A 144,179-nucleotide genomic window follows, 5' to 3' on the forward strand; every position below is an offset into this window, starting at 1 on the left:
ATCGGTTCTATACTGTCCCACTACTTAACTACCGTTCTGCAGAGCTGACGAGTATTTCAGCAATTTGGGGTGGTTGCTGGATTTTTTTAGAGGAATTCAGCATCCGAAAGACTCTACTCAACGGCAGGACATCGCTGGCAACCTGCTTTATCAAAAAGATGTAACCAGATGTGCATTCCAATACGAAATGAGACGAGCACGCTAATCACCCGGCCGCCTGTTCACACCAAGGAGTAATTTTAATTCTCGCCGCCTGCTTAGCAATTGAAATTTTCCATTAATGTGCAATTTTTGCCATGCTGAAATGTTAGTAAACTTCACCCACGAAAGTCTTTGAAATTTTTTTTTTTTTTTTGACAGCCGACTGGGCTCAATCTCGCAAGTTCCAGGAGCTGTCTTTTGGAGCAACTTTTGCAAAAAATCATCTTCCAGTGACTTGTGTGTTCATTCACATGAGAAGGAAGCTTCTTCACAGCGTAATGAAGGAGTCGTTAGTCGAGATAACTCAGCGGACGCTTGTCGTCAGGAATCTGGTTTCGGGCGACGTCTCGGAAGCCTAGATTCTCTAGACGTCGTTACCACCCTCATCTTCAGCTCTTTCCAAATCAATTCAATCGATCAGTTTCTCTCTGAGACGACCCGTTCTTCCTGTGAGTCAAGGCGACAGATCTTTGGAAGGAAAGCACGAAGGTGGAGCGAACGGGGAACGATGTCTGCATTAAATGGAAGTAAGTGTTGAAAAGAGAAACGTTGTCAAAGTGGTTAAATTTCCGCTAGTGGCAACAGTGTCTTCCGTCAGAGGAACTAAGAGTCATTTGTGTGAGAGATTTTCTTCCACAGTAATGTCTTTAAGTTATTTAATATTAAAGAATGCTCCATTTCCATCTGCTGTGCTGTGATTTTAAGGGCGATACACGAATACAGCTGTTTTTCCAGTTCTTCCCGGATTTCTGTAGGAGCCCCACGAAGCAAGTAGTCCTTGAGGAGCTGACACGCCTTGGCCAGATTTGGCTGTATCACATCTGAGGTGCACTTCATTTTGCCCCGATCACAAACAGTTCTGCAATCCGTACCGTAAACGCAGTCCGCGTCGGACTCACAGTGACGGTCCCTGATGAGCCTTTTCAGGCTCATTTCCGGCACGATTTTCCTCATGTCCACCATCTTCAAATCGTACTTATCGTTGTACCCCAAGTTTTGGGCACTGATGTCGCACATCAGAAAGTTTCCGTAAGGCCCGTGGAAAACGTCCTCCACAAATTCTAGCAGCCCAATGGCGATTTTAGCCTTCCTGGGCCACGAGGGTGTAAACCACTGATCCATGCTCCTTCGGAAACCGGCGGGGAGGAAAAGCTCGAGGATCCACGGAAGGCTTATTCCATAAAGAGAGGTATATTCGACTCGCTCCGTCATGTAGAGGTCTCCACAGAACCCCATTAATCTGGGTGTGTGCTCTTTATCCTGAAGAATGACCATGAGCAGAAACTCATTTAGTTGGAGGAGAGCCCACGCTGATTTGGCCTCCGGTAAGGAAACGCGACCATCTTTGTTTCCGTCCGCAACCGAGAGGATGAGATTAACTAATTCAGGTAGATTTCCTTGATCACCCAGTTTAGCCTGGTGGTAGCAATTAATAAAAGTAAATCGGTTAAATTCACAAACACTGGACGATAATAATGATGATAATAATAACGGCATTTATGAAGCGCTTACTATGTGCAAAGCACTGTTCTAAGCACTGGGGAGGTTACGAGGTGATCAGGTTGTCCCATGGGGGGCTCACAGTCTTAATCCTCATTTTACAGATGAGGTCACTGAGACCCAGAGAAGTGAAGTTACTTGCCCACTTTATTATTATTATATTATCAATCGTATTTATTGAGCACTTACTGTGTGCAGAGCACTGTACTAGGCGCTTGGGAAGTACAAGTTGGCAACATATAGAGACAGTCCCTACCCAACAGTGGGCCCACAGTCTAGAAGAATTATATTATATTATTTATTATTATAATAAAATAATAATATAGTATTTGTTAAGCGCTTACTATGTAGTAGTCATAAAAGTAAATCAGTTAAATTCACAAACACTGGATGATAGTAATAATAATACTATAGTATTTGTTAAGCGCTTACTATGTGCCAGGCACTGTTCTAAGCGCTGGGGTGAATACAAAGAAATCAGGAGGTCCCAAATGGGGCTCACAGTCTCAATCCCCATTTTACAGAGGAGATAACCGAGGCATAGGAAAGTGAAGTGGTGACTCGCCCAAGGTCACACAGCAGACAAGTGGCGAAACTGGGATTAGAACCCACAACCTCTGACTCCCAAGCCCGTGCTTTGCCACTGGGCAATGCTCCTCTTCTATTAATGGTACTTAAGTAATAATAATAATGGCATTTATTAAGCACTTGCTATGTGCAGAGCACTGTTCTAACGCTGGGGAGGTTACAAGGTGATCAGGTTGTCCCAAGGGGGGCTCACAGTCTTCATCCCCATTTTACAGAGGAGGTAACTGAGGCACAGAGAAGTGAAGTGACTTGCCCAAAGTCACACAGCAGACAATTGGTGGAGTCGGGATTTGAACCCATGACCTCTGTCTCCAAAGCCCGGGCTCTTTCCACTGAGCCACGCTGCTTCCCTGGGGTATTTCATTCATTCAATCGTATTTATTGAGCGCTTACTGTGTGCAGAGCACTGGACTAAGCGCTTGGGAAGTACAAGTTGGCAACTTATAGATTGGGGTAGATACAAGGTAATCAGGTTGTCCCACATGGGGCTCACGGTCTTAATCCCCATTTTCCAGATGAGGTCACTGAGGCCCAGAGAAGTGAAGTGACTTGCCCAAAGTCACACAGCTAAGTGGCGGAGCTGGGTTTGGAACCCACGTCCTCCGGCTCCCAAGCCCGGGCTCTTTCTACTAAGAGAAGCAGCGTGGCTCAGTGGAAAGAGCCCGGGCTTTGGAGTCAGAGGTCAGGGGTTCGAATCCCGGCTCCACCACAAGTCTGCTGTGTGACCTTGGGCAAGTCACTTAACTTCTCTGAGCCTCAGTTACCTCATCTGGAAAAATGGGGATGAAGACTGTGAGCCCCACGTGGGACAACTTGATCACATTGTATCCCCCCCAGCGCTTAGAACAGTGCTTTGCACATAGTAAGCGCTTAACAAATGCCATTGTTATTATTATTATTATTATTATTATTGTTATTATTATTATTATTACTAAGCCACATTGCTGGCCTTTAAAATACAAACTCTGCTTCAGCAAACTCTCCAAGGAATCGGGCTGTAGATGGAGAATCGAAAGGAACCCAGAACTGAGGGATTCCCAGAGTCGAAGGGAGAGAAGCCGGCAAAAAACACCGAAAAGGAGCAGTCGGAGAGATAGGAGGAGAACCGGGAGAGGTCAGTGGCAATAAGCGCTTAGTACAGTGCTCTGCACACAGTAAGCGCTCAATAAATACGATTGATGATGATGATGATGATGATAAGATGTCCAGAAAAAGGGCACCCCCCACCCCTGCTTAGAGCGGCGCTTGGCACATAGTAAGCACTCAAATATCACAATTATTATTATTATTATTATTTAGGGCCTATGGCCCTGGCTCGACTAATTAGTCAAGTAAGAAAAGGCTACGTAATAATAATAATAATTGTATTTGTATTTGTTTCTAAGCACTGGGGTGGACACAAGGTGATCAGGTTGTCCCACGCTGGGCTCACAGTCTTAATCCCCGTTTTCCAGATGAGGTAACCGAGGCACGGAGAAGTGAGGTGACTTGCCCAAAGTCACACAGCTGACAGCTTTTAGACTGTGAGCCCGCTGTTGGGTAGGGACTGTCTCTATACGTTGCCAACTTGTACTTCCCAAGCGCTTAGTACAGTGCTCTGCACACAGTAAGCGCTCAATAAATACGATTGATGATGATGATAAGTGGTGGAGCGGGGATTCGAACCCACAGTCCCTGACTCCCAAGCCCGGGCTCTTTCCTCTAAGCCGTGCTGCTTCTCATGAATGCAGAACTTCTGAAAAGTCGAGAAAATTTTAAGAGCCGCGCTCAGTTTGCATATGTTACACATCGTGGTACTGTTCTAGACGTTTTCTACCCAAATTGGCGTAAGCGTGGCCTAGTGGGTAGACAATGGGCCCGGGAGTCAGAAGGGCCTGGGTTCTAATCCCCACACCTTCTGTTGTTATTATTATTATTATTATTATTATCATTATTATTATTATTAGTAGTAGTAGTAGTATCATTATTATCATTATTATATTTGTTAAGCGCTTACTATATGCCAGGCACCGTACTAAACACTGAGTGGATACAAGCAAATCAGGTTGGACCCAATCCCTGTCCCACGTGGGGCTCACAGTCTCCATCCCCATTTTCCAGATGAGGTAACTGAGGCCCAGAGAAGTGAAGCGACTTGCCCAAGGTCACACAGCAGACAAGAGGGCAGAGCTGGGATTAGAACTCAAGACCCGGCTCCCAGGCTGTGCTGTATCCACTTGACAGCCGTCCACATGTTTTGTTTTGTTGTCTGTCTCCCCCTTCTAGACTGTGAGCCCGTTGTTGGGTAGGGACCGTCTCTTTATGTTCCCAACTTATACTTCCCAAGCGCTTAGTACAGTGCTCTGCACACCGTAAGCGCTCAATAAATATGATTGATCGAATAATAATAATAATAATGATGATGGTATTTGGCTCAGTGGAAAGAGCCCGGGCTTTGGAGTCAGAGATCATAGGTTTGAATCCCGGCTCCGCCACATGTCTGCTGTGTGACCTTGGGTAAGTCGCTTAACTTCTCTGAGCCTCAGTTCCCTCATCTGTAAAATGGGGATTAAGACTGTGAGCCCCACATGGGACAACCTCATTACCTTGTTTCCCCTCCCCAGCGCTTAGAACGGTGCTTTGCACATAGTAAGCGCTTAACAAGTGCCATTATTATTATTATTGTTGTTATTTATTAAGCGCTTACTATGTGCAAAGCACCGTTCTAAGCGCTGGGGAAGGTTACAATAATCATGATGGTATTTGTTAAGCGCTATGTGTAAAGCACTGTTCTAAGCGCTGGGGAGGTTACAATAATAATGATGGTATTTGTTATCCATTATACCACACTGCCTCACGAGGTCATGTGTCTGCTGGGTGACCTTGGGCAAGTCGCTTCACTTCTCTGGGCCTCAGTTACCTCACCTGTAAAATGGGGATTAAGACTGCGAACCCCACGTGGGACACGGACTGTGTCCAACCTGATTAGCTCGTATCTACCCCAGTGCTTAGAACAGTGCCTGGCACGTAGCAAATGCTTAACAAATACCTTTAAAAAAAACAGTAATGGTATTATTTATGGAAAACCTACAGACTGCAATGTGTTGAATTTAAATAATAATAATAATAACGGCATTTATTAAGCGCTTACTATGTGCAAAGCACTGTTCTAAGCGCTGGGGAGGTTACAAGGTGATCAGGTTGTCCCACGTGGGGCTCACAGTCTTCATCCCCATTTTACAGATGAGGTAGCTGAGGCCCAGAGAAGTGAAGTGGCTTGCCCAAAGTCACACAGCTAAGTGGTGGAGCTGGGATTCGAACCCAAGACCTCTCTGACTCCAAAGCCCGGGCTCTTTCCACTGAGCCACGCTGCTTCCCAATGCTTGGGAAAGTACAACATGAACCCAACGCACATTCATTCCGCGCTCCCAAGGATACAAACTAGAGGAAAAATGGATATCGAGTGTAGAAAATGGCGATACTTACTTTAAAGAAACTATACACCATTTCTTTGAATTTCTGGACGGTTGTTCCTCGAGTTGGCTTATCAAACAGCACTATTTCTCTCCTCGGCTCCAATTCGGTCTCAAAATCAAGATGAAGAGCTTGTTCCATTTGGCATTTTACAACACCCTGTAGATTACCCCAGATTCCTAAATACATCTAAGTGGAAAAAAAAAAAGAAAAAATATAGATAATCTTATACTGAAAAGAACCATCACATCTCTGCCCCCTCTACTCACCTGCATGCATCCCCTGAAAAACGTTTGGTTAAATGTGAACTTTTAATTTCAAAGTCAGAAATCTCACGTTTTTGTTAAAACGTTTTTTTTTTCCTTTGGTTGTGGGGTCGGGGGCGGTGACAGTTTGGGAATTAGGAGAGGAAATATTTCTAATCCTTGAGAAGCAGCGTGGCTCACTGGAAAGAGCCCGGGCTTTGGAGTCGGAGTCCATGGGTTCAAATCTCGGCTCTGCCACTTGTCAGCTGTGTGACTTTGGGCAAGTCACTTCACTTCTCTGGGCCTCAGTTCCCTCATCTGTAAAATGGGAGTTAAGACTGTGAGCTCCACGTGGGACAACCTGATCACCCTGTAACCTCCCCAGTGCTTAGAACAGTGCTTTGCACATAGTAAGTGCTTAATAAATGCCTCCTCTTATTATTATTACATTATTATTATTATTATGGTATTTGTTAAGCGCTTACCATATGCCAGGCACCGTACTAAACACTGAGTGGATACAAGCAAATCGGGTTGGACCCAATCCCTGTCCCACGTGGGGCTCACAGTCTCAATCCCCATTTTCCAGATGAGGTAACTGAGGCCCAGAGAAGTGAAGTGACTTCCCCAAGGTCACACAGCAGACAAGAGGGCAGAGCCGGGATTAGAACTCAAGACCCGACTCCCAGGCTGTGCTCTATCCACTTGACACCCGTCCACATGTTTCGTTTTGTCGTCTGCCTCCCCCTTCTAGACTGTGAGCCCGTTGGTGGGTAGGGACCGTCTCTATATGTTGCCGACTTGGACTTCCCAAGCGCTTAGTCCAGTGCTCTGCACACAGTAAGCGCTCAATAAATACGATTGATTGAATGAATGAATCTATTATACCACACTGCCTCACTAGGTCACTTGTCTGCTGGGTGACCTTGGGCAAGCCGCTTCACTTCTCTGGGCCTCACCTCACCTGCAAAATGGGGATACTTGGAACGGAATACATTTCTACAAATAGCATATGACCCTCAATCAATCAACGGGATTTAGTGACCACTTACTGAGCACTAAATACAATCTCTCATCCTCTCCCAACTGGATTACTGCATCAGCCTGCTTTCTGATCGCCCAACCTCCCGTCTCTCCCCGCTTCAGTCTATACTTTCATTCATTCAGTCGTACTTATTGAGCGCTTACTGTGTGCAGAGCACTGGACTAAGCGCTTGGGAAGTACAAGTTGCTGCTCGGATTATCTTTCTACAGAAACGCTCCGGGCATGACACCCCTCTCCTCAAAAATCTCCATTGGTTGCCTGTCAACCTTCTTATGAAGCAAAAACTCCTCACCCAGGGCTTCCAGGCTGTCCATCCCCTGGCCCCCTCCTACCTCCCCTCCCTTCTGTCCTTCTCCATCCCAGCCCGCACCCTCCGCTCTTCTGCGGCCGCTAACCTCCTCACGAGGCCTCGTTCTCGCCTGTCCCACCGTCGACCCCCGGCCCATGTCCTCCCCCTGGCCTGGAACGTCCTTCCTCCTCACATCCTCCAAACTATCTCTCGTCCCCCCCTTCAAAGCCCTACTGAGAGCTCACCTCCTCCAGGAGGCCTTCCCACACTGAATCCCCCTTTTCCTCTGCTCCTCCTCCCCTCCCCATCCCCCCTTCCCCGCCCCACAGCACTGGTGTATATTTGTACGTACTTATTATTCTATTTATTTTATTAATGATGTGCATATATCCATAATTCTATTAATCTGTTTTGATGCTACTGATGCCTGTCTACTTGTTTTGTTGTCTGCCTTCCCACCTTCTAGATTGCAAGCCTGCTGTTGGGTAGGGACCGTCTCTATATGTTGCCGACTTGTACTTCCCAAGCGCTTAGTACAGTGCTCTGCACACAGTAAGCGCTCAATAAATACGACTGAATGAATGAGTGGGAGAGTACCACTGGAGCAAGATGTACATTCTCTGCCCTCCGGGAGCTTACAGTTTTTACAAACAGTGAAAGTAGAACGAATGAGGACATAACAGGGAGTGGTACAGACCTGAGGATGGAAAAGCCAAAAAAAAAATAGACAGATTTAGATGTTGAATCTACCCCAGTGCTTAGAACAGTGCTTGGCACAGCATGGCTTACTGGAAAGAGCCCGGGCTTGGGAGTAAGAGGTCGTGGGTTCCAATCCCGGCTCCACCACTTGTCAGCTGTGTGACTTGGGACAAGTCATTTCACTTCCCTGGGCCTCAGTTCCTTCATCTGTAAAATGGGGATGAAGACTGTGAGTCCCACATGGGACAACCTGATTACCTTGTATCCACCCCAGCGCTTAGAACAGTGCTTGGCATATAGTAAGCTCTTAAATACCATCACCGATATTATTATTAGTAATAATAATCATAATGATGGTATTTGTTATTATTAGCGGCTCAGTGGAAAGAGCACGGGCTATGGAGTCAGAGGTCATGGGTTTGAATCCCGCCACCACCACATCTGCTGTGTGACCTGGGGCAAGTCACTTAACTTCTCGGAGCCTCAGTTCCCTCATCTGTAAAATGGGGATGATGACTGTGAGCCCCATGCGGGACAACCTGATCCCCCCAGCGCTTAGAACAGTGCTTTGCACATTGTAAGCACTTAACAAATGCCATTATTATTATTATTATTATTACTACCCCATGCCTTGAACTTGAACCCATGACCTCTGACTCCAAAGCCCGTGCTCTTTCCACTGAGCCACACTGCTTCTCTAGAGTAGTAGGTAAGCACTTAAAAATACCATTATTAATTAATGTGCCTATCCGTAATTTATTTATTTATGTCGCCTGTCTCCCCATCTAGACTGCCAACGCCTTGTGGGCAGGGAACGCGTCTTGTTACACTGTACTCTCCCAAATGTGCCGCTCTGCCCCCAGGAAGCGCTCAGTAAATACGACTGATCGTTCGGGAGCAAGGTCCAGTGAGGAGGCTGTAGCTTGGAAGGAGCGGAGAGAGCCCGATTGTCCTGGAGGGGATGTGAAGAGCCGTTTGAAGGGATCATCATCATCATCAATCGTATTTATTGAGCGCTTACTGGGTGCAGAGCACTGTACTAAGCGCTTGGGAAGTACAAGTTGGCAACATAGAGAGACGGTCCCTACCCAACAGTGGGCTCACAGTCTAAAAAGGGATGTGAGGAGTGGCGAGGTGGGTGCCAAGCGATGTTTCAAGAAGGTGCTCCTGTGGGATAGGGAGCAACTGGAGGCAGGAGGAGGCTGACACAGCTTCTTTTCCTCGGAACCAAAGATGAAAACCTCTCATTCATTCATTCATTCATTCATTCATTCAATCGTATTTATTGAGCGCTTACTGTGTGCAGAGCACCGGACTAAGCGCTTGGGAAGAACAAGGTGGCATCCGATAGAGACAGTCCCTACCTAACAACGGGCTCACAGTCTAGAAGGGGGAGACAGGCAACAAAACATGTGCACAGGTGTCAAGTCATTAGAACAAACAGAATTAAAGCTAGATGCACATCATCAACAAAATAAATAGAATAGTAAATATGTAGAAGTAAAATAAAGTAATATTTATTTATTTATCATGTATTAATACTAGATGCACATCATTAACAAAATAAACAGAATAGTAAATATGTAGAAGTAAAATACAGTAATATTTATTTAATTATCACGTATCAAAACTTATTATGTATTTATATTAATAATATAAATATATTATTTATAAATATAATAATAAACAATGTATTTATTATAATATTATAATATAATATAATAAATAAATATTTATTATTGTTTATAATTTATTAATATTTATTACTTCTAGACTGTGAGCCCACCTTCTAGACCGTGAGCCCACTGTTGAGTAGGGACCATCTCTATATGTTGCCAACTTGTACTTCCCAAGCGCTTAGTACTGTGTTCTGCACACAGTAAGTGCTCAATAAATACGATTGAATGAATGAATGAATAATAAATTTGCACAAACATCTATACAGGCGCTGTGGGGAGGGGAAGGAGTTAGGGTGGGGGATGAGGAGGAGGAGAGGAAAAAGGGGGCTCAGTCTGGGAAGGCCTCCTGGAGGAGGTGAGCTCTCGGTAGGGCTTTGAAGGGAGGAAGAGAGCTAGCTCTTCTCTTCGCCCACTCCCTTTTGGGCCGCCCGTACTCACAACTTCATTAACCCGCCTTCTCATCATCACAGCACATATAATAATAATAATAATAATAATAATAATAATAATAATAATAATAATAATAATGATGGCATTTGTTAAGCGCTTACTATGTGCAGAGCACTGTTCTAAGCGCTGGGGGGGATACAAGGTGATCAAGTTGCCCCACGTGGGGCTCACAATCTTAATCCCCATTTTACAGAGGAGGGAACTGAGGCTCAGAGAAGTTAAGTGACTTGCCCAAGGTCACACAGCAGTCATATGGCAGAGTCGGAATACGAACCCATGACCCCTGACTCCAAAGCCCGGGCTCTTTCCACTGAGCCACGCTGCTTCTCATCATCAATCGTATTTATTGAGCGCTTACTGTGTGCAGAGCACTGTACTAAGCGCTTGGGAAGTACAAATTGGCAACATATAGAGACAGTCCCTGCCCAACAGTGGGCTCACAGTCTAAAAGGGGGAGACAGAGAACAAAACCAAACATACTAACAAAATAAAATAAATAGAATAGATATGTACAAGTAAAATAAAAAAATAAATAAATAGAGCAATAAATATGTACAAACATATATACATACATACGTATATGTCTGTAATTTTTTTATTTATCTATGTATTTACATTAATGTCTGTCTCCCCCTCTAAACTGTGAGTTTGTTTTGGCCAGGAATGTGTGCTCTGCACACAGTAAGCGCTCAATAAATACGATTGATTGATTATTTGTTGTTATATTGTGCCTCCCAAGTGCTTAGTACAGTGCTTTGCACACAGTAAGTGCTGAATAAATGACTGACTGAATGAATAAATGAATGAACCAATGCCTAACCCTGAGGTGTCTGTTAGTGCTGAGAAGCAGTGTTGCTTAGTGGATAAAGTCTAGGCGTGGGAGTCCAAAGGACATGGGTTCTAATCCCAGCCCCGCCACTTGTCTGCTGTGTGTCCCTTCACTTCTCTGGGCCTCAGTTCCCTCATCTCTAAAATGGGGATTAAGACTGGGAGCCCCATGTGGGACAGGGACTGTGTCCAGTCTGATTAACTTTTATCTGCCCCAGCGCTTGGCACATAATAAACCCTTAACAAACATCATTATTTTTTGCTACTTGGACTGTGAGTCCTGCGTGGGACAGGGACTGACTCCATCCAATCTGATTATCTTGTATCTACCCCAGCGTTTAGTACGGTGCTTGGAACATAGTAAGCGCTTAACGAGTACAATAATAATAATTACAATACTACTACTATTCTCTCCTATGAATCGACACCTTATCACAGCAGGAGAGTTTGCATATGTTGAAGCTTAGAGCTATACCACATAAGGTTACCCTTTGCGGAAAGGTCTAAGCCGAAGCGTTAGACAAAGTTGATTCATCTGTGCTGGGCGGCAGTGTCGTGGGAAAGAGTCAAAGGCGGCTAATAATAATAATAATAATAATAATAATAATAATAATAATAATAATAATAATAATAATAATGTTGGTATTTGTTAAGCGCTTACTATGTGCAAAGCACTGTTCTAAGCGCCGGGTGGAATACAAGGAGATGAGGTTGTCCCATGTGGGGCTCACAGTCTTAATCCCCATTTTACAGATGAGGGAACTGAAGCCCAGAGAAGTTAAGTGACTTGCCCAAGGTCACACAGCAGACATGTGGGGGAGGCGGAATTCGAATCCATGACCTCTGACTCCCAAGCCCGCGCTCTTTCCACTGAGCCACGCTGCTTCTCATGATATGGTATGATATGGTAATTATGGTACTTGTTAAGCACTTACTATGTTCCAGGCACTATACTGAGTACTGTGGCTCAGTGAAAAGAGCGCCCGGGCTTTGGAGTCAGAGGTCATGGGTTCAAATCCCACTGTCAGCTGTGTGACTTTGGGCAAGTCACTTCACTTCTCTGTGCCTCAGTGACCTCATCTGTAAAATGGGGATGAAGACTGCGAGCCCCCCGTGGGACAACCTCGTCACCTTGTAACCTCCCCAGGGCTTAGAACAGTGCTTTGCACATAGTAAGCGCTCAGTAAAGGCCATTATTATTATTATTACTGGGGTAGATACAGGCAAGTCGGGTTGGACACAATCCCTGTCCCATGGGGGGCTCATAGTCTCAATCCTAAATTTACAGATGAGGTAACTGGGGCCTAGAGAAGTGAAGCGACTTGCCCAAGGTCACACAGCAGACAAGTGGCAGAACCGGAATTCGAACCCACATCCTCCGACTCCCAAGCCCGGACTCTATCCGTTATGCAATGCCGCTTCTCAATGATCGAATGATCAAAACATTGATCAAAGACAACGGCAGAGACAAGTTTTTACTGCGCGGAAGGAGAATGGTCAACTACTTATCAAGAAAACTCTACGGCCCACTGTTGGGTAGGGACCGTCTCTATATGTTGCCAACTTGTACTTCCCAAGCGCTTAGTACAGTGCTCTGCACACAGTAAGCGCTCAATAAATACGATTGATTGATTGATTGATATCAGAACAACTTTATGACAGAAGACGGGATGTTCTAAAGAGGGTATGCCCATGGAGTCACTGTGGGTCGGAAATGACTCGACGGCATTTTAAGAAGGACTACTATTACTGTTATCACTAATAATGGTAATAATAATAATGGCAATAATAATAAAAAGTCCATTTTGTTATGGTGTAGCCCAGGAAAAAACACAATAATAATAATAATGATGGCATTTATTAAGCGCTTACTATGTGCAAAGCACTGTTCTAAGCGCTGGGGAGGTTACAAGGTGATCAGGTTGTCCCACGGGGGGCTCCCAGTCTTAATGACCATTTGCAGATGAGGTAACTTGAGGCCCAGAGAAGTGGAGTGACTTGCCCGAAGTCACACAGCTGACAATTGGTGGAGTCGGGATTTGAACCCATGACCTCTGACTCCAAAGCCCGGGGTCTTTCCACTGAGCCACGCTGCTTCCCGGGCATGAAACCTGAGAGTCCCTGACCCCTGCCTGAAGGATGTTTCTCTTCTCCTCCCCGCTAAATGTCAGAAATAAAAGCTCTACAATGATTATTCCTACACACGGGGATGTTTATATCTGGTGAATCATCATCATCAATCGTATTTATTGAGCGCTTACTACATGCAGAGCTCTGTACTAAGCGCTGGGGAAGTACAAATTGGCAGCATATAGAGACAGTCCCTGCCCAACAGTGGGCACGTTTGGGGCCGCTGCTTGTGAATTTATTACAAAACCCACCTGTGAGTACAGAAATCAGATTTTTTTTTATGGCGTTTGTTAACCGCTTATTATGTGCCGGGCGCTGGGGTAGACACAAACTAAACAGGTTGGACACGGTCCCTGTCCCACATGGGACTCACAGCCTTAATCCCTATTTTCCAGCTGAGGGAACGGAGACCCAGAGAAGTGAAGTGACTTGTCCAGGGTCACACAGCAGACAAGCGGCAGAGCCGGCATCAGAAATCAGGTCCTTCTTCAACTCCCGGGCCCGTGCTCTAGCTCCTAGACCACACTGATTCTCCTGGATCCTGCTAAGAACGGACTGGAGCGTGAAGCCCAGATGACGGAATATTTTCTCATGGGAATCTCGAGGAAGTTCATACCTGGTTGTTGGGTTTAGTTGATAAGCATTTTCCAAAGTAAAGAGTTTCTTTAGCACAAAGGCTGCTGCAGGCAGGCCCATCAATGACTCCAGTCTTGTATTTGTCACACTGAAAAAGAAACAAAAATTGCAATATTTTGCTTTACGGTGAATGGGGGCAGCTACTATAACAAAAAAATTTCTTATTTAGATTCTCCTGGCTACTTATCAATCAATCGTATTTATTAAGCGCTTACTGTGTGCATCCCCCCCATCTTACCTCCTTCCCTTCCCCACAGCACCTGTATATATGTATATATGTTTGTACATATTTATTACTCTATTTATTTATTTATTTTACTTGTACATATCTATTCTATTTATTTTATTTTGTTAGTATGTTTGGTTTTGTTCTCTGTCTCCCCCTTTTAGACTGTGAGCCCAATGTTGGGTAGGGACTGTCTCTATATGTTGCCAATTTGTACTTCCCAAGCGCTTAGTACAGTGCTCTGCACATAGTAAGCGCTCAATAAATACGACTGATGATGATGATGATGAAGAGCACTGTACTAAGCGCTTGGGAAGTACAAGTTGGCAACATATAGAGACGGTCCCTACCCAACAGTGGGCTCACAGTCTAAAAGGGGGAGACAGAGAACAAAACCAAACATACTAACAAAATAAAGTAAATAGAATAGATATGTACAAGTAAAATAAATAGAGTAATAAATATGTACAAACATATATACATACATACAGGTGCTGTGGGGAAGGGAAGGAGGAACAATATGTACAAACATATATACATATATACAGGTATATATATCATCATCATCAATCGTATTTATTGAGCGCTTACTGTGTGCAGAGCACTGTACTAAGTGTTTGGGAAGTACAAATTGGCAACATATAGAGACGGTCCCTACCCACCAGTGGGCTCACAGTCTAAAAGGGGGAGACGGAGAACAAAACCAAACATAATAACAAAATAAAATAAATAGAATAGATAGGTACTAGTAAAATAAATAAATAAATAGAGTATTAAATATGTACAAATATATATACATATATACAGGTGCTGTGGGGAAGGGAAGGAGGTAAGATGGGGGGGAATGGAGAGAGGGACGAGGGGGAGAGGAAGGAAGGGGCTCAGTCTGGGAAGGCCTCCTGGAGGAGGTGAGCTCTCAGCAGGGCCTTGAAGGGAGGAAGAGAGCTATCGGGGGGTCGCGTAACTAGTTACTGATGCAGTAATCAAGGGAGGATAATAATAATAATAATGATGGTATTTGTTAAGCGCTTACTATGTGCAAAGCACTGTTCTAAGCGCCGGGGAGCTTACAAGGTGATCAGGTTGTCCCACAGGGGGCTCCCAGTCTTCATCCCCATTTTCCAGATGAGGGAACCGAGGCCCAGAGGAGTGAAGTGACTTGCCTAAAGTCACACCGCTGACAAGTGGCGGAGCCGGGATTCGAACCCGTGACCTCTGACTCCCAAGCCCGGGCTCTTTCCACTGAGCCACGCGGCTTCCAAAGACACCAGACCCAACTGCACGCTCTTTCTATTGCCAGAAGATGGAGGTCTTTGGCAAGTTTCTACAAAGCGAGCAATCTACGGCAGACTAGCTAATGACATGTCACCCCCTTTTAGACTGTGAGCCCACTGTTGGGTAGGGACCGTCTCTATATGTTGCCAATTTGTACTTCCCAAGCGCTCAGTACAGTGCTCTGCACACAGTAAGCGCTCAATAAATACGATTGATGACGATGATGATATTTCACTCTTCATTGCGGTTGCTGAATCACAAGAGAATGTACCCTTTCAGGTCTTGAAAACCATCCGCTACAACTGGCTCTAACACGAGAAGCAGCGTGGCTCAGCGGAAAGAGCCCGGGCTTTGGAGTCAGAGGTCATGGGTTCGAATCCCGGCTCCGCCACATGTCTGCTGTGTGTGACCTTGGGCAAGTCACTTCACTTCTCTGAGCCTCAGTTCCCTCATCTGGAAAATGGGGGTGAAGACTGTGAGCCCCACGTGGGACAACCTGATCACCTTGTATCCTCCCCAGCGCCTAGAACAGTGCTTTGCACATAGTAAGCGCTTAACAAATGCCACCATTATTATTTATGAGAATGAAAAACAAAAGCAATTCGGGGTCTAGTGAAGAGAATTTAGGCCTGGGATTCAGGTTTTGCTTTTTTAAATGGTATTTTTTCAAGTGATTGTTATTATTATTATTATTATTATTATTATTATTATTATTATTATTGTATTTCAGAAGCAGTGAGGCTCAGTGGAAAGAGCCTGGGCTTGGGAGTCAGAGGTCATGGGTTCAAATCCCAACTCCGCTACTTGTTGGCTGTGTGACTTTGGGCAAGTCACAACTTCTCTGGGCTTCAGTTACCTCATCTGTAAAATGGGGATTAATAATAATAATAATGGCATTTATTAAGCGCTTACTATGTGCAAAGCACTGTTCTAAGCGCTAGGGAGGTTACAAGGTGATCAGGGTGTCCCACGGGGGGCTCACAGTCTTAATCCCCATTTTCCAGATGAGGTGACTGAGGCACAGAGAAGTTAAGTGACTTGCCCAAGGTCACACAGCAGACAAGTGGTGGAGCCGGGATTAGAACCCAGGTCCTTCTGACTCCCAGCCCCATGCTCTATCCACTAAGCCATGCTCCTTCTGATCCGCATAAGTTGTGAGCCCCACATGCGACAACCTGATCACCTTGCATCCTCCCCAGCGCTTAGAACAGTGCTCTGCACATAGTAAGAGCTTAACAAACACCAAAATTATTATTATTATTGTTATTATTTATCAAGTGCTGTTCTAAGCGCTAGGGAGGATACCAGGTGAGGAGGATACAAGGTGATCAGGTTGTCCCACGTGGGGCTCACAGTCTTAATCCTCATTTTCCAGATGAGGGAACTGAGGCACAGAGAAGTGAAGTGACTTGCCCTAATAATAATAATAATAATAATAATAATAATAATAATAATAATGGCATTTGTTAAGCGCTTACTACGTGCAAAGCGCCCAAAGTCACACAGCTGACAAGTGGCAGAGCTGGGATTAGAACCCATGCCCACTCTTCTAGACCGTGAGCCCACTGTTGGGTGGGGACCATCTCTATATGTTGCCAACTTGTACTTCCCAAGCGCTTAGTACAGTGCTCTGCACACAGTAAGTGCTCAATAAATACGATTGATTGATTGATTGATTGACCTCTGACTCCCAAGCCCGGGCTCTTTCCACTGAACTTAGCGCCGGGGTCGGTATAAGCTAGTCAGGTTGGACGCGGGAATCCTGAATTCCAGGCCCACTGGTTTGGTGTATGATTCTGGGCAACACACAACCTCTTTAGGCCTCAGTTTCTTCATCTGTAATAAACGAGAATAAGATACTTGCTAGGAATTTTGACTGATCTGCGTAAATTGTGTCTACCCCACTGCTCAAAACAGTGACTGGCACATGATATGCACTTAAGAAATAGCCTAATAGTAAAAAAGCAATAAAACAAAATAAAAGTAATAAAAATGGTGAGATGGTAGATTCTATCTATAGTCAGGGATACACGCATTTGTACTTCATATCGAAGAGAATATCAGGGTGTTGACATTTACCTCCAGCGCTTAGAACAGTGCTTTGCATATAGTAAGCGCTTAAATACCATCATTATTATTTACCTATGGGAGCTGGATTTAATCCAATCATCATCATCAATCGTATTTATTGAGCGCTTAATATGTGCAGAGCACTGTACTAAGCGCTTGGGAAGTACAAATTGGCAACAAATAGAGACAGTCCCTACCCAGTGGGCTCACAGTCTAAAATCCAATAAAAGCATAAAGTTTTAATTTATCGATGCAACAATAAGCCAGTACAGAATTGTTGCTAAAATGTGGCTTTGTGAGGCAAGATTGGATTAGAGCAGAACTAAGTTCTCAGTAGTCCGTTCAATTCTCTCCTACAAATAAAAAAAGGAGTGTTCAAAACTGGCTATGACATAACAACAAAGCGAAATAGCTGACTTGGATGTTCTAAAAAAATTACAAGTTGAAAATATCCATTTACTGAACTATAACAAATTACTACCATGAAATATGTCCATAACCAACAAAGATTACTTTCTAAGACTACTATTGCATCTTTAATGTTACTGTTTATGTCGATTTCCTTTTCACCGAGACCCAAACATACTCGTTTGAATATGTTTTCCGGAAAATTTTCAGACCACGAGAGCCAACTATGCCCTCATTTCCTCTTCTCCCACTCCCTTCTGTGTCCTTGACTTGCCCAATGTCACACAGCGGTTAAGTGATGGAGGTAGGATTAGAACCCAGGCCTCCTGAAACCCAGGGCCATGTCCTTTCTGCTAGGCCATGCTAACTTATCTTTCCTTTTCATTATGATCTCTCCTAATATACCAGAAAATGGCACACGAATATACGTTTTTTGAGGTGCAGTCACGCGAAAATCATATTAAGGTATTTATAGAGTCACCCTCCATCAGTGTCCTTGCAGGGTTGCAATTTTGCTCTGAAATAATTCAGTATTGTCCTTCAATTGTGTTGGCTAACAGGGCAAACCAAACAAATTCTCTTTGGACTCAAGAAAAGCTTTCCCATCTTCTCTGATTTTCCAGATAATTTCTTTACAATACACAAACTATTTAATTGTTATCTTTTCTTTACATGAAAATTTGGATTAGTTCTACTGGAAAAAATAAACCCAAATAAAGACCTTTGAAGGAGTGCTGGAGAGAACAGATATTTTGAGCCACAGATTCATTTATTCATTTACTGGGCTCCTCCTGTGTTCGGAACACTGAATAAAGTCCGTGGAAAGACACGTTACGTATAAATCACATTTTCTATTCTCCAGGAGTCGGTAATCTTTTGAGGGAGGCAGGTACACCCAAATTGTATACACACAGTTCAGACAGGAGGAAAAACACAGATTCAAGGTCTCAGCAAATGTAGCATTCTTAAGATATCAAAGTAAGACCATCTGAAAGTCAAATTGCTTAACATAGCTCCCAATACAGATTTGGAAACAGTGAATTTTAATCAGTGAAAAATTAGCTCCTTATAAAATGCTAATGAACTGATGCAAAACTTCTTATGCAGAAAACACAATGCACCTCCTTGGAATAAAGTTTAAGAAGGCAGCTAACGGCCTTCTGTGTGATGTTTCAAATATTCCTAAACCGACTTTCCCTTAACTCCTTGTTTACTATTGAAACAATGGTTGACCCACTGGAATTTTTTTGGTTAATGAGGGGTTTTCACATCCTGCTGAATTGCCCTTTTGCAATTTTATTGCCAGAAGTTTGAGACTGCAGGTGATGCTACAGTTTGTTCCCGTCTCCCCTCCCATTAATAATAATAATAATGTTGGTATTTGTTAAGCGCTTACTATGTGCAAAGCACTGTTCTAAGCGCTGGGGTAGATACAAGTTGATCAGGTTGTCCCACGTGAGGCTCACAGTCTTAATCCCCATTTTACGGATAGGGTAACTGAGGCACAGAGAAGTTAAGTGACTTGCCCAAAGTCACGCAGCTGACAATTGGCAGAGCCGGGGTTTGAACCCACGACCTCTGACTCCAAAGCCCGCGCTCTTTCCACTGAGCCATGCTGCTTCTCTTATTAATTAATAAGAGAATCCATTATCAATTAATTGTATTAATTCCATTATCAATTAATTGTATTTGTTGAGTACCAATGGTGTGCAGAGCGCATGGGAACGTACAATATAACTGGGTTGGTAGGCACGTTCACAGTCTTAACCCCCATTTTACAGATGAGTAACTGAGGCAGAGAGAAGTTAAATGGCTTGCCCAAGGTCACACAGCAGACAAGTGAGCCCACTGTTGGGTAGGGACTGTCTCTATATGTTGCCAACTTGTACTTCCCAAGCGCTTAGTACAGTGCTCTGCATACAGTAAGCGCTCAATAAATACGATTGATGAAGTGGCAGAGCGAGGATTAGAACCCACGTCATCTGACTCCCAAGCGCGTGTTCCTTCCGCTACGCCGTGCTGCTTCATGCGGGACGGGGGACTGTGTCCCATCATATCCACTTTGGCGCTCAGTACAGTGTTTGGCACATAGTATGCACTTAATAGATGCCATAATAATACTTTGCATAAATGCAAAAGAGAAAACGACTTACTATTATTTTCTTACAGTCGCGCCCTCTGCACAGTTCTGTATAAGTAGAATACTGGACGTATATGATCCAGCTCCCCACAAATACTACCAACCAGGAAAAGAAGAGGTATTTCATCCGCGTGTATGAGAAGCGAGTCTGCAAAATAGAAAAGGAGAACAGGAAGCAAGCATGAGTTGAACAGCACCACGGACAAATTTTGTGGGTCGGCAGTCCATTTCCCCTCGATCTGTACGGCCCGACACGTGACCGATACTTTCATCTCGTAATCCACCGAGGCTGGAGTGGGTTTCCAACGAAAGACAAGAAAACCGTCTTGTAAGAAGAAAGCCCTTTAGTCTCGTTAAAAAAAAATAATGAAGCGAAATACCACTTTGAATTTGCCGTTTTTCAAAATGCTAGCACCATCAAGGAAGACAGCATCAGCCAAAGCTGTGCCGGGTGATAAAGAACAACGAGAAAACAGAGGTCCCGACCCTTTGAGAATGGATCAATCACGCAATCGATGGTATTTATTAGACTGGGAGCCCACTGTTGGGTAGGGACCGTCTCTATATGTTGCCAGCTTGTACTTCCCAAGCGCTTAGTACAGTGCTCTGCACACAGTAAGAGCTCAATAAATACAATTGATTGATTGATTGACTGATTGATTGAGTGCTTATGGCTTCAAAACACTCCACAATCACCTTGCTACTCTCCTACTACAATCCAGCCTGTAAATTTCACTCTTCTAATGCTAACCTCACTGTTCCTCTATCTCGTCTATCTCACGGCTGATCCCTTGCCTACGTCCTGCCTCTGGCGTGGAACGACATCCCTCTCAAATCCAACAGACAGTGACTCTCCCCCTCTTGATAACCTTACTGAAGGCATATCTCCTCCAAGAGGCCTTCCCTTTTCTCTTTTTTATTTATTTATTTATTTATTTACTTATTTATTTATTTATTTTACTTGCACATTTCTATCCTACTTATTTTATTTTGTTGGTATGTTTGGTTCTGTTCTCTGTCTCCCCCTTTTAGACTGTGAGCCCACTGTTGGGTAGGGACTGTCTCTATATGTTGCCAATTTGTACTTCCCAAGCGCTTAGTACAGTGCTCTGCACATAGTAAGCGCTCAATAAATATGATTGATTGATTGATTGATTGATTTTTAGACTGTGAGCCCACTGTTGGGTAGGGACTGTCTCTATATGTTGCCAATTTGTACTTCCCAAACCACCAAATTCTCTAGGCTTCAGATTTCCTTTCGCTTAAGAAAAAGAAAGGATTGCAAACTCGTTCATATATAACCTTACAGTGCATATTTGAATAATAATAACAATGATGGTATTTGTTAAGTGCTTACTACATGCAAAGCACTGTTCTAAGCGCTGGGGAGGTTACAAGGTGATCAGGTTTTCCCTGGGGGGGCTCCCAGTTTTAATCCCCATTTGACAGATGAGGTCACTGAGGCCCAGAGAAGTGACTTGCCCAAAGTCACACAGCTGACAGTTGGCAGAGCCGGGATTGGAACCCATGACCTCTGACTCCTTTTAGACTGTGAGCCCACTGTTGGGTAGGGACTGTCTCTATATGTTGCCAATTTGTACTTCCCAAGCGCTTAGTACAGTGCTCTGCACACAGTAAGCGCTCAATAAATACAACTGATTGATTGATTGATTCTTTTCTCCCACTCCCTTCTATGTCACCGCGACTCACTCCCCTCGTTCATCCCCCTTCCAGCCCCGGAGCACTTACGTACATATCTGTAATTTATTTATAGTAATATCTGTCTCCCCCTCTAGACTGTAAGCTTCTTGTGGACAGGGAATGTTTCTGCTTATATTGTACTACCCGAAGCGCTTAGTTCAGTGCTCTGCATACAATAAGCGCTCAATAAATACGATTGAACAAATATTGAGCGCTTTCTGTGTACAGAGCACTATAGTAAGAACTTGGGAGAGTAGACTATAAAAGAATTGGTAGACATGTTACCTGTCCACCTGTCCACAAGGAACTTACAGCAGAGGGGGTAAAGGAAAGTGAGGCACAGAGAACTTAAGCAACTTGCCCAGAGACACACAGCAGGCAACTGGCAGAGCCAAGATTAGAACCCAGGTCCTCCCAGGCCAACGCTCTTTACAATAGAGTCACTGGAGAAGCAGCGTGGCTTACACGGGCTTTGGAGTTGTCATCATCATCATCATCAATTGTATTTATTGAGCGCTTACTGTGTGCAGAGCACTGTACTAAGCGCTTGGGAAGTACAAATTGGCAACATATAGAGACAGTCCCTACCCAACAGTGGGCTCACAGTCTAAAAGGAGTCAGAGGTCATGGGTTCCAATCCCGGCTCTGCCAACTGTCAGCTGGGTGACTTTGGGCAAGTCACTTCTCTGGGCCTCAGTGACCTCATCTGTCAAATGGGGATTAAAACTGGGAGCCCCCCGAGGGACAACCTGATCACCTTGTAACCTCCCCAGCGCTTAGAACAGTGCTTTGCGTGTAGTAAGCGCTTAACAAATACCATCATTGTTATTATTATTCTTCAAATATGCACTGTAAGGTTCTATATAAGCAAGTTTGCAATCTTTTCTTTTTCTTAAGTGAAAGGAAATCTGAAGCCTAGAGAATTTGGTGGTTTACCCAGGAATTTGCAGGCAGAATTAAGACTGGACTAGAATTCTTGGTTCCCACTCCCTCACTGTCTTCCCCTAAACTTGCTTATGAATTGCACCCTTTATTCACCCAACTTCAGGGAAAGAGAGTGTCAGCCACAGTGAAACTGTGGGCCCGGCCTAACTTGTGCCAAGCAGCGAGGGCTGACTGAAAACCCCGCCAGGGGCTCACTTCTGGGTCTGTCTCCTCCTCTAGACTGTAAGCTCACCGAGGGCAGAGAAGCAGTGTGGCCTAGCGGATAGAGCACGGGCCCGAGAGTCAGAAGGACCCGGGTTCTCATTTCCTCTTCTCCCACCTTCTGCGTGACCTTTACAGATGAGGTAACTGAGGCCCAGAGAAGTTAAGTGACTTGCCTAAAGTCACACAGCTGACAATTGGCGGAGCCGGGATTTGAACTCATGAACTCTGACTCCAAAGCCCCGGTTCTTTCCACGGAGCCACGCTGCCAGTATAACAATTAACAGACACACTCCCTGCCCATAGTGATCTTACAGTCAATCAATCAATCGTATTTATTGAGCGCTTACTTTGTGCAGAGCACTGTACTAAGCGCTTGGGAAGTACAAGTTGGCAGCATCATCATCAATCGTATTTATTGAGCGCTATGTGCAGAGCACTGTACTAAGCGCTTGGAAAGTACAAGTTGGCAACATATAGAGACAGTCCCTACCCAACAGTGGGCTCACAGTCTTCTGTGTGACCATGGGCAAGTAACTTCCCTTCTCCATGGCTCAATCCCCTCATCTGTAAAATGGGGATGAAGGGAGCCCCATGGGCTGTGTCCAACCTGATTCGCTTGTATCTATTCCAGCGCTTAGTCGGTGCCTGGCACATACTCTTCTAGACCGTGAGCCCACTGTTGGGTAGGGACCGTCTCTATATGTTGCCAACTTGTACTTCCCAAGCGCTTAGTACAGTGCTCTGCACACAGTAAGCGCTCAATAAATACGATTGAATGAATAAGCACTTAACAAATACTATAAAAAAAAAAAACCCGCTGGGTGTCTCCAGATCCTTCAATGAAGCAAAACAATAGTTCACTCCAAGGTATCTAAGCCTGCAGAAAGCTACTCCACAGGGCTTCTACACACCTCTGTTTTTGATATTAAAAAATACTCCTGCCGCTCTCTCTGACAGACACACAAAAAAAGACATTGGCATTAATGGAACCTCTCGTCCCCCTGTAATATTATTTTCTGAGCATGGCTTTGATTTCAAGGTAGTCCTTTCCACACTTATTCAGCAGACATTTTCCTCTCCTTACCTAACTCCCTTAGCTGTTACTTTCAGGCCTGTAACTATTTCCTAGTCCCTCTATTCTGTGGAAGGTTCATCCAGAAACCCCAAATCAATCGTATTTATTGAGCGCTTACTGTGTGCAGAGCACTGTACTAAGCGCTTGGGAAGTACAAGTTGGCAACATATAGAGACGGTCCCTACCCAACAGTGGGCTCACAGTCTAAAAGACTGAAATGGCTAAATGGCTCTCTGCTCTTTGTTTTTTGCTGCGAATGGCAATATGTTATTTTGTTTTAAAGTGATGCCCCCCTGCTATAACATGCTATAACAAAACTGGAATGGAAAGAAGCCAACTGGAACACCACTGGCTCTTTAGTTTTTAAAATACGGATCTGTGCTAAAATATCACAGAAAGAGGAACTGTTACAGAACATAAAATCAGTCTGGAGTACAAAATGTCATTATTGGGTCAGAGCAATGATCCAACCTATCTAAGATTCATGTGATGACAGTGGGGACAGGATGCTTGGAGGGAAAATGTGATGTTGCTTTGCTTGGCATTTCACCCGGCAATCCTTTGGTACTGCTTTCCTTGGCATTCAATAAGTACCTTAGGGCCTTACTAAGGTTATGTAGCAGCCTACACCGAGGAAGCAATACGTATAAACAAATCAATCAATCAATCAATCGTATTTATTGAGCGCTTACTGTGTGCAGAGCACTGTACTAAGCGCTTAAAAGTGGGAAGCAGCATGGCCTAGTGGAAAGAGCCCTTCCCGGGAGTCAGAGGACCTGAATTCTCTGAGTTGACTTGCTCCCTTTATTCATTTCCCACTCCCAGCCTCAAAGCACTTATAAACATACCTACCAAACATACCAAATCAATCAATCAATCAATCAATCATATTTATTGAGCGCTTACTGTGTGCAGAGCACTGTACTAAGCGCTTAAAAGTGGGAAGCAGCATGGCCTAGTGGAAAGAGCCCTTCCCGGGAGTCAGAGGACCTGAATTCTCTGAGTTGACTTGCTCCCTTTATTCATTTCCCACTCCCAGCCCCAAAGCACTTATAAACATACCTATAATTTATTTATTTATATTAACATCTGCATCTCCCCCTCTAGACTGTAAGATCACTGTGGGCAGGGAGTGTGACTGTTAATTGTTATACTGTACTCTCCCAAGCTCTTAGTACAGTGCTCTGCAAGAGCGCGGGCTTGGGAATCAGAGGATGTGGGTTCTAATCCTGCCCACCACTTGACTTCTGCGTGACCTTGGGCAAGCCGTTTAACTTCTCTGTGTCTCAGTTACCTCATCTTTTAGACTGTGAGCCCACTGCTGGGTAGGGACTGTCTCTATATGTTACCAACTTGTACTTCCCAAGCGCTTAGTACAGTGCTTTGCACACAGTAAGCGCTCAATAAATACGATTGATGATGATGATCTATAAAATGGAGATTAAGACTGTGAGCCCCACGTGAGACAACTTGGTTACCTTGTATCTACCCCAGCGCTTAGAACAGTGCTTGGCACATAGTAAGCGCTTAACAAATAGCATCATTATACAGTAAGCACTCAATAAATATGATCGAATGAATGAATGAATAAAAGTTCTAATCCTGGCTCCGCCACTTGTCTGCTGTATGATCTCGGGCAAGTCACTTCTCTGTGCCTCAGTTACCTCATCTGTAAAATGGAGATTAAGACTGTGAGCCCCTCCTGGGACAACCTAATTACCTTGTATCTACCCCAGCGTTTAGCACATAGTAAGCACTTAAATACCATCATTAAAGAGAAGTGCTCAATAAATATGATCGAATGAACGAATGAATGAAAGTTCTAATCCTGGCTCTGCCACTTGTCTGCTGTGTGATCTTGGGCAAGTCACTTCTCTGTGCCTCAGTTACCTCATCCGTAAAATGGGGAGTAAATCCTCCTCCTTCCGACTCAGATTGTGAGTCCTAAGTGGGACAGGGACTGTGTCCAATCCGATTATCTTGTATCTACGCCAGCATTTAGTATAGCTCCTGGCACATAGTAAGAGTTTAACAAGTACAGTTACCAAAAAAAATTCGTAGTGGAAATGCACAGCTAAAAAATTGTGACAGAATTCTATTATCTGGTTCTCTTCCTTCACTTCTCTGGGCCTCAGTTCTCTCATCTGTAAAATGGGAATGAAGACTGTGAGCCCCACGGGGGACAACCTGACTACCTTGTATCCATCCCAGCGCTTAGAACAGTGCTTGACGCATACAAGAGAGTGATGCTAAGTGAGAGGTTTGCCAGAACCTGCAGATGGTCTTCCTTGACATCATGCTGTGACATATATGCTGCTGATTTTTAGACGAGGACTTTCTGAGTTCCCTTTCTCTCTCCCTACCCTGTATCCATCCCAATCAATCAATCAATCAATCAATCGTATTTATTGAGCGCTTACTATGTGCAGAGCACTGTACTAAGCGCTTGGGAAGTACAAATTGGCATCACATCCCAGCGCTTAGAACAGTGCTTGGCACATAGTAAGTGCTTAACAAATACCGACATTATTATTATTATTTGCCTCAAAGGCTTCAACTACCACCTCTAGGCAGATGATTCCCAAATCTACCTCTCCAGCCTCAACCCCTTTACTGCAGTCTCCCATTTCCTTCTGCCTCCCGAATATTTCTACTTGGATGTCCTGCCAACACCTCAAACTTAACATGTCCAAAACGGAATTCCTTAGTTTCCCATCTGAACCCTGTCCTCCCCATGACTTTCCTATCACCATCTTCCCCATCTCACAAGCCCATCACCGTGACCTTATCCTAAACCCACCTCTCTCATTCAACCCACATACTCAACTTGTTACCAAATATTGTCGGTTCTATCTTAGCAACATCTCTAGAACCTGCCCTTTCCTCTCCATTCAGATGAGCCCGTTGTTGGGTAGGGACCGTCTCTATATGTCGCCAACTTGTGCTTCCCAAGTGCTTAGCACAGTGCTCTGCACATAGTAAGCGCTCAATAAATACGATTGAATGAATGAATGAATGCTAGTACAGTGATTGAAGAGCTTCTCCTATCCCACTTTGAATACTGCGTCAGCCTCCGCGCTGGCCTCCCTGCCCAATGTCTCTCCCTGATCCAGTCCATATTTCACATCCCCTCGCCCCCTCCTACCTCACCTCCTTTCTCTCCTTCTGCAGCCCAGCCCGCACCCTCCGCTCCTCCATGGCTAATCTCCTCACGGGGCCTCGTTCTCGCCTGTCCCGCCGTCGACCCCTGGCCCACGTCCTCCTCCTGGCCTGGAATGCCCTCCCTCTGTCCCTCCGCCAAGCTAGCTCTCTTCCTCCCTTCAAGGCCCTGCTGAGAGCTCACCTCCTCCAGGAGGCCTTCCCACACTCAGCCCCTTCCTTCCGATCCCCCTCGTCCCCCTCTCCATCCCCCATCTTACCTCCTTCCCTTCCCCACAGCACCTGTATATATGTATATATGTTTTGCACATATTTATTACTCTTTATTTATTTATTTTACTTGTACACATCTATTCTATTTATTTTATTTTGTTAGTATGTTTGGTTTTGTTCTCTGTCTCCCCCTTTTAGACTGTGAGCCCACTGTTGGGTAGGGACCGTCTCTATATGTTGCCAACTTGTACTTCCCAAGCGCTTAGTACAGTGCTCTGCACACAGTAAGCGCTCAATAAATACGATTGATTGATTGATTGATTGATTGATTCACTCTGCTGCCCAGATTATTTTTCTAAAAACACGTTCGGTCCGCATCTCCCCACTCCTCAAGAACCTCCAGGGACTGCCCACCCACCTCTGAATCAAACAGAAACTCCTTACTGTCAGATTTAAGGTCCTCAATCAGCTCTTCCCTTCCTATCTCACCTCACTGATCTACTAACCCAAACAGCACATTCTGCTCCTCTGACGCCAACCCTCTCTCTGTACCTCGATCTGCGTGGCTCAGTGGAAAGAGCACGGGCTTTGGAGTCGGGGGTCATGGGTTCGAATCCCGGTTCCACCACAAGTCTGCTGTGTGACCTTGGGCAAGTCACTTAACTTCTCTGAGCCTCAGTTACCTCATCTGTAAAAATGGGGATTAAGACTGTGAGCCCCACGTGGGACAACTTGATCACATTGTATCCCCCCCCAGGGCTTAGAACAGTGCTTTGCACATAGTAAGCGCCTAACAAATGACATCATTATTATTATTATTATCTATCTCTCCCGTGACTCCTTGCCCACGTTCTCCCCTGGGCCCAGAACTCCCTTCCTCCTTCATATCAGACATCCACCACTGTCCCCGCTTTCAACGCCCTCCTAAAATCACATCTCCTCCAAGAGGCCCTCCCAGACTAAGCCCTTTATTATCCTTTTCTGCCCTCCTCTCTGTGTGGACTATGCATTTGGCTGCATCCCCCTTAACCACTTTGATATTCACCCCAGCCCCACAGCACTCCTGTAAATATCCTTACGCTATTCTATCTCTCCTAAGTATAATTTATTTTAATGCCCGTCTTCCCCTGGAGACTGTAATCTCCTTGTGGGAGTTTACAGGTTCTACCAACCCTATTATATTGTACTTTCCCAAGTACCTAATACACCGCTCTGCACACAAAATGTGCTCAGTAAATATCGTTGATTAATTGATTGCTTGGGCAGCACACTAATCAACGATGCAACGACACAAAGAAAGTAGAGAACCAAATTGAAAAGCCAGTACATCCTTTGGAAGACTGTAAAACACAGCACAGTGACAGTCTCATCCTCTTTGCCCCGATTCTCTCCCTCTCCCTCCCAGCATGGTGAAACGGATAGAGCACGGTCCTGGGAGTCATAAGGTCATGAGTTCTAATCCTGGCTCTGCTACTTGTCTGCTGTGTGACCTTGGGCAAGTCACTTCACTTCTCTGTGCCTCAGTTCCCTGATCTGTAAAATGGGGATTAATAATAACAATAATGATGGCATTTATTAAGGGCTTACTATGTGCAAAGCACTGTTCTAAGTGCTGGGGAGGTTACAAGGTGGTCAGGTGGTCCCACGCGGGGCTCACAGTCTTCATCCCCATTTTACAGATGAGGTAACTGAGGCACAGAGAAGTGAAGTGACTTGCCCAAAGTCACACAGCTGACAATTGGCGGAGCCGGGATTTGAACCCATGACCTCTGACTCCAAAGCCCGGGCTCTTTTCCACTGAGCCACGCTGCTTGTGAGCCCCATGTGGGACGGGGACGGTGTCCAGCCTTATTTGCTTGTACCCATCCCAGCGCTTAGTACAGTGCCTGGCACATAGTACCACAATTATTATCATTATTATTAGTATTATTATTATTATCTATGCACTTGGATCTGTACCCTTAGGACCCTTGATATTCACTCCACTCTCAGTCCCACAGCACGATGTGTATAGCTGTAAATTATTTATTCATACTAATGTCTGTCTCCTTTTCTCCAGTGTAAGCTCACTAAAATAATGGCATTTATTAAGCACTTACTATGTGCAAAGCACTTTTCTAAGTGCTGGGGAGGTTACAAGGTGATCAGGTTGTCCCACGGGGGCTCACAGTCTTAATCCCCATTTTACAGATGAGATAACTGAGGCACAGAGAAGTTAAGTGACTTGCCCAGAGTCACACAGCTGACAATTGGCGGAGCCGGGATTTGAACCCATGACCTCTGACACCAAGGCCCGTGCACTTTCCACTGAGCCACGCTGCTTCTCACTGTGGGTGGGAACGTGTCTATCGATCAGTCAATCAATTAATTGCATTTATTTATTTTTTAATGGTATTTGTTAAGTGCTTACTATGTGCCAAGCACTGTTCTAAGCGCTGGAGTAGATACAAGGTAATCAGGTTGTCCCACGTGGGGTTCACAGTCTCAGTCCCCATTTTACAGATGAGGTAAATGAAGAAATGAAGTGACTTGCCCAAAGTCACACAGCTGACAAGTGGCAGAGGCAGGATTAGAACCCACGACCTCTGACTCCCGAGCCCGGGCTCTTTCCACTGAGCCACGCGGCTTCTCTGAGCAGCTCTTTATTGAGCGCTTACCCTGTGCAGATCACTGGGAGAGGTAGCGTGAACGGCGGCGGGGACAGGGGCTGCTCCTTCAGGAGGAATGACCTGACTCTGGTGTTGAGCCCACCTTCAAGACTGTGAGCCCACTGTTGGGTAGGGACCGTCTCTATATGTTGCCAACTTGTGCTTCCCAAGCGCTTAGTACAGTGCTCTGCACACAGTAAGCGCTCAATAAACACGATTGATTGATTTCTGCCGATAAAGTATTTCATTTTTCCAGGCGAGCAAGCAGCCTACGCGATAAGACCCTAAATTACTTCCGGCAAGGTGAACCCTGAGGTTTACCTCAAATGAAAACGGGATACTTTGGAAACGACGCAGCGCATGGGGAATCCCACGATTCCAACAATCAATCAATCGTATTTATTGAGCGCTTACTGTGTGCAGAGCACTGGACTAAGCGCTTGGGAAGTACAAGTTGGCAACATATGGAGATGGTCCCTACCCAACAGTGGGCTCACAGTCTAGAAGGGGGAGACAGAGAACAAAACAAAACATATTAACAAAATAAAATAAATAGAATAGATATGTACAAGTAAAATAGAGTAATAAATACATACAAATATATATATATATATATATATATACATATATATACAGAGGCTTCAGGAAATTTGATACTGTACCCACCTTAGGCCGGGGCAGACGTGATGGTTAAGCAGTCAGTGTGTGAAAGAGGAGGGCCTGAGCTGAGCTACCTGTATGAGACTAAATTGCTTCTTTCCCTTATAAAAGTAATAATAATAATAATAATAATAATAATAATAGTATTTGTTAAGTGCTTACTATGTGCCAAGCACCGTTCTAAGTGCTGATAATGATCACATGTATGCCAGGAACTGTTCTAAGTGCTGAGGTAGATAATAATAATAATAATTTTTAGACTGTGAGCCCACTGTTGGGTAGGGACTGTCTCTATATGTTGCCAACTTGTACTTCCCAAGCGCTTAGTACAGTGCTCTGCACAAAGTAAGCGCTCAATAAATACGATTGATTAATAATGACATTTATTAAGCACTTACTATGTGCAAAGCACTGTTCTAAGCGCTGGGGAGGTTACAAGGTGATCAGGTTGTCCTGCGGGGGGGCTCACATTTTGCAGATGAGGTAACTGAGGCACAGAGAAGTGAAGTGACTTGCCCAAAGTCACACAGCTGACAATTGGCAGAGCTGGGATTTGAACCCATGACCTCTGACTCCAAAGCCCGGGCTCTTTCCATTGAGCCACGCTGCTTCTCTGTGACACAGTCCCTGTCCCAAACGGGGCTCACAGTCTTAATCCCCATTTTACAGATGAGGGAACTGAGGCACAGATAAATTAAATGACTTGCCCAAGGTCAAGCAGCAGACAAGTGGTGGAGCGGGATTAGAACCCATGACCTTTTGACTCCTAGGCCCTTGCTCTAATAGGCTCCATGCTGCTTCCTCTCTAGACTGTGAGCCCGTTGTGGGCAGGGATTGTCCCTCTTATGGCTCTTATTGCTGGCTGTATTGTACTTTCCAAGTGCTTAGTACGGTGCTCTGCACAAGTAAGCACTCAATAAATACGATTGAATTAATAAATGAATTTGTTAAGTGCTTACTATGTGCAAAGCACTGTTCTAAGTGCTAGGGGGGATACAAGGTGATTAGGTTATCCCACCTGGGGTTCACAGTCTTAATCCCCATTTTACAGATGAGGTAACTGAGGCTCAGAGAAGTGAAGTGACTTGCCCAAGGTCACACAGCTGACAAGTGGCGGAGCCGGGATTAGAACCCATGACCTCTGACTCCCAAGCCCGGGCTCTTGCCACTGAGCCACGTGAAACTTATAGACCGTGAGCCCACTGTTGGGTAGGGACCGTCTCTATCTGTTGCCACCTTGTACTTCCCAAGCGCTTAGTACGGTGCTCTGCACACAGCAAGCGCTCAATAAATACCACTGAATGAATGAATCATCAATCGCATTTATTGAGCGCTTACTGTGTGCAGAGCACTGTACTAAGCGAATGAATTAGAAGTTGGTCCACCCAAACGAGGACGGTGGTCAGTGACGGCCCAGTGTGAGACATCTCCCACTTCGGCTGCCGAAGCTCGATCTAAACCATGGGAATAAATAGAGGAGATCAGTTTTCCCGATCAGATGAATCATTCGGGAATGTTGGAATGGCTAACGAAGCACTCTGAGATCTCTAGAGAATGTGGAGTTTGTGGTTTCTGGGTCAAAAAGTGTCTCCGAGGAATGCAGTTCAATGTACCCAGAGTATGCGACTTCATCTAGGAGGAAAACCAAGAGGCTTCCTTGCTGTGAAATAGGAATAGATTCAATAATAATAATAATGATGGCATTTTTTAAGCGCTTACTATGTGCAAAGCACTGTTCTAAGCGCCGGGGGGGGGGGGGGGGGGGATACAAGGTGATCAGGTTGTCCCACGTTCTAATCCCAGCTCCGCCACTTGTCTACTAGGTGACCTTGGGCAAGTAACTTAACTTCTCTCCTCAAGCGCTTAGTACAGTGCTCAGCACACAGTAAGCGCTCAATAAATACAATTGATTGATTCTCTGTGCCTCAGTTACCTCACCTGTAAAATGGGGACTAAGACTGGGACAGCCTGATTAACCTGTATCTACCCCAGTTCTTAGAAGAGTGCTTGGCACATAGTAAGCGCTTAATACCATTATTAATAATAATAATGTTGGCATTTGTTAAGCGCTTACTATGTGCAAAGCACTGTTCTAAGCGCTTGGGGGATACAAAGTGATCAGGTTGTCCCACGTGGGGCTCACAGTCTTAATCCCCATTTTACAGATGAGGTAACTGAGGCTCAGGGAAGTTAAGTGACTTGCCCAAGGTTACGCAGCAGACATGTGGCGGAGCCAGGATTCGAACCCATGACCTATGACTCCAAAGCCCATTCTCTTTCCACTGAGCCGTGCTGCTGCTTCTTCTTCTTCTTCTTCTTATTATTATTCCCTGCCCACAATGAGTTTACTGTCTAGTGATTACGTAGACAAAGACATAGATATAGACTGTCTACTGTCTATGACTGACTTCTGCAGTCATAGATTATTCATCCACACTCAGTGGAACAAGCCCGGGCTTTGGAGTCAGAGGTCTTGGGTTCGAATCCCGGCTCCGCCACAAGTCTGCTGTGTGACCTTGGGCAAGTCACTTCACTTCTCTGAGCCTCAGTTCCCTCCTCTGTAAAATGGGGATTGACTGTGAGCCCCAGATGGGACAACCTGATCACGTTGTATCCCCCCCAGCGCTTAGAACAGTGCTTTGCACATAGTAAGCGCTTAACAAATGCCATTATTATTATTATTATTACTTTGGTATTTGTGAACTGTCGGACCCAAGCAGAGATGCACAAATCCACAGTAATTCCCTCCTTGGTCAATTCTCTCCACTCCTCCCACTTGGCCTGTGAATCCCATGCGGGACAGGGACCGTGCCAGACCTGATTATCTCATATCTAGTCATCATCATCATCATCAATCGTATTTATTGAGCGCTTACTATGTGCAGAGCACTGTACTAAGCGCTTGGGAAGTACAAATTGGCAACATATAGAGACAGTCCCTACCCAACAGTGGGCTCACAGTCTAAAAGGGGGAGACAGAGATCAAAACCAAACATACTAACAAAATAAAATAATGGAGAGCCTTAGTCCAGCACTTAGTGCAGTGTGTGGCACCCAGGAAGCGCTTAACCCACATCACAATTATTATTTTTTCAACTACATTTCTATCCTGGTCGGAATACTTTGAAAGAGATCTTAAACCTGATTTCGGAGTTGGAAATGTAATAAAATTTGACAGCTGAGCCCCATATAAAGCCGTGACAATAATAATGACAATCACTGTGCTATTTGTTAAGCTTTTACTATGTGCCAGGCGCCATACTGAGATTGGGGTGGATACAAGCAAATCGGGTGTGATTCCCACAGGGGCTCACGGTCTCAATCCCCATTTTACAGATGAGGTAACAGAACCAGAGAAGTGAAGTGACTTCCCCAAGGTCACACAGCAGACAAGTGGCGGAGGCAGCATTAGAACCCATGACCTTCTGACTCCAGCCCTTGTTCTACCCACTATGCCACACTGCTTCCTATTAATCAATCAATCAATCAATCAATCGTATTTATTGAGCGCTTACTGTGTGCACAGCACTGTACTAAGCGCTTGGGAAGTACAAGTTGGCAACATATAGAGACGGTCCCTACCCAACAGTAGGCTCACAGTCTAGAAGGGGGAGACAGAGAACAAAACCAAACATACTAACAAAATAAAATAAATAGAATAGATATGTACAAGTAAAATAAATAAATAGAGTAATAAATATGTACAAACATATATACATATATCCAAGTATTAGAACCAATTTATTAGGAAATGATTTAGATAAATTCCATTTTCAAAATACTTTATGAACGACTGTACTAAGCACTGTACTAAGCACTTGGGAAGCACAAGTTGGCAACATATAGAGACGGTCCCTACCCAACAGTGGGCTCACAGTCTAGAAGGGGGAGACAGAGAACAAAACCAAACATACTAACAAAATAAAATAAATAGAATAGATATGTACAAGATAAGTAAATAGAGTAATAAATATATACAAACATATATACATATATCCAAGTATTAGAACCAATTTATTAGGAAATGATTTAGATAAATCCCATTTTCAAAATACTTTATGAACGACTATGCTCACCCACTTGAAGACTAAAAATCTTGATTCTAAAATAAATTCAAAGTCAGGAATAAGGTATTTAAAAGCAAATTAGAATTCCAAGGGCATTTCTGAGACTGAATATGCAGTAATTCTAAATGTGGGCCAGGCACTTGCCATGACTCTTTCAGAATTTTCCAAGAGGAAAGAAGAGTGAAAATGTGCAGTACCTCGCTATAGAATGATAGGCTGTAATTTTGGGATGTAATTTTACTGCAGAGAAGATAACTAGGGAGCAGATGCTTATATAGCTAAACTCATTAGGCCTATTAATAAATACCAATTACCACAGCACTGGAAATTATTTAGAAAAATAATAGGCTCATCTAATTTGTAAGTGCTTAAGGTATCATCATGAGAAATACCGTGAAAACACCCAGGACCGGAAAAATTGTGGATTGTGACTAAAAGGATTATCTAGAGACCAAATGTAATTATTTATCTTAATAAAGCTTGGATTTTTGCCAACAGAGCAAAAGGGTCAGCAAAACATTAAGCATGAGAAAAAACAGTGTTCTTGTTGTTGGCAGGGAATGTGTCTGTTGTTGTATTGTACTCTCCCAAGGGCTTAAGTGCTCAATAAATACGCTACAATAAATGAATGAATGAAACTATTACCAAGGTAGGGTCATCTTGGTTATAAAAGACTGGTTGTGTTCCAACTACTTAAAATTTAAAATTAAAAAAAAAACCTATCCTCCTCTGCAGTTACTAAGGATTCCCAACAACCTGTTGTCTTGAAAGCTTAGAAAAAGGACTCACGATTTAATTCCATGACACAAACCATTTTTACGAATTTCAGAAATCCGGAAAGTTCTCAAAAAGTGCTAACCTTTTATCATTTGAGCACGGGCTTTGGAGTCAGAGGACATGGGTTCAAATCCTGGCTCCGCCACTTGTCTGCTGTGTAACTTTGGGCAAGTCAATTAACTTCTCTGGGCCTCAGTTACCTCATCTGTAAACTGGGGGTTAAGACTGTGAGCCCCCCGTGGGACAACCTGATCACCTTGTAACCTCCCCAGCGCTTAGAACAGTGCTTTGCACATAGTAAGCGCTTAATAAATGTCATCATCATTATTATTACCATTTCTTTTATGGTCTAGTCCTATCTTAGGTAGGTGTCCAGGAAAGATCTAGGAGTGATGGCGGAGGTATTAGCAGAAGAATAAGTATTTCTTGAGCACCCATCTCATTAGAACAGTGCTTGGCACATAGTAAGCACTTAACGAATACCATCATTATTATCAATAGCATAATCACCACGATCTTCCCTACGTCACAGGCCCATCCTCTTAGCATAATCATTCATTCATTCATTCAATCATATTTATTGAGCACTTACTGTGTGCAGAGCACTGTAGTAAGTGCTTGGGAAGTATAAGTTGGCAACATATAGAGCCGTTCCCTACCCAACAGTGGGCTCACAGTCTAGAAGGGGAAAATGTTTCCGCCCGGTTTCGAACCGGGGACCTTTCGCGCGTTAGGCGAACGTGATAACCACTACACTACGGAAACCTCATGCTTCCCTCAACTCACATCCGCTACCGAGATCCTCTAAACTTCGACTCCTTTTTTAAGGATGACCGCTGACCGTTGAATCTACAGGGTCAACGATGGTCACTGTCTCTATCTTTGACTTTCTAACAAAAATCCATCTCTCCCACAAATCATTTCCAGACAGACGATACCCACTCCCACTTAGTGATGTCCGAGCATGTGCCCATACATACATGCAACATATTCACTCTTACTGAATCCCAGCTGAGATTCATTCTCCTGACCTCGGGAGGGACAGTACAGTTAATCAACGCCATTTACTGAGCGCTTACTATGTGCAGAGCACTGTTCTAAGCACTTGGTTAACTCCGGGCGGTTCCTCTCGACCCTGCTGAGGCAGTCTGGCCAACAGAGAATGATGTCAGTCAAGGGCTGTGTGCCCAAGGTGGAGAACCTTGGGTGAGAGAATTACGGCAAAATCCAGATGGTCTGTTTTTGAGGATTTTAGGCGTGCACAAGAGAGCGGCTTCAGACAACAGAATTTCTGTGAAATTTGGCAAACAGCCTCATAACCCACTTTGCATCTTGAATGAAATCCACAAAATTGGCCCCGTTCTTTGAAAATGGCAGCCGCGGCTCAATCGGAATTTCCTACCTTAAAATGGAAGCGAACTCTAAAACAATAAAATAGTGAATATATCAGATCTTCGAGAGGAGGAACAAAGATAGATCTGTAGCCTTTGGGCACTTGATATTCACCCCATCCATGGTATTTATGTATATGTTCGTAACATTTATGAATATGTTGGACATTGGGTCCAACCCAATTTCTTTGTATCCACCCCAACGCTTAGTACAGTGCTAAGCATTTAACACAGACCACAATTATAATTATTATTTATATTAATGTCTGTCTCCACCTCTAGACTGTAAGCTTGTTATGGGCTGGGCATGTGTCTACAACTCTGTTGTAGTGTACCCTCCCAAGCATACTTACATTGCTCTGCCCATAGTGAGCCCTTAATAAATACCATTGATTGACTGACTGATGTTCAGAAAATCACAAAGTGAAAGTGGTCCACTCAGGTGGCACACTGTTTGAAATTGTTTGTACAGAGAACACTTCCTTCATGTCAAGAGGGCTTCTGGGTTTTGTCAAGAAGGAGGAAATGTTTTCCTAGAACCAGTTTTATCTATTGCTATTTTTATTAATTGGATTTATATAGCAGAACACTCATCAATGGTGATTCTTCGGCTGTCTCTTTCCTGTATCTTATAGACACGGAAAGACAATAGAAGTTGACACAACTATGGAGAAACCATGGACTCATTCACTCAATCGTATTTTTAAAGTGCTTACTGTGTGCGGAGGGCTGTAACTAAGTGCTTGGGAAAGTACAATGCAACAATAAACAGTGACATTCCCTGCCCACAGTGAGCTCACAGTCTAGAGTTGGGGAGACAGACATCAATACAAATAAATAAAATTACAGAGAAGTGCTTTGGGGCTGGGGGGATGAGCAAAGGGAGCACGTCAAGGTGACGTAGAAGGGAGTGGGAGATGAGGAAAAGTGGGGCATAGTCAGGGAAGGCCTCTTGGAGATGTGTCTCCAATAAGGCTTTGAAGTTGGGGGGAGGAAGAAGAAGGAGGAGAAGGAGGAGAAGGAAAAGGAGAAGGAAAAGGAGAAGGAGAAGGAGAAGAAGAAGAAGAAGAAGAAGAAGAAGAAGAAGAAGAAGAAGAAGAAAAGAAGAAGAAGAAGAAGAAGAAGAAGAAGAAGAAGAAGAAGAAGAAGAAGAAGAAGAAGAAGAAGAAGAAGAAGAAGAAGAAGAAGAAGAAGAAGAAGGAGAGGGAGAAGGAGAAGGAGAAGGAGAAGGAGAAGGAGAAGGAGAAGGAGAAGGAGAAGGAGAAGGAGAAGAACAAGAAGAAGAAGAAGGGCATTTATTGAGTGCTTACTATGTGCAAAGCATTCAATCATATTTATTGAGCACTTCCTGTGTGCAGAGCACTGTACTAAGCGCTTGTGCACTGTACTAAGTGCTTGAAGCACTGTTCTAAGCACTGGGGAAGTTACAAGGTGATCAGGTTGTCCCACGGGGGGCTCACAGTCTTAATCTCCTTTTTCCAGATGAGGTAACTGAGGCCCAGAGAAGTCAAGTGACTTGCCCAAAGTCACAAAGCTGACAATTGGAGGAGGGAGGGCATTCCAGGCCAGTGGCAGGTAAGTGGGCCGGGGTTGGCGGCGAGACAGGCGAGAATGAGGCCCAGTGAGAATCAATCCATCAATCAATCGTATTTATTGAGCGCTTACTGTGTGCAGAGCACTGTACTAAGCGCTTGGGAAGTACAAGCTGGCAACATATAGAGACGGTCCCTACCCAACAGTGGGCTCACAGTCTAGAAGGGGGTGACAGAGAACAAAACCAAACATACTAACATACTATGTTGCCAATTTGTACTTCCCAAGCGCTTAGTACAGTGCTCTGCACATAGTAAGTGCTCAATAAATACGATTGATGATGATGATACTAACAAAATAAAATAAATAGAATAGATAGGTACAAAGGTTAGCACCAGAGGAGGTGAGTGTGCTGGCTGGGTTGTAGAAGGAGAGAAGCGAGGGGAGCAAGGAGGGGGCAACCAAATGATCATGGGGCCATTGAAGTCCGGATGGCCGGTTCCCGATTTATCTGGATGAGGCCATGCAACCCTCCTTCTTGCTCCAGAGCCACTGCGGTCTTCTCCCAGAATGGATTCCAAGAGGCACCACTTTCGACAGGAGGGAGTTACCTCCTTGTCTCACCCCGTAATGGTGCACTCTGAGGCACTATGGGCATACAGAGAAGCAGCGTGGCTCAACGGAAAGAGCCCGGGCTCGGGAGTCAGAGGTCGTGGCTTCTAATCCCAACTCCGCCGCTTGCCAGCTGTGTGACTTTGGGCAACTCGCTTCACTTCTCAGGGCCTCGCCTGCAAAATGGGGATGAAGACCGTGAGCCCCACGTGGGACAGCCTGATCACCTTGTATCTCCCTTGGCGCTTAGAACAGTGCTTGGCACAGAGTAAGCACTTAAATACGATTATTATTATTATACACACCAAAACAAGGAAACAGGCATTAATATAAATAAATAGAATTACAGCTATGTACATATATACACAAGTGGGGTGGGGCGGGGAGGGGGGGTAGAGCAAAGGGAGTCAGGGGGAGCTGAGAAAAAAGGGAGGCTCAGTCTGGGGTGTGTGGTTGGACACCATCCCCTGTCCCACATGGAGCTCACAGTGTCCCAGCTCCTAGGAAGATGCTCAGGGTCATAGGAAAAAAAAAAAAAAAACAAATAAATGAGCAAAACCTGACCAAAAATCCAACCTTAAGACTAAGGCTTAAGTCTTACGACGACATAGCAATAAATGTCCCTCTCTGACGACAATAAATGTCCCTCTCTGACGACATAGCAATAAATGTCCCTCTTTCATCTTCTTCCCTGCTCTGCTGTGAACGCTACTGCCTGGGAGACAAATAGCAACACCGATGGGTAGGTAAGTAGGCCCCAACATACCCCTGCAATTTGGTGGAGAAAAGGATCTCAAGGCAGGTGTAGCAGGGAAGGACCAGGATTAGAGGAGCAGCGGGGCCTAGTGGAAACAGCACAGGCCTGGCTTCCAATCCTGGCTCCACCGCTTGTCTGCTGTGTGGCCTAGGGCAAGTCACTTCACTTCTCTGGGCCTCGGTTCCCTTAACAAATGCCATCGTTAATAATAATAATGATGATGATGGCATTTATTAAGCGCTTACTATGTGCAAAGCACTGTTCTAAGCGCTGGGGAGGTTACAAGGTGATCAGGTTGTCCCATGGGGCGCTCACAGTCTTCATCCCCATTTTACAAATGAGGTAACTGAGGCACAGAGAAGTTAAGTGGCTTGCCCAAAGTCACACAGCTGACAATTGGCAGAGCCGGGATTTGAACCCATGACCTCCGACTCCATTATTATTGTAACCTCCCCAGTGCTTAGAACAGTACTTTGCACATAGTGCTTAACAAATACCATCATTATTCTCACTGTAACCTCCCCAGCGCTTAGAACAGTGCCTTGCCCATAGTAAGTGCTTAACAAATACCATTATTATTATTATTATCTCCCCAGTGCTTAGAATAGTGCTTTGAACATAGTAAGCGCTTAACAAATACCATTATTATTATTATTATTATTGTAACCTCCCCAGCGCTTAGAACAGTGCCTTGCCCATAGTAAGTGCTTAACAAATACCATTATTATTATTATTATTCTCTCCCCAGTGCTTAGAATAGTGCTTTGAACATAGTAAGCGCTTAACAAATACCATTATTATTATTATTGTAACCTCCCCAGCGCTTAGAACAGTGCTTTGCACATAGTAAGCGCTTAACAAATACCATTATTATTATTATTATCTGTAAAATGGGAATAAGAGTGTGAGCCCTATACGGGACAGGGACTGTGTTCAACCCGATGAAGTGGTATCTATCTACCCCAGGGCTTGGTATAGTGCCTGGCTCATAGTTAGCGCTTTACATACACCATGAAAAAAAGATTACAGAGCTAAAGGATAAAGACACTCAGGACAGGCATGGTTAGGAGGAGGGTTACATAGTAAGGAAATGGGGAGACAGGAGGAGATAGGAGGAAGGGTTACAGGAAAAAAAAAACAAATAAATGAGCAAAACCTGACCAAAAATCCTACCTTAAGACTAAGGCTCCCTCTAAGGCTTCCCCCCCACCCCCGTCTCCTTCCTTTCCCCCTCCCCCCCCCTCCCCAAGCCTTACCTCCTTCCCCTCCCCACAGCACCTGTATATATGTATATATGTTTGTACGCATTTATTACTCTATTTATTTATTTATTTTATTTGTACATATTTATTCTATTTATTTTATTTTGTTAAGATGTTTTGTTTTGTCGTCTGTCTCCCCCTTCTAGACTGTGAGCCCGCTGTTGGGTAGGGACCGTCTCTAGATGTTGCCAACTTGTACTTCCCAAGCGCTTAGTACAGTGCTCTGCACACAGTGAGCGCTCAATACATACGATTGAATGAATGAATGAGGAGAGAGGGTCTTCATGAGGGAGGAGGATGGAGGGGAACCAAGGGGTCTGGAGGATGGCATAGTGGATAAAGCACAGGCCTGCAAGTCAGAAGGTCATGGGTTCTAATCCTGGCTCTGCCGCTTGTCTGCTGGATGGCTTTGGGCAAGCCATTTCACTTCTCTGTGCCTCAGTTACCTCATCTGTAAAATGGGGATTGTGAGCCTGAGCCCCATGTGGGACAGGGACTGTGTCCAAGCCGATTTGCTTGTATAATAATAATAATAACAATGATGGCATTTATTAAGTGCTTACTATGTGCAAAGCACTGTTCTAAGCGCTGGGGAAGTTACAAGGTGATCAGGTTGTCCCACTGAGGGCTCACAGTCTTCATCCCCATTTGACAGATGAGGTAACAGGCACAGAGAAGTGAAGTGACTTGCCCAAAGTCACAGAGCTGACAATTGGTGGAGTCAGAATTTGAACCCATGACCTCTGACTCCAAAGCTCGGGCTCTTTTCACTGAGCCACGCTGCTTGTATCCACCCCAGCGCTTAGTACAGTGCCTGGCACATAGTGAGTGCTTAAAAAATACCAGAATTATTATTATTATTATATTATTATGTGTGTCTGGGGAACAGGGTTGGAGAGGGAACACATGAGGGGTGGGAGGATTAATAACGAAAATGAATGAAAAACCTTACACGGACAACAGACAGGGTTTTTGGAAAAGCAAAACAAAACAAAAAAAAATCGAACCCAAAAACCTTTTCTAAATAGATTTTCAAAGAATAATTTTATATTGCAGGGATCTCCCATGACAATGCTTTTTTTTTAAAGCAGTCTTACATGATGGTACTAAAATGTTCATTCCAATCCTTCCTCCAGCACCTGCCTGCCTTCACCCTGAAGCTACTTCAACAGCAGCAAGGCAAGGAAAATCCCTTGTTTATCTTGGCACTCACTAGACCCTGAATAAATACTAGGGAGAGGGAGGAGGAGGAGGAGGAGGAAGAAGAATTGGGGGGGATGACGATGATAATACTAAAATAGCTACACTGAGAGAACAGTTGTAGAACAGAAGAGTCACTACCAGGTTTATTTTTGGCCATTTTGTTTTGTTTCATTTATTTCCTGTTTGGAAGGCTGACGTTCTCCCAACAAAATGTTAAATGGCAAAACTTGAGAGGGATTTTTTTTTTTCCCCTGATTCTGCCTTCAGAAAAAAAGCAGGTGGCAGATTTTCTTTATTCATTCATTCATTCAATCGTATTTATTGAGCGCTTACTGTGTGCAGAGCACTGTACTAAGCACTTGGGAAGTACATGTAGAGACGGTCCCTACCCAACAGTGGGCTCACAGTCTAGAAGGGGGAGATAGACAACAAAACAAAACATATTAGCAAAGTAAAATAAATAAAATAAATATGTACAAATAAATAAAGAGTAATAAATACGTACAAGCATATATACAGGTGCTGTGGGGAGGGAAAGGAGGTAAGGTGGTGGGGAGGGGGAGGAGGGGAAGAGGAAGGAGGTTTACTGAATTGTTCCTTTGACCTTGAGATGTGTAGCCATGTAACAAAATTGGTACCTTCCAATAGACAAGCAGCGTGGCTCAATGGAAAGAGCCTGGGCTTGGGAGTCAGAGGTCGTGGGTTCTAATCCCGGCTCTGCCACTTGTCAGCTGGGTGACTTTGGGCAACTCACTTAACTTCTCTGTGCCTCAGTTCCCTCATCTGGAAAATGGGGATTAAGACTGTGAGCCCCTCGTGGGACAACCTTGATCACCTTGTATCCCCCTCCCACCCCCCGCAGCGCTTGGCACACAGTAAGCACTTAACAAATACCAACATTATTATTATTATTATTATTATTATTATTATTATCTTGCACACATGAAGTATTTGCTGAGAAAGACGCTGAAAGATTCTCTTGAGAAAGGTTGTAATCCTAGTGGACTGAGCACGCCTGGGAGTCAGAAAGACCTGGGTTCTAATCCTAGATCTGCTGTGTGACTTTGGGCAAGTCACTTCACTTCTCTGTGTGCCTCAGTTATCTCATCTGTAAAATGGGGATTAGGACTGTGAGCCCCAAGTGGGATAGAGACTGTGTCCAACCTGGGGGCTTCTATCTACCCCAGCGCTTGGTTCAGTGCCAGTAAGCACACACAGTAAGCACTTAAATGCCGTAAAAAGAGTTGCAGGGCTGCAAATCTTTTTTAGAAAACAGCTGGGCTTCTTGGTCTCCTAAAAACACAACCGCCATCCGCCCACGCCAACCCCTCCACCATCGCAAATTTTCATTTTCTTACGGTCCTGCAAAAGAGGAACCTTTTGTCAGCCAGACAACTGTATTTATTTATTCATTCATTCATTCAATCATATTTATTGAGCGCTTACTGTGTGCAGAGCACTGTACTAAGCGCTTGGGAAGTACAAGTTGGCAACATATAGCGACGGTCCCTACCCAACAGTGGGCTCACAGTCTAGAAGGGGGAGACAGAGAACAAACAAAACATATTAACAGAATAAATAGAATAAACATGTACAAGTAAAATAAACAGAGTAATAGAGTAATAATAAATAGAGTAATAATAAATAAATAGAGTAATAAATAGAGTTTCCTTCCTGATGATTGATTGATAAATGCCAGGCTCTGGCCCCAGAATTTGGGAAACACAAGCAGTGAAAGACTGACTTTCTTGGTTATCAAAAAGAGGGAAGTTCAACTGTGGTAGAACCTGTCCCTGTGTTTCCTTCCTTCATTCATTCAGTCAATCATATTTATTGAGCGCTTACTGTGTGCAGAGCACTGGACTAAGCACTTGGGAAGTACAAGTTGGCAACATATAGAGACGGTCCCTACCCAACAGTGGGCTCACAGTCTAGAAGGGGGAGGCAGAGAACAAAACAAAACATATTAACAGAATAAAATAAATAGAATAAATATGCACAAGTAAAATAAATAGAGTAATAAATAAATAGAGCGCTTACGGTGCGCAGAACACTGTACTAAGCACTTGGGAGAGCAAATATAATAAAATTTTCTTGTGTATTGATTCGCCCCAATTTAGGAGCACTAGCATACGGATATTATACAGGAGGGGAGAGAAAAGAAAACTATCTAAAGATCTGTTTTCAGATGCAGATTATGAATACCAGAGGCTGGCTATAAATTGCTTGGTACATTTTTCAATTGCAAAAGCAGCCCATAATAGACCTTTAATCGCTTTTTAATTATTCCCCGAGAGACTGTGCTCATACACGGTTGTCAGTTCTGCAGAGATTCGAGATACTTTCCGTAACACTTAGGTCACGAAAAAATATGACTGGAATCTTGGAGTGAGTGAAGAAATGTAGGTTGGGCTGGAGGACGGGGACTTCCTAATGGATTTTCTGACCTGTAAGATTTCAGCAAATAAAAGCGTTCTCTGTCCAGCAAGACCACTTTCAGTCACAAAATATACTTCTCGGCCGAGAGGAAATTTGATACCCGGGAGTCGAAAATTGTCTCCTCAACCCTCAGAGGAATGAAAAGTCTCAGTGCATCCGGCCAAGTGCCACTATCTTCATCTTGATTTCCAGACTAGAAGAGTGCCTGCAAGTTTGAACGAAAACCACTTTGCTGTTCCAAATTTTCATGAAAGGACAATCGCCTTTTTGTCTCCTCTCTCTTCAATAGGTAGTGCAGAGAAGGAAAACACGGGACCAGGGTTCCAAAAATTGTGAACCTATTCACCCTGTGTGCCAAAGCCCTACAAAACACCTTTAGAAGTCACTAAGTTCCCCTCACCTGAACCCTGAACCTGAGTCTCGAAATACAGTTACTGCAGGAATGAAGGAATTTGTGATGCCTCAGAAAGCACTTAAGAGCCCGCTCCCTCCGCATTCATTTCTGTTTCAATGAAAAGACATGCACTGCATGGTAATTAAACATTCATCTCCGCGGATACGGATTTGCCAAAAGCGCTTCTGCCCGGAGTCACAGTTGTCCTCTAGAGCACTGGATTTGGAAAGGGGCAGCCATTTAAAACTTAATGTTATTATTATTATTATTAAGCTTATTATTATTATATTAAACTTAATATTATTAAGTTTATTTGTTAAGTGTTTATTATATCAAACTTAATATTATTAAGTTTATTTGTTAAGTGTTTATTATGTGTCAAGCACTGTTCTAAGCGCTGGGGTAAATACAAGGTAATCAGGTTGTCCCACGTGGGGCTCACAGTCCCAATCCCCATTTTCCAGATGAGGTCACTGAGGCCCAGAGAATAATAATAATAATAATAATAATAATGATGGCATTTATTAAACGCTTATTATGTGCCAAGCACTGTTCTAAGCGCTGGGGTAAATACAAGGTAATCAGGTTGTCCCACGTGGGGCTCACAGCCTCAATCCCCATTTTCCAGATGAGGTCACTGAGGCCCAGAGAATAATAATAATAATGATGGCATTTATTAAGAGCTTATTATGTGCAAAGCACTGTTCTAAGTGCTGGGGTAGATACAAGGTGATCATGTTGTCCCACGGGGGGCTCACAGTCTTCATCCCCATTTTACAGATGAGGTAACTGAGGGCACAGAGAAGTGAAGAGACTTGCCCAAAGTCACACAGCTGGCAGTTGGCGGAGCCGGGATTTGAACCCATGACCTCTGACTCCAGAGCCGGGGCTCTTTCCACTGAGCCACGCTGCTCCTGCTGTGGTTCATTCATTCAATCATATTTACTGAGCGCTTACTGTGTGCAGAGCACTGTACTAAGCGCTTGGGAAGTACAAGTTGGCAACATACAGAGACGGTCCCAACCCAACAACGGGCTCAGAGTCTAGAGGTTAGCTATGCTCGGTCAATCACTTCCTGAGAATCAGCGTGGCTTAGTGGATAGAGCAAGGGCCTGAGAGTCAGAAGGACCTGGGTTCTAATTCCGGCTCCACCACTTTCATTCATTCATTCAGTCGTATTTATTGAGCGCTTACTGTGTGCAGAGCACTGGACTCAGCGCTTGGAAAGTACAATACAGCCTGCAGTAAGGGAGACAATCCCTGCCCACAACGGGCTCACGGTCTAGAGAGGAAGCAGCATAGCCTAATCGATACAGCACAGGCTTGGGAGTCAGTGGACCTTGGGCCAGTCACCTCACTTCTCAGGGCCTCAGTTATCTCATCTGTAAAATGGGGATTATGAGTGTGAGCCCCATGTGGGACAGGGTCTGGGTCCAACCCACTTAACTTGTATCTATCCCAGTGGTTAGAACAGTGATTCATCCATTCATTCATTCAATCGTATTTACTGAGCGCTTACTGTGTGCAGAGCACTGTACTAAGCGCTTGGGAAGTACAAGTTGGCAACATACACAGATGGTCCCTACCCAACAACGGGCTCACAGTCTAGAGGTTAGCTATTCTCAATCAATCAATCAATCGTATTTATTGAGCGCTTACTGTGTGCAGAGCACTGTACTAAGCGCTTAGGAAGTCCAAGTTGGCAACATATAGAGACGGTCCCTGCCCAACAGTGGGCTCACAGTCTAGAAGGGGGAGGCAGAGAAGAAAACAAAACACATTAACAAAATAAAATAAAATAAATAGAATAAATATATACAAGTAAAATAGAGTAATAATAATGATTGACGCACGGTAAGCGCTTAACAAGTACCATCATTATTATTAGTGATGGCATTTATTAAGCGCTTATCATGTGCAAAGCACTGTTCTAAGCGCTGGGGAGGTTACAAGGTGATCAGGTTGTCCCATGAGGGGCTCACAGTCTTCATCCCCATTTTACAGATGAGGGAACTGAAGCACAGAGAAGTGAAGTGACTTGCCCAAAGTCACACAGCTGACATCTGGCGGAGCTGGGATTTGAACCCATGACCTCTGACTCCAAAGCCCGTGCTCTTTCCGCTGAGCCATGCTGCTTCTCTTATTAGTAGTAGTAATGTCAAGATCTTGCAATTTCTAATTACAGAGCATAAGCCTGACTTATTTTCCTTCAGTTCCTAAAGATTCCTGCTAATGGAATTCTTCTGCTGGGCTTTCCATTATTCGCACAACTTACTAATGATAATAATAATAACTGTAGTATTTGTTAAGTGCTTACTGTGTGTCAAGCACTGTACGACCAGGTCCCGCGTGGGGCTCACAGTCTAAGCAGGAAGGAGAACAGAGTCGAGGACGACACCAAGGTTGCGGGCTTGTGAGACGGGAAGGATGGTAGTGCCGTCAACAGAGATGGGAAAGTCAGGGAGAGGGCAGGGTTTGGGAGGGAAGACAAGGAGTTCAGTCTTCGACATGTTGAGCTTTAGGTGGTGGGCAGACATCCAGATGGAGATGTCCTGAAGGCAGGAGGAGATGCGAGCCTGAAGGGAGGGGGAGAGAGCAGGGGCAGAGATGTAGATTTGGGTGTCATCAGCGTAGAGATGAGAGTTGAAGCCGTGGGAGCGAATGAGGCCACCAAGGGAGTGCGTGGAGATCGAGAACAGAAGGGGACCAAGCACTGAACCTTGGGGAACCCCCACCGTAAGAGGATGGGAGGGGGAGGAGGAGCCTGCAAAAGAGACTGAGAAAGAACGACCGGAGAGGTAAGAGGAGAACCAGGAGAGCACGAAGTCTGTGAAGCCAAGGTCAGATAGCGTGTTGAGGAGAAGGGGGTGGGCCACAGTGTCAAAGGCAGCTGAGAGGTCGAGGAGGATTAGAATAGAGTAGGAGATTAGGAATCAGGTTGGACACAGTCCCTGTCCCACGTGGGGCTTACACTCTTAATCCCCATATTACAGATGAGGTAACTGAGGCCCAGAGAAGTTAAGCGACTTGCCTAAGGCCACAGAGCAGATGTGGCAAAACTGGGATTAGAACCCAGGTCCTTCTGACTCCCAGCCCGGGCTCTATCCACTAAGCCACACTGCTTCTACTGTTTCTTTGGCTATAAAACCGGGCTTGTCATTCTGACATAGAATGTTCTTGTGGATTTGTTTTCATCTATTTTTCCTTCCTTCATTGTTTAATGGACAGCGGACCATTCTTTGTATGTTCTGGTGAATATTCATGGGCTGTTTATCTTTCAGATGCTCAAATGCTGTGTACAGCCAGTTCTCGAAGGTTTATCATCCAATATGTAGCTCTCGCTTTTCCCTTCCTTCCCCGTTTCACCATGTCACTTCCTGGAACTTTTCTTTAAAGATAAATGACAAAAGGGAAAGCAGGAGCACTCACACAGCTGAAAGAAGCCGCATGGGACAGTGGATAGTACCCGGGCCTGGAATTCAGAAGATCATGAGTTCTAATCCTGGCTCCACCACATGTCTGCTGTGTGATCTTGGGCAAGTCACTTTACTTCTCTGGGCCTCAGTTACCACATCTGTAAAATGGGGATCGAGACTGTGAGCCCCACATAGGATATGGACCGTGTCCAACCAGATTTGCTTATATCCACCCCACTGCTTAGTACGATGCCCGGTACATAGTAAGCGCTTAACAAATACCATAATTATTGTCGTCATTCGCTCTGGCCAAAGGTCATTCACCCCAAAGAAGAGAAAGCAAATTAACCGTCTTCAAGTTTAGAAGAGGATTTTCTAAGCAATTCTCCGGGTTTACAGAGGATCACATAAGAGGAAATGCACTTAGACTGCAGTAAGAGAAAGCTTAATTGTCCCAGAAAATTTGATAAAAGCTCTATCGGCTACAGCCTGCTCCATTCCTGGAAGTCTATTAAAATACAGAAATGAACGGCCAACGATCCTGGACTGTTTAGGCATTATCAGTCTCGGGGCAGAAGGCGGGGTCAGATGTTTACCCTTCGATTTCTAGGTTCCATTTTTTCCCCAAAATTTTGGCTTACTTCACCCCAGAAATGACACATTTCTTTACCCACGTAGTTTCGTGCGGGTATCTTGGAAGATTCTCACACAAATTTGGGTCAGTCTCCAGGATTGACTACAGTTGGAAACGGGGCTGTAAACCAAGAAAGCTGCGGTATGAACAACAACAAAAAAATGATACCCCACCTTCCAGAGAAGGTTAAAAAAAAAAGCCAGGAAAAACCCAGACACTCAGAGGTTTATCCAGACACCAACACCCACCAAGGACTGCTGCCACTGGGGATGAGTCCAGGGTGCCAAGATGTCAGTGGGGCTTTCGGAATTACAGGGCCAAGACTGTGCAAATGAATCTTATATTAACAACACAGAGTAAGAAAAAGGAAAAAAAAAAAGGATTACAGAATTGATTATACCTGACTCTCACGCATTCATCAAAAAGCAAAGAACAAAACAACCTATGAGGAGAAAAGAAGCCATTTAATGAATTACTAATTAGGCTAGAGGCAATATTCCAATATGGAAAATCCTATCGTCAGCTTCTGGAACGCACTCAAAAGCACCACATTACAATTTTTGGCTCCCGGGAAGCTCAGAGTCCTTAACCAACAGCTTATCGGCTCTTCCAGGGTTCCTATTAGAAAAGTTCTCATCTTATCATTGAAGGGAAAACAAGGCCCAGACAAACTTGGAAAACTCACTCTTGGAGCTGGGATGGACGTGACAGTTTGGGTTATGATAGAGAGAAGCACAGACAGGAAGGGTACAGTAATTGCAACAGACGCCTGAAGTTTATATTTAATCCAATGGCCAACGGAGTTGCAAACACTGTCAGGAAAGGAGAGCAATGTACAGAGAATTTTGCTATGGGGAAAACACACAGATGGTCCACTAAGGAGAAGTTTTGGCAAGCCAGGCCTGAGGTGACCACGGCGTGACATGGGCAATGGAGACAAAGAAATTGGCAAGTCATCTTACCTACAAAGTCCAATAGATTCATTTGTTCCTTCAGGAAGCCTTCCCCAATTAATTCACCGTATCCCAGTTATGTCAACCCAACAACCACCTTAAGCACTTGCATTCATATGCATATTTTTATTTGTGCATTTATATAGATAGATAGATACATGCCATTTTTTAGCAATTTCACCTTGAATAGAATTGTACTACTCCCTGCTCTAATCTTTGTTTTGTTCCTCCTTACTCCCACTATCTGTAAAACATTTTCGTCTGTGTCTCCCCCACTAGACTTTAAGCTCACTGAAGGCAAGGAACTGAAGCAGAGGAACAGGTGCCTTGCTTTTTTTTCTTTTTAATGGTATTTGTTAAGCACTTACCATGTGCCAGGCACTGTACTAAGCACTGAGGTAGATACAAGACAATCAAATTGGACACAGTCCATGTCCCACAGTTTAATCCCCACTTTACAGATGACGGAACTGAGGTACAGAGAAGTTAAATGACTTGCCCATGGCCACACAGCAAACAAGCGATGGAGCCGGGATTAGAACCCAGGTCTTCCTGAATCCCAGGCCTGTACTCTGTCCAATGGGCCATGCTGCTTCTCTTTAATTCTTCCAAGTGTTCAGTACAGTGATTAGCTCTAAGCAGGTGATCAATAAATACAACTAATTGATTGATAACCTCTTGGTATGACACACGTATTATAATACTATTGTATAATATTAGCCACTAACCTATCTGGTTTCTGAATACCGACTATAAGTTTATTTATTTTACTTGAACATATTCTATTTATTTTATTTTGTTAATATGTTTTGTTTTGTTGTCTGTCTCCCTCTTCTAGACTGTGAGCCCACTGTTGGGTAGGGACCGTCTCTATATGTTGCCAACCTGTACTTCCCAAGCGCTTACTACAGTGCTCTGCACACAGTAAGCGCTCAATAAATATGACTGACTGAATGAATGAAAGTTCATCTTGCCATGTTGCCACGAGAAGCAGCGTGGCTCAGTGGAAAGAGCCCGGGCTTTGGAGTCAGAGGTCATGGGTTCAAATCACAGCTCTGCCACTTGTCCAGCTGTGTGACTTTGGGCCAGTCACTTCACTTCTCTGGGCCTCAGTTACCTCATCTGTAAAATGGGGATTAAGACTGTGAGCCCCCCTGTGGGACAACCTGATCACCTTGTAACCTCCGCAGTGCTTAGAACAGTGCTTTGCACATAGCAAGTGCTTAATAAATGCTATTATTATTATTATTATTATTATTATGTTGCCAGCTTTTCATTTTGAGCACAGGAGTAAGGTTGAGGAAGAGTAGCAAGTGGCTTAAAGGGGTTGAAAAATAGAGGGCGAGAAAGACAAGGGGAGAGAAGGAGAAGGAAGAGGAGGGGTAGAAAGAGATAAAGAAGAGCATGAAAGGAGAGGAAGAGAAGAAAAGAGGGAAGAAGGGAGAGGAAGACATGTGTGTATCCTGTTGGAATCAATTCCTGAACCTTCCACAGGACCAAAGCTCATTTGTCACTTTGGACAGGAGACTCCATGAGTGTTATCAGCGTGGCCTAGTGAAAACAGCACGAGCCTGGGCGTCAGGAGATCGCAGGTTCTCATCCCGGCTCTGCCGCTTGTCTGCTGTGTGTGACCTTGGGCAAGTCATTTCACTTCCTCTGTACCTCAGTTCCCTCATCTGTAAAATGGGGATTGAGACTGCGAGCCCCACGTGGGGCAGGGACTGCGTCCAACTCGATTTGCTTGTGTCCATCCCAGCCCTTAGTACAGTGCCTGGCAGGTAGTAAGAGCTTAACAAATACCATTGAAAAAACCCCAAAAGACCTGTACCCAATTTGAGGCAAGAAACGGGGGCGAGCCCCAGCACGAACTTAATGAAGAAGTATTTGTGGTGGAATTATACCTTGAATGCAACTGCCAGGAGAATCAAAAAAGATTCTGATAGACTCCTGACATAAATACCCTCAGCAGGATATAAGGCCAAAAAATTGAAAGAACAAGAAGAATCTAAGGATTGAAAACATAAACAAAAAAGCCCAGAAAATAATGGCCAGATGGGCATGCATTTTTTTATGGTATTTATTAAGCACTTACTATGTACCAGGCACTGTTCTAAGCACTGGGGTAGATACAAGCAAGGTAATGAGGTTGGCTACAGTCCCTGTCCCACATATGGCCCCCAGTCGTAATCCCCATTTTCCAGATGAGGTAACCGACACAGAGAAGTCAAGTGACTTGGCCAAAGTCACAAAGCAGACAAGCGGCAGAGTCGAGACTAGAACCCAGGTTCTTCTGAAAAGCTGAAGGAAAAGCGAAGGGGAATTCAGAGACCGTCGCACAGTAATCAGAAGATGATTTACAGACTAGGTAGAGTTTTGGGTTCTAATTCTGATCCACCAATTGCCTGCTGTAGGACCTTGGGCAAGTCACTTAGCCTCTCAGTACCTCAGTTGCCTCATCTGGAAAATGGTGATCGAAGACTATCCTTCCTCCTACTTAAACTCTGGGCCCCATATGGGAAAGGGACTGTGTCCAACCTGATTATATTTACCCCAGCACTTAGAAGAGTGTCTGGTATCTAAGTAAATGCTTAACAAACATATTTATTACTCTATTTATTTATTTATTTATTTTACTTGTACATATCTATCTTATTTATTTTATTTTGTTAGTATGTTTGGTTTTGCTCTCTGTCTCCCCCTTTTAGACTGTGAGCCCACTGTTGGGTAGGGACTGTTTCTATATGTTGCCAATTTGTACTTCCCAAGCGCTTAGTACAGTGCTCTGCACATAGTAAGCGCTCAATAAATACTATTGATGATGATGATGATGATGATGATTAAAAAAAAATATTCTGCTCAGGATACTCAACTACTGTACTTAAGCTCTGCACCCAAATGCCAAAAAAAAAAAAATACCTGACCTCAATTTGATCGACAGCTAGAAAGCTTTTGACTCAGCGGATTTCAAGGTGATTTTCAATATGCTCCGAGAAACCGGCATTAATTCCAGTTGTGATGAGCTGTGATTTCGAAGGAAATCCCGATATTCAGTCAGTCCATGATTAATCGTCTTTCCAGACGGGAGGATCAATAAGGGCAATGCAATCACGTCAGGGCAGTTTCAGCCACCCTGGATAGGGTTGCTATTCGACAGGCAAGTGGGAAGAGAGATTTAATACTGGCAGTGAGCAATATTCTTCCCGCTTCTACTAGAAGATTATCTAATAGCTAACCCAGTGCAGAGTGCAGTGGTTGGCACGGAGTAAGCGCTTATTTCCCCTAAGGCTGCATCCTCTTTGGAGGTGATGCAGACGAACTGGGAAGGAAAGGGCCAGAACTGCAGAAATGGTTGCTTCTTGGGAGGGGATCTCTTCAAGATCAAATGGTGGCCCGGGAAATACTGCCTGAAAGGAACAGTTCAAGCAAATGATGATGATGATAGCATTTATTAAAGCACTTACTATGTGCAAAGCACTGTTCTAAGCGCTGGGGAGGTTACAAGGTGATCAGGTTGTCCCATGGGGGGCTCACAGTCTTAATTCCCATTTCACAGATGAGGTAACTGAGGTACAGAGAAGTGAAGTGACTTGCCCAAAGTCACACAGCTGACAATTGGCGGAGCCGGGATTTGAACCCATGACCTCTGACTCCAAAGCCCGCGTTCTTTCCACTGAGCCACGCTGCTTCTCACTGAAAATGGTGAAGTGAATAAGGCCAATCCGTTTGCAGAGGCGACAGCAGGAGGGAAGTGGCAAGGATCCGTTTCGAGAAATTCCGTTTACCGCTTGTGGAAGAGGAGTTAGCCATCAAGGAAAAAAAAAATCAAATAAATCTTTGATGACAAGGTTGTGCAGTTTATGACACTCAGCTCAAAATCTTAATTAACAAGTACCAAGAAAGAGAAGGGCCTGCCTTATTGAAGGCATAGTTCCTCCAAGAGGCTTTCCACGTGGCTTAGGCTTTGGAGTCAGAGGTCATGGGTTCAAATCCCGGCTCCACCAGCTGTCAGCTGTGTGACTTTGGGCAAGTCACTTCACTTCTCTGGGCCTCAGTTACCTCACCTGAAAAATGGGGATGAAGACTGCGAGCCCCTCGTGGGACAACCTGATCACCTTGTAATCCCCAGTGCTTAGAACAGTGCTTTGCACATAGTAAGCGCTTGATAAATGCCATTATTATTATTATTCATTCATTCATTCCCTCTGGGCCTCAGTTACCTCATCTGTAAAATGGGGATTAAGACTGTGAGCCCCCCGTGGGACAACGTTATCACCTTGTAACCTCCCCAGCACTTAGAACAGTGCTTTGCACACAGTAAGTGCTCAATAAATGCCATCATTATTATTATTAAGCCCTCTTTTCCTTGTCTTCCACTCCCTTCTGCATCGCCCTGACTTCCTCCCTTACCTCCGCACACCAGTCCCAAAGCACTTACGTACAGAGAAGCAGCGTGGCTCAATGGAAAGAGCCTGGGCTTTGGAGTCAGAGGTCATGGGTTCAAATCCTGGCTCCACCAGCTGTCAGCTGTGTGACTGGGAAAGTCACTTCACTTCTCTGTGCCTCAGTTACCTCATCTGTAAAATGGGGATTAAGACTGTGAGGCCCAGGTGGGACAACCTGATCACCTTGTAACCTCCCCAGCACTTAGAACATAGTAAGCGCTTAATAAACACCATCATTATTATTATTAAGCCCTCTTTTCCTTTTCTTCCACTCCCTTCTGCATCACACTGACTTCCTCCCTTACCTCCGCACACCAGCCCCAAAGCACTTACATACATAACCTTAGTTTATTTACATTAATGCCTGCGTCCCTCTCTAGACCATAAGCTCACTGTGAGCAGAGAATGTGTCTGTTAAATTGCTACACCGCACTCTCCAAAGTGCTTAGGACAGTGCTCTGCAAACAGTAAGAGATCAATAAGTATGACTGATTGACTATGCCAAATCTAACTCTGAGCAGCCAATCCAAACAAAAACTGAAAGTGTACAGTTTCCGACCTGATTATCAAGTAGCTAACCCAGTGCAGAGTACAGTGGTTGGCATGGAGTAAGCATTTACAGACCATTCATTCATATTTACTGAGCGCTTACTGTGTACTAAACCACAATTATCACTCATTCATTCAATTGTATTCATTCATTCAATCGTATTTATCGAGCGCTTACTGAGTGCAGAGCACTGTACTAAGCACTTGGGAAGTACAAGTCGGCAACATATTAGAGACGGTCCCTACCCAACAACGGGCTCACAGTCTAGAAGGGGGAGACACGTAACAAAACAAAACATGAAGACAGGTGTCAAAATAAATAATATAAATAATAACAATAACACCAATAAATTTATTGAGCGCTTACTGTGTGCAGAGCACTGTACTAAGCACTTGGAAAGCACAATTCGGCAACAGAGACAATCCCTACCCAACAACGGGCTCGCAGTCTAGAAGACAGGCATAAGAAGCAGCGTGGCTCAGTGGAAAGAGTCCAGGCTTTGGAGTCAGAGGTCATGGGTTCAAATCCCTGCTCTGCCAATTGTTAGCTGTGTGACTTTGGGCAAGTCACTTCACTTCTCTGGGCCTCAGTTACCTCATTTGTAAAATGGGGATTAAGACTGTGAGCCCCCCGTGGGACAATGTGATCACCTTGTAACCTCCCCAATGCTTAGAACAGTGCTTTGCACATAGTAAGCGCTTAATAAATGCTATTATTATTATTATTATTATTATTATTGTAAGAAAGTAGCATAGCCTGATGGGAAGAGCACGGCCCTGGTATTCAGGGGGCCTGGGCTCTAATCCTAGTTCTGCCAACTGCTTGCTGTGTGACCCTGGGCAAGTCACTTAACTTCTCTGTGCCTCGGTTTCCTCAACTGTAAAATGGGGATGCAATACCTGTTCTCCCTTTTAATTAAAACTGTGAGCCCCCCGTGGGACAGGGACTGTGTCCGACCTAATTAACTTAAATGTACCCCAGCACTTAAAACAGTGTTTGATACACCATAAGCACTTCAAAATCGTTTTTATTGAGCACTTACTGTGTGTGGAGCACCGTCAAGTTGTCTCTGACCCATAGTGCCTCCACAGACACATCTCCCCCAGAACACCCCACTCTCCGTAATAATAATAATAATAATGGCATTTATTAAGCACTTACTATGTGCAAAGCACTGTTCTAAGCGCTGGAGAGGTTACAAGCTGATCAGGTTGTCCCACGGGGGGGCTCACAGTCTTCATCCCCATTTTACAGACGAGGTAACTGAGGCTTAGAGAAGTTAAGTGACTTGCCCAAAGTCACACAGCTAATTGGCGGAGCCGGGATTTGAACCCATGACCTCTGACTCCAAAGCCCATGCTCTTTTCCACTGATCCATGCTGCTTCTCTACTTCCCTGCTTCTGCTACTCCACCTGCAGTAGTTCTGGAGGGCAAAGTCTTTCTAAATATTTAGAGCACTGAGGACTTGGCAGGTTCTAAATTGGCAAGGGGAGATGGTGAGCAATCTCACAACCTCACAAAACGGGATGATTTTGATGTTTAAAATGTATTTTTCTGTATTTGTCTCCCCGCTGTATTCATTCATTCATTCAATCGTATTTATTGAGCGCTTACTGTGTGCAGAGCACTGTACTAAGCGCTTGGGAAGTACAAGTTGGCAACATATAGAGACGGTCCCTACCCAACAGCGGGTTCACAGTCTAGCTGTAGACTAGACTAGACTGTGCTCTAGCTGGTAGACTCCTTGCAGGAAGGGCCCGTCTCCCCATTGTACTTTCTTTCTATTCTCAAGTGCCTAGAAAAGTTCCACGCATCCAGTGGACACTCAACGTATGGAATAATAATGATAATAATAATAATTAATAATGATATTTGTTCAATGCTTCCTACGTGCCACACACTGTTCTAAGTGTTGGGCTAGATACAAGATCATCAGGTTGGACACAGTCCCTGTTCCACATGGGAGAGCAGTGTGGCTTAGTGGAAAGAGCCCGGGCTACGGAGTCAAAGGATGTAGGTTCTAACAATAATAATAATAATAATGGTGGTATTTGTTAAGTGCTTATTATGTGCAAGGCACTGCTCTAAGCGCTGGGGGGGATACAAGGTGATCAATCAATCAATCAATCGTATTTATTTAATAATAATAATAATGGTGGTATTTGTTAAGTGCTTATTTTGTGCAAAGCACTGCTCTAAGCGCTGGGGGGATACAAGGTGATCAATCAATCAATCAATCGTATTTACTGAGCGCTTACTGCACGCAGAGCACTGTACTAAGCGCTTGGGAAGTACAAGTCGGCAACGTACAGAGACGGTCCCTACCCAACAACTGGCTCACAGTCTAGAAGGGGGAGACAGAGAACAAAACCAAACACATTAACAAAATAAAAGAAATAGAATAGATATGTACAAGTAAAATAGAGTAATAAATAAATAGAGTAATAGTAGTAAGTAGTAATAGTAATAGTAATAAATGGTTGTCCCACTTGGGGCTTACAGTCTTAATCCCCATTTTACAGATGAGGTCACTGAGGCACAGAGAAGTGAAGTGACTTGCCGAAAGTCACACAGCTGACAGTTGTATATATGTGTATATATACATATATATATGTTTGTACATATTTATTACTTATATTATATTTATTACTCTATTACTCTATTCATTTATTTATTTTACTTGTACATATCTATTCTATTTATTTTGGTTTGGTTTAGTTTGGTTTTGTTCTCTGTCTCCCCCTTTTAGACTGTGAGCCCACTGTTGGGTAGGGACCGTCTCTACATGTTGCCAACTTGTACTTCCCAAGCGCTTAGTACAGTGCTCTGCACACAGTAAGCGCTCAATAAATACGATCGATCGATTGGCAGAGCCAGAATTTGAACCCATGACCTCTGACTCCAAAGCCCGGGCTCTTTCCACTGAGCCACGCAAGTGAAGTGACTTGCCGAAGGTCACACGGCAGACCCGTGCCGGAGTCGGGATTAGAACCCAGGTCCTTCTGACTCCGAGGTCTTTGTTCTAGCCACTAAGCCACATGGCTTCCTATGTAAATCCTACTCGATTGCACCCCTTGAAGGAGATGTGCTTTCACTAAGGCTTTGGCGGTAGGGAGGGAAACGATGGTCTGTCAGATGCGAAGAAGGCTCCAGGCCAGACGTAGGGCATGGGTGAGGGGTCGGCGGGCCGCGAGAGAGACGAAATCGAGGTAATAATGTCGGTATTTGTTAAGTGTTTAATAATAATAATAATAATGATGGCATTTATTAAGCGCTTACTATGTGCCAAGCACTGTTCTAAGCGTTTAATCAATCGTATTTATTGAGCGCTTACTGTGTGCAGAGCACTACACTAAGCACTTGGGAAGTACAAGTTGGCAACGTATAGAGACAGTCCCTACCCAACAGCGGGCTCACAGTCTAAAAGGGGGAGACAGAGAACAAAACCAAACATACTAACAAAATAAAATAAATAGAATAGATATGTACAAGTAAAATAAATAGAGTAATAAATATGCACAAACATATATACACATATACAGGTGCTGTGGGGAAGGGAAGGAGGTAAGATAGGGGGATGGAGACTATGTGCCAAGCACTGTTCTAAGCATTCATTCATTCAACCGTATTTATTAAGCGCTTACTGTGTGCAAAGCACTGGACTAAGTGCTTGGGAAGTCCAAGTTGGCAACATCTAGAGATGGTCCCTACCCAACAGCAGGCTCACAGTCTAGAAGGGGGGAGACAGACCACAAAACAAAACATATTAACGAAATAAAATAAATAGAATAGTCAATATGTACAAGTAGAGTAATAAATATGTACAAATATATATACAGGTGGTGTGGGGAGGGGAAGGAGGGGGAGAGGAAGGAGGGGGCTCAGTGTGGGAAGGCCTCCTGGAGGAGGTGAGCTCTCAGTAGGGCTTTGAAGGGAGGAAGAGAGTGAGCTTGGCAGATGTGCAGAGGGAGGGCATTCCAGGCCAGGGGGAGGACATGGGCCGGGGGTCGACGGCGGGACAGGCAAGAACGAGGCCCGGTGAGGAGGTTAGCGGCGGCAGAGGAGCGGAGGGTGCGGGCTGGGCTGGAGAAGGACAGAAGGGAGGTGAGGTAGGCGGGGGCGAGGGGATGGACAGCCTGGAAGCCCAGGGTGAGGAGTTTCTGCCTGATGTGTAGGTTTATTGGTAGCTACTGGAGATTTTTGAGGAGGGGAGTAACATGCCCAGAGCGTTTCACTGGGGTAGATCCAAGGTAATCAGGTTGTCCCACGTGGGGCTCACAGTCTTCATCCCCATTTTCCAGGGAACTGAGGCCCAGAGAAGTGAAGTGACTTGCCCAAAGTCACCCAGCTGACAGGTGGCGGAGCTGGGATTTGAACCCACGACCTCTGACTCCAAAGCCCGGGCTCTTTCCACTGAGCCACGCTGCAAGTAGGTTGGTATTAGAGGAGCAATGCAGATGTGTTGGGTTGTCATCGCTTTAAAAATAAAAACTGATACTACCTCGTGTCTATACTTCTGAAAAAAAAACCATTTTCCCTTGATTTCTTCACACGGGCTTCTTCGACGCCTAATGCAATCCCTGAAGCTATCTATTTTTAGAGAGAATGCTGGAAAAAAAATCACTCACTCCAATTTAAAGCATTTGAAATCCCAGGAGATAGTCAATTATTAGGGGTTTCCAATTCCAGTAGAACTGTGTCAGCCATTCAGAAGTAACAAGGTACGTAGGTGGAATTATTATACGCGATTTCCATATCAATCTCAATTTGTTTTGAATTTGCTCCAAACTCTCAGCAGTAGGTTGTAAGGGAACAGAAGGTGTTTCCTGAGCTAAGAACAACAGATTTTAGACCTGTAATGCCATCAGTTATTCAGTTAGACTCAAAGCACCTAAAAAAGCTATCTTAATTTGTGATAATAAAAGACGGCTTCAAGAAATATAATACAATATTTGTGTCAGCCTGGGCACCCCATTCCATAATTATACTCACTGGGTGTAATATACTCTATTAAGGACCTGGGGGAAAAAAAGAACAGAAAGGTAGCACATTCCCTGCTCACATGAAGCTTACACTCTTGAGCATGAAATTCTTTTCAGAGTAAACTAAATAAATAATTGAACATACATAACCTACATAAGTGCTGAGGATGAGTTTAAGAAGGACAATTATAATAATAATAATGGGTGGTACTTGTTAAGTGCTTACTATGTGCCAGGCACTGTACTTAGAACAGTGCTTTGCACATGGTAAGTGCTTAATAAATGCCATTATTATTATTACTAAACTCTGAGATAGATACAAGATAATCGAGCTGTACACAGTCCCTTCCCCAGTCATCATCATCACCATCAATCGTATTTATTCAGCGGTTACTGTGTGCAGAGCACTGTACTAAGCGCTTGGGAAGTACAAGTTGGCAACATATAGAGACAGTCCCTACCCAACAGTGGGCTCACAGTCTAAAAGGGGGAGACAGAGAACAAAACCAAACATACTAACAAAATAAAATAAATAGAATAGATATGTACAAGTAAAATAAATAAATAAATAGAGTAACAAATATGTACAAACATATATACATATAAACAGGTGCTCCGCTTTACAAATGAGGTAACTGAGGCCCAGAGAAGTTAAGCAACTTGCCCAAGGTCACAGAGCAGACAAGTGGCGGAGACGGGATTAGAACCCAGGTCTTTCTATCCACTAGGCCATGCTGCTTCTCTAAGTAGGAGCATAAATGCTACAAATGGCTGCTGGTTTTCTAAAAATAATGACGGTAATTCGGATATCTGTAAACTCTTGCTTCGTGCCAAGTACCACTGTAATAATAATAATGATGGCATTTATTAAGCGCTTACTATGTGCAAAGCACTGTTCTAAGCACTGTATTCTATTATACTCTCCCAAGCGCCTAGTACAGTGCACCGCACCGCGGTAAGTGCTCAATAAATACAACGGAATGAATTAATGAAAGAAGTACTATACCAAGTGCTGGGACGGATATGGTCAGATCAGACCCACTTATCATCCAACATGGGGCTCACGGTCTTATGGGGAGAGAAAGAGAAAATATCTTATCCCCGTTTTCATAGACGATGAAACTGAGACCCAGAAGAAGTGAAATGACTTCCCCAAGGTCACACGGCAGACAAGAGGTGGAATCGCCATTCGAACCCAGGTCTAGTGACTCTCAGGCCCATGAGCGGTCCACGCTGCTTCTCTATAAACTGACTTCATCACCATCATCAATCGTATTTATTGAGCGCTTACTATGTGCAGAGCACTGTACTAAGCGCTTGGGAAGTACAAATTGGCAACATATAGAGACAGTCCCTACCCAACAGTGGGCTCACAGTCTAAAAGGGGGAGACAGAGAACAAAACCAAACATACTAACAAAATAAAATAAATAGAATAGATATGTACAAATAAAATAAATAAATAAATAAATAAATAGAGTAATAAATATGTACAAACATATATACATATATACAGGTGCTGTGGGGAAGGGAAGGAGGTAAGATGGGGGGATGGGGAGGGGGACGAGGGGGAGAGGGGGTTGGGTTCATTCAGTCAAGCGTATTTAATAAGCACTTATCGCGTGCAGAGCACTGTACTAAGCACTTGGAAAATACAATTCGGCAACAGATGGAGATAATCCCTACCCAACAACGGGCTCACAGTCTAGAAGCGGGGAGACAGACAACAAAACAAATCAAGTCGACAAGCGTGAACGGCATCAATAGCTCTGATTTGGGACGCTGGAAATTAGCTGGGGAAGGCTTATTCAAGGAGGTGGACTTTCAGGAGAGCTTTACTAATAATAACAATAACAACAAAAATGGGCAGAGCTGTGGCCGATCGATTTGGTAAAGGAAGATATTCCGAGGCGGGGGAACGACGTGAGCGAGGGGGTGGATGAGCAACATCTGAGCACTTTATTCTGGTAGTTATAATAACAATAATAATAATAATGATATCTGTTAAGTGCTTACGATGCGTCAAACACTGCTCTAAGCGCTGGGGTGGTTACAAGTTGTCCGACATAATAATAATAATAATAATGATATTTGTTAAGCGCTTACTATGTGCAAAGCACTGTTCTAAGCGCTGGAGAGGTTACAAGGTGATCTGGTTGTCCCATGGGGGGCTCACAGTTTCAATCCCCATTTTACAGATGAGGTAACTGACACCCAGAGAAGTTAAGCGACTCGCCCACAGTCACACAGCTGACAACTGGCGGTGTCGGGATTTGAACCCATGACCTCCGACTCCAAAGCCCGGGCTCTTTCCACCGAGCCACGCTGCTTCTCACAATGGGCTGTCTTAATCCCCATTTTACAGTTGAGGTAACTGAGGCCCGGAAAAGTGAAGGGACTTGCCCAGGGTCATAAAGCAGGCAGGTGGGGGAGTCGTTATTAAAATCCAGGTTCTTCTGACCCCCGGGCCCATGCTCTTTCCACTAGGCAACACCACCGATTTCCTAGGCAGTTCCACACTGGGGGTCCTAGACTTCCCCAAAACACCACCAGAAAACCAGTTCATTTCCCAGGAAACACAGTGGTATCATTTCCTCGGTAACTTTAACACGGCATCTAGAGAGGCGTACCAGCCTCATTCATTCAACCGTATTTATTGAGCGCTTTCTGTGTGCAGAGCACTGTACTAAGCGCTTGGAAAGTACAGTTTGGCCTCCCCATATCCCCTGAGATACAGCAATCAGCTTGGCCAAGAAATGAAGAGTTTCCCTAGGAGAAACTGTGTGGCTTAGCGGATAGAGCCCAGGCGTGGGAGTCTAAAGGACCTGAGTTCTAATCCTGTCTAACCCCTTGGGCAAGTCACCTTCATTTCTCTGTGCCTCAGTTACCTCATTCATTCAATCATATTTATTGAGTGCAAAGCACTGTACTATTTGGGAGAGTGCATCATTACTATTATTGTGGTATTTATTAAGCGCTTACTATGTGCCAAGCACTGTTCTAAGCACTGGGGCAGATACAAGGTAATCGCGTTGTCCCACGTGGGGCTCACAGTCTTCACCCCCATTTTACAGGTGAGGGAACTGAGGCCCAGAGAAGTGAAGCGACTTGCCCAAGGTCACACAGAAGACAAGTGGCGGAGGCAGGATTAGAACCCGTGACCTTCCAACTCCTAGGCCCGTGCTCTTTTCCATTACGCCGTGCTGCTTCTCAGAGACCCAATCACTCTGAGCAGGATGGAGGGGTGAGGCAGAAAAGAGGCAGAGGCAGCGATAAGAGGAGAGAGTGGATGGGAAGAGATAGGAAGAAGAGGGCGGGGGGAATAAAGGGAGATGAAACTCTTTGAGAGCGGGGACCATGTTTAAGAACTCAAGTGTAGTCTCCCAAGATAATTAGGTTGGACAGGGTCAACAGAGCATGGGGCTAGGGGTCACTCCCAACCTCCTGCCTCTCCCCGTTTCAGTCTAAACTTCACTCCGCTGCCCGGATTATCTTTCTACAGAAACGCTCTGGGCATGTCACACCCCTCCTCAAAAATCTCCAGTGCCTGACTGCCAACCTACAAATTAAGCAAAAACTCCTCACCCTGGGCTTCCAGGCTGTCCATCCCCTCGCCCCCTCCTACCTCCCCTCCCTTCTTTCCTTCTCCAGCCCAGCCCGCACCCTCCGCTCCTCTGCCGCCACTCACCTCCTCACTGGGCCTCGTCCTCACCTGTCGCACCGTGGACCCCCAGCCCACGTCCTACCCCTGGCCCGGAATGCCCTCCCTCCCAAAATCCGCCAAACTATCTCTCTTCCTCCCTTCAAAGCCCTACTGAGCGCTCACCTCCTCCAGGAGGCCTTCCCACACTGAGCCCCCTTTTCCCTCTCCTCCTCATCCCCCCCGCCCCACCTCCTTCCCCTCCCCACAGCACTTGTATATACTTGTACAGATTTATTACTGTATTTTACTTGTACATATTTACTATTCTACTTGTTTTGTTAATGATGTGCATATAGCTATGATTCTATTTGTTCTGTTGATTTTGACACCTGTCCGCATGTTTTGTGTTGTTGGCTGTCTCCCCCTTCTAGACTGTGAGTGTTGTTGGGTAGGGACTGTCTCTATATGTGGCCGACTTGTAGTACAGTGCTCTGCACACAGTAAGCACTCAATAAATACGACTGAATGAATGAATAATAATTATTGTTATGATGGTACTTGTTAAGTGCTTACTATGTGCCAAGCAATGTTCTAAGCACTGGGGTAGTACAAATTAATCAGATTGGACACAGTCTCTGTTCCACATTGGGCTCACACTCTTAATCCCCATTTCTTACAGATGAGGTAACTGAGGCCCAGAGAAGTGAAGCGCCTTGCCCAAAATCACATCGCTGACACATGACAGAATCGGGATTAGAACCCATTCATTCAATCGTATTTAATCGTATTTATTGAGCGCTTACTGCGTGCAGAGCACTGTACTAAGCACTTGGGAGGTACAAATAGGCAACATATAGAGATGGTCCCTACCCAAAAATGGGCTCACAGTCTAGAAGGGGGAGATAGACAACAAAACCACCCGCCCGTGCCCCCAGGGCCAAGGCTGCCCACCCCGGGCCGTTAGACTGTGAGCCCACTGTTGGGTAGGGACTGTCTCTATATGTTGCCAACTTGTACTTCCCAAGCACTTAGTACACTGCTCTGCACACAGTAAGCACTCAATAAATACGATTGATGATGATGATGATGATGACCAGCTGGGTGACTCTGGGCAAGTCGCTTGCCTTCTCTAGGCCTCAGTTACCTCATCTTCCCACTCGCCGGGGTCAGTGTGGTGGCCATTTGGATGGTGAGGACGGGGCAAAGTCTGGACAAGTTGCAGAGGAAAAGACTAACAGGTTGGGGTGACTAACTGTATACGGGGATTGGATTTATTCATTCACTCAATCGTATTTATGGAGCGCTTATTGTGTGCTGAGCACTGGACTAAGCACTTGGGAAGTACAAGTTGGCAACATATAGAGACGGTCCCAACCCAACAGCGGGCTCGCAGTCTAGAAGGGGGAGACAGACAACAAAACATAATAACAAAATAAAATAAATAGAATAAATGTGTACAAGTAAAATAGAGTAATAAATATGTATAAACATATCTACATATATACAGGTGCTATTTATTCCTTCAATCATATTTATTGAGCGCTCAATGTGTGCAGAGCGCTGTACTAAGAGCTTGGAAAGTACAATACTGCCAGCAATAAGACAGACAATCCCTGCCCACAACAGGCTCACAGTCTAGAGAAGCAGCAGCATGGCCTATTAGAGCAAGGGCCTGGGTGTCAGAAGGTCATGTATATATGTTTGTACATATTTATTACTCTATTTATTTATTTAATTATTTATTTTACTTGTACATATCTATTCTATTTATTTTATTCTGTTAGTATGTTTGGTTTTGTTCTCTGTCTCCCCCTTTTAGACTGTGAGCCCACTGTTGGGTAGGGACTGTCTCTATATGTTGCCAATTTGTACTTCCCAAGCACTTAGTACAGTGCTCTGCACACAGTAAGTGCTCAATAAATACGATTGATGATGATGGGTTCTAATCCCGGCTCCACCACGTGTCTGCTGTTTGACCCTGGGCAAGTCACCTAACTTCTCCGTGCCTCAGTTCCCTCATCTGCAAAATGGGGATCAAGACTGTGAGCCCTGTGTGGGACAGGGACTGTGTCCAACCCAACTGCATCTACCTCGGCACTTAGAACAGTGCCTGGCACACAGTAAGTGCCCAACAAACACCCTTATTATTAGGAAAGGGTGAAGGGCAATTGTCAAGGTTGTAGGCTTGAAAGATGGGGAAGAACGGTGTCGCTTACTGACGAGAGAGGTGAAAGAGATATTTGGGTGGGAAAATGAGGAGTTTGGTTTTGGATGTGCTATGCTTGAAATGCTGGCGGGACAATCAGGTAGGATTTTCCTGGAGGCAGAAGGAGACTGAAAGAGCGTCCCTCTGGACTGTAAACTCATTGTCAACAGGGAATGTACCTGTTTATTGTTATATTGTACTCTCCCAAGTGCTCAGGACAATGCTCCGCACACAGGAAGCGTTCAATAAATACGATCGAATGAAGGAATGAAAGGAGAGGTGAGATTGCAAATAAAGAGATCGGAGTTAGGGCTGGTCGTCTCTAGACTGGAAGCTCATTGAGGGCACAGAATGTGTGTCTCTATTGTTGTACTGTACTCTCCCATGTGCTTAGTACAGTGCTCTGCATGCAGGAAGCGCTCAGTAAATAAGACTGACTGGTGAGGTATAAGTGGGAATCACAGAGAGAGGGTAATTGACACTGCAGGATAATAATAATTATGGTATTTGTTAAGCGCTTACTATGTGCCAAGCACTGTAGATACAAGGGAATCAGGTTGTCCCATGTGGGGCTCATAGTCCTAATCCCCATTTTTCAGATGAGGTAACAGGCACAGAGAGGTTAAGTGGCATGCCCAAGGTCACACAGCTGACAAGTAGCGGTGGCGGGATAATAATAATGATGGCATTTGTTAAGCGCTTACTATGTGCCAAGCACTATAGATACAAGGTAATCAGGTTGTCCCATATGGGGCTCATAGTCTTAATCCCCATTTTCCAGATGAGGTAACAGGCACAGAGAAGTTAAGTGGCATGCCCAAGGTCACACAGCTGACAAGTAGTGGCGGCAGGATAATAATAATGATGGCATTTGTTAAGCGCTTACTATGTGCCAAGCATTATAGATACAAGGTAATCAGATTGTCCCATATGGGGCTCACAGTCTTAATCCCCATTTTCCAGATGAGGTAACAGGCACAGAGAAGTTAAGTGGCATGCCCAAGGTCACACAGCTGACAAGTAGCGGCAGCAGGATAATAATAATGATGGCATTTGTTAAGCACTTCTGTGTGCGAAGCGCTGTTCTAAGCACTGGGGGGGGGGATACAAGGTGATCAGGTTGTCCCACGTGGGGCTCACAGTCTTAATCCCCATTTTACAGATGAGGTAATTGAGGCCCAGAGAAGTGAAGTGACTTGCCCAAAGTCACACAGCTGACAAGCGGCGGAGCCGGGATTAGAACCCACGACCTCTGACTCCAAAGCCTGGGCTGCTTCTCAGAACCCACGTCCTCTGATTCCTAAACCCGTGCTCTGGCCACTAAACCACGCTGCTTAATGAGCTTCCCCAGGGAGTCAAAGCAGAGCGGGAAGAGGAGGGAAGTTTGAATGGAATCTGGAGGAAAACCCACAGGAAAGAGGGTGGGAGGTAATGATAATAATAATGATGGCATTTATTAAGCGCTTACTATGTGCAAAGCACTGTTCTAAGCGCTGGGGAGGTTACAAGGTGATCAGGTTGTCCCACGTGGGGCTCACAGTCTTCATCCCCATTTTACAGATCAGGGAAATGAGGCACAGAGAAGTGAAGTGACTTGCCCAAAGTCACACAGCTGACAAGTGGCGGAGCCGGGGTTTGAACCCATGACCTCTGACTCCCAAGCCTGTGCTCTTTCCACTGAGCCACACTGCTTCTCCGAGGAAGAGCCCCTTGAAAACACAGAAACTAACCCACCATAAAGGAAGGCTGCTTCTTGATCAGGACTGGTAGCAGATCATTCATTCATTCACTCAATCATATTTATTGAGCGCTTACTGTGTGCAGAGCACCGTACTAAGCGCTTGGGAAGTACAAGTTGGCAACATATAGAGACGTTTCCTACCCAACAGCAGGTTCACAGTCTAGAAGGGGGAGACAGAACAAAACAAAACTAACAAAATAAAATCATTAGAATAAACGTACAAAATAGAGTAATAAATACATACAAACATATATACAGGTGCTGTGGGGAGGGGAAGGAGGTAAGGCGGAGGGGACAGCTCAGCAGATCTCCTAGCTCTTCTTATTAAAGGAAAACGCTGTAGTTTTATTTTGATGTTAAATAGCAACCGAATGAAAGAATTCGTCTAAAACTTCACGTTAGAAAGAGCGGTTCATTTCGACCATTTGCCCACACAACTGTCAGTCGAAGCAGCTGGGAGTAAAGAAAGTAAAAGAGACCGTGGAGTATGAAAAGGAGGGTAGTGAGATCATTTAAGGGCCCTTCTGCTTGTCACCGACGGAAGTGACAAACAACGATGAGTGATGGCTAGCAGAAGCAGAAAAATCCAACACAAGAAATAGAAACGTCTGGCCTGTTCATTATTTCGCTTTTCACGACCCCTCATTAAATTTTTATTGTAATTTTTTATTGAATGTAAATTAATTGACTGAAAAAGCCCACTGCATTAAAGCAATCTTTAGTGAGTCAAGAATCCTTTTTAGATGTTTCATCATCGGCAGACATCTGTAATTTACCACAATGTGGATTTGCAGCTCCATACCTCGGGAGATCGAAGAATACCAAAGGATGAGTGACATCCCCCCCCCCCTTCATTCATTCATTCATATTTATTGAGCGCTTACTGTGTGCAGAGCACTGTATTAAGCACTTGGGAAGTACAAGTTGGCAACATCAATCCATCATTGATATTTATTGAGCGCTTACTGTGTGCAGAGCACTGTACTAAGCGCTTGGAAAGTATATGTTGCCAATCTGTACTTCCCAAGCGCTTAGTACAGTGCTCTGCACACAGTAAGCACTCAATAAATATGATTGATTGATTGATTGATAAGTTGGCTACATAAAGAGACGGTCCCTACCCAACAATGGGCTCACTCCCTTGGAAGGATAAGATTACTTAAACTCTTCGAAACAACTGTAAACACTTGAAAACAGTTTTCAGAAGACATGCAGATAATATTGCATACAATATTATTCCAAAGATCTTTTCAAATTGCTTGCTGCCAAATGATTCCCAGACCAACCTACTGAGAAACCAATTCCCCCCCAAACATCGAGGTGCCAAGACACAACAACAAAAAAATGAAAACCAAGCTATAAAATCTTCAGCCACCCGCAAAAAGCAAACATGCAAGTAGTCATGGGTGGCTGGTGATTTATCATCAGAAAAAGTTAATTTTTTAAAAAACTCTAAAATTCTCATTCCTTTTGGAGCATAACCAGAAAACATCATTAGCCACGTGAAATATTCAAAGCTAAGCTAACCGAGCTAACCCTGCATAGCCTTTCAAATCTTTTTCAAAAATATTTCTAGGGTACTTACGCCAGCATATTGAACATTTCCTTCAAGTAGTCACCGAGTATTATCTTTTAGGATGGGAGAAACGACTACCCATTAAAATATTAGAATTCTCCCAGCCAAAAACATGACTCCTCCAAATTAAGAGTAGGCTGAGATCCGACTCTCGGCCCTTCATTTTATTGACTATAAAACTGTTCCGTTCCAAGGATAACAGAGGCACATCCAACATAAATGGCAAGTTCAAATTAAATGAGGTTTTACATGCCCCATGGTATCATCTGGCTTTGGCCTGGAGGGCTGATTCGTTCTCTGCTGACTAGTTTCTCCATTTCCACATACGTTGCCGACTTGTACTTCCCAAGTGCTTAGTACAGTGCTCTGCACACAGTAAGCGCTCAATATGAATGAATGAATCAACGAATTTCCATTTACTAATCTGAATTTACAGACTGTTGTCCACTACGTCCTAGTAATTTTTGCAAGGAACAAGGTACCAGAAAACGATTTTAAATGGCTCACTGTGGGCAGGGAATGTGTCTGCTGACTCCGTACAATGTTGCCTCCAAAGCGCTTAGTACAGTGCTCTGCCCATAGTAAGCACTCAATAAATAGGACTGACGGATTTCAAATGCCGGATGTGCAGGCTGTGGGATCGCAAAAGAATCTAAGGCTATTCAAGCAAAACAAATCAAACTGATTCTAATCAAACTGATTAGAGAAGCAGTGTGGCTCAGTGGAAAGAGCACGGGCTGTGGGGTCAGAGGTCATGGGTTCAAATCCCCGCTCCACCGATTGTCAGCTGTGTGACTTTGGGCAAGTCACTTCACTTCTCCGGGCCTCAGTTCCCTCATCTGTAAAATGGGGATGAAGACTGTGAGCCCCCCGTGGGACAACCTGATAATCTTGTAACCTCCCCAGCGCTTAGAACAGTGCTTTGCACATAGGAAGCGCTTAATAAATACCATTATTATTATTATTCTGCAGTGTTTTTTCTGCCTTAGGTACTTCAGGTTTTTCATTTTTTATAACGTGCCTTTGAATGATGATGATGATGGCATTTATTAAGCGCTTACTATGTGCAGAGCACTGTTCTAAGCGCTGGGAAGGTTACAAGGTTTTTTCTGTAGGGAAGGCGGTTTATATATAGTTTATATATAGTTGTACAGATTTATTACTCTATTTATTTTACTTGTACATATTTACTATTCTATTTATTTTGTTAATGATGAGCTGACAGTCCAGGGGGTGAGAAAGATATTACAATAAATTGCAGATATGTATATAATCACTCTAGGGGGGAGAATGGGGTGACTCTCAAGTGTTTAAAGGGTACAACAATAATAATAATAATAATGATGGCATTTATTAAGTGCTTACTATGTGCAGAGCACTGTTCTAAGCGCTGGGAAGGTTACAAGGTTTTTTCTGTAGGGAAGGCAGTTTATATATAGTACAGATCTAGTACTCTATTTTACTTGTACATATTTAAGTGCACCACTTTCATTTCAAACGAACATGTGCTTTTTCCTTGGGGTGGGGAAGAGGACTGCTCGCTTAAATTGAATATTAGTCCCGAAATATGGTGAACGTGAACATCTTCTACGTCAAATACTGTAATTCATAAGGATATAAGGTCAAGAAGGTGACTGCAGATGCATGGGGAAGAGAAACTAAGACATCTGAGAATAGGGAAGTGAAGAGCAGGAAAAGAAAAACCAAGTCAAATCGTCCAGAATAGACACGCATACAGAATGGAGCAAGAAAAATGGTAAGGAGGGGGCGCAGGAGGAATGATGCAAGGTAGGGACACTGAAAAGAGAAAAGCAGGGAACTGCTAATTATGTTAAAGGCTAAAGTCGGATCTGAAGATTCCTCAGGAGCGTCTAAGGCAGTCCCAGACATGAGTTGATTCTGATTCAGGCTGCGTAAACAACAGCAGGCAATCCATTCTTGGCCTTTGGATGCCAAGGAGTGACAAGATGGGATTTTAAAATGATTTACTAATATTAATAATAATAACAATAACGACGGTGTTTGTTAAGCGCTTACTACGTGCCAAGCACTGTTCTAAGCCCTGGGGTACCCTTGAGTGATTGACAGAAGAATCAGATATGTTGATTTAGCTGGAACAATTTGTTTTTTTAAATTGGTACGTATTAACTCTGTGCCAGGCACTGTACTAAGCGCTGGGGTAGACACAAGCTCATCAGGTTGGACACAGTACGTGTCCCCCGTGGGGCTCACAGTCTTCATCCCCATTTGACAGATGAGGTAACCGAGGCACAGAGAAGTTAAGTGACTTGCCCAAAGTCGCACAGCTGATACGTCTGAATCCCTCTCCCGACTTTAAGCTTATCGTGGGAGGGAAATGTGTCTGCCAATTCTGCTGTACCATACTCTTCCCAAGCGCTCTGCACAGAGTAAACATTCAATAAATGACAAGCGCTTAATACAGTGCTCTGCACACAGTAAGCGCTCAATAAATACGATTGATGAGGACTGATTGATTGAGGGAAAGAAGCCAGCAGAGCCAACGAGTGGGAGAAAAAAAGACAGCCCCAGCTAGACAAAGCAAAGAGCTGGGGAAAAGGACAATCAAGAAGCTCGTTGTGGGCAGGGAATATCTGCTTACTCTATTGTATCAATAGATCAACGGTATTTATTATTAATAATCATCATCAATCGTATTTATTGAGCGCTTACTGTGTGCAGAGCACTGTACTAAGCGCTTTATAATCATAATAATAATCATCATAATCACAATGATGGTATTTTTGAAGTGCTTACTATGTGCCAAGGGATATTTTAAGCGCTGGAGTAGAAGCCCCCTGCCATCCTGGCTTCTAGAGAAACTGTCTGCCCTCCACCTCAGGTCTGCCCCTTGACTGGCAAATAATAACAATAATAATAATAATGGCATTTAGTAAGCGCTTACTATGTGCAAAGCACTGTTCTAAGCGCTGGGGAGGTTACAAGGCCATCAGGTTGTCCCACGGGGGGCTCACAGTCTTAATCCCCATTTTACAGATGAGGTAACTGAGGCCCAGAGAAGTGAAGTGACTTGCCCAAAGCCACACAGCTGACAATCGGCAGAGCCGGGATTTGAACCTGTGACCTCTGACTCCAAAGCCCGGGCTCCTTCCAAGGAACCACGCTGCTTCTCAAAAGGGCTGGCCAAGTAGTAGAAGTAATAGCTCATCCTCTAGACTGTAAATAGATTCAAGTTAATCAGGTTGGACACAGTCCCTGTCCCACTTGGGTTCACTCTCCATTCCCATTTTCCAGATGGAGTCACTGAGGACCAGAGATGTGAAGTGACCGGCCCAAGGCCACACAGCGGACAAGCGGCGGAGTCAGGACTAGAACCCACGACCTCCTGACTCTCAAGCCTGTGCTCTCTCCATACACAGCATGAGAAGCTGAGTGGCTTAGTGGAAAGAGCCCGGGCTTGGGAGTCAGAGGTCCTGGGTTCTAATCCCGGCTCTGCCGCTTATCAACTGTGTGACCTTGGGCAAGTCACTTCACTTCTCTAGGCCCCAGTTTCCTCATCTGTAAAATGGGGATGAAAACTGTGAGCCCCTTGTGGGACAACCCGATTACCTTATATCAGTGCTTGGCACATAGTAAGCACTTAACAAATCCCATTATTATTATTATTATTATTATTATTATTATTATTATTATTATTATTATTGTTATTAAAGAGCCCGGGCTTGGGAGTCAGAGGTCGTGGGTTCTAATCCCAGCTCAGCCACTCGTCAGCTGTGTGACTTTGGGCAAGTCACTTCACTGGGCCTCAGTTACCTCAATCTGTAAAATGGGGATGAAGACTGTGAGCCCCACGTGGGCCAACCTGATGACCTTGTATCATCCTCAGCACTTAGAACAGTGTTTGGCACATAGTAAGCGCTTAACAAATACCATCATTATTCTGTCTTCCCCCTTCTAGACTGCAAGCCCGTTGTTGGGTAGGGATTGCCTCTGTTGCTGAATTGTACTTTCCAAGCGCTTAGTACAGTGCTCTGCACACAGTAAATGCTCCATAAATACGACTGAATGAACAAATGAATAGTAGGCACTTAGCCAACAGCTTTATTATGGTTATTGTGCAAGATGCAGTGCCTCTGCCCAGAATAAGCGCTCCATACACAGCCCTGCACACAGTAAGCACTCAAGAGGGTAAGCTTGTTATGGGCAGGGAGCAGGTCTGCTGATTCTGCTGTACTGTACTTTCTCAAGCCCTTAGTACAGTGCTCTGCACATAGTAAACACTCAATAAATACCACTGATTGATTGAATGAAAAATACCATTGATGGGACTCAAGAAGACCTGCTGCTTATAATAATAATGATGGTATTTGTTAAGTGCTTGCTATCTCTCTCTCTATATATGCATATACATGTATGTAATATATGGAGAAACCACATGGCATAATAATAATAACAGTGAGGGTATTTGTTAAGCGCTTACTATGTGCCAAGCACTGTTCTAAGCACTGGGGGAGATACAAGGTAATCACGTTGTCCCACCTGGGGCTCACAGTCTTCATCCCCACTTTACAGATGAGGGAACTGAGGCCTGGAGAATAATAATAATGTTGGTATTTAAATGCTTACTGTAATAATAATAATAATGGCAGTTATTAAGCGCTTACTATGTCTAAAGCACTGTTCTAAGCGCTGGGGAGGTTGCAAGGTGATCAGGTTGTCCCACATGGGGCTCACACAGTCTTCATCCCCATTTTACAGATGAGGTAACTGAGGCACAGAGAAGTTAAGTGACTTGCCTGAAGCCACACAGCTGACAATTGGTGGAGCTGGGATTTGAACCCCTGACTTCTGAGTCCAAAGCCCGGGCTCTTTCCACTGAGCCACGCTGTATTTTGTGCCAAGCACTGCTCTAAGCGCTGAGGGGGGATACAAGATAATCAAGGTTGTCCCACGTGGGGCTCACAGTCCTCATCCCCATTTTACAAATGAGGGAACTGACGCCCAGAGAATAATCAATCAATCAATCGTATTTATTGAGCGCTTACTGTGTTTAAAGCACTGTACTAAGCGCTTAGCACTGTATTAATAATGATGACATTTATTAAGCACTTACTATGCGCAAAGCACTGTTCTAAGCGCTAGGGAGGTTACAGGGTGATCAGGTTGTCCCACGGGGGGCTCCCAGTCTTCATCCCCATTTTCCAGATGAGGGAACTGAGGCCCAGAGAAGCGAAGTGACTTGCCCCAAGTCCCCCGGCAGACCAGTGGCGGAGCCGGGATTGGAACCCACGACCTCCGGCTCCCAAGCCCGGGCTCTGACCACCGAGCCCAGCTGCTTCTCTGGCGTATGGAGGGAGCCCGGGCCTGGGAATCGGAAGGCCCTGGGTTCTAATCCCGCCTCGGCCCCTCGGCTGCCGGGTGTGTGACCTCGGGCAAGTCACTTCTCTGGGCCTCAGGGGCCTTGAGGTGTAGAATGGGGAGTGGGCCTGGGGGCCGCATGGAGGGGTCGGGGGGAGGAGGAAGAGGAGGAGGAGGAAGAGGAGGAGGAGGAGGAGGAGAGGGTGGGGGGAGGAGGCTGAATCGTACCTGGAGGGCACAGTGTTTGGGCAGGCCGGGCCCCGGGCACAGCGTCCTCGCCATCATAAGCACACATCGCCGCCGCCACCACCGCCTCTCTCTCCTCTCTGTCTCTCTCTCTCTTTGGGGGCGGGGGGCGTCTCTCTCTCCTCTCTCTGAAGGGGATGGCTCTTTCTGGGGAGTCTCTCCTCTCCCCTCCTGGGGGGTCTCTCCTCTCTCTGAGGATCTCTCTTCTCTCCTGGGGGGTCTCTCCTCTCTCTGGGGGTCTCTTCTCTCCTGGGAGAGCTCTCTCTCTCTGGGGGGTCTCTCCTCTGTCTGAGGATCTCTCTCCTCTCTCTAAGGGTCTCCTCTCTTGGGAAATCTATCTCTCTCTTTCTGGGGGGTCTCTCCTCTGTCTGAGGATCTCTCTTCTCTCCTGGGGGGTCTCTCCTCTCTCTGGGGGTCTCTTCTCTCCTGGGAGAGCTCTCTCTCTCTGGGGGGGGTCTCTCCTCTCCTAGGGGGGTCTCTCCTCTGTCTGAGGATCTCTCTCCTCTGTCTAAGGGTCTCCTCTCCTGGGAAATCTATCTCCCTCTTTCTGGGGGGTCTCTCCTCTGTCTGAGGATCTCTCCTCTCCTGGGGGGTCTCTCCTCTGTCTGAGGATCCCTCTTCTCTCGGGGGGGGGGGGTGTCTCTCCTCTCTCTAAGGGTCTCTTTCCTGGGAAATCTATCTCTCCCTTTCTGGGGGGGGGGGGGTCTCTCCTCTATCTGAGGATATCTCTTCTCTGGGGGGGTCTCTCCTCTCTCTAAGGGTCTCTTCTCTCCTGGGAAATCTATCTCTCTCTTTCTGGGGGGGGGTCTCTCCTCTGTCTGAGGATCTCTCCTCTCCTGGGGGGGTCTCTCCTCTGTCTGAGGATCTCTCCTCTCTGGGGGGGGGGTCTCTCCTCTCTCTAAGGGTCTCCTTTCCTGGGAGATCTATCTCTCTCTTTCTGGGGGGGGTCTCTCCTCTTCTAGGGGGGATCCCTCCTCTCTCTAAGGGTCTCTTCTCTCCTGGGAAATCTATCTCTCTCTTTCGGGGGGGGTCTCTCCTCTGTCTAAGGATCTCTCCTCTCCTGGGAGGGTCTCTCCTCTCTCTGAGGATCTCTCTTCTCTGGGGGGGGGTCTCTCCTCTGTCTAAGGGTCTCCTCTCCTGGGAGATCTATCTTTCTCTTTCGGGGGGGGGGTCTCTCCTCTCTCTTCTCCTAGGGAGTCTCTCCTCTGAGGATCTCTCCTCTCCTGGGGGGGGGGTCTCTCCTCTCTCTGAGGATCTCTCTTCTCTCTCTAAGGGTCTCTCCTCTCCTGGGAGATCTCTCTCTCTCTGGGGGTCTCACCTCTCTCTGGGGGAATCTATCTCTCTGTATCTGTGGGGGTCTCTCCTCTCTCTGGAGGTCTGTGCTCTCCTGGGGGTTCTCTTTCTCTCTCGGGGTTCTCTCCTGTCTCTGGGGGAATCTATCTCTCTTTCTGGGGGGGGTCTCTCCTCTCTCTGGAGGGATCTCTCTCTCTGGTGGTCTCTCTCCTCTCCCTGGTGGGGGTGTCTCTCCTCTCTCTGGGGGATCTCTCCTCTCTCTGGGGAGGGGGTCTGTCCTCTCTCTGGAGGTATCTGCTCTCCTGGGGGGGGTCTCTCTTCTCTCTGGAGTGATCTCTCTGTGTGGTGGTCTCTCTCCTCTCCCTGGGGGATCTATCTCTCTTTCTGGGGGGAGGGATCTCTCTCCTGTCTCTGGGGGGGTCTCTCCTCTCTTTGGGGGGATCTATCTCTTTCTGGGGGAGTCTGTCTCTCTCTGGGGGGGTCTGTCCTCTCTCTGGAGGTATCTGCTCTCCTGGGGGGGGGGGGTCTCTCCTCTCTCTGGGGGAATCTCTCTCTTTCTGGGGGTGTCTTTCCTCTCTCTGGAGGGATCTCTCTCTGTGGGGGGGGTCTCTCTTGTCTCCCTGGGGGATCTCTTTCTGGAGGGATCTCTCTCTCTGTGGGGATCTATCTCTCTTTCTGGGGGAGTCTCTCTTTCTCTGGAGGGGTCCTGTCCCCTCTCTGGAGGTATCTGCTCTCCTGGGGGGGGGTCTCTCCTCTCCCTCTGGGGGTCCCTCTCCTCTCTCTGGAGGGATCTCTCTCTCTCTGTGGGGGCCTCTCTCTTCTCCCTGGGGGATCTATCTCTTTTTCTGGGGGGGGGTCTCTCTCTGGGGGATCTCTCCTCTCTTTCTGGGAGTGTCCTTCCTCTCTCTGGAGGGATCTCTCCCTCTGTGGGGGGTCTCCTCTCCCTGGGGGGGTGTCTCTCCTCTCTCTGGAGGGATCTCTCTCTCTGTGGGGGGTCTCTCTCCTCCCTGGGGGGGGATCTATCTCTCTCTCTGGAGGGATCTGCTCTCCTGGGGGGGGTCTCTCCTCTTTCTCTAGGAGGGGTCTCTCTGTCTCTGTCTCAGTCTCACAGTCCCACACTCACACACACACACACACACACTCTCACACACACTCACGCACGCGCAGAACCCTCCCTCTACGCCCCCCCCCCCCACCCCCGGCCCCCCAGAGGCCGGGGGTCGGCGAGGGCGACGAGGAGGCGTGCGCGGGTCTGTCGCAGCGGGGCGCTGCGGAGCGGAGCGGAGCGGCGGGTGACGTCACCGGCGGCCGGGGGGTCGGCGAGGGCGACGAGGCGTCCGAGGCCCTGCCGGAGCGGTGCGGTGCGGGGCGCTGGGGGGCGCTGCGGAGCGTCGGGTGACGTCACCCGGTGACGTCACCCGGCCCGCCCCTCCCCTTAAAGGCCCCTGGACTCTGCCGACGCTTAAAGGGGAGGAGAATCCTATTTATTACAGCTTTTTCCTCCCCATCCTCTGCCCTACCTCCTTCCCCTCAGCACTTGTCTAGACGTGTATCAATCAATCAATCGTATTTATTGAGCGCCTACAGTGTGCAGAGCACTGTTCTGTGACTTTGGGCAAGTCACTTCCCTTCTCTGGGCCTCAGTTCCCTCCCACTGTTGGGTAATAATAATAATAATGGCATTTATTAAGCGCTTACTACGTGCAAAGCACTGTTCTGAGCGCTGGGGAGGTTACAAGGTGATCAGGTTGTCCCACGGGGGGCTCACCGTCTTCATCCCCATTTTACAGATGGGGGAACTGAGGCCCAGAGAAGTGAAGTGACTCGCCCAAAGTCACACGGCTGACAATGGGCAGAGCCGAGACTTGAACCCATGACCTCTGACTCCAAAGCCCGGGCTCTTTCCACTGAGCCACGCTGGGTAGGGACCGCCTCTATATGTTGAAACTTGTACTTCCCAAGCGCTTAGTACAGTGCTCTGCACACAGTAAGCGATCAATAAAGACGATTGATTGATTGATTGATCTGTAAAATGGGGATGAAGACTGTGAGCCCCCCGTGGGACAACCTGATCACCATGTAACCTCCCCAGCGCTTATAACAGTGCTTTGCACACAGTAAGCACTTAATAAATGCCATTATTATTATCCTTCCGACTACGGAATATTTAGAGAGCTCACCTCCTCCAGGAGGGCTTCCCAGACTGAGCCCCCTCCTTCCTCTCCCCCTCACCCCCCTCTCCATCCTCCCGTCTTACCTCCTTCCCTTCCCCACAGCACCTGTATATATGTATATATGTTTGTACATATTTATTACTCTATTTATTTATTTATTTTACTTGTACATATCTATTCTATTTTATTTTGTTAATATGTTTGGTTTTGTTCTCTGCCTCCCCATTCTAGACTGTGAGGCAACTGTTGGGTAGGGACCGTCTCTATATGTTGCCAACTTGTACTTCCCAAGCGCTTAGTACAGTGCTCTGCACACAGTAAGCGCTCAATAAATACGATTGATTGATTAGTACAGTGCTCTGCACACAGTAAGCGCTCAATAATTACGATTGAATGAATGAATGAATGAAGTACAAGTTGGCAACCTATAGAGATGGTCCCTACCTAACAGTGGGCTCACAGTCTAGAAGGGGGAGACAGAGAACAAAACAAAACATTAACAAAATAAAATAAATAGAATAAATCTGTACAAATAAAATAAATAAATAAATAGAGGAATAAATACGCAGAGCACTGTACTAAGCGCTTGGGAAGTCCAAGTTGGCAACCTATAGAGACGGACCCTACCCAACAGCAGGCTCACAGTCTAGAAGGGGGAGACAGACAACAAAACAAAACATATTAACAAAATAAAATAAATAGAATAAATATGTACAAATAAAATAAATAAATAAATAGAGTAATAAATACGTACAAACATATATACATCCATAACAGGTGCCTTGGTGAGGGGAAGGAGGTAAGGCGGGGATGGGGGGGTTGGGGAGAGAGAGAGGGGGAGAGATTTGTACAGATGTATTACTCTATTTTACTTGTCCATATTTACTATTCTGTTTATTTTGTTAATGATGCGCATCTAGCTTTACTTCTATGTATTCTGATGACTTGACCCCTGTCCACATGTTTTGTTTTGTTGTCTGTCTCCCCCTTCTAGACTGTGAGCCCGTTGTTGGGTAGGGACCGTCTTTGTTTGTTGCCGGCTTGTACTTCCCAAGCGCTTAGTACAGTTCTCTGCACACAGTAAGCTCTCAATAAATACGATTGAATGAATGAATGAGAAGGAGAAGAAGAGGAGGAGGGGAGGAGGAGAAAAGGAGGAGGAGAAGAGAAGGAGAGGAGGGAGAGGAGGAGAAGGAAAAGAGGAGGAGGGGGAGAAGAAGGAAAAGAGGAGGGGGAGGAGAAGGAAAAGAGGAGGAAGGGGAGAAGGAAAGGGGGAGGAGGAGGAGGAGAAAGGAAAGAGGAGGAGGAGGAAAAGAGGAGGAGGAGGAGAAGGAAAGGAGGAGGGGGGAGGAAGAGGAAAAGAGGAGGAGGAGGGGGAGGAGGAGGTGAAGGAAAAGAGGAGGAGAAGGAAAAGAGGGGGAGGAGAAGGAAAAGAGTAAGAGAAGGAGGAGGAAGAGGAGAAGGAAAAGAGGAGAAGGAGGAGGGGGAGGAGAAGGAAAAGAGGAAGAGGAGAAGGGGGAGGAGAAGGGGGAGGAGAAGGAAAAGAGGAGGAGGGAGAGAAGGAAAAGAGGAGGAGGGAGATAAGGAAAAAAGGAGGAGGAAAAGGGGAGGAGAAGGAAATGAGGGGGAGGAGGAGGGAAGGGAAGGGAGGGAGGGACAGGGTCCTACCTGATTATTTTCTAATCACCCCAGAGTTTACTGTAGTGCCCCCCACCATGGTAACTGCTTCACTTGGTATAACACACACACACACACACACACACACACACACACACACACACACACACACACACACACATGATATTTGTTCATTCATTCAATTGCATTTATTGAGCACTTTAGGGACCATCTCTACCTGTTGCCGATTTGCATTTCCCAAGTGCTTAATACAGTGCTCAGCATTCATTCAATCATTCATTCATTCAATTGTATTTATTGAGTGCTTAACTGTGTGCAGAGCACCATATTAAGCTCCATATTAAGCTCCCAAGTGCTTAATACAGTGCTCAGCATTCATTCAATCATTCATTCATTCATTCAATTGTATTTATTGAGTGCTTAACTGTGTGCAGAGCACCATATTAAGCCCAGATCTCCATCTCTGCCCCTGCTCTCTCCCCCTCTCTCCAGGCTCGCATCTCCTCCTGCCTTCAGGACATCTCCATCTGGATGTCTGCCCGCCACCTAAAGCTCAACATGTCGAAGACTGAACTCCTTGTCTTCCCTGCCAAACCCTGCCCTCTCCCTGACTTTCCCATCTCTGTTGACGGCACTACCATCCTTCCCGTCTCACAAGCCCGCAAACTTGGTGTCATCCTCGACTCCGCTCTCTCGTTCACCCCTCACATCCAAGCCGTCACCAAAGCCTGCCGGTCTCAGCTCCGCAACATTGCCAAGATCCGCCCTTTCCTCTCTATCCAAACCGCTACCCTGCTCATTCAAGCTCTCATCCTGTCCCGCCTGGATTACTTTATCAGCCTCCTCTCTGATCTCCCATCCTCCTCTCTCTCCCCACTTCAATCCATACTTCATGCTGCTGCCCGGATTATCTTTGTCCAGAAACGCTCTGGACATATCACTCCCCTCCTCAAAAATCTCCAGTGGCTCCCAATCAATCTGCGCATCAGGCCGAAACTCCTCCCCCTGGGCTTCCAGGCTGTCCATCCCCTCGCCCCCTCCTCCCTCCCCTCCCTTCTCTCCTTCTCCAGCCCAGCCCGCACCCTCCGCTCCTCCGCCGCTGATCTCCTCACCGTTAGGCCTCGTTCTCGCCTGTCCCGCCATCGACCCCCGGCCCACGTCCTCCCCCGGGCCTGGAATGGCCTCCCTCTGCCCATCCGCCAAGCTCGCTCTCTTCCTCCCTTCAAGGCCCTGCTGAGAGCTCACCTCCTCCAGGAGGCCTTCCCAGACTGAGCCCTTCCTTCCTCTCCCCCTCGTCCCCCTCTCCATCCCCCCGCCTTACCGCCTTCCCCTCCCCACAGCACCTGTATATATGTATATATGTTTGTACATATGTATTACTCTATTTATTTATTTTACCTGTACATATCTATTCTATTTATTTTATTTTGTTAGTATGTTTGGTTTTGTTCTCTGTCTCCCCCTTTTAGACTGTGAGCCCACTATTGGGTAGGGACTGTCTCTATATGTTGCCAACTTGTACTTCCCAAGCGCTTAGTACAGTGCTCTGCACACAGTAAGCGCTCAATAAATACGATTGATGATGATGTACTAAGTGCTTGGGAAGTCCAAGTTGGCAACATATAGAGACGGCCCCTACCCAACAGCGGGCTCACTGTCTAGAAGGGGGAGACAGAGAACAAAACCAAACATATCAACAAAATAAAATGAGTAGAATAAATATGTACAAGTAAAATAAATAAAGTGCTAAACCAACATGTGGCTGGGCTATGAAGTCCCCCTCCTCGCCGACACACTCCGCAGCTCTTCATTTCCTCGTCGGTACAGACTTAGCACAGCCCACACAAGACATATTTGGCCTAGAGATGCGTAAGGGAAAGAAAGCGTGGGTTTCTTCACCACCCTCCCCTGTCTCTATTTCCTGCCAGCCTGCCTCACCCAGATGACCCCACGCAACAAACGCAGTTTCAGTTTCCAACGAATTTACCGTCATCATCATCAATCGTATTTATTGAGCGCTTACTGTGTGCAGAGCACTGTACTAAGCGCTTACCAGACTTGTCACTAAAAGTCGCAGTTAAAAGCTTCGACTGTTGGCTCGTTGTGGGCAGGGAATGTGTCTGCCAACTCGGTTGCATTGTACTCCTCCAAATAATAATAATGATGATGGCATTTGTTAAGCGCTTACTGTGTGCAAAGCCCTGTTCTAAGCACTGGGGAGGATACAAGGTGATCAGGTTGTCCCACGGGAGGCTCACAGTCTTCATCCCCATTTTACAAATGAGGTAACCGAGGCACAGAGAAGTTAAATATATGTATATATGTTTGTACATATTTATTACTCTATTTATTTTACTTGTACATATCTATCCTATTTATTTTATTTTGTTAGTATGTTTGGTTTTGTTCTCTGTCTCCCCCTTTTAGACTGTGAGCCCACTGTTGGGTAGGGACTGTCTCTATATGTTGCCAACTTGGACTTCCCAAGCGCTTAGTACAGTGCTCTGCACACAGTAAGCGCTCAATAAATACGATTGATTGATTGATTGATTGATTAAATGACTTGCCCAAAGTCACACAGCTATCAATTGGCAGAGCAGGGATTTGAACCCGTGGCCTCTGACTTCCAAACCCATGCTCTTTCCACTGAGGCAAGCTGCAAATGCTTAGTACAGTGCTCTGCACACAGTAAGCACCTAAGAGTGTAAGCTCAGATGGGCAGAGAACAGGTCTGCTGATTCTGCTGTACTGAACTCTCTCAAGCCCTTAGTACAGGGCTCTGCACATAGTAAGCACTCAGTAAATGCCATTGATTGAATGAAAAATACCATTGATTGATTGGATTCAAGAAGACCCACTGCCTATCTCTCTCTCTCTCTCTCTCTCTCTCTCTCTATATATATATATATAGAGAGAGATATCTATATCTCTCTCTCTATATATATATCTATATATATATAGAGAGAGATATCTATATATATCTATATAGATATATATAGATATATATAGATAGATAGATAGATATGCCTGTACACATATACAATAAATAGAGAAACCGCATATATATATATATATAGAGAGAGAGAGAGAGATATCTATATCTATCTATCTATATCTATATAGATAGATATAGACAGATAGATATATATGCCTGTACACATATACAATAAATAGAGAAACCGCATGGCATAATGGTTAGAGCACAGGCCTGGGAATCAGAAAGTCATGGGTTCTAAACCCAACTTTGCCACTTGTCTGCTGGGTCTGACTTCTTCTAGTCAGTTCAGTTCACTTCTCTGGGTCTCAGTTACCTCATCTGTAAAATGGGGAGTGGGAGCCCCTTGTGGGACAGGGATTGTGTCCAATTCATTCATTCAGTCGGATTTATTGAGTGCTTACTGTGTGCAGAGCACTGTACTAAGTGCTTGGAGAGTACAATACAGCCAGCAATAAGAGAGACAATCTGATTTGCTTGGATCCACCCCAGAGCTTAGTACAGTGCTTGGCACAAAGTAAGCACTTAACAAATGCCCCAATTATTATTAATATATATGTATATCTATACATTTCAACAAATATCCCCTCGACATGCACCCTAACAATAATAATTCTGGTATTATGAGAAACAGCATGGCTCAGTGGAAAGAGCCCGGGCTTTGGAGTCAGAGGTCAGGGGTTCAAATCCCGGCTCTGCCAATTGTCAGCTGTGTGACTTTGGGCAAGTCACTTAACTTCTCTGGGCCTCAGTTCCCTCATCTGTAAAATGGGGATGAAGACTATAAGCCCCCCGTGGGACAAACTGATCACCTTGTAACCTCCCCAGCGCTTAGAACAGTGCTTTGCACATAGTAAGCGTTTAATAAATGTCATTATTATTATTATTATTATTAAGCACTTACTATGTGCCAAGCACTGTCCTAAGCGCTGGAGTAGATATAATCTAATGAGATCAGACACAGTCCCTGACCCACATGAGCTGACAGTCCAAGGGGAGGGGGGTGGCATTGCACCCCCATTTTACAGGTGAGGAAATTGAGGCTCAGGGAAGTTAAATGACTAGTTCAAAGTCACACAGCAAGCAAGGGGCAGATTCCGGATTAGAACGCAGGTTCCCTGGCTCCCAAACCGTTGTTCATTCCACTAGACTGGAGTGATTCACTTCATCATCATCATCAATTGTATTTATTGAGTGCTTACTATGTGCAGAGCACTGTACTAAGCTCTTGGGAAGTACAAATTGGCAACATATAGAGACAGTTCTTAAAGGCTTATTCGGATTCCAAGTGGACAGCAGCAAGAAATGTGAACAAAATATTGAAACAAAAAGCAGAGAAGTGATGAAAAATGGCACTTCAACTGTCCAAATTAAACTTGCTTAAAGCTCTGGAAGTGCAGGGTGGGCCCAAGCCACTGATGTGGCGTTGGGATCCGAAGAAGTTAAAAAATAGGTCAAATAATAATAATAATAACAATGGTATTTGTTAAGCGCTTACTATGTACCAAGCACTGTTCTAAGTGCTGGGGGGGATACAAGGTGGATCAGGTTGTCCCATGCAGGGCTCACAGTCTTCACCCCATTTTACAGATGAGGTAACAGAGGCACAGAGAAGTGAAGTGACGTCATTCATTCATTCATTCATTCAATCATTCAATCGTATTTATTGAACGCTTAATGTGTGCAGAGCACTGTATTAAGAGCTTGGAAAGTACAATTCGGCAACAGATAGAGACAATCCCCACCCAACAACGGGCTTGCCCCTGGTCCCCATTGGAGCTGAGTTAAAATTTGAAATGATGTAGAATTTCTTTCTCTTAAGCATGTTTCTTTCTAGAGAGCACTATATTTTTAATGATGGTATTAATGATCATTAGTAATAATAATAATTATTATTATTAATAGTCCTAAATTATAACGATGGTATCCATTAAGTGCTTACTTCGTGTCGACCAGTAGGTAGATTCAAGATAGCCCCTTCCTTCCTCTCCCCCTCGTCCCCCCTCCATCCCCCCGATCTTACCTCCTTCCCTTCCCCACAGCACCTGTATATATATATATTTGTACATATTTATTACTCTATTTATTTATTTATTTATTTTACTTGTACATATCTATTCTATTTATTTTATTTTGTTAGTATGTTTGGTTTTGTTCTCTGTCTCCCCCTTTTAGACTGTGAGCCCACTGTTGGGTAGGGACTGTCTCTATATGTCGCCAACTTGTACTTCCCAAGCGCTTAGTACAGTGCTCTGCACACAGTAAGCGCTCAATAAATACGATTGATGATGATGATAGATAGGGTACAATCTCTGCCTCTGCCTAGAAAGGAGGAAGGATGGGTATTATTAACCCCATTTTACAGATGAGGAAATTCAGGCCTAAAGAAGCAGCGTGGCCTAGTGGAGAGAGCATGGGCCTGGAGCTCAGAAGGACCTGGGTTCTAATCCCGCTTCTGCCAATTGCTGACTGTGTGACCTTGGACAAGTCACTAAATTTCTCTGAGCCTCAGTTTCCTCAATTGAAAAATGGGGTTTAAATACCTCTTCTCCCTCCAATTTAGACTTTGAGTCCTGTGCAGGACAAGGACTGTGTCCCACCCAATTAACTTGTACCTATCCCAGTGCTTAGAACAGTGCTTGGCACATAGTAAGTGCTTAACAAATACCATTATTATTATTATATTATTATATTATATATTATATATTATTATATTATTATTATGTAGTAAGCGCTTAACCAGTACCTTAAAAAAACAAGACAAGTGGCTTGCCCATAGTCACTTAGTGGTCTAGTGGACAGACCAAGGCTAGTAAGTACCTGGGGCTTCTGATTGCTTTACCCATGATGATGATGATGATATTTGTTAAGCGCTTACTATGCGCCAAGCACTGTTCTAAGCACTGGGGTAGATGCAGGGTAATTAGGTTGTCCCACGTGGAGCTCAGTCTTTAATCCCCATTTTACAGATGAGGTAACTGAGGCACAGAGAAGTGAAGTGATTTGCCCAAAGTCACACAGCAGAGTGGCGGAGCCGGGATTAGAACCCACAACCTCTGACTCTTAAGCCCGGGCTCTTTCCTCTAAGCCACGGATTAACTACGATTAATCAATCACATTTATCCAGCACTCACTAAGTGCAGAGCACTGTATTTAGTGCTTGGGAGAGGACAGCACAATGATTAGGTAGATGTGATTCCTGCCCTCAAAGAGCTTACAGTCTAGAGGGGGAGACCGGGTGATAATGGTGGGAAAGTTGTTCAGTTTCGGATAATTTAAGTTTAAAGTGGCAGCAGAACATCCAAAGAGAGGTATAAAAGAAATGGCGGGCTGGAGAGAATTTAATTGGTTCAGATAATGAGAGTCTTCCGCAGAGAGTTAATATTTGAAAACTTGTGAGACGATGAACTCCCCTGGAGTTAAGTCTGAGCCCAAAGAGCAGAGTCCAAAACTAAGCCTTTTCATTCTTGTTTTTTTTTTGGCCAACAATCATGAGGAAAGGAGCCAGTGAAGGAGACAGGGGAGAGTGGTTTAGTCATTCATTCATTCATTCATTCATTCATTCAATCGTATTTATTGAGAGCTTACTGTGTGCAGAGCACTGTACTACGCGCTTGGGAAGTCCAAGTTGGCAACATAGAGAGACGGTCCCTACCCAACAGTGGGCTCACAGTCTAAAAGGGGGAGACAGACAAAAAAACAAAGCATATAAACCAAAGAAAATAAATAGAATAAATATGTACAAGTAAAATAAATAGAGTAATAAATCTGTACAAACATATATACATATATACAGGTGCTGTGGGGAGGGGAAGGAGGTAAGGCGGGGGGGATGGGGAGGAGGGGAATTACAGCTACCTCAGAGCCTAAACTGGACATCAGTGTCCTTACACTGTCATGTCAATCAGTCAATCAGTCAATCATATTTATTGAGCGCTTACTGTGTGCAGAGCACTGTACTAAGCGCCTGGGAAGTACAAGTTGGCAACATATAGATGATGATTAGTCAGTCAACCATGAAACTTACTGAGCACTTACTGAACGCCTGCCGTACTCAGCACTCAGTAGAGTACAAAGAAGGGACACACACACTCCTTGCCCTCAATCAATCAATCAATCGTATTTATCGAGCACTTACTGTGTGCAGAGCACTGTACTAAGCGCTTAAAGAGCTTCGATCTAATAGGAGAAGCAGGCACAGATGATTTACAAATAGAAGGAGCAGGAAGTGAATTTAGTGTAAGCAGTTTCAGTGCAGGAGAAGAGATGGGTTGGGTAGGGACTGTTTCTATATGTTGCAAACTTGTACTTCCCAAGCGCTTAGTACAGTGCTCTGCACACAGTAAGCACTCAATAAATACGATTGATGATGATGACAGTGCTGGGGAGACAGTTATTGTCTTCCAGACTGTGAGCCCACTGTTGGGTAGGGACTGTCTCTCTATGTTGCCAACTTGTACTTCCCAAGCACTTAGTACAGTGCTCTGCACACAGTAAGCACTCAATAAATACGATTGATTGACTGTACCAACAAAACCTGTGTGTGTTGGAGTGGAACATTGCCAATGGGAAAGAGCCTAAGGAGTCCAAATAATAATAATAATAAATAATGGTATTTGTTCAGTGCTATGTTCCAGGCACTGTACCAAACCCTGAGGCGGGAGAGGAGGTACAAGCAAATTGGGTTGGACACGGTCCCTGTCCCACATGGTGCGCACGGTCTTAATTCTCATTTTACAAGATGAGGAACTGTGACACAGAGAAGTGAAGTGACTTTTTTTAGACTGTGAGCCCACTGTTGGGTAGGGACTGTCTCTATATGTTGCCAATTTGTACTTCCCAAGCGCTTAGTACAGTGCTCTGCACATAGTAAGCGCTCAATAAATGCGATTGATGATGACTTGCCCGAGGTCACGCAGCAGACAAGCGGTAGAGCCCAGATTAGAACCCAGGTCCTTCGGTGTCCCAGGCCCAGGCTCTGTTCAGTACGCCACGCTGCTTCTAGTCCCAGCTCTGCCCTGCCCTGCTGTCTGACCTTGAGGAAATTATTTCATCTCACTGTGCCTCGATTTCCCTATCTGTAAAACGGGGATAAGATTGCCATCTTTTAGACTGTGAGCCCACTGTTGGGTAGGGACTGTCTCTATATGTTGCCAATTTGTACTTCCCAAGCGCTTCGTACGGTGCTCTGCACACAGTAAGCGCTCAATAAATACGATTGATGATGATGATGATCTTATCTTGGAGAAGCAGCGTGGCTCAACGGAAAGAGCCCTGGCTTTGGAGTCAGAGGTCTTGGGTTCAAATTCCGACTCCGCCAACTGTCAGCTGTGTGGCTTTGGGCAACTCACTTAACTTCCCTGGGCCTCAGTTACCTCATCAGGAAAATGGGGATTAAAACTGTGAGCCCCCCCCGTGGGACAACCTGATCACCTTGTAACCTCCCCAGTGCTTAGAACAGTGCTTTGCACATAGTAAGCACTTAACAAATCATCGTTATTATTATCCCCATTTTATGTCTTACGACTTTTACGTTTTATGTCATTTTACGTTCTGTGTCTAAGATAACCATCTGTAACGCCTGCCGTACTGTCATTTTACCTCCCCAGTGCTTAGAACAGTGCTTTGCACATAGTAAGCGCTTAACAAATACCATCATTATTATGATCTTATCCCCATTTTACGTCTTACGACTTTTACGTTTTATGTCATTTTACGTTCTATGTCTAAGATAACCATCTGTAACGCCTGCCGTATTGTCATTTTACCTCCCCAGTGCTTAGAACAGTGCTTTGCACATAGTAAGCGCTTAACAAATACCATCATTATTATTATCCCCATTTTATGTCTTACAACTTTTACGTTTTATGTCATTGTACGTTCTATGTCTAAGATAACCATCTGTAACGCCTGCCGTACTGTCATTTTACCTCCCCAGTGCTTAGAACAGTGCTTTGCACATAGTAAGCGCTTAACAAATACCATCATTATTATGATCTTATCCCCATTTTATGTCTTACGACTTTTACGTTTTATGTCATTTTACGTTCTACGTCTAAGATAACCATCTGTAACGCAGGAGCTTAGCTCCAAGCAGATTCATTCTGGATTCGGCGAGACCAAGGAAAGAGAGAGGAGAATTTGCAATGGGTTTCATATCACCTTTAATGTCGCGGCGGCCGGTCGAGGTCTGGTGCAAGGACAGCCCCCTTCCACGGGACATCCGTGGAGCATCCGCACCACGACAGGTGTGGGACGGGCTTTTATAAAGAACCGGACAAAGGTGGTCGCTTGCCAAAGGCTAGAGGCGCTTACTATGTGCAGAGCACTGTTCTGGGCGCTGGGGAATTTACAGGGTGATCAGGTTGTCCCCTGGGGCGCTCACAGTCTTAATCCCCATTTTGCAGATGAGGTAACTGAGTCCCAGAGAGGTGATGTGACTTGCCCAGGGTCGCACAGCTGACGAGTGGTGGAGTCGGGATTTGAACCCATGACCTCTGACTCCAAGGCCCGGGCTCTTTCTCTTTTCTTCTTTTAGACTCACTGTAGGCAGGGACTATGTCTGTTTATTGTTGTACTGTACACTCCCAAGCTCTGTACCTTTTAGACTGTGAGCCCACTTTTAGACTGTGAGCCCACTGTTGGGTAGGGGCTGTCTCTATATGTTGCCAACTTGTACTTCCCAAGCGCTTAGTACAGTGCTCTGCACACGGTAAGCGCTCACTAAATGTGATTGATTGATTGATTGATTGATTTCCACTGAGCCACGCTGCTTCTCTATGTGAAGCCTGACAGGACCCCCCGCCTTACCTCCTTCCCCTCCCCACAGCACCTGTATATATGTATATATGTTTGTACGTATTTATTACTCTATTTATTTATTTTACCTGTACATATCTATTCTATTTATTTTATTTTGTTAGTATGTTTGGTTTTGTTCTCTGTCTCCCCCTTCTAGACTGTGAGCCCACTGTTGGGTAGGGACCGTCTCTATATGTTGCCAACTTGTACTTCCCAAGCGCTTAGTACAGTGCTCTGCACACAGTAAGCGCTCAATAAATGAGCCCACTGTTAGATAGGGACCGTCTCTATATGTTGCCAACTTGTACTTCCCAAGCGCTTAGTACAGTGCTCTGCACACAGTAAGAGCTCAATACATACGATTGATTGATTGATTGATTATCTAAGGCCAACATAAGTGTGATGCAGTTAGAAATATACGGCGCATGAGCAGAAAGCAGAGCAAGGAATTCTAGGTATCGTAGCAAAGTGAGGGATCCTGGATATCACAAAAAAGTGAGGGATTCTGGGTATCGCAGTATTCCGTGGACATGCACCATCTTAGTATGTGGGATGGTCCACGTCCTACCTCTGGCCTGAAACTCCCTCCCTCCTCAAATTCACCAGACAGGACAATTACTCTCCTTAGTGAAGGCCCACCTCCTCCATGAGGCCTTCCCTGACTACACCCCACTTTTCATCATCTCCCACTCCCTTCTGCGTCCCCGTGACTTGCTCCCTTTACTCTCCCCCCGTCTCCCTGCCCCACAGCACTTATGTATATTTCTGTCATTTTATTTATTTTTATTGATGTCTGTTGACTTGCATTGATGTCCGTCTCACCCCCTCTAGACTGTGAGTTCATTGCGGTAAGGGATCGTCTCTCTTTATTGCTGTACTGAACTTTCCCAACTGCTCAGTACAGTGCTCTGCACAAAGCAAGTGCTCAATAAATCCGATTGAATGAATTACTCTCCCTACCTCTTAGATTGTGAGCCTCCTGCAGACCACCGTCTCTATATGTTGCCAACTTGTACTTCCCAAGTGCTTAGTACAGTGCTCTGCACAAAGTAAGTGCTCAATAAATCCCATTGAATGAATTACTCTCCCTACCTCTTAGATTGTGAGCCTCCTGCAGACCACCGTCTCTATATGTTGCCAACTTGTACTTCCCAAGCGCTTAGTACAGTGCTCTGCACACAGTAAGCGCTCAGTAAATACGATTGATTGATTGATTGATTGATTGATTGACCACCAATCTTTTTTGTCCTTTATTTGATTCTTCCCCAATCTTTAGAACAGTACGCCGCATACAGTAGACACTCAATAAGTGAATGAGTCAATGGCAGAGAAAAAAGAGAGGAACAAATAAGAGGGGAAAAAGAGAGGGAAGAGAAGACGGAAAGAAGACCAAGTTCTGGGTGGAAAGCTGTAGCTCCCTGCCGTCCAAGAACTTAATAATAATAATAGTAATAATGATAATAAGGGTATTTTGTTAAGTACTGAAAGAAACACTGCGGCAGGTACAAGGTAATCAGGTTGGATACAGACCCGGCTCCTTATAGGGCTCACAACAGGTATCAAATGCCCATTTTACAGATGCAGCGTGGCTACGTGAGTAGCAGCGTGGCTCAGTGGAAAGAGCCCGGGCTTTGGAGTCAGAGGCTGTGGGTTCAAATCCCGGCTCCGCCACTTGTCAGCTGGGTGACTTTGGGCAAGTCGCTTCACTTCTCTGGGCCTCAGTTCCCTCATCGGGAAAATGGGGATGAAGACTGGGAGCCCCTCGTGGGACAACCTGATGACCTTGTATCTACCCCAGCGCTTAGAACAGTGCTTTGCACATAGTAAGCGCTTAACAAATACCAACATTATTATTGAGGCCTTCCCAGACTTGAGTCCCTTCCTTCCTCTCCCCCTCGTCCCCCTCTCCATCCCCCCATCTTACCTCCTTCCCTTTCCCACAGCACCTGTATGTATGTATGTATGTTTGTACATATTTATTACTCTATTTATTTATTTATTTTACTTGTACATATCTATTCTATTTATTTTATTTTGTTAGTATGTTTGGTTTTGTTCTCTGTCTCCCCCTTTTAGACCGTGAGCCCGCTGTTGGGTAGGGACTGTCTCTATATGTTGCCAATTTGTACTTCCCAAGCGCTTAGTACAGCGCTCTGCACATAGTAAGCGCTCAATAAATACGATTGTTGATGATGATTGATGATGATGAAGCCCAGAAAAGTGAAATGATTTGCCCAAGGTTATGCAGCAGGCAAGTGGCAGAACCAGGATTAGAACTCAGGCCCTCGTGGAAGCACAATGGTCAAGGCCCTGCATTTGTCCCCCTTTCTCTCTACCCTAGACTTACTTGACCACTCTAGATATGCTTGATGACTCAATCTACTCGAGCTAAGTCTGGCTATTTGATTGACTCAAATAACCTGATTGACTCAAATCGAGTAGCCAAGCCCGATTTGAGACAAGATGAAACTACTCTCTTGAGTTAATCAAGACCCCGGGCCCCTTTTAGACTGTGAGCCCACTGTTGGGTAGGGACTGTATCTATATGTTGCCAATTTGTACTTCCCAAGCGCTTAGTACAGTGCTCTGCACATAGTAAGCGCTCAATAAATACGATTGATGATGATGATGATGCTCATCAGTAGAAGCGGATCGCCCAGAACAAAGCAGGTCCGGGGCTGAACGGGAAACCCCCGTGTGACTCACTACTTTCCATCCTCGAGTATTTCTCTTGCGTTGTATTCTTCTGATCATTATGTGATCATTATGTGATCAGAAGAATACGATATGCGATCATTATCTGATCCTCAGGTCGCTGGTTCGATTCCGGCTCGAAGGAGAGGAGTAATTGAGAAGCAGCGTGGCTCAGTGGAGAGAGCCCGGGCTTGGGAGCCAGAGGTCGTGGGTTCTAATCCCGGATCCACCCCTTGTCGGCTGTGTGACTGTGGGCAAGTCACTTCACTTCTCTGGGCCTCAGTTCCCTCATCTGGAAAATGGGGGGGAAGACTGGGAGCCCCACGTGGGACAACCCGATGACCTTGGATCTCCCCCGGCGCTTAGAACAGTGCTTGGCACAGAGTAAGCGCTTAATAAATACCATCATTATTATTAAGAATCCCCTACCAACAGTATATAAAGAAACGCTGCATTGCTCGAAGTTGAGCTGGCCTTGAGTGGCAGGGGAATCCCTGCCGCTCAACCGCTTCTCCCTACTGGTGCTAGAAGAAGCGCTAGTAGGAATAAAATTGTCTCTGACCTACCCTTTTAAACACGACGCAGAGTCTGAAGGTTTTCTTCCACTTCCTCTTTCCACCAGGCCGTACTTTTTTTTTTTAATTCATCCATTCACTCAATCGTATTTATTGAGCGCTTACTGTGTGCAGAGCACTGTACTAAGCGCTTGGGAAGTCCAAGTGGGCAACATATAGAGACGGTCCCTACCCAACAACGGGCTCACAGTCTAGAAGGGGGAGACGGACAACAAAACAAAACATGCGGACCGGTGTCAAGTCATCAGAATAAATAGAAGTAAAGCTGGATTAACAAAATAAAATAAACAGAAGAGTAGTTAGTAAGCGCCTAACAAATGCCATTATAATTATTATTATTACAAATGTGTCGGCTGGGTTAGAGTGGGAAAATAGCGAGGTAAGGGACGATGGGGCAAGATGATTGACTGCTTTAAAGCCAAAGATGTTCTGCTGCCCCTTTCAATGGCAGAGATAGGATGGAAGTGATCTAAACAATTAATCAATCAATGGTATTTTTGAGTGCTTTCTGTGTGCAGTAGCAGTGTGGTCTAGTGGATAGAGCACAAACCTAGAAGTCAGAGGGACCTGGGTTCTAGTCCTGGCTCCACCATTTGTCTGCTGTGTGCCCTGAGGCAAGTCACTTCACTTCTCTGTGCCTCAGTTACCTCACCTGCAAAATGGGCATTAAATCCTATTCCCTCCTACTTTAACTCTGAACCAAATGAGGGCTAGGGACTGCATCCAACTTTTCTTGTTTCTATCCCTTAGCTTAGCCCAGTGCTTGCCACATACTAAGCACTTAACAATTACCTCCAAAAAAAGAGCACTGTACTAAGTGCTTGATGGCATTTACTAAGTGCTTACTATGTGCAAAGCACTGTTCTAGGTGCTGAAATAATAATGATGGCATTTGTTAAGCGCTTACTATGTGCAAAGTGCTGTTCTAAGCGCTGGGGAGGATACAAGGTGATAAGGTTGTCCACAGTCTTAATCCCCATTTTACAGATGAGGTAACTGAGGCCCAGAGAAGTGAAGTGACTTGCCCAAAGTCACACAGCTGACAATTGGCGGAGCCGGTATTTGAACCCATGACCTCTGACTCCAAAGCCCGGGATCTTTCCACTGAGCCACGCTGCTTGTTCTAGGCCAAGGAGAGACTTAGCCAAGGTTTGCTATATTATGAGCCCCTCTTAGCCGGGGCCATGTCTAATTCCCACCTGTGAAGCAGTATGGCAGACGAGGAGCAGCGTGGCGTAGCGGTCATGGGTTCTAATCCTGGCTCCGCCATTGTCTGCTGTGTGACCATGGGCAAGTCCCTTCACTTCTCTGGGCCTTGGTTACCTCATCTGTAAAATGGGGATTAAGACTGTAAGCCCTGTGAGGGACAGGGACTGTGTCCATCCCAATTATCAGCACATAGTGCAGTACCTGGCACGTAGTAAGTGCTTAACAAATACCATCATCATTATTATTATCACTTAGTACAGTGCTCCAGACCCTTTAAGCCCTTAATAATAATAATAATAATGATAATAATAATGATGGCATTTGTTAAGTGCTTACTATTCATTCATTCAATCATATTTATTGAGCGCTTACTGTGCGCAGAGCACTGTACTAAGCACTTGGGAAGTACAAGTTGGCAACATATAGAGATGGTCCCTACCCAAGGGTGGGCTCACAGTCTAGAAGGGGGAGACAGAGAACAAAACCAAACATTATAACAAAATAAAATAAATAGAATAAATATGTACAAATAAAATGAATAGATGAATAGAGTACTAAATCTGTACAAACATATATACGTATATACAGGTGCTGTGGGGAGGGGAAGGAGGTAAGGCACGGGGGGATGAGGAGGGGGAGGAGGGGATTAAGACTGTAAGCCCTGTGAGGGACAGGGACTGTGTTCATCCCAATTATCAGCGCATAGTATAGTTCCTGGCACATAGTAAGTGCTTAACAAATACCATCATCATTATTATTATTACTTAGTACAGTGCTCCAGACCCTTTAGTCCTTGATAATAATAATGATAATAATAATGATGGCATTTGTTAAGCGCTTACTATTCATTCATTCAATCATATTTATTGAGTGCTTACTGTGTGCAGAGAACTGTACTAAGCGCTTGGGAAGTCCAAGTTGGCAACATCTAGAGATGGTCCCTACCCAACAGTGGGCTCACAGTCTAGAAGGGGGAGACAGAGAACAAAACCAAACATATTAACAAAATAAAATAAATAGAATAAATATGTACAAATAAAATAAATAAATAGAGTAATAAATACGTACAAACATATGTACATATATACAGGTGCTGTGGGGAGGGGAAGGAGGTAAGGCGGCGGGGGATGGGGAGGGGGAGGGGGAGGAGGGGATTAAGACTGTAAGCCCTATGAGGGACAGGGACTGTGTCCATCCCAATTATCAGCGCATAGTACAGTACCTGGCACATAGTAAGTGCTTAACAAATACCATCATCATTATTATTATCACTTAGTACAGTGCTCCAGGCCCTTTAAGCCCTTAATAATAATAATAATAATAATAATAATAATGGCATTTGTTAAGCACTTACTATGTGCAAAGCACTGTTCTAAGCACTGGGGGAGATACAAGGTGATCAGGTTGTCCCATGTGGGTCTTCATCCCCATTTTACAGATGAGGGAACTGATGCTCAGAGAAGTTAAGTGACTTGCCCAAGGTCACACAGCAGACATGTGGCGGGACAGGGACTCGAACCCATGACCTTGACTAGTACTATTACGAATATACCCGTCAACATTCGTAGCAGGTCCGTGGGGGCAGATAGCCCCTGTGGCCAACTAGCCCATGGAACACCACCATTGTTTTTTGTTCCTTGAAATTAGCCCTGAGCTGCTGAAAACAGCTACAGCTTTGGGGTTGAGTCAACGGCACAGTGGGAGTTATCAGGGCCTCTCCAGGCTGCTAGCATAAAAATAATAATAATGATGGCATTTATTAAGCGCTTACTCTGTGCAAAGCACTGTTCTAAGCGCTGGGGAGGTTACAAGGTGATCAGGTTGTCCCACGGGGGGCTCACAGTTTTAATCCCCATTTGACAGATGAGGGAACTGAGGCCCAGAGAAGTGAGGTGATTAGCCCAAAGTCACACAGCTGACAATTGGTGGAGTCGGGATTTGAACCCATGACCTCTGACTCCCTTTCCACGGAGCCACGCTGCTTCCCGAAGGATAAAGGCCTAGACGACAATGGAATTGCAAGTCCCCCCCTACTCCCACATTAGCAGAACATCCCTTTAGAGCCACGGCTGTGACCGTTAGACGGCTATGAGAAGCCCCTAACTGTTCTTCTAGCCACGGTTTCCTATCAGTCAATCAATCAATCAATCGTATTTATTGAGCACTTACTGTGTGCAGAGCACTGTACTAAGCGCTTGGGAAGTACAAGTTGGCAACATATAGAGACGGTCCCTACCCAACAGTGGGCTCACAGTCTAGAAGGGGGAGACAGAGAACAAAACAAAACATGCTAACAAAATAAAATAAATAGAATAAATATGTACAAGTTAAATAGAGTGATAAATATGTACAAACATATATATATCAATCAATCAATCGTATTTATTGAGCGCTTACTGTGTGCAGAGCACTGTACTAAGCGCTTGGGAAGTACAAGTTGGCAACACATAGAGACGGTCCCTACCCAACAGTGGGCTCACAATAATAATAATGGCATTTATTAAGTGCTTACTATGTGCAAAGCACTGTTTTAAGCGCTGGGGAGGTTACAAGGTGATCAGGTTGTCCCATGGGGGGCTCACAGTCTTCATCCCCATTTTACAGATGAGGGAATTGAGGCACGGAGAAGTGAAGTGACTTGCCCAACTTGTACTTCCCAAGCACTTAGTACAGTGCTCTGCACACAGTAAGCGCTCAATAAATACGATTGAATGAATGAATGAATGAATGCCCAAGGTCACACAGCTGACAAGTGGCGGAGCCGGGATTTGAACTCATGACCTCTGACCTCTGCACCAGGCACTGTACTAAGCGCTGGGGTAGATACACGTTAATCACACAGTCCCTGTCCAGTCCCTGTCCTACTTGGGGCTCACAGTCTTAATCCCCATTTTACAGATGAGAAGCAGCTTGGTCTAATGGATAGAGCACAGCCTGGGAGTCAGAAGGACCTGGGTTCTAATCCGGGCTCCACCACTTGTCTGCTGGGTGACCTTGGGCAAGCGTTCTCTGTGCCTCAGTTACCTCATCGGTAAAATGGGAATTAAGACTGTGAGCCCCATGTGTGACAGGGACTGTGTCCAATCTCATTAGTTGGATCCCACTGTTGGGTAGGGACCATCTCTATATGTTGCCAACTTGTACTTCCCAAGCGCTTAGTACAGTGCTCTGCACACAGTAAGCGCTCAATAAATATGATTGATTGATTGATTGAATGTATCTACCCCTGTGTTTAGAACAATTTTGACACATAGTAAATGCTTAACAAGCAGTGTGGACTAGTGGATGTGTCAGCTGTGTGACTTTGGGCAAGTCACTTAACTTCTCTGTGCCTCAGTTCCCTCATCTGTAAAATGGGGATGAAGACTGTGAGCCCCCCGTGGGACAACCTGATCACCTTGTATCCTCCCCAGCGCTTAGAACAGTGCTTTGCACATAGTAAGCGCTTAATAAAATGCCGTTATTATTATTATTATTACCAGAGGCCTGGAAGTGAGAGGGACCTAGGCTCTGATCCTGGCTCCTCCACTTGTCTGCTGTGTGACCTTGGGTACGTCTTTTAACCTCTCTGTGCCTTAGTTACCTCGTCTGTAAAATGGGGATTAACACTGGGAGCCCCATGTGGGACAGGAGCTGTGTCCAAACCAGTTTGCTTGTATCCATCCCAGTGCTTAGTACAGTGTCTGGTACATAGTAAGCACTTGGAGAAGCAGCGTGGCTCAGTGGAAAGAGCCCGGGCTTTGGAGTCAGAGGTCGTGGGTTCAAATCCCGGCTCTGCCACTTGTCAGCTGTGCGGCTTTGGGCAAGTCACTTCACCTCTCTGGGCCTCAGTTCCCTCATCTGGAAAATGGGGATGAAGACTGTGAGTCCCACGTGGGACAACCTGATTACCTTGTATCTCCCCCAGCGCTTAGAACAGTGCCTTGCACACAGTAAGCGCTTAACAAATGCCAACATTATTATTATTATTATTAACAAATACCGCAATTATTATTATATTTATTATTATACAAAAAAAAGTTGGAAGTTGAGAATCCAGTCTCCCTTGGACCCAGGTAAAGCCGGGTCTGTCTCTCTATTGTCTCCCTCTGATCGCTCTCTCGTTCTCTCTCTTCTATCTCTTCTCTAAGTCCCTCTCCTCCTGTCGTGCCCATTTCCATCTGCCTCGATGTCCCTTTGGAAGCGTCCTCGTCTTTCTCTGGCTGCCGTGTCAATCTCTGGGTGTGGCCGTAAGCGAGTTCTGTTTTTAGTCTTTTAGTTTACTGTTTGCCTCCTATTCCTGCACCCTATCCCACCAAAAAAAATAAAATAAATAACCTCCATGTATGTCAGACAGGATAAAAAATATGTGACCCAACACTAAAAGCTAAATAGTAGCTTCTAGAAAGAAAATTTCCTGGAAACCGTAGGAAGGGGGGGAAAAAGGCCATGGGAGAGCCACAAAGATTTTTCTGAAACTGAGTCATAAATGACATAATTTATATTTGTGCAAGCTCCAAAGAATAGCTGTCCTGCTGGAACAGCTAGGAGCTGGTTATGAACTTACTCTGGGACATGTTGAATATATTTCCAGGAAATAACCAGTAATAACTGGGCATTTTCTTTCTAGACTCCCATGCCAGGGACATGTTATTTGATTATTATTGTCTTCTGTTCAGGGATGCAGGCTCTATGGGGACAAAGGGAGGGTCATCAGTCAATCAGTCGGTCATGTTTATTGAGCGCTTCCTGCGTACAATCAATCAATCAATCAATCGTATTTATTGAGCGCTTACTGTGTGCAGAGCACTGTACTAAGCGCTTGGGAAGTACAAGTTGGCAACATATAGAGACAGTCCCTACCCAACTGTGGGCTCACAGTCTAAAAGGTACAGAGCTTGGAAGTGTACAGTACCACAATAAACAGACATAGTCCCTGCCTACAGTGAGTTTATAGTCTAGAGAGGGTAGCCGACATAGATATAAATAAAAAAGTACAGATCTGTACATATGTGCTGTGGAGCTGGGGCGGGGGGGAGTGAATTCATTCATTTATTCATTCAATCGTATTTATTGAGCACTTACTGTGTGCAGAGCACTGTACTAAGCACTTGGGAAGTACAAGTTGGCGACATATAGAGACGGTCCCTACCCAAAAACGGGCTCACAGTCTAGAAATAAAGGGAGCAATTCAGGGCGATGCAGAAGGGAGAGGGAGAAAAGGAAAGGAGGGCTTAGCTTCCCTGACTTTTGGAGATGTACCTTCATTTCTCCCCCTTTTAGACTGTGAGCCCACTGTTGGGTAGGGACTGTCTCTATATGTTGCCAACTTGTACTTCCCAAGCGGTTAGTACAGTGCTCTGCACACAGTAAGCGCTCAATAAATACGATTGATTGATTGATTGATTAAGGCTTTGAAAGGGGCCGGGGGGAGAGTCATTGTCTGTCAGATATGAGGAGGGAGGGCCTTCCAGGCCAGAGGCAGGCCGTGGGATAGAGGTCGGCGGTGAGATCGATGAGATCGAGGAATAGTGAGAAGGTTGGCATTAGACAAGCGAAGTGTGCGGGCTGGAACACTGTACTAAGTGCTTGGAAAGTACAATTCGGCAACAGATAGAGACAATCCCTGCCCACAATGGGCTCACAGTCTAGAAGTGGGGAGACAGGCATACAAACCAGTAAACAGGCATCCATAGAATCAATATAAATAAATAGAATTAGAGATATATGAATTCTTTCTTTCTTTCTTTCTCTGGCTGCCATGTCAATCTCTGGGTGTGGCCGTAAGCGAGTACTGTTTTTAGTCTTTCAGTTTACTGTTTGCCTCCTATTCCTGCACCCTCTCCCAACAAAAAAAATAAAATAAAATAAATAACCTCTATGTATGTCAGACAGGATAAAAAATATGTGACCCAACACTAGAAGCTAAATAGTCGCTTCTGGAAAGAAAATGTCCTGGAAACTGTAGGAAATATAAATAAGATATAAATAAATAGAATTATAAATATATACATATTTACACAAGTGCTGTGGGGCGGGGAAGGGGGTAGAGCAAAGGGAGTGAGTCAGGGTGATGAGAGTGAGTCAGGGTGATGGGGAGGTTAGGGGGAGCAGAGGAAAAGGGAGGGGGGCTTAGTCTGGGAAGTCTTCCTGGAGGAGGTGGGCCTGCAGTAGGGATTTGAAGGGGGGAAGTGTTTTTGTTTGGCGGATTTGAGCGGGGAAGACGTTCCAGGCCAGAGGTAGGACCTGGGCCAGGGGTCGACAGTGGGACAGGTGAGAATGAGGCCCAGTGAGAAGGTTAGCACCAGAGGAGCAGAGTGTGCGGCCTGGGATGGAGAAAGAGAGAAGGGAGGGGAGGTGATGGAGAGCTTTGAAGCCAAGAGTGAGGAGTTTTTGCTTGATACCGAGGTTGATAGGCAACAACTGGAGATTTTTGAGGAGGGGATGACATGCCCAGAACATTTCCGTAGAAAGATAATCCAGGCAGCATAGTGAAGTATAGACTGAAGTGGGGAAAGACAGGAGGTTGGGAGATCAGAAAGGAGGCCGTTGCAGTAATCCAGTCGGGATAAGATGAGTGATTGTACTAATGATGGAGAAGAAAGGGCTGTAGTGTTGTAATAAGACAGTAGCGAGGTGAGGTAGGAACGATGAGTACCAAGGGGCTAATAGCTTTGCTCCTCTAAGCAATCAACATTTTGTCCATAGCTCTTTGGGCAGACCAGGCAGCTGTGGCTAACCTAACCCATCCCTCAGAGTCAGAAAAGAGCCAGAAATGGTACCCAGAGGCCGGCTTCAGTTTTCACCCCTTGCCGTGGATCTCCAATACAGCCCTGAAACCTTCTAGACTGTGAGCCCACTGCTGGGTAGGGACTGTCTCTATATGTTGCCAGCTTGCACTTACCAAGCACTTAGTACAGTGCTCTGCACACAGTAAGCACTCAATAAATACAATTGATTGATTGATTCAGGGTTTCTCTTACCCACGCAAGGGCTCCAGAGCTGGCCTACAGGTTCCTCTTGTCCCTATCTCAGTGGGAGCAAGCCAGATGCCTGCCTCGCCTCGGCCCAGCCAGGCATTCTAGGAGAAACTGGAGATAAGTCATATGTTGGAGTTCCAGGTCCATAGTGTTTTCCAAGCCTGGGGCCACCACCACCAAAATGACGGAGTCCCAAATCAACTAGGCGTCCGCTGCTGTTTGACTGGAGGTAGTGGACCTTACTGCAACAATAAAATACAACGGTAACGGTACTCTCCCGTCCCTCCTCTCTTCCTCCTCTTTCCCCCACTTCCCTTCTCTCTCTTTTCCATCTTTATCCCTCCTTTTTCCCCTTCTTTTTCCGCTCTTTCTCCGCCTTCCCTCCATTCATCCCATCCCTCAGCTGCCTTAGCACTTCGACGTACAGCTCTTTATTATAATAATAATAATGATAATAATAATAATAATAATGGCATTTGTTAAGCGCTACTTTGTGCAAAGCACTGTACTAAGCGCTGGGGAGGATAAAAGGTGATCAGGTTGTCCCACGTGGGGCTCACAATCTTAATCCCCATTTTACAGATGAGGTAACTGAGGCTCAGAGAAGTTAAGTGACTTGCCCAAGGTTACACAGCAGACTTGTAGCGGGATGCGTTTGTCTATTCTTTTTGAATTACGTGTACCTATGCGCTTGCCATTTTACCTATAGTATGGTTAGTGAATTTTGTCCTTTCGTCCCCATCCCCCAGGGAGATTGCAAACTCCTTGAGGGTAGGGACCATGTCTTTTATTTCTACGTTTTGTCCGCAGAAACCTGGTTCAGCGCGCTGCATCTAGATGCTTAATAAAGAAGTGCCGTTGATGTGGATAATGATGAACCCCCACTTCTTCCTGACTCCCTTGGACTCCAGATCTGGCAGACGCTAGCCCTGACCAGGGCTTTTTTAGGGCTCCACTGGGCAGCAGGATTGGGTGAGGGGCTGAAGTCTTCCTCATTAAGGCCCGAGGCTAACAGAGGAAACTCTCTCTGGAGATATAGAGGTTGATAAATGAGGAGACCTCCATCTGAGAAGCTATGCCCCTCAAATCGAAGCCTCCTTTATTCCCCGTTCCTTCTTGCATCCCAGTTAAAAGCTGCCAACCCCCCCCCCCCCATGTGTTGCTACTCGGTCAATCAATCAATCAATCAATCGATGGCAGTCATCAAACACCTACGATGTGCCAAACATGGTGCCAATAATTTGGGAACACTCTCAGAGGCTCTACTGCTTCCCTTCGAATGACTCGAGACATTCTTTTCCTCCATCGTTCCGATTTTTAGTTTAGTACATGGAGTTCCTATTGAGAGTGGGAACGATAGTCTGGGTCCAGGAAACAACTGTACTCGAACTATTCAAAATCCAACATGAGAGGATCCAGGTGTTTCCTCCCACCTTTGACATCTTGGACAAGATGCAGATTTTGCGGGCACAACTCAACTGTAAATGAGAGCTACTCATAAATACATTGCCCCTACACCGAAATCTCAAGAAAAGTTTATTGGAGTGCCCTTTCCTTTGCATTTGATAAGCTCAAAAGACTCTCTTAGCACTTCTTTCTTGGTTCTAATTTAAATTAGATTATTTAAATGTTATTTCTCCATCTAAACCGGCAGCTCCGTTATATTGTACTCTCCCAAGCACTTAGTACAGTGCTCTGCACACAGTAAGTGTTCAGCAAATATGATTGATCTGAAATAGTGAAGTGGTCAAATAACAGCAGCATAGTGGATAGAGCAGGTCTAGGGAATCAGAAGGTCATGGGTTCTAATCCTGACTCTGCCACTTGTCTGCTGTGTGACCTTGGGTAAGTCACTTCACTTCTCTGTGCCTCAGTTAACTCATCTGCAAAATGGGGATTGAGACTGTGAGTCCCACATGGGACAGGAACTGTGTCCAACCCGATTTGCTTGTATCTATCCCAGTGCTTTGTACTGTGCCTGGCACATAGTAAGAGCTTAACAAATACCATTATTATTGTTATTAATAGTAATATAAATTATAGACCACAGATGAAGGTAATAAATCTCTTCTCTAATGAGAATGAGAATGACCAGCATTTTCTTTATGGGAGATAGCAATAAGAGCCTAGGTGCCTAAGGACTTTCAAATTGATGAGAATGGCTAGATTTTTGTCAAAATAAAAATCTCAAATGACCGAGAAAGTTTCTGGATTTTCTTTTACCCAGAGACATAATAATAGTGATGGCACTTGTTAAGCGCTTACTATGTACGAAGCACTGTTCTAAGCACTGGGGGGATACAAGATGATCAGAGTTGTCTCACATGAGGCTCACAGTCTTAATCCCCATTTTACTGATGAGGTAACTGAAGCACAGAGAAGTTAAAATGGGGATTAGGACTGTGAGCCTCATGTGGGACATGCACTATGTCCAACCTAATTAGCTTGTATAATGATAATAGTAATATTAATAATAGTAATTATTCATTCATTCATTCAATAATATTTATTGAATGCTTACTGTGTGCAGAGTACTGTACTATGCACTTGGGAAGTACAAGTTGGCAACATATAGAGACTATGATGAGAGAACTCTGCTCAGTAGAAAACAAACAGATTCTCTATAAAATATTTATTAGGTCTCAGTAAAATTTGGGCTCGGGTGATGGAAAGAAGAGCCTTTCTCATTTTTCAGGAATCTAAACCATAGCCCAATAAATGTGCCCCTGTTAGACAAAAAAGCATAAAAAATACTGTTACTGAGTCAGATCAGTGGTTCATTGTGTCTAAGAGTGTCAACAGGATGTTTAATGAAACCTCTTGACTGGGCAGAGAATGTATCTGCTAATTCTGTTTATTGTGCTCTCCCAAGTGCTTAATACAGTATTCTGTACAGACTAAGTTACCTTCCTTGATACCAATTCTGGGGGGGCTACCACCTAACATCCCTAAATTTTCTCTCAACATCCCTAATTTTATTTCTAGCAATCCATTACGCACTCTGAATTCATCCATGAATTTTATCTCAGGGGCAGCAATTTCATGGGTAGAAGTGGGTTAGTCAGCCATTACGGATTAGCAACAATTCATTCATTCATTCACTTTAACATAATCTTATGAATTTGATTATATGTCTGCAACTTATATTTAATATAGATTTGGGGGTTTATCCTGTCTCCCCTATTTCACTTTAAGCTTCACCTTAGGGTAGGGATCATAGCTTGTAATTTCTTTCTTCCCCCAGGACCACCAGAACTGTCCATGTGGGCACTAAATCGATGAGGCTGACTAAGTGTGGAAAAGTCTAATATCATTTTTTTGGAACGATTAAGTCCTTTGGAGAACTGGTGGATTTTCTGATAGATTTTGTGAATCTAAATGCAAAGGGAATCACTACAAACCTCATTAGGATTAAGGTGCAGTCAGTGAAAGGTGCTATTAATAGAAAGACATAAAAATTCTATTCTTTCAAAGATCTGAATTACTGCATGGGTAAGAGATAATGTTTAATCAGTTCCGATTCTAAAATTATTCTGTCTAGTGCAGCAAGGCCCAAGGTCATCCTCACCTCTTTCTTCTTCAGGGGCTTGTAGAACCTTTATATTATGTTCAAAAAATAAGAGGGTAAAAAATATAAAGCCCCCAAGACCAGAAGGAGATGATATGGGGTTCTGCCTGACAGTTTTAATAAAAACAAGAGATTTCTGTTGAATTGAACTCTCCCAAGCATTTAGTCTAGTGTTCTGCACAAAGTAAGTGCTCAATAAATATCACTGATTGTCTTCTCACATCATAGGTCCATATTTTCTAATATTCTGCCTCCTACACAGCACTCCAGAATGCTTGGAGGAATACTATTCCTATTTTAAGACCCATGCTCTCCACAGGTGTCCATAGGAGGACCAAAGTTTCAGCTGCTAACATGTCTGTCAGTCTGTCAGTCAATCAGTTGTATTTATTGAGCACTTACTGTGTGCAGAGCCCTGTACTAAATGCTTGAGAGAATACGATATAACAGACACATTCCCTGCCCACAAGGAGCTTACAGTCTAGAGGGGGAGACAGACAATAATATAATTCTTCTAGACTGTGAGCCCACTGTTGGGTAGGGGCCGTCTCTATATGTTGCCAACTTGTACTTCCCAAGTGCTTAGTACAGTGCTCTGCACACAGTAAGCGCTCAATAAATACGATTGATTGATTTGATTGATAATTAAATAAAATTACACATATGTATATAAGCACTGTGGGGCATTTAGATTCATAAACTCTATCAGAAAATCCACCAGTACCCCAAAGGACTAAATCATTCCAAAAAACATTATTAGACTTTTCCACACTTAGTGAGATAGGTCTACGTCAACCTCATCGATTTAGTGCCCACTGTGGGCAGAGCATTGTCCTGGTGGTGCTGAGGGGAAAAAAGAGAGCAAGTCAAGGAGAAGGGAATGGGAGAAGAGGAAAGGAGGGCTTAGTCTGGGAAGGCCTTTTGAAGAAGATGTGCCTTCAGTAATCTTTTGAAGGCGGGGAGAGTCATTGTTTGTTGGATATGAAAAGGGAGGACAGGACATGGGCATGTCGCAGGACATGGGCGAGAGGTCAGGGGTGAGATAGGTGGGATAGAGGAACAGTGAGTACGTTGGCATTAGAGACTGTGAACCTGTTGTTGGATAGGGACCGTCTCTAGATGTTGCCAACTTGTACTTCCCAGGTGCTTAGTACAGTGCTCTGCACACAGTAAGTGCTCAATAAATATGATTGAATGAATGAATTAATTAAAGGAGTGAAGTGTGCGGGCTGGGTTGTGGAAGGAGAGTAGCAAGGTGAGGTAGGAGGTGAGTGCTTTAAAACCGATGGTAAGGAGTTCCTGTTTGATGCGGAGGTGGATGGGCAACCACTGGAGGTTTTTGAGGAGTAGGGAAACGTGGACTGAATGTGTTTGGAATAAAATAATCCTGGCAGCAGAGTGAAGAATGGACTGGAATGAATAGAGACAGGGAGGGTAGAGGAGGCAGGGAGGTCAGCTAGTAGGCTGATACAGTAATCAAGGCAGGATAGGATAAATGCTTGGATTAACGTGGCAGCAGTTTGGATAGAAAGGATGGATTTTAGCAATGTTGTGAAGGTTGAACCCACAGGATTTAGTGATAGATTGAATATGCGGGTTGAATGTGGGCAGGAAATCTGTTTGTTGTTGTATTATACTCTCCCAAGCACTTATTACAGTGCTCTGCACATAGTAATAATAATAATAATGGCATTTATTAAGTACTGTTCTAAGAATAATAATGATGGCATTTATTAAATACTGTTCTAAGCACTGGGGAGGTTACAAGGTGATCAGGTTGTCCCATGGAGGGCTCGCAGGCTTAATCCCCATTTTACAGATGAGGTAACTGAGGCACAGAGAAGTTAAGCGCTTAGTACAGTGCTCTGCACATAGTAAGCGCTCAATAAATACGACTGATTGATTGATTGATTAAGTGACTTGCCCAAAGCCACACAACTGACAATTGGTAGAGCAGGGATTTGAACAAGTAAGTGTCCAATAAATATGATTGAATGAATGAATGAGAAAGAGGAGTCAAGGATAATGCCAAGGTTATGGGCTTTTGAGACAGAAAGGGTGGTGGTGCTGTCTACAGTATGGGAAAGTTAGGGGGAGGACAGGGTTTGAGTGGGAAGATAAGCGGTTCTGTTTTGGACATGTTAAGCTTGAGGGGATGGCAGAATATCCAAGTAGAGATGTCCTGAGGGCAGGAAGAAATGAGATTACAGAGAGGGAGAGAGATCAGGGCTGGAGATGTAGATTTGGGAATCATCCACATAGAGGTCATAGTTGAAGCCATGGGAATAGAAGAGTTCTCCAAAGGAGTGGGTGTAGGTGGAGAATAGAAAGGGACCCAGAATTGAACTTTGGGGGACTCCCACAGTTAGGGAGTGAGAAACAGAGGAGGAGCCCACAAAAGAGACTGAGCGGCCAGAGAAATAAGAAGAGAATCAGGAGGCTACAGCGTCAGTGAAGTCTGGTGTGGATGGCAGTTGATAGGTTGAGGAGGATTAGGATGGAGTAGAGGCTGTTGGATTTAGTAAGAAGGTGATTATTTATGACCTTTGAGAGGGTTGTTTCTGTGGAGCGAAGGGGCGGAAGCCAGATTGGAAGGGGTTTAGGAGAGAATGGAAGAGAGGAACTAGAGACCGCAGGTGTAGGTAACTCACTCAAGGAGTTTGGAGAGGAATGGTAGGAAGGAGATGGGGTGATAGCTAGAGGGAGCCATGAGGTAAAAGGAGGGTTTTTTTAGAATAGGGGAGACATAAATTGTTTGAAATTCAAGGGGAAGAAGCTATTGGAGAGAAAACAGTTGAAGATGGCAGTCAGGGAGGGAAAAAAGGAGGGGGCAAGTGTTTTGATAAGATGTGAAGGATTGGGATTGGATGTGCATGTGGAGAGGGTGGATAATAATAATAATAATGATGGCATTTATTCATCACTTACTTAAGCGCTGGGGAGGCTACAAGGTGATCAGGTTGTCCCACGGGGGGCTCACAGTCTTAATCCCCATTTTACAGGTGAGGTAACTGAGGCCCAGAGAAGTTAAGTGACTTGCCTAAAAGGCAGGAGAAGGTTGGGAGAGTTGAAGAAGGAGCAGGAGGAGTGAGGGATTGGTGAGGAGCAGGGAAGATTTTAAAGAGAGTGATTCATTCAATCATATCTATTGAGTGCTCACTGTGTGCAGAGCACTGTACTAAGTGCTTGGAAAATACAGTAATAATAATGATAATTATGGTATCTGTTAAGTGCTTACTATGTGCCAAGCACTGTTCTAAGCACTGGGGTAGATACAAGGTAATCAGGTTGTCCCGTGTGGGGCTCATGGTCTTAATCCCCATTATACAGATGAGGTAACTTGAGGCACAGAGAAGTTAAGTGGCTCGCCCAAGGTCACACAGCAGATGAGTGGCGGAGCCAAGATTAAAACCCACATCCTCTGACTCCCTAGCCCATACTCTTTCCACTAAGCCACACTGCTTCTAATAATTATGGTATTTGTTAAGCGCTTACTATGTGCCAAGCACTGTTCTAAGCACCGGGGTAGATACAAGGTAATCAGGTTGTCTGAATCCTCACTTTACAGATGAGGTAACTGAAGCACAGAGAAGTGAAGTGACTTCCCCAAAGACACACAGCTGACAAGCGGTGGAGCCGAGATTAGAACCCATGACCTCTGATCCCAAGCCCGGGCTCTTTCCACTAAGCTAATAATAATAATAATAATAATGGCATTTATTAAGCATTTACTATGTGCAAAGCACTGTTCTAAGCGCTGGGGAGGTTACAAGTGATCAGGCTGTCCCACGGGGGGCTCACAGTCTTCATCCCCATTTTACAGATGAGGGAACTGAGGTCCAGAGAAGTCAAGTGACTTGCCCAAAGTCACACAGCTGACAATTGGCAGAGCTGGGATTTGAACCCATGACCTCTGACTCCAAAGCCCGGGGTCTTTCCACTGAGGCATGCTGAAGAGCAGGTATACAGTGCTTGGCACATAGTAAGTGCTTAACAAATACCATCATTATTATTATTATTACTATTACCTGATAGTTTCAGTTTTTTCAATAAAGTAGGCAGCCAAGTCATTAGAGGCGAAGGAAGGGGGGCAGTGGAGGGAAAAGGGGTTTGAAGAGGGAGTTTAAAATCTAACATTTAACATTTTAACATTTTAAACATGTTAACATTTATTTATTTATTTATTTATTTATCTTACTTGTACATATCTATTCTATTTATTTTATTTTGTCAGTATGTTTGGTTTTTTTCTCTGTCTCCCCCTTCTAGACTGTGAGCCCTCTGTTGGGTAGGGACTGTCTCTATGTGTTGCCGACTTGTACTTCCCAAGCGCTTAGTGCAGTGCTCTGCACAGAGTAAGTGCTCAATAAATACGATTGATTTATTGATTGATTGATAGAACAACCGATGAGTTTCAATAGAGAGAAATAATTTTTCCAGGCAGAAGGGAGGGCAGAGTTAAAGTTATATTTTATATAAATTATCCATCTATATATCATATAACATAATTTTGCCAGGCAGAAGGGAGGGCAGAGTTAGTTATATTTTATATAAATCATCTATTTATTTATTTTATAAATTATACACCTATATATCATATAACATAAATAGGTCATATATTACTTAAATATTAAGTGCTTCTTATTTAATGGGTGATATGCACACTTAAAATATATGGTCCCTGAAAATGCATGTGAGAAAAGGGATTAGTTTCTCTTTTCACTTTGCATCACTGTTACCGCATTCTTTGATGACATAGTTGATTCATTTTGACAATTATCAGTTAATGTCAGCCTAATTTTTTGATGGCTAGCTAATCAATCAATTAATTGTTGATTGAGTGCTAACTGTGTGTACTGTACTAAGAGCTTGGAAGAGTAGAGCAGAATTAGCAGACACATTCCCTACCCAGAATAATAATAATAATAATAATAATAATAATAATAATAATGGCATTTGTTAAGCGCTATGTGCAGAGCACTGTTCTAAGCACAGAACAACTTTACAGTCTAGAGTTAACTCCTTGATAATATGTCTGACTCTTTCAAGCCATTGTAGTATTACTTTAATAACAGGTACCTAAGTGGGTTGAAAGAGTTTATTCTTATCATTAGCTGGCAAGTATCTGGATCAGGGAGAAAGGCCACTTTTAAAAGTACAGCTTTACATCGACTAATATTGTTCATATAGCATTTCCAACATAATAATCAATGATCAATCAGTCGTATTAAATCAGTATAATGCTTTGCACATAGTAAGCGCTTAATAAATGCCATTATTATTATTATTATTATTATAATCTAATATGTGAGAAGCACTGTATTAGGCCTCTAGGATATTTACAGAATCTAAAATATGGTCCCTGACCAGATCGGATTTGTCATTTTCCTGACTGAGCCCCCTTTTTCCTCTCCCCCTCACTATCCCCCCCACCCTACCTCAATCCCTTCCCCACAGCACCTGTATCTATGTTTTTACAGATTTATTACTCTATTTATTTTACTTGTACATATTTACTATTCTATTTATTTTGTTAATGATGTGCACCTAGCTTTATTTCTATTTACTCTGATGACTTGACGCCTGTCCACATGTTTTGTTTTGTTGTCTGTCTCCCCCTTCTAGACTGTGAGCCCGTTGTTGGGTAGGAACTGTCTCTATATGTTGCCAACTTGTACTTCCCAAGCGCTTAATACAGTGCTCTGCACACAGTAAGAGCTCAATAAATACGATTGAATGAATGAATGTGTTGCCCTTTAATGTATTTAAATTTAGAATTTAGAATAATTATAAAAATACTGAAAATGCAAAATCGGTGCCTATGGGGAACCTGAATTCGGCAGGTCCTTTATGCTTATTAAAAATAGTGAAACTACGGTCTATGAAGTGGCAGCCCAATAAAATAAAAATCTCCCTAACAATCTCTGTGGAGTCTTGGAGCGAGAAGCAGCGTGGCTCAGTGGATAGAGACCGGGCTTGGGAGCCAGAGGTCATGGGTTCAAATCCCGGCTCCGGCAACTGTCAGCTGTGTGACTTTGGGGAAGTCACTTAACTTCTCTGGGCCTCAGTTACCTCATCTGTAAAATGGGGATTAAAACTGTGAGCCCCCCGTGGGACAACTTGATTACCTTGTAACCTCCCCAGTGCTTAGAACAGTGCTTTGCACATAGTAAGCGCTTAACAAATACTATTATTAATTATTGCCAAAACACCAGACTAGGCAATCAATAAACAGTAATTCCTGGTCACTAGAGGGAGCAGGGGCTCCATAAATCATAAAAACCTGGGCAGAATAGGTTTTTTTTCTAAAGAATGAACTTCAAAAGCCCACAGGAATTGCCCAGAGTTTCTCCTCAGTGTTGCCTTCAACCTAAGCTTTCAACCTGGTGAAGAATGACCCAAATCACGTTAAATAAAAAGATTAGCATCTCCCAGTAATGATAAAATAATCCCTGGCTGGCTACAGAACTTTAGGATTGGTTCTGCCGCTAACAAAAATCACCGCATGCCTTGTGTAGTTACCCTATCTATCAATAATGATGGTATTTATTAAGCGCTTACTATCTGCCAACACTGTTCTAAGCGCCGGGGTAGATACAAGGTAATCAGGTTGTCCCATGTGGGGCTCACAGTCCTAATCCCCATTTTACAAGTGAGGTAACTGAGGCACAGGGAAGCTAAGTGACTTGCCCAAAGTCACACAGCTGACAAGCGGTGGAGCCAGGGTTAGAACCCATGATCTCTGACTTTCAAGCCCTGGCTCTTTCCACTGGGCCACACTGCTCCTTTAAGGCACTCAATCCCATTACATCCCAGTTTGCAATCTTCATTCTTCTCAAGATAACCTGTGCTTCATTCACATTTCTCCTATCAACTTTTCCACCCCCCACAACAACCCTTCTTCCTGGAACTCTCTCTTATTGAGTGCTTACTGTGTGCGGAGCACCGTACTAAGCACTTGGGAGAGAAGAATGCAATGGAGTGGGTAGAAATGTTCCCTGCCCACAGCGATCTTACAGTCCAGAGGGGGGAGAGAGACATTAGCTGAGATGAGCATACCCATTAGCTGACTGTTTTTATTTTATCATATGACTGGATCACGTGTTTTAGGTTTTTTCAGGACAGAAATGAATCAGAAGGACCTAAAGTTGGCAGTGATTTGTACTTTCCAAATCAGTGAAAGGCAGGAAGACCGTGTTTGCCAACACTGTGTCCAATTCTCCCTTGGTGTCCAGAAATGTGTTAACAAATGGCCTTGCCAGTAATTGAAGGAATCTCTCGCTCTCTCTCCTCTCCTTTCTCTCCTGCAGTCCTCCTTCAGCCTTCCATTCCAAACTCCATCAGGGAGCTTTTTAGTATTCCACGACAGAACCAGCTCGTCCCGCGGTATCTCCTCAAGAGACACATAGGCCTGAAGGATTGCAAAATCTTCGAGAACGGCTGCCATAAGGAGCAATAGGTGTGACTGTAATCCAAGTTTCAGCCTTTCAAAATGAATTCCTTGGCCCAGGTGTAATTTATTTAGAATTGCTGGAGACCCAAGGGACCAGAATCTTAAAATATCTCAGCTTGGAATTGAGATGGCGCCAGAAAACTTCACGGCGAATATACGCGACTTTGCCGCAGTTCGAGCCTCAAACGCTGGCTTTCAGCCCAAACAAAGACAAAGACTTTGCTCAGAACCCTAGGGCCAAGAAATGGCTATTGAGCCCACTCTGCTTCCTTCAGGCCTGACTTGGCCCAAAGACAAAATGTACAGTCCTCCTCCAGCCCTCAGAAACACAGCTCTTTTGAATCCCAAAGCGTGGGCAGACTTGGATGTGATTCCCATCCGGAAATGCAGGAGCACAAGCAGCCCTGACCCAGGGACTGAATAATAATAATAATAATAATGTTGGCATTTGTTGGCATTTGTTAAGCACTTACTATGTGCAAAGCACTGTTCTAAGCGCTGGGGGGATACAAAGTGATCAGGTTGTCCCACGTGGGGCTCACAGTCTTAATCCCCATTTTACAGATGAGGTAACTGAGGCTCAGAGAAGTGAAGTGACTTGCCCAAGGTCACACAGCAGACATGTGGCGGAGTCGGGATTCGAACCCATGACCTCTGACTCCAAAGCCCGTGCTCTTTCCACTGAGCCAAAAACCTCTGAGCTTCTCTCCAGCCGGTAATGTGGCAGCAGCTGACCCCAGAGTCACACGCCGACAGGCCTGTAAGTGACAGGAGCGAAGACCAAGTGGTCTCGCGAAGAGGTGACAATTTCACATCAATCAATTAATCCACGGCATTTATCGAGCCCTAAGGATAGCTTTTTGCTTTGCAAACCTGAATCAGAAAACCATCAAAGGTAGTATTTTTAAGCCAGTCATGACCTCAAGTCGTACCCATGTAATAATAATAATAATGATGGTGTTTGTTAAGCGCTTACTATGTGCCAAGCACTGTTCTAAGCGCTGGGGGAATACAAGGTGATCAAGTTGTCCCACGTGGGGCTCACAGTCTTAATCCTCATTTTGCAGATGAGGGAACTGAGGCACAAAGAAGTTAAGTGACTTGCCCCAAGTCACACAGCTGACAATTGGCGGAGCCGGGATTTGAACCCCTGACCTCTGACTCCAAAGCCCGTGCTCTTTCCACTGAGCCACGCTGCTTCTCAGCGTGAGGGGCATCATCCTCACCTGTCCCCCATAGAAAGTGATCTGATCTAAGAAAAAAGAAAGTGCTGCATTTGAGATCTTTTGAGGAGTCCCCCCCCTATTTTTCCATTCATTCAATCATATTAATTGAGCACTTACTGTGTACAGAGCACTGTAGAGAAGCAGCGTGGCTCAGTGGAAAGAGCTCGGGCTTTGGAGTCAGAGGTCATGGGTTCAAATACCGACTACGCCAGGTGTCAGCTGTGTGAGTTTGGGTTAGTCACTTAACTTCTCTGTGCCTCAGCTACCTTATCTGTAAAATGGGGATTAAGACTGTGAGCCCCACGTGGGACAACCTGATCACTTTGTATCCCCCCTAGCGCTTAGAACAGTGCTTTGCACATAGTAAGTGCTTAACAAATGCCATCATTATTATTATTATTATTATTAATGCTAACCTTCTCATTGTGCCCTGATCTCACCTGGAGGCCTTCCCAGACTGAGCCCCTTCCTTCCTCTCGCCCTCGTCCCCCTCTCCATCCCCCCCTTCTTACCTCCTTCCCTTCCCCACAGCACCTGTATATATGTATATATGTTTGTACATATTTATTACTCTACTTATTTATTTATTTATTTTACTTGTACATATCTATTCTATTTATTTTATTTTGTTAGTATGTTTGGTTTTGTTCTCTGTCTTCCCCTTTTAGACTGTGAGCCCACTGTTGGGTAGGGACTGTCTCTACATGTTGCCAATTTGTACTTCCCAAGCGCTTAGTACAGTGCTCTGCACATAGTAAGCGCTCAATAAATACGATTGATGATGATGATGATCTCACCTGTCTCGCCGCTGACTGTGATCCCCCCGTGGGACAACCTGATCACCTTGTAACCTCCCCAGTGCTTAGAACAGTGCTTTGCACATAGTAAGCGCTTAATAAATGCCATCATTATTATTATTACTGAGCAGGTGGTGGGGTATAATATAATAATAAACAGACACATCCCCTGCCCACAGTGAGCTTACAGTCCAGAGGGGGAGACAGACATTAATATAAATGAATAAACTACAGATATGTACATAAGTGCTGTGGGACTGAGAGGGGGGATGAATAAAGAGAGCAAGTCGGGGTGACGCAGAAGTGAGAGGGAGAAGAGGAAAGAAGAGCTAAATCAGGGAAGGCCTCTTGGAGGAGATGTGCCTTCAATAAGACTTTACAGGTGGAGGGGGGAGTAATCATCTGTTGGATTTGAGGAAAGAAGGTGTTCCAGGCCAGAGGCAGGATGTGGGCGAGGGGTTGGCGGTGAGACAGACGAAACTGAGGTACAGTGAGAAGGCTGGCATTTTAGAAGAGTGAAGTGTGTGGGCTGGATTGTAATAGGAGAGTAGTGAGGTGAGGTATGAGGGGGCAAGGTGATTGAGTATTTTTAAGTCAATGGTGAGGAGTTTTTGACTACTGCCTAGCATCTCTTGTTCTAGCGAAGCACTGTTCTAAGCACTTGGGGGAGATACAATCAATAAATCGTATTTATTGAGCGCTTATTGTGTGCAGATACAAGCTAGTCAGCACTAGCTAGACTTGTATTTAGTCTAGCTAGGTAGTCTTTAGGGAAGACTAAAACTAGCTAGTCTTTAGGGAAGCAGCGTGGCTCAGTGGAAAGAGCACGGGCTCTGGAGTCAGAGTTCATGGGCTCAAATCCCGGCTCTGCCAATTGTCAGCTGTGTGGCTTTGGGCAAGTTCCTTCATCATCATCATCATCATCAATCGTATTTATTGAGCGCTTACTGTGTGCAGAGCACTGTACTAAGCGCTTGGGAAGTACAAGTTGGCAACATATAGAGACAGTCCCTACCCAACAGTGGGCTCACAGTCTCACTTCTCTGTGCCTCAGTTGCCTCATCTGTAAAATGGGGATTAAGACTGTGAGCCTCCCGTGGGACAACCTGATTACCTTGTAACCTCCCCAGCACTTAGAACAGTGCTTTGCACATAGTAAGCGTTTAGTAAATGCCATTATTATTATTATTATTATTATTATTATTATTATTATTATTTCCTCTTGGGTCAGGGTTGAGATATATTTTTACAGGGTACCTTCAGGTGCAATTTGGCCTCTTCTGCCAGGGTCATATCAGCTGACGTGGACCCAGAATTTCAGATTAGGGTGGCCACTGATGGCCCTAGCCAATACCAGACAAGGAGACACACATGGTCTCACATGCATTATCCGTATCAACAAAAACTCCTCACCATTGGCTTTAAAGCACCACCTTGCCCCCTTCTACCTCACCTCACTTCTCTCCTTCTACAACCCAGCCTGCACACTTTGCTCCTTTAGGAGAAGCAGTGTGACTCAGTGGAAAGAGCCCGGGCTTGGGAGTCAGAGGTATTGGGTTCAAATCCCAGCTCCACCACTTGTCAGCTATATGACTTTGGGCAGGTCACTTAACTTCTCTGGGCCTCAGTTCCCTCATCTGTAAAATGGAGATTAAAACTGTGAGCCCCACGTGGGACAACCTGATCACTTTGTATCCCCCCCAGTGCTTAGAACAGTGCTTTGCATATAGTAAGTGCTTAACAAATGCCATCATTATTATTATTATTATTATTATTAATGCTAACCTTCTCACTGTGCCCTGATCTCACCTGTCTCGCCACTGACCCCACATCCTGCCTCTGCCCTGGAATGGCCTCCCTCCTCAAATCCGCCAAAATTACTCTCCACCCCTTCAAAGCCTTATTGAAGGCACACCTCCTCCAAGAGGCCTTCCCAGACTAAGCCCCACTTTTTCTCATCTCCCACACCCTTCTGCATCACCCTGACTTGCTCCATTTGCTCTTCCTCCACCTCCAGCCCCACGGCACTTACGTATACAACTGTAATTTTATTTATTTGTATTGATATGTGTCAGTGTCTCCCTCTAGACTCTGAGTTCACTGGGGGCAGGGAATGTCAGTGTTTGTTGTTGCATTGTACTTTCCCAAACGCTCTGCACACAGGAAGTGCTTAATATTCATTCATTCATTCATTCATTCAATCGTATTTATTGAGCACTTACTTTCAATCAATCAATCGTATTTATTGAGCGCTTACTGTGTGCAGAGCACTGTACTAAGTGCTTGGGAAGTACAAGTCGGCAACATATAGAGACAGACCCTACCCAACAGCGGGCTCACAGTCTAGAAGGGGGAGACAGACAACAAAACATATTAACAAAATAAAATAAATTGAATAAATATGTACAAGTAAAATAATAGAGTACTAAATCTGTACAAACATATATACATATATACAGGTGCTGTCGGGAGGGGAAGGAGGTAAGGCAGAGGAAGTGGGGAGGGGGAGAGGAAGGAGGGGGCTCAGTCTGGGAAGGCCTCATTTATTCATTCAATCATATTTATTGAGCAACTGAATGAATGAATGAATTACACCAGAACCACGGCTCCCTCCTCCTGACCCAGGAAAAAGAGTCACTGTATTTCCCCTCTTAACCCAGAACTCAGAGGGAGACCGGGCATTTAAAATAAACATAATGGGCCGAAAGCCATCCAGTGCCACACGTGGATCGGACAAGAGACAGCTGTGGAAGCAAAGTGGTCTGGGCCTTGCATTTGCCCCCTCCCATTCCGACCTTCCCCTTTGAGCTGTTTTGTCTCCAGACCTGCATGATTGTCTCCTAATTATCTTGTGTAGGTGAACAAGAGTAACTCCAGTGACATCCTTAGGAGTGGTAGAATACCATGGGATGGAACATGATGGGCCTTTAGGTCTGGATTCCATTTTGTCTGGCCAAGCTGCCATTTAATCAAAGCGGACACATTACGTTTTCTCTCCTCCTTTGTTTGTCCAGTCCAGATGTCTGCCTTATCGGGAGACGTATGGCAAGTTCTCGAGTGCTGTAGAAGCAGCGTGGCTCAGTGGAAAGAGCCCGGGCTTGGGAGTCAGAGGTCATGGGTTCTAATCCCGGCTCTGCCACTTGTCATCTGTTTGACATTGGGCAAGTTTATTCATTTATTCATTCAGTCGTATTTATTCATTCATTCAATCATATTTATTGAGCGCTTACTGTGTGCAGAGCACTGTACTAAGCGCTTGGGAAGTACAAGTTGGCAACATTTAGAGACGGTCCCTACCCAACAGCGGGCTCACGGTCTAGAAGGGAATAATTTGTATTATTATTAACAAATACCCACATTATTATGATGATGATTTATTGAGTGCTTACTGTGTGCAAAGTACTGTACTAAGCGCTTGGGAAGTACAAATTGGCAACATATAGTGACGGTCCCTACCCAACAACGGGCTCACAGGCTAGAAGGGGGAGACGGACAACAAGTAGACAGGTGTCAATACCATCAGCATAAATAGAATTACAGCTATATATACATTACTAATAAAATTAATAGAGTAATAAGTATGTACAAATATACACAAGTGCTGTGGGGAGGGGAAGGGGTTAGGGCAGGGGGGCTATGGGGAGGGGAGGAGGAGGAGAGGAAAAAGAGGGGGCTCAGTCTAGGAAGGCCTCCTGGTGGAGGTGAGCTTTCAGTAGGGCTTTGAAGGGAGGAAGAGAGCTAGTTTGGTGGATGTGTGGAGGGAGGACATTCCAGGCCAGAAGAAGGACGTGGACCGGGGGTCGATGGCGGGACAGGCGAGAATGAGGCATGGTGAGGAGATTAGCGGCAGAGGAGCGGAGGGTGCGGGCTGGGCTGGAGAAGGAGAGAAGGGAGGGGAGGTAGGAGGGGGTAAGGGGATGGAGAGCTCTGAAGCCAATAGTGAGGGGTTTTTGCTTGATTCGAAGGGTTTTTTTTTTTTTGATGGCATTTATTAAGCACTTACTATGTGCAAAGCACTGTTCTAAGCGCTGGGGAGATTACAAGGAGATCATCTTGTCCCACAGGGGGCTCACAGTCTTAATCCCCATTTTGCAGATGAGGGAGCTGAGGCCCAGAGAAGTGAAGTGACTTGCCCAGAGTCCCACAGCTGACACGTGGCAGAGCCGGGGTTTGAACCCATGACCTCTGACTCCAAAGCCCGTGTTCTTTCCACCGAGCCACGCTGCTTCCCACAAGAAGGTTGATAGGCAATCACTGGAGGTTTTTGAGGAGGGGAGTGGCATGCCCAGAGCGTTTCCGTACAAAAATAATCCGGGCAGCGGAGTGAAGTATAGACTGAAGCGCGGAGAGGCAGGAGGATGGCAAGCCACTTCACTTCTCTGTGCCTCACTTGCCTCATCTGTAAAATGGGGATTAAGACCGTGAGCCCCACGTGGGACAACCTGAACACCTTGTATCCTCCTCAGAGTTTAGAACAGTGCTTGGCACATAGTAAGCGCTTAACAAATGCCATCATTATCATTATTAAAGAGGTTCAAACCCCTGACCTGCTTATCAGTGGTGCTTGCCCACCAGACCTCTACAGTGGGGAGAACCAGGCAGAGCCGTGCAATTACCCCAAGTAGAAATTTACTGCCGCTTGACTTCGAGTATGTATCACGGATCGTGCTCTTTGATCGTGTGACGCTCGCGTGCTGCACCAACTGTATGTAAAGAAACTCTGTTCCTTGGAACTGAGTTGGCCTTGACTGAGAAGCAGCGGGGCTGAGAAGCAGCGTGGCTCAGTGGAAAGAGCCCGGGCTTTGGAGTCAGAGGTCATGGGTTCAAATCCCAGCTCCGCCAACTGTCAGCTGTGTGACTTTGGGCAAGTCACTTCATCATCATCATCATCATCATCATCAATCGTATTTATTGAGCGCTTACTATGTGCAGAGCACTGTACTAAGCGCTTGGGAAGTACAAATTGGCAACACATAGAGACAGTCCCTACCCAACAGTGGGCTCACAGTCTAAAAGGGGGAGACAGAGAACAAAACCAAACATACCAACAAAATAAAATAAACAGGATAGATATGTACAAGTAAAATAAATAAATAAATAAATAGAGTAATAAATATGTACAACCATATATACATATATACAGGTGCTGTGGGGAAGGGAAGGAGGTAAGATGGGGGGATGGAGAGGGGGACGAGGGGGACAGGAAGGAAGGGCTCAGTCTGGGAAGGCCTCCTGGAGGAGGTGAGCTCTCAGCAGGGCCTTGAAGGGAGGAAGAGAGCTAGCTTGGCGGATGGGCAGAGGGAGGCCATTCCAGGCCCGGGGGATGGCGTGGGCCGGGGGTCGATGGCGGGACAGGCGAGAACGAGGTACGGTGAGGAGGTTAGCGGTGGCAGAGGAGCGGAGGGTACGGGCTGGGCTGGAGAAGGAGAGAAGGGAGGTGAGGTAGGAGGGGGCGAGGGGATGGACAGCCTTGAAGCCCAGGGTGAGGGGTTTCTGCCTGATGCGCAGATTGATTGGGAGCCACTGGAGATTTTTGAGGAGGGGAGTAATATGCCCAGAGCATTTCTGGACAAAGATAATTCGGGCAGCAGCATGAAGTATGGATTGAAGTGGAGAGAGACACGAGGATGGGAGATCAGAGAGAAGGCTTCACTTCACTTCTCTGTGCCTCAGTTCCCTCATCTGGAAAATGGGGATTAAGACTGTGAGCCCCCAGTGGGACAACCTGATCACCTTGTAACCTCCCCAGCGCTTAGAACAGTGCTTTGCAAATAGTAAGCGCTTAATAAATGCTATCGTTATTAGTAAAGGAAACTCTGCCTGTCAACCAGCAGTCCCTACCTACTAGCGCGGGTAGAAATAAACTTGTCTCTGACATACCCACTCGAACACAACGCAAAGTCCGTGGAGTTTTCTTCGACAGTAATATGGTGCCGTAACTCGGCTGGCAACACTCAAGGGCGGTCCGGAGCAGGTCGTCTCACAGTGACCCTCAGGAGCTGAACGGAAAGGTAAGAGACCTTTTCATTCATTCATTCAATCGTATTTACTGAGCGCTTACTGTGTGCAGAGCACTGGACTAAGCGCTTGGAAAGTGAATTCTCTACTGGGGCTCAGAGAGAGGGCTGAGGCCATTTGACCAAATCCTGTCTGTGTTATTAAATGGACCAAATGACTCACTTGTGTCTAACCAATCAATCAATCATATTTATTGAGCGCTTACTGTGTGCACAGCACTGTACTAAGCGCTTGGGAATCAATCAATCAATCGTATTTATTGAGCACTTACTGTGTGCAGAGCACTGTACTAAGCGCTTGGGAAGTACAAGTTGGCAACATACAGAGACAGTCCCTACCCAACAGTGGGCTCACAGTCTAGAAGGGGGAGACAGAGAAGAAAACCAAACATACTAACAGAATAAAATAAATAGAATAGATATGTACAAGTAAAATAAATAAATAAATAGAGTACTAAATATGTACAAACATATATACATATATACAGGTGCTGTGGAGAAGGGAACCTTCTGCTAATAATAATAATAATAATGGTATTTGTTAAGCACTTACTATATGCCAGGCACTGTACTAAGCACTGGGGTGGATACAAGAGAAGCAGAGAGGCTTAGTGGAAAGACCATGGGCTTGGGAGTCAGAGGTCGTGGGTTCTAATCCCGGCTCCTCCACTTGTCAGCTGTGTGACTTTGGGCAAGTCACTTCACTTCTCTGGGCCTCAGTTACCTCATCTGTAAAATGGGGATTGAGACTGTGAGCCCCACATGGGACAGGGACTATGTCCACCTTGATTTGCCTGTAACCACCCCAGCGCTTAGTACAGTGCCTGGCACAAAGTAAGTGCTTAACAAATACCATTATTATTATTGTTATATCATTATTAATCTGTTTCCCTGCTAACAATAATAATAGTGGTATTTGTTAAGCACTTCTACGGCACAAAGTGCTTAACAAATACCATTATTATTATTAGTACAATCTTTATTAATAATAATAATAGTAATGTTGGCATTTGTTAAGCGCTTAATAATAATGTTGGCACTGTTCTAAGCGCTGGGGAGGTTACAAGGTGATCAGGTTGTCCCACGGGAGGCTCACAGTCTCAATCCCCATTTTCCAGATGAGGTAACTGAGGCACAGAGAAGTTAAGTGACTTGCCCAAAGTCACACAGCCGACAGTTGGCGGGGCCGGGATTTGAACCCATGACCTCTGACTCCAAAGCCCGGGCTCTTTCCTTTGAGCCACGCTGCTTCTGTTTCCCTTCTAATAATAATAATAGTGGTATTTGTTAAGTGCTTCTATGTGCCAGGCACTGTATCTTGGGCAAGTCACTTCACTTCTCTGTGCCTCAGTTACCTCATCTGTAAAATGGAGATGAAACTGTGAGCCCCACTGTGGGACATGGACTGTGTCCAGTCTATCTTGTACCTACTGCAGGGCTTAGTATAATGCCTGGAACATAGTAAATGCTTAACAAATACCACAATAATAATAATAATAATTATTATTATTATTATGCACTGGGGTGGATACAAGCAAATTAGGTTGGACACTGTCCCTATCCCATATCATCATCATCATCAATTGTATTTATTGAGCGCTTACTGTGTGCAGAGCACTGTACTAAGCGCTTGGGAAGTACAAATTGGCAACATATACAGTCCCTACCCAACAGTGGGCTCACAGTCTAAAAGACCCATATGGGTCTCACAGCCTCAATCCCCATTTTACGGATGAGGTATCTGAGGCACAGAATATGAGGTGACTTACCCACGGTCACACAGTAGACAAGTGACAGAGGCGGGATTAGAACCCATGACTTTCTGACTCTGAGGCCAATGCTCTATCCACTACACCACGCTTCTTCTCACAGTAAATCTTGAAATCACTCTATTAATTGCAGGGAATCCGCAACTGAGACATGCGGGAAGGGAATCTAACCAGCCTCTTTTCCAGGGTCTTATTGGGAAAACGCTAGAGGGTTTTCACTGTCCCCTAGCCTGTAGATCATTGTGAGCAGGGAATGTGACTGTTATGTTGTTATATTGTACTCTCCAAAGCGCTTAGTACAGTGCTCTGCACACAGTAAGCGAGGGTTGTTACAGTCCTCTAGACTGTAAACTGGTTGAGAGCAGGGAATGTGTCTGTTAGATTGTTATGTCTACTCTCCAAAGCGCTTAGTAATCAATCAATCAATCAATCAATCGTATTTATTGAGCACTTACTGTGTAAAGAGCACTGTACTAAGCACTTGGGAAGTACAAGTTGGCAACATATAGAGACAGTCCCTACCCAACAGCGGGCTCACAGTCTAAAAGGGGGAGACAGAGAACAAAACCAAACATCCTAACAAAATAAAATAAATAGAATAGATATGTACAAGTAAAATAAATAAATAAATAAATAAATAAATAAATAAATAAATAAATAAATAAATAAATAAAGAGTAATAAATATGTACAAACATATATACGTATATACAGGTGCTGTGGGGAAGGGAAGGAGATAAGATGGGGGGATGGAGAGGGGGAAGAGGGGGAGAGGAAGGAAAGGGCTCAGTCTGGGAAGGCCTCCTGGAGGAGGTGAGCTCTCAGTAGTGCCTTGAAGGGAGCTCTATACACAGTACGTACTCAATAAGTCCAATAGATTGATTGATTCTAGACTTGAGCCCACTGTTGGGTAGGGACTGCCTATATGTTGCCAGTTGTACTTCCCAAGCGCTTAGTACAGTGCTCTGCACACAATAAGCGCTCAATAAACACGATTGATTGATTGATTGATTGATTGATTAGAGGGCTGGAGCTATCAATTTAGAAGATCAAAGAGAAAATTTGTTCCTAGGAAGGCAACACCCTTAAGCAAATAGTTGTTGCTTTATTGTGAAGTTTGGCTATCATTGTTGGGAAATCTAGTTCTCAAGGATTAAGTGTGAAAATGCAAAGGAGGTGTTTGGGAGAGGAGAATCTGCAATTGCTCTTACAGGAATGCCTGTCTGGGTGGTGATTTAATTACTATGTCAGAAATTCAACTGCAGATTTTGCTAAATTGGTAAAAGAGGTGTAAACAAGCTGAACACAGACTGTCATTTTTCGATCTAGCTGGTATAAATTTGGTGGTTTGGACAAGGAAACCTGTCTTGATGTGTTCACTATGGAAACAGCTGAATGTGTAGTGAAAAGAAAAAAAAAACTGTAAGAAAAACAAATGTGTTCCTGCTCTATAATTTGGATAAGTTGGAATTTAGAAATCTGGTGTAATGAAATGTGGTTCTGAGTAAAAAGGTAATACTAAGATTGGAAGGGGAGCATTTGGAATGATAACTGAATCTGGATTTTCCACAAATGAGAATTAAAAAAGAGAACCTAAGGAATCTGTTAGACATCCACAAATTTCTAGGGAAAGGACCTAATAATAATAATAATAATGATGGCATTTATTAAACGCTTACTATGTGCAAAGCACTGTTCTAAGCGCTGGGGAGGTTACAAGGTGATAGGGTTGTCCCACATGGGGTTCACAGTCTTAATCCCCATTTTACATATGAGGGAACTGAGGCACAGAGAAGTTAAGTGACTTGCCCAAAGTCACACAGCTGACAATGGGTATCTTATTTGACAGTGGAATTTTAGGTCCACATAAAACCCCAGCTCCCTATTGGCTATTAAAGATCAAATGGTATAGGATTAGTCTGATTAAGCACTTAGTACAGTGCTCTGCACACAGTAAGCGCTCAATATATACGATTGAATGAATCAACTTTGTCAGCCATTAATCCTAAAGAGTTTATGATAAGGAGACAGCGGCACACGAAGGAAAGATTTAATTACTGAGCTTTACAAATTAATTGCAGGATTAAAAATGGGGTTTATCTGTTCATCTTTGCTTGGTACATTGAACCTTTGGGTTCAAATGGTCTTTAGTATAAAATTGCCATTGTGTTAAGGGTTAACAGCGGCTCTGCATGCTGTCTCTGCTACACCTGAGGATTGGAGCAGATAAATGTTTGTCACTTGGTGTGGTGTTAGATTATGTGTAAAAGAAGAGGTCTGGGTGTTGGTTTATTTTGCCTTGGCAATTCTGTTTCCTTTTAAGGGACTGGGAAAGTTTTAGGCATCAAATTCCAGGGATTTGGAAAGTAACAGAGGGATAATAATTAGGAATATATTCTACTATCAAATACTTTGAGGGAAAAAACTATTATTTCAAACTTTACCAATTGTCTGGCTAAATGACCCTGCTGGATACTTCTCTGCCTCACAGTTCTATTCATTCATTCATTCAATCGTATTCATTCATTCATTCAATCGTATTTATTGAGCGCTTACTGTGTGCAAAGCACTTTACAAGTGTTTGGATAATAATAATAATAATAATAATGGCATTTACTAAGTGCTTACTATGTGCAAAGCACTGTTCTAAGCGCTGGGGAGATTACAAGATGATCAGGTTGTCCCACAGGGGGCTCACAGTCTTCATCCCCATTTTCCAGATGAGGTAACTGAGGCACAGAGAAGTGAAGTGATTTGCCCAAAGTCACACAGCTGCCAAGTGGTGGAGCCGGGATTTTGAACCCATGAACTCTGACCTTTTGTTGGGTAGGGACCGTCTCTATATGTTGCCAACTTGTACTTCCCAAGTGCTTAATACAGTGCTCTGCACACAGTGAAGCACTCAATAAATATGACTGAATGAATGAATGACTCCAAAACCCGTGCTCTTTCCACTGAGCCACGCTGCTTCTCATGTTCCTCAAGTTGCCCTAGGAGGGATGCCTATGTTCCAGGGCAAGGCTAAATTGTGGTAACATACCCAGAGCTGCAAAAGTCCTGAAGCTGAAGGTGTGGCTCCTTGACTTTCATTCATTCATTCATTCAATTGTATTTATTGAGCGCTTACTATGTGCAGAGCACTGTACTAAGCTCTTGGGAAGTACAAGTTGGCAACATATAGAGATGGTCCCTACCCAACAACAGGCTCACAGTTTAGAATGGGGTGACAGACAACACAAGTAGACAAGTGTCAATACCATCAGAATAAGTAGAATTTTAGCTATATGCACATCATTAATAAAATAGAGTAATAAATGTGCACAAATATACACAAGTGCTGTGGGGCAGGGAAGGGGTAGGGCAGAGGGAGGGAGGAGGCGATGGGGAGGAGGAGGAGGAGAGGAAAAGGGGGGCTCAGTCTGGGAAGGCCTCCTGCAGGAGGTGAGCTCTCAGTAGGGCTTTGAAGGGAAGAAGAGAGCTAGTTTGGCGGATGTGTGGAGGGAGGGCATTCCAGGCCAGGGGGAGGATGTGGGCCGGGGGTCGACGGCGGGACAGGTGAGAACGAGGCCCATTGAGGAGGTTAGCGGTGGCAGAGGAGCGGAGGGTGCGGGCTGGGCTGGAGAAGGAGAGAAGGGAGGCGAGGTAGAAGGGAGCGAGGGGATGGAGAGCTTTGAAACCAATAGTGAGGGGTTTTTGCTTGGTTTGAAGGATGATAGGCAACCACTGGAGATTTTTGAGGAGGGGAGTGACATGCTCAGAGTGTTTCTGTGGAAAGATAATCTGGGCAGCAGAGTGAAGTATACACTGAAGTGGGGAGAGACAGGAGGATGGGAGATCAGAAAGGAGGCTGATGCAGTAATCCAGTCGGGAGAGGATGAGAGATTGAACCCTTCATTCATTCATTCAATCATATTTATTGAGTGCTTACTGTGTGCAGAGCACTGTACTAAGCTCTTGGGAAGTTCAAGTTGGCAACATATAGAGACGGTCCCTACCGAACAGTGGGCTCACAGTCTAGAAGGGGGAGACAGAGAACAAAACAAAACATATTAACAAAATAAATAGAATAAATATGTACAAATAAAATAGAGTAATCTTTTAGACAGTGAGCCCACTGTTGGGTAGGGACTGTCTCTATATGTTGCCAACTTGTACTTCCCAAGCGCTTAATACAGTGCTCTGCACACAGTAAGCGCTCAATAAATACGATTGATTATGATGATGAAATCCGTACAAACACATATACATATATACAGGTCATGTGGGAGGGGAAGGAGGTAAGGCGGGGGGGATGGAGAGGGGGAGGAGGGGGAAAGGGAAGTGGGGGCTCAGTGTGGGAAGGCCTCCTGGAGGAGGTGAGCTCTCAGTAGGGCCTTGAAGGGAGGAAGAGAGCTAGCTTGGCAGATGTTGGGAGGGAGGGCATTCCAGGCCAGGGGGATGACGTGGGCAGGGGGTCGACGGCGGGACAGGTGAGAACGAGGCACGGTGAGGAGATTAGCAGCAGAGGTAAGAGCTACCAACAAGGTAGTGGTTTGGATGGAGAGGAAAGGGCGGATCTTGGTGATGTTGTGGAGGTGAGACCGGCAGGTTTTGGTGACGGATTGGATGTGAGGGGTGAACGAGAGAGCGGAGTTGAGGATGACACCAAGGTTGGGGGCTTGTGAGACAGGAAGGATGGTACTGCCATCCACAGTGACAGGAAAGTCAAGGAGAGAGCAGGGTTTGGGAGGGAAGATAAAGAGCTCAGTCTTGGACATGTTGAGTTTTAGATTGTGGGCAAACATCCAGATGGAGATGCCCTGAAGGCAGGAGGAGATATGAGCCTGGAGGGAAGGAGAGAGAACAGGGATAGAGATGTAGATTTGGGTATCAAGGCTTGCCTACACCTTGTTTGTTGCAGCATGGTGTAGCAGATATTGCACAGGCTTGGGAGTCGGGAGATCATGGGTTCTAATCCCGGCTCTGCCACTTGTCTGCTGTGTGACCTTGGGCAAGTCACTTCACTTCTCTGGGCCTCAGTTACCTCGTCTGTAAAACGAGGATTGAGACTGTGAGCCTCACATGGGACAAGGGACTGTGTCCAACCCGATTTGCTTGTATCCACCCCAGTGCTTAGTACAATGCCTGGCACATAGTAAGTGCTTAATAAATACCATAATTAATATTATTACTATTGTCTGGGCCTTGAATTTGCTCCTTCTCATTCAGACCCTCCCCTTTCAGCTATTTCGTAACTAGGCCTGCTTGATTGTCTCCTAACCATCTTGTTTATGTGATCAAGACTAACTGGGGTGACTCTCCCCCTTCTAGACTGTGAGCCCACTGTTGGGTAGGGACTGTCTCTATATGTTGCCAACTTGTATTTCCCAAGTGCTTAGTACAGTGCTCTGCACACAGTAAGCGCTCAATAAATACGATTGATTGATTGATTGATAGAATCCCTAAGAGTGGTAGAATACTTAAGGGGATGGAGATGTGACGGACCTTCAGGCCTGGACTCCATTTTGTCTGGCCAAGCCGCCATTTACTTACCAGAGCGGGCACATTATGCATCCTCTCCTCCTCTTTTGTCCTGTCCAGATGTCTGCTTAATTGGGAGACAGGACGGAGCTGTTTCTCCCTTAGCAAGGTCAGTACCCCCTGACCTGCTTATCAGTGGTGTTTGCCCACTGGACCTATAAATGGGGGAGAACCAGGCAGGGCACAGCTATTAGCAGGGCTTAGTGGAAAGAGCTCGGGTTTGGGAGTCAGAGGTCGTGGGTTCTCATCCCGGCGCCGCCACTTGTCAGCTGTGTGACTTTGGGCAAGTCACTTCGCTTTTCTGGGCCTCAGTTGCCTCATCTGTAAAATGGGGATAAAGATTGTGAGCCCCACGTGGGACAACCTGATCACCTTGTATACCCCCAGCGCTTAGAACAGTGCTTCGCACAGAGCACTTAAAAGATACTGTTATTATTATTATTATTAATTAGCCTGAGTGGAACTTAATGCTGCTTGTCTTTACGTATATTTCATTCTCTTTGATTGATTCAGTCCTATTTATTGAGTGCCTACTGTGTGCGAACCACTTGGGAGAGTACAATATAGCAATAAACAGATACTTTGCCTGCCCACAACGTTACTGTCCCATCACCCCTTTCCCTCTGCTCTCCTTCCTTCCCCTTCTAGACTGTGAGCCCACTGTTGGGTAGGGACTGTCTCTATATGTTGCCAACTTGTACTTCCTAAGTGCTTAGTACAGTGCTCTGCACACAGTAAGCGCTCAATAAATACGATTGATGGATTGATTGATTGTCCGTGCAAAGCTTGGGTGCTTTAGGATGCTGTACTAACTGCTCCTTGGAGCTGAGAGAAACTCTGCCTGTCAACAATCACTCCCTACTAGCACTGGTAGAAATAAACTTCATCTCTGACATACCTGCTTGAACCAACACAGAGTCTGTAAAGTTTTCTTCAACACATACCGGCTGAAAAAATGGTCTGTCTGGCATAAAATTAGATGAATTTTATCTAGACTGTGAATTTATCTAGAATTTTATCTAAGTTCTAGACTTCGAGCCCATTGTTGGGTAGGGACCGTCTCTGTATGTTGCCGATTTGTACTTCCCAAGCGCTTAGTACAGTGCTCTACACATAGTAAGCGCTCAATAAATACAACTGAATGAATGACCATCCTACTTCAGCCTCAAGTACATTACTGGGGCAAGTTTTATCAGCCCAACAGTTTCTTAAAGAGAAAGAGGAAACAAAAAAGCAGCTGACTACCTCCTTTTCAGTCCAAAGATAAACAGCTTGCCTTCAACCATGCTGTCTTTCTCATCCTTTCCTTTCATTCAGAGCGTTATCTTTTCTTCTCCAATACCAACTTCCTGGGAACGCATTAGTGGTAAATTGTTTTTACCAAAGAGCATCCAACACCCAAGGTGTATAAGATTATTTGAGTCACTTCCATTTTCCTTCCAGGCGATAATAGGGTTCATTTAACTTCAGACTCTGTCAAGGGCAAAAAACAAAACCGTTTGGGGCCATCTGGGAGGGGTTTGGGAGCTGCAAATTGAGAGCAATGAGAGCAATTAAGCATTTAAATTGGAGCTATGTGTAAATTCAACAGCTGGTAAGTGTTGACAGTTGTAAGATCCAGGGCCACCTGCTAAGCAGAATCTGCTTACAAACTGAAGGAAAGAGTTTGAATGTGGGGAAAAGACCTGGACTTTCTAATCTAATGCATAAATTCAAAATGAACTGGTATCTACCTATAAGCTTTTTTTATGGCATTTGTTCAGCATTTACTATGTGTCTGTCACTACACTAATCGCTCTTGTAGATACAAGCAAATCAGGTTGGACACATTCCTTGGCCTACTTCGGGCTCTCAGTCTTAATCCCCATTTTCCAGATGAGGTAACAGAGGCACAGAGAAATTGTGAGTTGCCCAAAATCACATAACAGACAAATGGCAGAGCTGGGATTAGAACCCAGGTCCTTCTGACTCCCAAGCCTGTGCTCTATCCACTACTAATAATAATAATTATGATATTTGTTAAATGCTTACTATGTGTCAGGCACTATACTAAGCACATTAAGGTGCACAACTGCATTGCCCTCATCGCTAGTATTATTGGATCTGTTTCAAGAGGAATCGAGCCTGACGGTTGCTGTACATTTATCTTACCGCAACTTCTTGTGCTAAAATATGTGTAGTGGAGGATCCAAAACCTTTATTTACACAACAGATGGACATTTACAAAAAAAACTATTTATATGTTTGTACATATTTATTACTCTACTTATTTATTTATTTTCCTTGTACATATCTATTTATTTTATTTTGTTAGTATGTTTGGTTTTGTTCTCTGTCTCCCCCTTTTAGACTGTGAGCCCACTGTTGGGTAGGGACCGTCTCTATATGTTGCCAGCTTGTACTTCCCAAGCGCTTAGTACAGTGCTGTGCACACAGTAAGCGCTCAATAAATACGATTGATTGATTGATTGATCATTTTTAAGAACTTATATGCACATGCGGTTTGGCTAGAAAAGTTTGTTGGGTTTTTTTTAATCGTATTTATTGAGCGCTTACTGTGTGCAGAGCACTGTACTAAGCGCTTGGGAAGTACAAGTAAAAGTTAACATTGAATAGGGAAGCAGTGTGGCTCAGCGTATAGAGCATGAGACTAGGAGTCAGAAGAACCTGGATTGTAATCCTGCCTCTGCCACATGTCTGCTGTGTGACCTTGGGCAAGTCACTTTACTTCTCCAGACCTCAGTTACCTCATCTGTAAAATGGGGATTAAGAGTGTGAGCCCCATGTGGGACAGGGACTGTGTCCAACCTGATAAACTTGTAGCTACCCAGTGCTTAGAACAGTGCTTAGCACAGAATAAATGCTTAACAAGTACCATTATTATTATTAAGATTTTTTTATTATTCAACAAAATCATTCATTCCCAGACTGAGCCCCCCCTTTCCTCTCCCCCTTCTTCCCCTCTCTATCCCCCCCGCCTTACCTCCTTCCCTTCCCCACAAGACCTGTATATATGTATATATGTTTGTATGTATTTATTACTCTATTTGTTTTACTTGTACATATCTATTCTATTTATTTTATTTTGTTAATATGTTTTGTTTTGTTGTCTGTCTCCCCCTTCTAGACTGTGAGCCCACTGTTGGGTAGGGGCCGTCTCTATATGTTGCCAACTTGTCCTTCCCAAGCGCTTAGTACAGTGCTCTGCACACAGTAAGCGCTCAATAAATACGATAGATTGATTCATTCATTCAATTGTATTTATTGAGCGCTTACTGTGTGCAGAGCACTGTACTAAGCGCTTGGGAAGTACAAGTTGGCAACATATAGATACGGTCCCTACCTAAGAGCAGGCTCACAGTCTAGAAGTTGTTGTCCCGTCTCCCTCTTATGAGTCCTCTCCAAATTCCTTGAAAGAGTTGTCTACACACACTCCCTTGGTCAGTCAGCAAATCAGTCACTCAGTCGTATTTATCGAGCGCTTACCGTGTGTACAGTACTGTACTAAGTGCTTGGGTGAGTACAATTTAACAGACACATTCCCCGCCCACAGTGAGCTTTACAGTCTAGAGTCGGACATTGATATAAATGAATAAAATTACAGATGGGGCTGGAAGGGGGAATGAATAAAGGGAGCAAGTCAGGGCGACTGAAGGGAGTGGGAGAAGAGGAAATGAAGGCTTAGTTAGGGAAGGCCTCTTAGAGGAAATGTGCCTTCAATAATAAAAATAATTCATTCATTCAATCGTATTTATTGAGCACTTACTGTGTGCAGAGCACTGTACTAAGCGCTTGGGAAGTACAAGTTGGCAACATATAGAGACGGTCCCTACCCAACAGTGGGCTCACAGTCTAATCAATCAATCAATCAATCAATCATATTTATTGAGCGCTTACTGTGTGCAGAGCACTGTACTAAGCGCTTGGGAAGTACAAGTTGGCAACATATAGAGACAGTCCCTACCCAACAGTGGGCTCACAGTCTAAAAGGGGGAGACAGAGAACAAAACCAAACATACTAGCAAAATAAAATAAATAGAATAGATATGTACAAGTAAAATAAATAAATAAATAAATAAATAGAGTAATAAATATGTACAAACATATATACATATATATATATAGGTATATATACAGAAGCCTAGACTAGAAGTCTAGTCTAATAATAGCATTTATTAGGCATTTACTATGTGCAAAGCACTGTTCTAAGCACTGGGAAGGTTACAAGGTGATCAGGTTGTCCCATGGGGGGCTCGCAGTCTTAATCCCCATTGTACAGATGAGGGAACTGAGGCACAGAGAAGTGAAGTGACTTGTCCAAAGTCACACAGCTGACAGTTGGCGGAGCCAGGATTTGAACCCATGATCTCTGACTCCAAAGCCCGGGCTCTTTCCACTGAGCCACTCAGGTTTTGAAGTGGAGGAGAGTAATTGTCAGATATGAGGAGGGAGGGCGTTCCAGGCCAGAGGCAGGTTGTGGGCGAGGGCTCGGCTGAGAGTTATGCACGATCGAGGTACAGTGAGAAGGTTGGCTTTGGAGGAGTCTAACGTGCGGGCTGGGTTGTAGGAGGGGAATAGCAAGTGGAGGTAGGAGGGGGAAAAGTGATTGCTTTCTGAGGAGTTTCTCTGATGCGGAGGTGAATGGCACTGGACGTTCTTGAGGAGTGGGGAAGTATGGACAGAACGTTTTTGTAGAAAAATGATCTGGGCAGCAGAATGTAGTACAGTCTGGAGTGGGGAGAGATGGGAGGCAGGGGAATCAGTGAGGAGGCTGATATAGTAATCAAGACAAAACGGGATAAATGCTTGGATTATTGTGGTATCCGTTTGGTTGGAGGGGAAAGGGCAGATTTTAGTGAAGTCCTGAAGGTGGAACTGACAGGATTTAGTGATGGATTGAATATGTGTGTAGAATGACAGGTAATGGATTTGGAGATAAGGCAGGAGATCTCTTGAGATGCTACTGGGAAAGATGGGAAAGTTGAAGAAGGGGCAGGAGCGGGGAGAAACTGGGGACGGGCAGGGGAGATTTTAGGGACGTCACACCTGATGGTTTCAATTTTCTCAATAAAGTAGATGGCCAGGTCATTAAGGACGAGGGATGAGTGAGGCTGGGGGACAGGAAGTTTGAGGTTTGAGGACTCCCCTAACTGTGGGAGTTCCTCAAGGTTCAGTTCTGGGTCCCCTTCTATTTTCCATCTACATCTACTCCCTTGGAGAACTCATTCACCCTCATGGCTTCAACTATCACCTCTATACAGATGATTCCCAAATCTACATCTCCAGACCTGATCCTTTTCTGCAGTCTTAGTGTTTCCTCCTGCCTTCAAGTCATCTCTACTTGGATGTCCTCCCGCCACCTCAAACTTAGTAAAGCTTGAACTGAACTTCTTATCTTGCCACCTAAACCCTGCCCTTCCCATTACTTTCACATCACTGTAGATGACATCATCCTCCCTGTCTCACAAGCCAATATCCTTGTCATTATCCTTCATTCATTCATTCCATCATATTTATTAAGCACTTACTGTGTGCAGATCACTGTACTAAGCGCTTGGGCAGTACAAGTTGACAATATATAGAGACAGTCCCTACCCAACAATGGGCTCCTGTCTCTCATTCAACCCACATACTCAATCCATCACTAAATCCTGTCAGTTCCACCTTCACAACATGGCTAAAATCCACCCTTTCCTCTCCATCCAAATTGCTGCTATGCTAAAACAATCACTTATCCTATCCCACCTTGATTATTGTATCAATCAATAAATCAATCAATCGTATTGAGCACTTACTGTGTGCAGAGCACTGTACTAAGCGCTTGGGAAGTACAAGTTGGCAACATATAGAGACGGTCCCTACCCAACAGTGGGCTCACAGTCTAGAAGGGGGAGACAGAGAACAAAACCAAACACCTTAACAAAATAAAATAAATAGAATAGGTATGTACAAGTAAAATAGAGTAAAAAAAATGTACAAACATATATACATATATACAGGTTCTGTGGGGAAGGGAAGGAGGTAAGACGGGGGGATGGAGAGGGGGACGAGGAGGAGAGGAAGGAGGGGGCTCAGTCTGGGAAGGCCTCCTGGAGGAGGTGAGCTCTCAGTAGGGCCTTGAAGGGAGGAAGAGAGCTAGCTTGGCGGATGGGCAGAGGGAGAGAGGGCATTCCAGGCCCGGGGGAGGACGTGGGCCGGGGGTCGACGGCAGACCCCTTGCTGACCTCTCAGAGCCTCCTGTTTCTCCTCTCTCCAGTCCATACTTCACTCTGTTGCTTGGGTCATTTTTCAACAGAAACATTCGGTCCATGTTTCTCCACTCCTCAAGAACCTCCAGTCATTGCCCATCCACCTCCACATCAAACAAAAACTTCTCTCCATTGACTTCAGAGGACTCAATCACCTTGTTCCCTCCTACCTCCCCTCGCTTCTCTCCTACTAAAACCCAGCCCACACAGTTTGCTCCTCTAATGCTAACCTTCTCACTGGGCCTCAATCACATCTACTTTGCCGCCGATCCCTCGCCCACATCCTGTCTCTGGCCTGGAATGCCCTCCCTCCTCGTATCTGACAGACACTTACTCTTCCCTCTTTAAAGCCTTATTGAAGGCACATCTCCTCCAAGAGGCCTTCCCAGACTAAGCCCTCCTTTCCTCTTCCCCCTCTCCCTTCTGTGTCACCCTTTATTCATTCCCCCCTCCCCACCCCTCAGCACTTATGTACATACCTATCATTTATTAATTCATATTAATATCTGTCTCCCCCTCTAGACTGAGAAGCAACGTGGCTTAGTGGAAAGAGCCTGGGCTTGGGAGTCAGAGGTCGTGGGTTCTAATCCCGACTTCGCCACTTGTCAGCTTGTACTTTGGGCAAGTCACTTAACTTCCTGGTGCCTCAGTTTCTTCATCTGTAAAATGGGATTAAGACTGTGAGCCCTACGTGGGACAACCTTGTATCCCCCCCAGTGCTTAGAACAGTGCTTGGCACACAATAAGCGCTTAACAAATGCCATCATAAAAATAAAATAAAATAAATAAGCTTGCTGTGGGCAGGGAATATGTCCGTCTATTGTATATCGTACTCTCCTAAGCAATTAGTACAGTGCTCTGCAACAGTAAGCGCTAAATAAATACAACTGAAAGAATGAATGATAGATTTGAATCTACCCCAGTGCTTAGAATAGTGCCTGGAATATAGTAAGCCCTTAACAAGTACCATAATAATAATTATTATTATTATTGCATTTCTTCTACATATGGCTCAACATTAGGCTAGGGCACATGCAGTTCCGACAGTTCTATAAATGTGGGATTTGTGATCTGGAAAACCTCGCATTTAAAAAGAAATTACATCATGTGGTACTTACGCCAGCGCCCCACGGGCACTGTCATTTCTTGCTCACCTCATTATGCTCTACACAGGCAGTTGTGAAGTGGTGGAAAAACATTCCCTAAGTCCTCAAGATTTTATCCAAAACACGCGATGACCCCTGAGGACCAGGGATCCTGTTGGCGTAGTGGGTAGAACACAGGCCTGGGAATCTGAAGGTCATGGGTTCTAATCCCCTCTCCACCACTCATCTGCTGCATGGCCTTGGGCAAGTCTCTTCACTTCTCTGTACCTCACTGACCTCATCTGGAAAATGGGGATTGAGACTGGGAGCCCCACAAGGGACAGGGACTGTGTCCATCCCAATTTACTTGTATCCATCTCAGTGCTTAGTGCAGTGTCTGACATTGTAAATGCTTAACAAATGCCGCAATTATTATTCATTTCCACTTGTATATTTTTCCCAGTGCTTAGCACACACTAAGCGCTTAATAAATACTTCTACAGTGATCTCGCCAACGGGAAGGTCAGCCAATGAAGTAAAATATGGAATGGTAGGATTGTCATATGACAGGGATAAATGGCCTATTTGCACACAGAACACTCTCTTATGTGAAAGCAGTTGAATAGCAGAATTGTGATCTTCATCAGAATATATTCCAATAGCCTGTTGGAAAGAGTAGGGGCTTGGGATTCAGAGAACCTGGGTTTTAATCCCCGCTCTACCATCATCATCATCATCAATCGTATTTATTGAGCGCTTACTGTGTGCAGAGCACTGTACTAAGCGCTTGGGAAGTACAAGTTGGCAACTTGTACTAGAGACGGTCCCTACCCAACAGTGGGCTCACAGTCTAGAAGATAATAATGATAGCATTTTTTAAGTGCTTTCCAAGCGCTTAGTCCAGCGCTCTGCACACAGTAAATGCTCAATAAATATGATTGAATGAATGAATGAATCCGCCAAGCTAGCTCTCTTCCTCCCTTCAAAGCCCTACTGAGAGCTCACCTCCTCCAGGAGGCCTTCCCACACTCAGCCCCCTTTTTCCTCTCCTCCCCATCCCCTCCTCTGCCCTACCTCCTTCCCCTCCCCACAGCACTTGAATATATTTGTACAGATTTATTACTCTATTTTATTTGTACATATTCACTATTCTCTTTATTTTTTAATGATGTGCATGTAGCTATAATTCTATTTGTTCTGACAATTTTGACACCTGCCTACATGTTTTGTTTTGTTGTCTGTCTCTCCCTTCTAGACTGTGAGCCCGTCGTTGGGTAGGGACCGTCTCTGTATGTTGCCACCTTGTACTTCCCAAGTGCTTAGTCCAGTGCTCTGCACACAGTAAGCGCTCAATAAATACGATTGAATAATGAATGAATGAGCCCGTTATTGGGTAGGGATCATCTCTATATGTTGCCGACTTGTACTTCTCAAGCGCTTAGTCCAGTGCTCTGCACTCAGTAAGCGCTCAATAAATACGATTGAGTAATGAATGAGCCCGTTATTGGGTAGGGATCCTCTCTATATGTTGCCGACTTGTATTCATTCATTCATTCAATCGTATTTATTGAGCGCTTACTGTGTGCAGAGTACTGTATTAAGCGCTTGGGAAGTACAAGTTGGCAACATATAGAGACAGTCCCTACCCAACAACAGCGGACTCACAGTCTAGAAGGGGGAGACAGACAACAGAACAAAACATATCAACAGAATAAAATAAATAGAATAAATATGTACAAATAAAATAATTAAATAATAATAATGGCATTTATTAAGCGCTTACTATGTGCAAAGCACTGTTCTTAGCGCTGGGGAGATTACAAGGTGATCAGGTTGTCCCGGGGGGGCTCACAGTCTCAATCCCCATTTTCCAGACGAGGTAACTGAGGCCCAGAGAAGTTAAGTGACTTGCCCAAAGTCACACAGCTGACAATTGGCAGAGCTGGGATTTGAACCCATGACCTCTGACTCCAAAGCCCGGGCTCTTTTCCACTGAGCCACACTGCTTCTCATGTAATAGAGTAATAAAATAGACTAATAAATCTGGACAAACATATATACATATACACAGGTGCTGTGGGGAATAATTTCTCTGGGCCTCAGTTCCCTCACCTGTAAAATGAGGATGAAGACTGTGAGCCCCCCCGTGGGACAACCTGATCACCTTGTAACTTCCCCAGCGCTTAGAACAGTGCTTTGCACGTAGTAAGCGCTTAATAAATGCCATTATTATATTATAGTAATAAATCTGTACAAACATATATACATATACACAGGTGCTGTGGGGAGGGGAAGGAGGTAAGGCCGGGGGGGATGAGGAGGGGGGAGGAAGGAAGGGGCTCAGTCTGGGAGTGCTTAGTCCAGTGCTCTGCACACAGTAAGCACTCTATAAATATGATTGAATGAATACTTTATTTTACTTTATTTACTTTACTTTATTTTACTCTAATAAGGCCTGCCAACCCCTTAGCGGCTCAAAATGCTAATGAAAGTGGAGAACTTAAGCTGAGCTTCTGGATAACACAGGATATATCATCATCATCATCAATCGCATTTATTGAGCGCTTACTGTGTGCAGAGCACTGTACTAAGCGCTTGGGAAGTACAAGTTGGCAACATATAGAGACAGTCCCTGGGGGGACAGAGAACAAAACCAAACATACTAACAAAATAAAATAAATAGAATAGAATGAATGAATGAATGAATGTATATATGTTTGTACGTATTTATTACTCTATTTTATTTGTACATATTTATTCTATTTTATTTTGTTAATATGTTTTGTTTTGTCCTCTGTCTTCCCCTTCTAGACTGTGAGCCCACTGTTGGGTAGGGACCGTCTCTATATGTTGCCAACTTGGACTTCCCAAGCGCTTAGTACAGTGCTTTGCACACAGTAAGCGCTCAATAAATACGATTGAATGAATGAATGAATGAATATGTACAAGTAAAATAAATAGAGTAATAAATTTGTACAAACATATATACATATATACAGGTGCTGTGGGGAAGGGAAGGAGGTAAGATGGGGGGATGGAGAGGGGGGCGAGGGGGAGAGGAAGGAAGGGGCTCAGTCTGGGAAGGCCTCCTGGAGGAGGTGAGCTCTCAGCAGGGCCTTGAAGGGAGGAAGAGAGCTAGCTTGGCGGATGGGCAGAGGGAGGCCATTCCAGGCCAGGGGGAGGACGTGGGCTGGGGGTCGATGGTGGGACAGGTGAGAGCGAGGTACCATGAGGAGGTTAGTGGTGGCAGAGGAGCGGAGGGTGCGGGCCGGGCTGGAGAAGGAGAGAAGGGAGGTGAGGTAGGAGGGGGCCAGGGGATGGACAGACTGGAAGCCCAGGGTGAGGAGTTTTTGTCTTAGACCCAGTCTATCTGAGAGGTTTCCAGAAGGAACAATATTCCAGTCCAATTAGGGAATCTGAGAAAGGAGGTTGGTTTATCAACGGGGTGTTCACGTTCAAGCCCCAGTAGGTTTCATCTCTGTTAGGGCCCCAAAAGCAGCTCAGCAGCTCCACCGTCTGCTGGTTAGTTCAACATGGAACTCTAGCTATAATAATAATAATAATGATGGCGTTTATTAAGCGCTTACTATGTGCAAAGCACTCTTCTAAGCACTGGGGGGGAATACAAGGCGATCAGGTTGTCCCACGGGGGGCTCACAGTCAATCCCCATTTTCCAGATGAGGTAACTGAGGCCCAGAGAAGTGAAGTGACTTGCCCAAAGTCACACAGCTGACAGTTGGCGGAGCCGGGATTTGAACCCATGACCTGCAAATAGTAAGCACTCACCAAATGCTATCATTATGAGAAGCTGCGTGGCTCAGTGGAAAGAGCACGGGCTTTAGAGTCGGAGGTCACAGGTTCAAATCCCGGCTCTGCCAATTGTCAGCTGTGTGACTTTGGGCAAGTCACTTCACTTCTCTGGGCCTCAGTTCCCTCATCTGTAAAATGGGGATTAAGACTGTGAGCCCCCTGTGGGACAACCTGATTACCTTGTAACCTCCCCAGCACTTAGAACAGTGCTTTGCACATAGTAAGCACTTAATAAATGCCATTATTATCTTTTAGACTGTGAGCCCACTGTTGGGTAGGGACTGTCTCTATATGTTGCCAATTTGTACTTCCCAAGCGCTTAGTACAGTGCTCTGCACACAGTAAGCGCTCAATAAATACGATTGATGATGATGATGATGACCTCTGACTCCAAAGCCCGAGCTCTTTCCACTGAGCCACGTCCCTGCTGCCCACTTATAAGGCATGGCAGCAAGAACCACTCCTGAGTTTCACGTCGCTCTGGGCACAGCTGAAGCAGCATGGCATAGTGGATAGAGCACAGGCCTAGAGGTCAGAAGGTCATGAGTTCTAATCCTGGCTACACCACTTCTCTGTTGTGTGGCCTTGGGCAAATCACTTATAATTATAATTATGGTATTTGCTAAGCACTTGCTATGTGCCACTATACCAAGCACTGGGTAGATATAAGTAAATCCGGTTGGGCAGTCTCTGGTCTATGTGGGGCTCACAGTCTCGATCCCCATTTTACAGATAAGGCAACTGAGGCCCAGAAAAGTGAAGTGACTGGCCCAAGATCACACAGCAGAAAAGTGGTGGAGCTGGGAATAGAACCTACAACCTTCTGACTTGAAGGCCTGTGCTCTATCCACTATGCCATGCTGCACTTCACAGCTACCTCTGTTCCTCCCTTCAAAGCCCTACTGAGAGCTCACCTCAATCAATCAATCAATCAATCGTATTTATTGAGCGCTTACTGTGTGCAGAGCACTGTACTAAGCACTTGGGAAGCACAAGTTGGCAACACATAGAGACGGTCCCTACCCAACAGTGGGCTCACAGTCTAGAAGGGAGGCCTTCCCAGACTGAGCCCCCTTTTCCTTTCCTTCTCCCTATCCCCCCCCCGGCCACCTCCTTCCCCTCCGCACAGCATTTGTATATATTTGTACAGATTTATTACTCTATTTTACTTGTACATATTTACTATTCTATTTATTTAATGATGTGCCTATAGCTTTAATTCTATTTGCTCTGACGATTTTGACACCTGTCTACATGTTTTGTTTTGTTCTCTGTCTCCCCCTTCTAGACTGTGAGCCTGTGTTGGGTAGGGACCGTCTCTAGATGTTGCCGACTTGGACTTCCCAAGCGCTTAGTACAGTGCTCTGCACACAGGAAGTGCTCCATAAATGATTGAATGAATGAATGAATCTCTGTGCCTCAGTTACCTCGTCTGTAAAGTGGGGATTGAGATTGTGAGCCCCAGGTGCAACAGGGACTGTGTCAACCCAATTTGCTTATATCCACCCCAGCGCTTAGTACAGTGCCTGGCACACAGTAAGTGCTTAACAAATACCACAATTATTATTATTAAAACCGGTTTAACCTACTTATTGTTCCATGTTCTCATCTCTCTCAAACATGTCCTTTTTTGTGTTTGTGTGGTATTTATTAGTGCTTACTATATGTCAGGCACTAACTGTAAGCATGAGCCCACTGTTGGGTAGGGACTGTCTCTATATGTTGCCAACCTGTACTTCCCAAGCGCTTAGTACAGTGCTCTGCACACAGTAAGCGCTCAATAAATACGATTGATTGATTGATTAGGTTGGACAGAGTCAATAGAGCAAGGGCTGGGAAGTCAAAAGGTCATGGGTTCTAACCCCCGCTCTGCCACTCTTCTGCTTTAATAATAATAATGATGGCATTTGTTAAGGGCTTACTATGTGCAAAGCACTGTTCTAAGTGCTGGGATAGATACAAGGTGATCAGGTTGTCCCACGTGGGGCTCACAGTCTTCATCCCCATTTTACAGATAAGGGAACTGAGGCTCAGAGAAGTGAAGTGACTTGCCCAAAGTCACAAAGCCGACAAGTGGCGGAGCCAGGCTTAGAACCCATGACCTCTGACACCCAAGCCCAGGCTCTTTCCCTTGAGCCATGCTGCTTCTCTAACCGTGGGCAAGTCACTTCACTTCTCTGGGCCTCAGTTACCTCATCTGTAAAACGGGGATTGAGATTGTGAGCCCCACGTGAGACAGGGACTGTGTCCGACCTGATTTACTCGTTTCCACCCCAGCGCTCAGGGCAGCGCCTGTCACATAGTAAGCACTTAACAAATACCACAATCATTATTATTATTATGACAGTCCATGTCTCTTATGAGGCACACAATCATAATTCCCATTTTGCAGATGAGGTAACTGAGGCACAGAGAAGTTAAGTGACCTACTCAAGGTCACTCAGCAGACAAGTGGTGGAGCCAGAAATAAAATCCAGGTCCTTCTGATTTCCAGGCCCGTGCTCTTATCATTGGGCCACACTGACTGGAATACCCTCCCTCCACACATCAATCAATCAATCAATCAATTGTATTTATGGAGCGCTTACTGTGTGCAGAGCACTGTACTAAGCGCTTGGGAAGTACAAGTTGGCAACATATAGAGACAGTCCCTACCCAACAGTGGGTTCACAGTCTAAATAGGGGAAACAGAGAACAAAACCAAACATACTAACAAAATAAAATAAATAGAATAGATATGTACAAGTAAAATAAATAAATAAATAAATAGAGTAATAAATATGTACATACATATATACATATGTACAGGTGCTGTGGGGAAGGGAAGGAGGTAAGATGGGGGCCCTGTTGTTGGGTAGGGACCGTCTCTGTCTGTTGCCGACTTGTACTTCCCAAGCACTTAGTACAGTGCTGTGCACACAGTAGGAGCTCAATAAATCCAATTGAATGAATGAATGAATACCGGTCTTTTGTCTTCCCTCTGCCTGGTATTCCCTCATTCATTCATTCATTGTCAATCGTATTTATTGAGCGCTTACTGTGTGCACAGCACTGTACTAAGCACAATCAATCACACTTATTGAGCGCTTACTGTGTGCAGTGCACTGTACTAAACACTTGGGAGAGTGCAATATAACAGAGTTACGTAGCCATGTTCCTGCCCACAGTGAGCTTATGGTCTAGAGGAGGAGACAGACATTAATATAAATAAATGAATTATGGATATGTACATCGGTGCTGTGGGGATAAGGAGGGGACAATAAGGGGAGCAAATCCAAGTGCAAAGGTGACACAGGAGTGTGAGAAGAGGAAATTAGGGCTTACTTAGGGAAGGCCTCTTAGAGGAGAAGCCAAGTGCCCCCTTTCCTCTTTTCCCACTCCCTTCTGCATCACCTGACTTGCTCCCTTTGTTCTTCCCCCTTCCCAGCCCCACAACATTTATGTACATACCTGTCATTTATTTATTTGTATTGATGTCTGTCTCCCTGTCCTAGACTTCAGGCTCACTGTGGGCAGGGAATGTGTCTGTTTATCATTGTATTGTACTCTCCCAAACACTTAGTACAGTGCCCTGCAAACAATAAGCAATCAATAAATTGAAGAATAATAATAATGGCATTTATTAAGTGCTTACTATGTGCAAAGCACTGTTCTAAGGGCTGGAGCACCGTTCTAAGTGCTGGGAGAATGAGATGTGCTTTCAATAAGGCTTTGAAGGTGAGGAGAATAATATTCTGTCAGATATGAAGAAGGAGAGCATTCCAGGCCAGAGGTACGACGTGGGTGAGAGGTCGGCAGCAACAAAGATGAGATCGAGGTACAGTGAATAGATCGGCATCAGAGGGGGAAAGTTATGCGGGTTGGGTTATAGTAGGAGAGCCGTGAAGTGAAGTAAGAGTGGGTAAAGTGATCGAGTGCTTTCAAGTCAATAGTAAGGAGTTTCTGTTTGACGTGAAGGTGGGTGGGCAACCACTGGAGGTTATTGAGGGTGGGGAAACATGGACTGAATGGTATTGTATTGGAAAAAAATGATCCAGGCAGTAGAGTGATGTATGGACTGGAGTGGAGAGAGGCAGGAGGCAGAGAGGTCAGCAAGGAGGCTGATGCAGTAGTCAAGGTGGGATAGAGTGAGGGCTTGGATTTATGTGGTAGCAGCTTGGATGGAGAGGAAAGGGTGGATTTTAGCGACGTTGTGAAGGTTAAACCTACATGATTTGGTGACAGATTGTAGGGGTGGGTTGAATGAAGAAGATAAGTGGAGGATAATGACAAGGTTACGGGATTGTGAGTCAGGGAGGATAGTGCTGCTGTCTGCAATGGTGGGAAAGTCATGGGGAGGATGAGGCTTGAGTGGGAAGATAAGGTGTTCTGTTCAGTTCTTATCCCTTCAAATTTGATAAACCACGGCTCTCCCCATTTTCAAGCCCTTCTGAAATTTCACCTTCAGCAGGAGGCCTTCCCTAGATCATTTTTAAATCTCCCTCCAGCTGCCTCTTTCTAACTTCGGTGCCACCTTAGCACTTAAGTACTCAAAATCTCCTGTAGCCTTTGGTACAAATCTCACATACCTTGTTATTTAAACACAGACCCATGTACTTATCTTCTTTTCCTTCTTTCTCCTGTCAATGAACAGCATGGAATAATGGATAGAGCATGGTCCTGGGAGTCAGGAGGTCATGGATTCTAATTCTGGCTCTGACAGTAGTCTGTTGGGTGACCTTGGGCAAGTCACTTCACTTCTCCAGGCCTCAGTTACCTCATCTGTAAAATGGAGATTGAGACTGTGAGTCGCACTTGTGTCCAACCTGATTGGCTTGTATCCACTCCAGCGCTTAATACAGTGCCTGGCACATAGAAGCTCTTAACAAATACCACAGTTATTATTGTAGTGTCTGTCTCCTCTGCTAGATTGTAAGGTCCTTGAGGGCAGGCATGTTTTCTATTTCTATTGTACTTTTCCAAGGGCTTAGTACAATGCTCTAAGCACAGTAGGGACTCAATAAATAGCATCAATTGATTGACATGTTGCCAACTTGTACTTCCCAAGCACCTAGTACAGTGCTCTGCACACAGTAAGCGCTCTGTAAATACGATTGATTGATTGATTGATTGATTGATTGAATGACTGGGAAGCCTTGGCAACCAACGAGTCTTGCATGCCTACCGCCATGTTCTTTGGAACTGGACTGGTCTGAATTTTCAGGTCATTTCAATTGAGACCCTGGGCTATTGTCGGGTGGTCACGGCAAAATTCATCATCTCTCATCACTGTACAACCTGTACTGTCACCAACTCTGAGATCCCGCTATCCGGCCACAATCTTCTTCCCCACTCCTTCTTCCCCACTGCTTTCAAACATGCCCACGTCTCTCCTATCCTAAAAAAAAAAACCCTCCCTTGATCCCACGGCTCCCTCCAGTTATCACCCCATCTCCCTCCTACCATTCCCACCAAAACTCCTTGAGCGAATCGTCTACACCCGCTGTCTCCAGTTCCTCTCCTTCAATCATCTCTGTGACCCCCTCCTATCTGGTTTCCGTCCCCTTCACTCCACAGAAACTGCCCTCTCAAAGGTCACTGATGATCTCCTCCTTGCCAAATCCAATGGCCTCTACTCCATCCTAATCCTACACCACCTCTCAAGCATCCTTTGACAGTGTTGACCACCCCCTTCTCCTGGAAACATTGTCCAACCTGGTTTCCCTGACACTCTCCTCTCC

The 144,179-nt window shown here is 44.9% G+C and overlaps 1 protein-coding gene and 1 non-coding gene across 2 annotated transcripts; both read right to left on the reverse strand.

The window, feature by feature from the left end:
* Positions 1-220: 220 nt before the first annotated feature.
* DIPK1A (divergent protein kinase domain 1A) lies at positions 221-74,769 on the reverse strand. Its single transcript, XM_038745761.1, has 5 exons — positions 74,611-74,769; positions 19,876-20,010; positions 13,724-13,831; positions 5,755-5,931; positions 221-1,617 (listed from the first exon to the last, which is right to left on the reverse strand). The coding sequence occupies exons 1-5, from the start codon at positions 74,665-74,667 to the stop codon at positions 805-807; spliced, it is 1,290 nt and encodes a 429-aa protein (XP_038601689.1). The 5' UTR covers positions 74,668-74,769; the 3' UTR covers positions 221-804.
* Positions 36,004-36,076, reverse strand: TRNAV-AAC. The gene has a single exon. It is a non-coding gene; the product is annotated as a tRNA-Val (tRNA).
* Positions 74,770-144,179: the final 69,410 nt, after the last annotated feature.

Source organism: Tachyglossus aculeatus, chromosome 4, assembly GCF_015852505.1.
Source record: "Tachyglossus aculeatus isolate mTacAcu1 chromosome 4, mTacAcu1.pri, whole genome shotgun sequence".
Lineage (NCBI taxonomy): Eukaryota > Metazoa > Chordata > Mammalia > Monotremata > Tachyglossidae > Tachyglossus > Tachyglossus aculeatus.

Bases quoted from the DNA above. Each gene is read 5' to 3' on its own strand.
- DIPK1A (XM_038745761.1), bottom strand. From the start codon at position 74,667: ATGATGGCGAGGACGCTGTGCCCGGGGCCCGGCCTGCCCAAACACTGT. The intron at 20,011-74,610 runs GTACGATTCAGC...TCTATTTTGCAG, and splicing joins CCAAACACTGTGCCCTCCAG to ACTCGCTTCTCATACACGCG. The intron at 5,932-13,723 runs GTATGAACTTCC...TTTTCCACTTAG, and splicing joins CAACTAAACCCAACAACCAG to ATGTATTTAGGAATCTGGGG.